Raw genomic sequence first — 144,179 nt, forward strand, 5'->3', positions numbered from 1 at the left:
TAAACAGCTATCTGGAGGAGAGAGTTAAAGTTTGCATTGTCATGTGTATAGCCCTTTGCTGCACATGATTGTCTCTAGCCTCACTTCCCATGTCTATGAAATGGAAATATTACTTTATTTACCTGAATGGAAGATATCCCTGAGCATAACATGATCCTTGTCAAAAGTATTATACACCAGGGGTGGCCAGTGGTAGCTCTCCAGATGTTTTTTGCCTACAACTCCCTTCAGCCCCAGCCAGCATGACCAATGGCTGGGGCTGATGGGAGTTGTAGGCAAAAAACATCTGGAGAGCTACCGTTGGCCACGCCTGTACACAAAAGGTTTTTTTTTACTGTACATAATTGTAACTTGGCAGTTTTGTCTTTTTTTTTCCCTTGACAGTTGAAAAAAGCTACTCTTCCTTTTAGGTAAACAGAGCAGTTAGATAACCCTCTTTGATTTAGATGGATCAAGTAAGAAATGTAAAGCAGTTTGAAGTGCCACAGAAAATAGAAGGGATGTTCAAATGGAAATTAACGTATCAAATGCTGAGCTAAATTCCCATTCATAAATATTGAAAATGCCTGAAATACAAACAAGATTATTTTTGACATTTGAGATCAGTCAGAAGCCTCCCAATCTTATAGATTATAGCACCTTGCTGTCTGGTTTCATTTTCCTGGCAGGCAGGAAGGGCAGCATAGGTACCTGATGAAGACATCATCCAGCCAGAACAGTTGGCCAATCCACTGCCAAACAAGATTGCTCTGATTGGCATTTCTGTGCAGAATGTTTCCATTCTCACCCAATATTGCACCATCTTACCCACTTTTGGTAGAGCTTTTTGATTATATGTAAGTGTGTGAAGGGCATCACTGCATGTTATACTGTTTGCATGAGCTACTTCATTCTCTGGGGCTGCTCATGCTATAAGACAGGACAGGAAATAGGGAACAGAAACAAAGATGGCATCACGCAACATTCTCCCTTCTTCCAGCGACAGTAAGCTTACTAACATTATGGGAAATAGACAATGCCTGCAGAGAGCAAGGAAGAATACTAGCAGAGAATTCGGCTGTACCCATCACCCTGATGATAGGTAGAATAAATGTTGGACTGGAAGGGGGATAGAAGTTATGTCATCCCACAATTACAAAGACCAAACGCATATGTAGGTGAGTGAGAGTGATCAGTGTGGTGTTGAAAGCTCAGATTGTCTCTCTCCTTGAAATGTTGATTTCTCTAATAATGTTGTTTTGAAAGTCCCTATAAGATTGTGTGAATCCCACTTCACATGGTTCCACCCACCAATATATCTTCTTCTCAACATAGCCCTATTTGTGGATTTTTAAATCCAGAGATTAGGGCTGTGGACAGGCAAGACATCTTTCTACAAACCTGAGAAGTACCCTCTAAATACATTGGGGACTAAAACCCTTCAAAATGACAGAAATAGTGCTTGTACCTTAAGACATAAGAGTGTCCAGTGGCTGTTGTTAGGTAAGCACAATATTGCCAGCAATATGTTGTCACAGGCTTTTGCAGCTGGAGTCCATTGGCTGCTGTAGATTATCCAGGCCATGTGGCCTGGTCTCGGTGACCACGGCCGCACAGCCTGGAAAATCTACAACAGCCAATATTGCCATCCTTTAAGCTTTGGTTTCAATTAGTAAAAGACAAGGGGTTGGGGACAGGGCCCAGAGTAGAGGGAGGATTCACTAAGGTCAGGCTGAACAGTAACCACCATTTGACTTTCTACCATAAGACTTGCATAACTCACCCAAGCCTCACTCTTTTTTATTTTTCAACAACAGCCACTTTACAGTAGCCAGTGTGGTGTAGTAGAGTTTCAGATTAGGATCTGGGGGACCAAGGTTTGACTCTCCACTCTGTCATGGAAGCTCACTGGGTGACTTTGGGCCAATCACATGTTCCCAGTCTAAATTAACTCATGGGGTTGTTGTGAAAATAAAATGGAGCAGAGGATAATGATGTAAGCTGCTTTGAGTCCCCATTATGGACAAACTAGTTGGGGGAGGTTAAGGAAAAGTTAGGTGCCCCTTGCAAGACCTTGCAGTTTCTCCACCATGCATCAGTGCCAACTCTGCCTGGCACTACAGAACAGGGCTCCAACTCAGCCAGCACCACATAACGGGGTCCAGCCCATTGACTGGCACCATGCAATGCCCAGACTTTTCCTAGGGGCAGGCTACTAGGGGATGGGAAGGAGGAAAAGCTGAAGACAGAGGGCAGATAAAGGTAGGTTGGCTAGTGACTGGGAAGGACAGAGGGAAGCAGAGAAGGTGAGGGAAGCAAGGAAGGTGAGGTTGCTGCTAGGAGGATGAAAACAAGAAATGTGTGGGAAGGGGTTGCAAGAAACAGGTGCCTCTCAGAAGTGTTTCATTCAGCTGGGCCCAGCAGCCAGCAATATGCAACTGGGCTTAAGTCAGTGGTTGGCAGTGCTCAATTTGGCTGTAATTTTCCTAGGTAAAAGCTGCCACAGAAAGGGAAGGAGGGAGAGCTGAAGATGAGGGGGCAGATAAAGGCTAATGGGTGGAAAGAAGGCAGGAAAAAGGGAGAAGCTATGGGAACTTTCATGGAAAGAGGAAATAGTGGAGAAAGAAAAAATGAGAAGTCTCCTACAAGTCTCTATGGGCCTCTCACTTGTCCTTGTCTATTTTTAAACAAAATAGAAGCTGGCAGACAAGAGAGGTTAGGTCTGATCTATTCCCACCTATCGCCTCAGGCTCCAGTATGGAAAATCAGTAGGACTTGGGGAAAATGCTAAACGGAACATTGTGACAGGATATAGGAAAGGATGTGTATACCACCTTTCTTGTTCATGCAGAATGTTAAGAAAATCTCTCAACATTCAAACTGAATATCACAAGAAAAAGCAGAAAGTTACCCCTCCCTTTGTCTACTTTACAAATGAAAATTTAAACTGTCTTTTACATTGAGGGACTTTCTCCTGTCTGCCTAAAATTGGCAGGGAAGATCTTTTCTATGTGGGTAATTTCAATCCAGTTAAGCAGAGAGTTAAACTTAGAAATGTGTTTCTCATTGAAGTCAACAAAATGATTATCAAGTTAATTTCCCAATATATCTAGTTTTAATTCCAGGATTCAAAACCCTGACTCAAGTTTTGAAAACTACTTAAGAACTAAATCTAATTTTTTTCTTGCACCCCCTCTGGAAAATATTATCAGTGTGAACCCCTCCTAAAACACTGAAGCCTCTGCCAATAAGTCTTTTATTTTTATTGTTTGGTATCAACATGTACGTACCTGGTGGTGGTGGTGGAAAGTGCCATCAGGTTGCAGCTGCCTTATGATGACCCCATAGGGCCAGAAACAATCAGAGATGATTTGCCATTGCCTACTTCTGTGTAGAAACCTTGAACTTCCTTGATGGTCTCTCATCCAAATATGAACCAGGACTTGACCCTGCATAAGCTTCTTGAATTCTGATGAGATCATCAGGCTAGCCTGACCCATCCTAGCAAATAACAAATGCAGGGATTCTATTTTTCTTAGAATTAAAAAAGTGTATAAAATACCTTCATGTGTGTTTGCTTTAGGGACATACAGTTTTAGTCTTTTTTTCTCTAAAAATGCATGTTCTATTTAATTTAACTTGGGAAACTGCAATATTTTCTTCTTACTATTCCCCTTGCAGTAATGCACTCTCACAAAGTTTCCTCCTGTTTCCTCTGACACAGTAGGTATGGTTAGCAGACAGTAACAAAGGAATCCATTGGTTTCGTTCAAAGGTTTCATTGACAAAGAGTTTTTAATTAATTCCACTGCCTTACTCTTTGTGTGGATTAGTTTGCCCTTGGCATCAGGACTGTTTCAGTAATGGCAGATTCTACTCATTGGGAGTTTATCTTAACTTTTTTATGCAATTGACAGCACTTCCTTGAAAAACTAACATATCCCATAATCTGATAGTAAAGAAAGAAATACAAGAAAGCAAATCTTGGGGAACACAACAAGCCACAGGAAAGGTCACTTAAACAGACTCATGCACTTTGGGAAAATTTCTGGATTTTACAAGGATTTCTCCAGAATAAAATAAAAAAGTGGTCTTCTCCACTTTTAAAAGAAGTAAAAATTTCCACATTTTAAGAAAAAGAAAAATAGTAGAGAACAGAATGACATTTAGGTAATGATTCAGTCGGAATGTAGATTAAATTAAAAGAGAAATATAATCATATCTGGAAGGTGTGCTAAGTATGAATTGGTTTACTGTTTAGGCAACATTTAGGCCATAGGAGTAGCCAACTTCTTGATATTGGGTTCTTTTGCTAGAGGAGAAAAAGGAGGAAGTACAAAATTCAAAGAGAAATTGAAGTTACTGAAGGGCAACATATAAAGAGATAATTATATAATAAGAAAATTAGAAGACATTTCTTGCTTGGGGTGAACTGAGGTGAGTAGCTATATGTGGCTCTGCTTACTGTACCTCATTCCTCGTCTGAAGAAGTGTGCATGCACACAAAAGCTTATGTTCTGAATAAAACTAAGTTGGTCTTAAAGGTGCAATTGACTCCTATTTTGTTCTACAACTTCAGACCAACATGGCTGCCAACTTAGATCTAAGAAAATTAGAGTTAAACATCAACTAGAAGTGCTCAAAATGTGCAACTGCTGCATTCTATGCAGACATGTTATAAAAAAGGCCCCTTATGGATTACACAGATGGGAGTTCCCATCCTGTGTCCTGTACAATAGTAAGTTGTGGACTCCCCTCAATGCCCACATATGTGGTGCCAAGTTCAGATCGTTACCACATGGTACATATGGAGCAGGGACTTCAACCTTATAGCTGGTGCAGTTTTCCTGGAGGGAACTGTTTGGACCATGAGAATATCATGGGGAATATCATTATAAATATCTGGAATAGGTACCAAAAGAATTTGGCATCTTTGATTGACCATGAAGGTTTGCTATGGCAAGAAGTATGAATGTATCATACTAATATATCAAGATTATGTTGCCAGTTATAGTGAAAAAGATTTTTGCCATTTGAGGGTGAAGGGGAATTATAGGGGTCCAGGCCTCTGCCTGGGATCACCAGCCTCATTATACCCAGACTTTTCTATGTGTGGATGGAGTCTGGCTAGGGAACTCAGGCTTCCAAGGAAAAGAAACACAGTGAGAACAGTTGCCTTTAACTAAAAGTATTTATAAATTCTAAAACCATACACAAGTAGCACTCAGTCGCATATATTCAGTATCAATACCCAATAGTATATAGAAAATTCCAATGCCTGATAGTGTACACTCAGAAAGAACAAGAAATATTCCCAGACTGTGGACTCAAGCCTAGGTGGGGTGTTGGCCAAACAGTCTCGAACAAAGCCTAAGCATCCTCCTTCTACTCTTTTCAGCCAATGGAAATAAAGGGAGAAGTCAATTAAAAATGTACCATACTTGCAAAAATCCCAACCCATCCTAAGTTATTAAGATGAAGTTTTGCTAGTATGAACTTTTGCCCTGATATGTTTTAGTAACTGCAGTGTCAAAAAGATCTAGACCGATATGTTTAGGCTTTGCAGCCTGGCACTTGGAAGCTGGGGAGTGTCAGAATTCAGGCAAAGGTTCATCTACAGGGGATGGCTTTAGTTTTTACATTTAGGTTGCCAGCAAAAAGACCAAAGGGTTATGGAACTACAGAATCAAAGCAGAAGTTAGCTATAGCAAGTCCTTGCATACATAGAACAGAAAAGGCTGGGCCCACTCAAGCCCAACTTCTGCCACAGAGGGAGTCAGGAATAAAGTTCAGGATCATTGTGTTGCACTTTCAGTAGAAGTGGAAGACTGAAATGGAAAGGCAACTGATAGCAATGGAGGCAGAGCAGATAGCTCTATATTTAAAGATATATGGTGTATGTTCAGAAATGAACAGTGTTTAGGCACATGGGTAACCTCAGAATGATGTACAAGAAAATGGGAGAGTGATTTGCATTCTAACTTGTCAGAAAATGTTTAATTATATTTGTAAAACAGCAGTAGTGGGAATTTTCCCATTATTGATTGTGAACGAAATATTCAGTTGCCGGAATATATCTTTCTAAATTTTCAAGAAATGGGTTAAGACTTAGTTATATGCTTTGCCATCTCCACAAATAAGGAGCAGCTATTTATATATAAGTTGTTACCATCTTCTTTTTCAGTGTCCATAGAGGTGGGAAGAAGGTTGCACTGTATAAAGATAATCTTTTATTACGAGGATGTACTATTAGAAATACAGAAGAAGTCTCAGGGATAGTCATCTATGCAGGTAAAGATGCAGCTGTTGTTTTTGCGATACATTTTTTTTAATCATCACCACAACTCTACATGTTATTCTTTAATACAATTCCTTTGGCAGGGCATGAGACGAAAGCCTTGCTAAATAACAATGGACCACGTTATAAACGCAGTAAGCTTGAAAGACAAATGAATGTTGATGTCCTTTGGTGTGTCCTCATACTTATTGTGATGTGTCTGTTTTCAGCAGTTGGTAAGTTCCCTTATTTTTTATTTCTGATAGCAAAATTTTAAAGTTTGGAAAATAAGAAAGCCAGATGTTTCTATTAATTAATATATAAGCATATGAACACTGACAATAATTCATATTTGTGGGGAAACAGGACCCACAAGTCTTCATTGCTGCCTGCTTGGAGGTAAAGAAGTTACTCAGACTTACTTAGGTAACCTGCCCTAACCAGCCCTTCTCCCTCTACTCTCAGTTCCAGTCTCTGTCTATTTCTACCACCACCATCAAGTCCAGGTGTGAAATTCTAGCAGGAGTTCCATTGCATAGTAGGCCACACCGTCCCCCGTCCCCCCTGATGTAGCCAATTTTCGAAGAGCTTACAAAAAAGAGCCTTGTAAGCTCTTGGAGGATTAGCTACATCAGGGGTGTGTGACCTAATATGCAAATGAGCTCCTGTTTGAATTCCATCCCTGATCAAGTCTATAGATTTGTTTGTAGGCTCCCTTTCCTTATAGTTTTAACTCTTGAATACTCATGAGATAATTATGCTCACCTCCCCCTTCTCTGTTGTTTACGCATGGATCAAACAAAGCTTTTATTGTGGTTTTCAATGATGAGACAAACTGCATTAAAAATGTAAAGAATTTTTAACAGAGAAATAAAATCACCATCATAAACAGACACAATGGATACGACAGAAGAAAAAGCAATAAAACCATGATCCTTTGACCCTATCTCCTTACATATGACATCTGTCAAGAGCCTGGGTGTGACACTCCTTTCGATGGAGGCCCAGGTCATGCATATTGCCAAACTGGCATTTTTCCATCTTTGCCAAGCTTGGCAACTGGCTCCCTTCCTATCATGCCCTGACCTAGCCACAGTAATTCATGCAATAGTCACCTCCAGATTAGACTACTATAAATCACTCTGTGCTGTCCTACCCTTGAGAGTGACTTGGAAACTCCATTGAGTCCAGAATGCAGCAGTATGAGTCCCTACAGAAACATCACGGAAGACACATATTCAACCAGTGCTGCACCAGCTACACTGGCTCCCGGTGGAGTTCCAAGTCAGATTCAAAGTTTTGGTCTTGACCATTAAGGCTTTGAGCAGTATGGGACCAATGTATCTGCAGGACCATCTCCTCTGGTAAGTCCCCGGAAGAGCATTACGCTCTACTGGTAACAACTCTCTGGTGATCCTTGGCCCTAGGGAAGTTCAGCTGTACTCAACCAGGGCCAGGGCCTTTTAGGTCCTGGTCCCAACATACTGGAACTCTCTGCCAGATGACAGCTGAAATGACCCACTACCCTCTGCCACCTCCCTCTGCAGACCTTTGTTTTCCTGATGGAAGATCAGCTCTTACCTTCAGGATGTAATCAGTATATTGATGTTATGACATACTAAGCTCTTCCAGCAGTTACATGTAAATGTTGAACTGCAGTAGGGTACAAGGTAAGAGTACTCTAAAGGACAAAGAGTACTCTATAAGTACTCTAAAGTACGAAGTCCAGGGAGTAGATCAGCAAGTACTTAATACTACCCATTGGCACCAACCTATCAACCAGGAACAAAATCACTGTTAAGCAATGCCTCTCAACTGACAATATCAAAGTCTGCTGAGGGGTCACAGAAGAATGAGCCTTTGTGCAAGTCCATCCCACCTGGAAGCCCTGGAAAGATGTTGAGGCTTCACTTCCAGTTGTGCTGTCCTAGAGATTGTGTGCTGGCTTTAGAAACCACTTTTCCTGATAACAACTTAAAGAAAATGGTAATTTCAATTAAATTCAATTAAATTATAATTTACCAAAGTATAGCATATTGCATCTGTATTGCAACTGGTTGGTAGGGAGGATCTGGTCTGAAAGTGAGCAATAGGTAATGAGCATTTAATACACTAACAGTCGAGCATTACTGTAAGTTATGAATTTAAACAAGAAAGGGTAATTATACCAGATAAAAGCTCTTTGTATTCTGTAAAGAAATGTGTAGACTTGTAAGAGGACAGCAAATTTCCCAGAGAGCAGTCACAGGGCAATCAGTTAAGACCACAGGCTTTGTATTTTGTGACCAAGGTTGTGTTGCTGTGGGGAAACGATTGTAATTAAATACAGGTTTCCTTGTGGCTGTTCTATATGAACCCTCTCTCCATTGTAAGTCTAATATCTATTCTTTGTTGGGTTCCTATCATGAAACTCACTTTACCTCAGCTTTGTACCTAACGATTGCAATGAATTTTATGAGGCCTATTTGGTCCATAACATACACCCTGGAGCCAGCTGTGGTATGTATGCCACCATACTGCCACCATATGGGCAGGGCTTTCCCATCTGTCTAGTATACTGGCAGGAAAAGGATAGGAAAGATCCACATGATTGTCGCGGTTCAATATGCACATGTATATTACAGCCATGTGCTACAGTACTGTAGGGAAACAAGTCCTTATACAGTTGTTTATGTGTGTGAAGGTTTCTTTCCTAAAAGCAATGAAGAATTATGAGTTCTTCAATTCTGAATGTTTTAATTTAAAATGCATTATGGGAGAGTCTGTTTAATGAAAGTGTATTTGTGTTCAAAGAAGTAAATTTTCCAACACAGAAATTCACAGTAATATAGCACAAAGGGCACAGTGCTATTTTCTGTTTCTTTTGCAGGTTTTCTCCAAGGAGAAACGTGTAAATTGAATATGTTGCCTTTGCCACTTCAAGTTTAATTTGTATTTTCATCTCTTTCACCTGTCTTGCAGGTCATGGAATCTGGGTCTGGCAGTATGATGACAAAAGGAAGCCTGTTTTTGATGTCCCAGGTCCTGACGGAAATTATTTGTCTCCAGCTGTAGCTGCAGTTTATTTATTTTTGACAATGATTATAGTTTTTCAGGTAACCATATGATATAAAATTGAGATACCTTTTAGATGTTTCTGCAAATGCATTTGTGTTACCAAATGCATATTTTTCAACATGGTTCTAAAAAAATTAAGATATTATACATCTGAGAAACAAAAATCTTATTGTCTCAGGACTGAATACGTTTACAGTCAGTCCTAAGCAGAATGACACAGAATTATTTAGGATTGCAGTGCTATTGACTCTGTTTAAGACTGCTCTGTTATTCACACATGTGAATAATATTCTGACTCCGCAATAAGCAAGCCTTGTGTTGGAAATCTCAGCCAACAAACTCAGCTCAATAAGTTGCATCAAGATAGCTGATTGTGATCCTTGTAAAGCCTTATTTAAAACATTTTGATTCTGGCTTTCCAAGGCTGGAGGCAGCTTCCAACAAAATGACAATTAAGCACAATTTGAAATGACTGTGTTATAAACAATGGTTAATTAAAACAATATAATCTACAGCAGCAGTTAACACCCAGACTCAAATACCTCTCATCATCAGCTGCAAGGCAGATTACCAGAGATGTGCATTTGCTTTCAAATGAATACAAACAAACCAAAATGACACAATTTGTTTCATTTGTTTGAATTATAAGGACAAAGAGTGAATAAGAGAATTCCTCTGCAACCTAATAGGGAAGAGACTCCCTTCTCTTCTGATCTCTCTCTGTTTGTCTCATCTTCTCCCCCATTGAAGTGTGCTTTGGGAGGCTGCTGTTGTAGCAGCACCAAGAAGTGTGGTGGCCAATTTAGCAGGCAGTGAGCCAAATAGGTTGGAGTAATAGGAAACAGAAGACTACCCCACCCTTCTGCAACCTTTTTTGACTTAGTAGATGCTGCTTTAGTGCATCCTGGGAAATATAGCCTCCTCCACCCCAGCTGCCTGAATGTAAGCGTCCAGGGCACTGGAGGAAACGGGGGAGGGGAGAAAGAAAGCAATTGCTCTACTGTTGACCCCACCCACCGACTGGATGGCCAGAAACATGACTGTCTGCTCCCACCACAAGCCTCAGTAGCAGCCACTGCCACAGCACATCAGTAGGCAGTGTCAGCAGTTAGCCAGTTGAGCCACTTTTTTCCTCACGGAAGAATACACAGAGAGAGAGAGAGACATATTACTATATTAATCTACTGTTTCATCTACAGCTAAAGAAGCAGAAGCACTAGAAAACATTTTGGGGGAAAGTAATGTCAGTGGCTGTTTCATGCTTTTGATGCTACATAAATTGGGTTAAGTGGTAATAGGGGATAGTAACATTTCCCCAGGTACATTCCCACCCAGTACCTTTTGTTACTGCTATTTATGAGGAAGAAGCAACAACAGTCACAACTTTTCCCTTTCTATATGCATTGCCAGTCAAAGGAGACCAGTTGGCCATCAGATGTAGGTTGCTGATCCAGCCTTTGTGTAAGCTGAATGTGATGTGCAGCTAGCCACCAGACCTTATCTATTTTTTTTTTATCCTCTAATGAGCTCAGGGCCTTCCTCAAAAGAGCTATATCATTTTCCTCTACTTTATCTTCACAACAACCTTTTGAGGTAGCTGAAGCTTGGGACGGGGAGAGAGAGAGAGAATAGCCCAAGGTCAGTCCATGAGCTTCCATGTCAGAGAGGGCTTCTGAACCCAGTTGTCCCAGACCTTAGTCCGATACTGTAACCACTGCACCACACTGGTTTATAAGCACCAAGTTAGGAAAGAAAATATTTCAGTATGAATGTAGCCTTTTATTAGGAAGTTTTAGAAAATCATTGAGAATCTGGTGGATTCCTGGGAAAAGTTCTTACAGTAACACTGCGATCAACAATTATAAAATGTGTACTTCCTACATCCTGAAAAAACAGCTTCCTGTGCAGCTTCTAACTATGTTTTCTAGATTAAACTACCCCAGGAGCTAATTTAGAAGCTTGTTATGCAGCTAGATAAAATTTGAGAACTATTAATTCAGTTTTTCTCCCCTTTGCTAAATCTTTTGTGCTAGCAGGGTTCTGACTGCACTCTCTGTCTTCCTTTCCCTCCCAACCTTTTTCTTCTTTTCCTAGCTACTTTCAGGCTCATCTTATTTTATTGAAAACATTTGCCTCTCTCCAAGCCTTGATAATCACACCACCAGACCTAATTATGGATATCAGCTCTACAAACTGCTCCATAAGCTTTCTTAATCTGTCACAGTAAACCTTTGCAGATATTCTAATAACTTTACAGTGTTGGCTTTAAGTCAAACTATATAAATTCGAAACAGGTACAGTACAATGCTGCAATTTTCACCACACATTGATCCAATTACCCTTCTTTTCTCCCTTTGTTGTTTTTCTCCTAATAACTCCGTATTTTTATGCATTTCAGGTTCTGATTCCAATTTCTTTGTATGTCTCTATTGAAATCGTTAAAATATGCCAAGTGTTTTTTATTCATCAAGATAAGGATTTATATGATGAAGAAACTGACTTTCAACTGCAGTGTCGAGCTTTGAACATCACTGAAGATTTAGGGCAGATCCAGTACATATTTTCAGACAAGACTGGGACTCTAACTGAGAATAAAATGGTCTTCCGAAGGTGCACTGTTTCTGGTATAGAATATTCGCATGATGCTAATGGTAAGCATGATAACTTTCCAATTAAATTAATGCACATAAAATTTGCTTTCATCAAAAAAGCCAGGTGTAAACTTTAGGTTGCAAACTTAAAAGGAATCACCCGTGTCAGATGATTTTTCAGAAGTGTTATCCCTCACTTTATACCTCTGCTATGCTAACAAAATACAAACAACAGGATGGCTTAAAGCCATTTTAATGGTACTTTCTACTTTAATAAGCTCCCTTCTGAAGTCAGTCCCTGAAATTAAATGGAGAGTCATCTTGTGTTAGCACATCATTTATTCAGCAAAGTTCAGTGGTCAAGTACCTTTGTTGTATACCTAAAGCTGGGAAAGGCCTCTGCCTGACCCCCTGGAGAGCTTCCACCAGCCACAGTAGAAAGTCCTGAGCTAGGTGGATCCGTGGTCTGATTCAACATAAGCTAGCATTGCCATTCATATATTCAAAACCTTGACCCATCCATGGTTAGTTTGAACATCTTCAGTAATCAGATTGCTCCCTTTGCTCTGTAGGGGAACATTCAATATTCCTTACTCCAAGGACTGCCTGTAGCTCTCCTTTGTATTCTGAATCCAGACCTGTCTAGCATTATGGCAAATAAGTGATCTAGAACAGAAGGCTGGCATGTTTAAGCTGGCTCCTTCCCCTGATTTCTCCTCCCCAACACTACTACCACTGCTCCTGCAGGATTCAATTAACAGGAGATTGCCAGAGCTGAGGGCACTCTCCCTCTAATATTATTCTCCAGTGTAGCACAATTGACATCAGTTATACAGTATGACTAATACCCAAGAAGGCATTTGCACAAGGCAAAAGGCCTATGTTTCTTGTGCTGTCGGCACTTTCCCCTATAATTTCTGCAATGGGAAGTAGAAAGAGTAGGATAAGAAAGAGAACTTTAAGGTTATAAAGAATCTCCATAATAAAGACATTGGGAATATCCTAACAATTTCCACTTGGTCTACCCAGATTCCTTAATACTTGCGTAAGCAAGACACCATTGTTCTTGGCTTGCCCTCTTGTTTGGACTTGGTGACAACTGGACAGTCAAGTCTACTACATTTTTTACAGTGCTGTAAATCAAGCAGCAAAATTATGATATATATTGCAATTTTTTGCAGAATTTCCTTTCAGGTGATATAAAGCGAGGCAGCCCAATCCTGAGCATGCTTATTTAAAAGTGAGCCTCATCATTTTAAAAATACTTCCTGTACTGAATATATTTGTCTCAAGAGGGCAAATAGTGTACCATAAAGTCATCTCAGGGGGAAAAAACCAAAGGGTTTAATGGCTGCCAGTACCACTCTGTTCTTAGGTTTAAATAGCTGGCCCCAACCAGCCAAACCAGCCAAAAGTCCAGTTAATGCCTTCCCTGGACATCGGTTCCTGAGCCAGTTCATGGCCATCTGTACTCATCAGGAAACCTACATTTATCTGCCTATTTTCATCTCTCCCTCCCCTGGCAGCCTCTATTCAGGAAAACAATGGCTGAGGTGTGCAATACTAGCCATCAGGCCCAGTTGTGTGGAGTTCCAGAAGCATCTCACTTTCTCCTGTATCCACCACCCCATACTATCTCTCTTTGTCTCTGCCTAGCAACCCCCATATCCTTTCCCCTTTCTCTGCTTCCTTCTCTACTCCCCGCCCACCAACCTACCTATCTTTATCTGCCCCCACATCTTCAATTATATTTATTATTATTTCACTTGTATTCCGTCTTGCTTCACAATGGGGACCAAAGCAGCTGACATCATTATCCTCTTCATTTTATCCTCACAAGCGCCACTGTGTTTAAAACCATATTGTTTCCCACAAATACAGTAAATTACATTATAATTATAAAGAAGGAACACATTAGTAGATTTCCTATGTGTTTGGGCATATTTTCTTTAGATGACAAAAGTTTCCCAGTCCTGGTATACTTTCCTTTCATGCATGTGATTATAATATATTAAGATCATATTGTAATACTAGTATTTCTTAAAAGCCAGTGAGAAAAGGACATTTCAAAGCATCCTTGATATAAGTAACATTATTTTCTTACCTCATATGGATTCACATGGTATGAATGTTCTTTAAAAAACATTTAAGACTCCAATGCATCTCTCTGTATTTGTAATACATAGGTATGTTCCTTAAAAGATCATAGCCTTCTACTTGGCAGCTACAGAAGACAGACTGTATTGCTTAGACTTGGGAAATATTGTTATTATTATTATCATCATCAGGTGTCGCTATGTTCAAGGATAGAGCAGTCCTGTCTTGGGGGGAGTGCCTCTTTAGAAAGCCACTGGAATAGCAGCTAGGGACAGTTTGTTGAGAGGCAGGTGAGGCAGAATTGCAGCAATTGAAATAGTTCTCAGCTTCTTCCAGGAGGCCATGAGGGGACAGGGATGGTGAGGAGGATATACTGTACTGTCTTCAAAATGCCAAGGAAGGTGGCCAATGAAGACTCTGCCTGGCTACTCACTCCAGGCTGCATAGGAGGGAAGCTGACAGGAAGGGGATGAGTGGATCCACTAACCCTCTCATCTCTTGAAGTGTCAACCCAGAACACAAGAGGTGAAGCCTGGTGGGAGGGGGCAGAGTCTCACTCCACACACACACATATCCTGTGCGCTATAGGACACTCCAGACATGTTTGCATGTTCTGATATCTTCAGGTATCACTTTCCCCTCAGATTTATTTACAAAATCGAAAATTAAATTTGAGTTTCCAATGAATATGCTGCTAAGAGTGAAATAAGTTTAATGCAAGACATTTATCAGCTGCGGGCAGCCATGGCTGGCGTTTTAGAGCCTTTTTAAAAACAAAGCTGGGAAAGAACTAGAAATGATTAGTGGCCCAAATGCTGCAGGGCCCTCTAGAGATTTCAGGGCTGGGAGCACTGGGTTTTGTTTTGTTTTTAGCAAAGTCATTTCATGACTGAAGTTTTAATGTCTGTGAATTTTTTTAGGCAGTTTTATTGCGTTGTTTTTAGTATGTGGCATACTACTGCATTTTATTAAAACTTTTGTAATCTACCTTGAATCTCATTGAGAAAGGCAGAATACGTATGAAATAAATACTTTTTTTAAAAAAAAGGAGCAATTTTACTGTCCATCTAAAACCGTCTCTATAGAGGCAACTTCATGTATTTCATGTTTGATTTCACACTAATCAGGCAAACAAGCAAGATGCTTGCTCTATGAAACACATATTGAGTATTTTTTTGCTTCTGACTAGGACTGTCATCTGATTTAAGAAAGTTGATTCTGTGCCAGTGTTCCCTCTAAGCTGAGTTGGTGTGAGCTAGCTCACAATTTTTTAGCCTCCAACTCACACATTTTTGTCTTAGCTCAGGAAAAATGGCCCTAGAGCAAACTAATTTATGCAGTAGCTCACAACTTTAATGCCAGTAGCTCACAAAGTAGAATTTTTGGTCACAAAACTCCACAGCTTACAGGGAACATTGTTCAGTGCATGAATTTTAGTTGATTGATTGATTGATCATTTGTGTAGGTAAAAACAGTACCCTTGAAGCTAGAAGTGTACTTCTGCCATTAAACAATCCAGCATATGTTATAAGAGGTATCATCCTAGAAGTGGCATACTTTTCCATGTTAGAAGAAGATGCCTATTTCAAGTTGATGATTGCCATCTGGAGTTTCATAAGCACTTATGTTTAAAATATTATAGTTATTGGAGGGGTATTTTTAAAGAAAAGTCTGCTGCCAAATTTATTGCGGGTGCATTTTTAGTCAGTCAGAAATGTTTATAATCAGTCTGATCAATTATATATTGCAGTGCTATTCTGACACACATAAACATATAGATGTGTGTGTGTGTATTGTATAACAGTCTCTTGTGCAAAGGAGCTTTTTTCACCAGGTACTTCTTGTTCTTCTGACGCACGCATACCTTTTGGCTCCTAATAAAGAGCCTTCTGTTTGGGGAGATTCCAAAAATATCCCTAGTCAAGGAATGGCACTGTTGACACTGGAAGTCATCCCACCATAGCATCTTATGAAGTATAAGGTTCATAGAAAACATTTTTTAGAATTGGGGTGGGGAAGGATAGAGAGGTGGAGAGAACATACTGTTCAGAGAAAGCATGTTGAGTAATACTGCAAATTGAGTGACCTGTTAGTTTTAAAGCCTGTTCAGTTCTTTTGTTGTATATGAGACGTTGTATCTTATATAATAGGTTTATAATCAAAGACCTTTTTGGTTTGACATGCATGGAAAATGAGTGTTAATGTCTGGGCCAATTTATGGCATGGGAGCTTTCAATAGGGCAGTCAACAGATTGTTGTGGTATGTAAAATCACATAATTATTTTGGTGTAGTCCAAATATCACAATTTTCTCATTCCTGATTACTGTCACTCTTGCTTTTTTCTGGGTGACTCTCTGTTTTTGTTGTTGCTGAATTAATGCCATTGCATCTATGTGATCTGGTACATTGTTAACTTTGCCTTGCACAACAATCCTGGCTCTCTGTTACATTGCAATCCTGTCAATCATCTTACTTTACAATCCTCTCAAGCACTCATTTCCTTTCTGTTTATTTTCAGCATTATATGGTGTTGGACATAGGTGTAATTGTAAAATATTGACAGATGAAAGTGAGTGTGCAGTTACAGGTGGGGAAAGCAGAACAGTCAATAGGGATGTACATCTGGGAAGAAAGTAGGTATTTTTCAGACCCAGATTTCAGAAAGGGGCTGTATATTGCTATTCTGGCTCATTCGAGTCCCACCATACTACTTCAGAATTTTGATTTAAGTTTTTTTTCCCAGAAGTCTTGACATTTTTAGGGGGGGGGGCATTATTCCCTATGGGGAGAAACTTTCCAAAGGATTGGAGTGCATTTTTTCAACCAAATGAGACCAAATTCAACAAGAACCTAGCCCTGCCCATTTACTGAGAACTCTCAAGTTTAATGATCCAATTCTACAATTCACAGAATAATGCGGTCTCTGAACAAGGTGCCCACAACTATCCTACTTGTATCCATTGTTTTGTATGAAGAAAGAATGCTGTGCTTTCTCCAGGACAAAAAAACTAATAGCCAAACACATGAGGACAATCAATTGGGGGGGGGGGATCTCCAAAATGCAAACAGAACCAACAAATTCAACAGAATCAACATCAAACCAGAGAATCCCAACAGAACAGTGGGCAAGTGTGGCAAGGCCAACAATACCAATATCAAGCCAGAGAATCCAAACCAAACAATTTAAGCAAGGGACGCAGTTGCAAGCCCAACAGAACCAATGTCAAACCACAGAATCCAAGCAGAACCCAGGACTAGTGTGGCAATCCCAACAGACCCAATGTCAAACTAGAGAATTCAAGCCAAATTAACCTGCAAACTAGCACCAAAGCAGCCAATATGGCATACATGAGCTTCTTTTTAAGTTCTTCTGTGAGTTCTTATTGTTTTCATTGAAATACTCATCCACTTTCTCTTGTTGCACTTTCTCAATGTTCCAGTGATATTTTTGGAGTTTTCTTTTGTGAGAGTGACATGAACAGGGTTTTTGACAACATTGATTTATTTTCAGCATACAGCTATGCTGAGAGGTTCTGAGCCCCAGTAGTGGATAAAGCATGCTGCATAGCCACTAGGGTTCAGAACACAATTTTGATAGCTTTCCTGCTATTCTTTTCAGCTTCTGAGTTTTAAGTTTTTGGAAGAGTTAAGTTTTCCTTACTCCCCAACAGATGCTCATTCAGGAACAAGATGTGCTCCCTTCAAGTCACTCTCAAAATCCATGGCTGGATATCTATCTGACCTTCAGGAAGACTAATTGCTCAGCCTGCAGGGAAGCAGATATGACCATTGGCAGTATTGCTTGTCTAGGGGGGGAAGCTCACATGCATTTTTTTGGAGTGCATGAAAGGAGTCTCTGAGATGCAAGAGAGAGGTTCAGCCAGATTATCTCTTTCCAGGCCCAGTGAATTGGTGACATACAATTCGTAGGGCTCACATAAGTAGTCCCTCACCATTGCATCCACCAAACCTGGTTTGTATGCCTCATGTCCCCACTGGTATCAGCTGCCACCTCAATGGCTTCTATTACTCTGGGAGTGGCTATGAGGTCACCCTGCCCAAACAGGGAGGTGGCAATTGGAGCAGAAATGCTATTTCCCCTCCTGTCCATTCTTGGCCTGCAAGTGCAATACCCATCAAGAGAGCTCATCTCTGCAGCAAATTGAGCTGGCCAGCATGCTGGGTGAGGCTGCACAGATTACACAGGGTTGCCAACATTATGCTTGATAAGCTGTTCCAGTGCCCTCTTGAAGCTTAACATGGGTGCACACAATTTTGGAACAATGCATGTTCTGTGCCAGGGTTCAAAAAGGTGGCCATCTTCCACTGAAACATTTGAATCAAGGGAATGATGAGACCAAGACTTGCCATGTCAAACAAAAGTACTTTGGTGAACTTCTTGAAGGGCGTAAGAACCTCTACCACATAAGAGAGAGTCAGCCACTCCTGTTGCCATCTGAGGCTATCTTGTCCAAGGTGCTCTTCTGCTGCACTTGATGCTTGAAGCATGGCAAAGAAGCAGTTCCCGTGAGTGGCAATGTTATAATAATAATAATAATAAAATTTTATTTATATCCCACCCTCCCCGCCTAGGCAGGCTCAGGGTGGCTAACAACATTTATAAACATACAGAACAATAAATATAGGGCTTTAAAATTAACATTATTAAAAACCAGTCAGTATACAATTAAAATTTAACTTAATCTGACAGTGGTGATGGTATTTCCGGCGTTAATTTCTGTCAGTTTATATAGTTTACATAATAACATAGGTCCTTAAACAGAACCATATTGGCGGCTCCCTTTATAAACAACCACAATTCAGCAGTCCGTGTACGCTAGCTTGAAGAGGGTGGTCTTGCAGGCCCTGCGGAACTGATCGAGGCTCCGCAGGGCCCGCACCTCCTCCGGGAGCTGATTCCATAGGGAAGGGGCCGCGATTGAAAAGGCCCGTGCACAAGTGTTCTGAAGTTTAGCTTCTTTCGGCCCAGGGGTAGTCAGTTTATTTTTCCCGGCTGACCTCAGTGCTCTCTGGGGCTCATATGGGGAAATACGGTCCCTCAGGTAGGCCGGTCCTCGGCCATATAGGGCTTTAAAGGTAATGACCAGCACTTTGTACCGGACCCGGTATGTAATCGGCAGCCAGTGCAGTTCGCGTAGCCCCGGCTGTATATGCTCCCACCTCGGGAGTCCCAGCAACAGCCTGGCCGCCGTGTTCTGCACTAGCTGCAGCCTCCGGGTCCGGCACAAAGGCAGCCCCAAGTAGAGGGCATTACAGTAGTCCAATCTTGAGGTGACCATCGCATGGATCACTGTTGCAAGGTCCTGGCGCTCTAAGAAAGGGGCCAACTGCCTCGCCCGCCTCAGGTGGAAGAATGCTGACTTGGCAGTGGCTGCTATCTGGGCCTCCATTGATAATGAAGGCTCCAGTAAAACACCCAAGCTCTTTACCTGGCCTGCTGCTTTCAATGGCGCGCCATCAAAGGCCGGGAGAGATATTTCCTTCCCCAGAGCGCCGCGACCTACACAAAGGACCTCTGTCTTCGTCGGGTTCAGCTTCAGCCCACTCAGCCTAAGCCACGTTGCAACAGCCTGCAAAGCCTGATCCAGATTCCCTGGGACGGAGTCGGTCCGGCTGTCCATTAGTAGATAGAGCTGGGTATCATCTGCATATTGATGGCAATCCAGCCCAAACCTCCGGGCAATCTGGGCAAGGGGGCGCATATAGATGTTAAACAACATCGGGGAGAGAACTGCTCCCTGAGGCACCCCACAATCTAGTATGCGTTTCTGGGACCGCTCGCCCCCAATCGCCACCCTTTGTCCCCGACCCAAGAGAAAGGAGGAAAACCATTGTAAGGCCAACCCCCAAACCCCTATGTCAGTGAGGTGGCGGGTCAGCAGCTGATGGTCGACTGTATCAAATGCCACCGACAGGTCTAACAGCATCAGTACCGCAGCGCCGCCTCGATCCAGTTGCCACTGGAGGTCATCCACCAAGGCGACCAGCACCGTCTCCATCCCATGGCCCGGCTGGAAACCAGATTGGCACGGGTCCAGGACGAAAGCGTCATCCAGAAACCTCTGTAGCTGCAACGCCACTGCCCTCTCAATAATTTTACCTAAAAACGGTAAATTAGACACCGGACGGTAATTTGCCAATTCGGCCGGGTCTGTTGTACATTTTTTCAAGAGGGGGCGGACCAAGGTCTCTTTCAGAGGTGTTGGAAAATGCCCCTCTATGAGGGATCTATTTATGATGTCCCGTAAAGGACATCTAAGCTCCCTCTGGCAGGATTTGATCAGCCAAGAAGGGCAAGGGTCCAAATCGCATGTTGTTGGGCGAGCAGCAGAGAGGATTTCGGCGACTTCCTCCAGGCTGAGTGGGTCAAAGTGATCCAGCACTAAGCCCGAAGACAGGCACGGAGCCTCAATTTCACTTACTGTATCCAATGTAGTAGGCAGGTCTTGGCGGAGCGACGAGATTTTATCTGCAAAATGTTTTGCAAATGCCTCACAGCCAATCTCTAATTCTCTAACATTTGGTTTGCCTTGTGGCAGTGTTATAAGGTCTCCAATTATTCTAAACAATTGTGCTGGGCGCGAATTTGCAGATGCAATCTTGGTTGCAAAGTAGTCTTTCTTTGCAGCCTTGACTGCCATCTCATAAGACTTCATAAATGTTCTATAGGATGTTCTCGTCGCTTCGTCCCGAGTATGCCTCCATTGCCTCTCTAGTCGTCTGAGCCCTTGTTTCAGCTGGCGCAGCTCCAAGGTATACCATGGGGCCAGCCTCACACAAGGGCGCAGAGGGCGCCAAGGTGCAATTTCATCGATAGCCCTGGATAGCCGGCCTTGCCAGGCTTCCACCAGGTCATCGAGGGAATTGCCAGTGGGCCAGGGATCCCTCAGGGCCGTTTGGAACCGTTCCGGGTCCATCAGGCCCCGAGGGCGAGCCAAAATACGCTCTCCGTCCATACAGGGTTGGGGCAGTGTCTCCACACGGGCCTTAAGGGCTAGGTGATCCGACCATGGAACCGCTTCTACAGCGATATCGTTCACCAAAATCCCAGACACAAAGATGAGGTCTAATGTGTGCCCGGCCTGATGCGTGGGAGTCGTAACAAATTGAGAGAGTCCCAGTGTCGCCATGGAAGACACTAGGTCCATCGCCTGAGTGGAGGCCGTGTCGTCAGCATGGACGTTGAAGTCACCCAGGACCATAAGCCCTGGGTACTCCAACGCCCAGCCCGCCACTGCCTCCAATAGTGATGGTAAGGCGCTAGCTGGTGCGTTAGGCAGACGGTACACCAGCCAGACTGCCAACCCCTCTCCAACATCCCACGCCAGACCAGCACATTCGATACCATCAATCTTTGGGGCCGGGAGAGCCCGAAAGGAGTAACCCTCCTGTATGAACAATGCCACTCCTCCCCCCCGCCCACTAATCCGTGATTGGTGAAAGACCGAGTACCCCGGGGGGGACATCTGAGAGAGAGCTACTGTCTCCCCGTCCCGCACCCAGGTCTCGGTCACGCAAGCCAGGTCCACGTCCTGCCGAAGCAGGAACTCCCTAAGGGTCGAGGTCTTATTGTTTATGGACCTTGTTTATCGATTGTGTACCAGAGATAGGTTTCTCGGAGCAGCCTGCAGAACCCAGCATCCTCAGCAATAGAAGATGGCTGCCCATCTAGAATAGTTATCTGACTGAGGAGGGGAACAACCCTCTGCCTGCCTGCTTCTGCCCACCTCTTTGCATCCTAGTACCAGCCACACCAAACATCTCCATCAGAGATGCTTGGTGTCTCTTCCTGAGAGGTAGAGTACCAGACTGGGTTGTGGAGTGACTCCTCTGTTGGCTGGCTGGTGTTCACATGGCCACTCTGCCTCTTTTTTCTCCCCCTGAAGAAGCACAATAGAAGGATGCCTGAGGGAAAATGAGATGGCATCATTTTGGGTGCCCCATCATCATCTTGCACCACCTCCAGCTTCAGAAGATTTGCTGGGCTCTGAAGGAACTGGAGAAGGAGCAACTAGTCTCTCTTACAGTTCCTCCAGAAGTTCTGCAGTTCCCTGGGGTAAACTCAAGACTTGCATCTCCCAAGTTCAGGCCAAAAGACATCTCAGGCTCCTCCCTCTGCTGCTACTAAGTCATAACAGCTGGAAGAGGGACAGCATGAACAGCTGTCCCTCCTTCTTGTTACGCAGTGCCAGAACCTACTTCAGGCACCCTCGCAGGCAGCACTTCAACTACAGCCTCAATGAAGAGAGCTTATTACGGTACCCCAGCCAAAGGGTGGTGGAAGACAACAATTAATTTGAATTTAATTTAATTTTTAGATTTATATCCTGCCCTATCCCACAAGCTGGCTCAGGGTGGCTTACAACAATAAAAAACAACAGAGTTTTTTTTAAATTTTGAAAAGCTTTATTAATATAAAGTTCAAGGTACAATAGTGATGAGACATCAACAGATGTGTAGCATGTACCAATATAAAATAGGGAAATGGAAACATACAATGTTAGCTATTAAAGGCTAATTACAACATTAGTTGACATGACATCAAAATAGCATGGTATGAGTCATTAGGGTTCCTGCTGTCCTTCGAGACTTTATCAATAAAGGGACACCATTTGCACATAAAGTCTAGGGAAGCGATTTGGGAGGAGCAACGAGGATCCAAATCATAGGTGAGCTTATCTAAAACAAAATAATCCCACAATTTCAGCCACCATGCCTGTCTCGAAGGAGGCGTTCGTTGCTTCCAAACCAGGGCAATCGCGAATTTAGCTGCTACGAACATGTGTGAAACTAGTTCTTCTGTGTGGTCAGGAGCGCGTGAGGCGCCTGCAAGGTTCAGGAGAGCGTACTCTGGCGTGAATGGTGGAGAGTATGAGGTGAGGGCATGCACTTCTTGGTAAATTAGCCTCCAAAAGCTTTGTATGACGGGGCAGAGCCACCAGGAGTGGAAAAATGTGCCTCTCTGGCCGCAGTTCTTAAAACAAAGAGGTGAAGTAGAGGAAGAGTGTGATAATTGTGCTGGAGTCATATACCAGCGCGTGAGAACTTTAATGGCTTGAAGTTGCACATTTAGTGCCTTCGTTTTATATATGGAGAAGCCCCAAATAACCTGCCACTGCTCCTTAGTTAGCTCGGTGCCCAGATCTCGGTGCCAGGCCCCTTGTTAGGAGTGTGGTTTTGTGTCAACGGAGTGGAGTAACAGTTTGTAAATTTTCGATATCAATCCCTTAATAGGGGCTTCATCACTATACAAATATTTCTCAAACTCCCCAAGATGAATCCGCAAGGAAGGGCTAAAGTGATGAGTGTCTAATAAATGCTTAAGCTGCAGGTACTCAAACCAGGGAAGTCGAATTTCAAAGTTTGCCTCCAAGGTCACTTTATCTTTCAGAACCCCGTTGGAGAGGACATCAGCAAAGCGGGTCAGCCGCAACTGTTTCCATGATGTGAAAGAGTGTTTATTCAAACCTGGAGTAAACCAGGGTTGACCGACAAATGTGGCTAAGGGGGGAGTTGGGGGGGGCTAGCAGGTTGCAGTGTTTGCGCCAAACTTGCAGGAGAGAAGCTAGAAAAGGATTGGAAGAAAAAGAAGACTTAGCCCGTCTAGATATGCCCCAGAGCTCCTCCTGAAAAGAAGAGGTCTTAAGATAAAATACATACCACAAGTTAGGAAAGGCACAAACAGGTATAAGAAGAGGCCAGCGTGGTTAACAAACAAAGTAATGGAAGCTGTAAAAGGTAAGAAGGACTCCTTTAAGCGGTGGAAAACCAGTCCAAGTGAGATTAATAAAAGGGAACACAGGCAGTGGCAAATCAAATGCAAGACTGTGATCAGGCAGGCAAAAAGGGACTATGAGGAGCATATTGCAAAAAACATAAAGACCAACAATAAAAAATTCTTCAAATATATTAGAAGTAGGAAACCAGCCAGGGAAGCAGTGGGGCCCTTGGATGACCATGGGGTAAAAGGATTTCTGAAGGAGGATGGGGAAATGGCTGAGAAGCTGAATGCATTTTTTGCCTCCGTCTTCACCGTGGAAGATGAGAAGTGTTTGCCCGCCCCAGAACCACTAATATTGGAAGGGGTGTTGAAAGACCTGAGTCAGATTGAGGTGACAAAAGAGGAGGTCCTACAACTAATAGACAAATTAAAAATTAATAAGTCACCGGGTCCAGATGGCATACATCCAAAGTTGAACTTGTGGATCTTCTAACAAAAATCTGTAATCTTTCATTGAAATCTGCCTCTGTTCCTGAGGACTGGAAGGTAGCAAATGTCACCCCCATCTTTAAAAAGGGTTCCAGAGGGGATCCAGGAAATTACAGGCCAGTCAGTCTGACTTCAATACCGGGAAAGTTGGTAGAAACCATTATCAAGGACAGAATGAGTAGGCACATTGATGAACACGGGTTATTGAGGAAGACTCAGCATGGGTTCTGTAAGGGAAGATCTTGCCTCACTAACCTGTTACATTTCTTTGAGGGGGTAAACAAACTTGTGGACAAAGGAGACCCGATAGATGTTGTTTACCTTGACTTCCAGAAAGCTTTTGATAAAGTTCCTCATCAAAGACTCCTTAGAAAGCTTGAGAGTCATGGAGTAAAAGGACAGGTCCTCTTGTGGAACAAAAACTGGCTGAGTAATAGGAAGCAGAGAGTGAGTATAAATGGGCAGTCTTCGCAGTGGAGGACGGTAAGCAGTGGGGTGCTGCAGGGCTCGGTACTGGGTCCCATGCTCTTTAACTTGTTCATAAATGATTTAGAGTTGGGAGTGAGCAGTGAAGTGGCCAAATTTGCGGATGACACTAAATTGTTCAGGGTGGTGAGAACCAGAGAGGATTGTGAGGAACTCCAAAGGGATCTGTTGAGGCTGGGTGAGTGGGCGTCAACGTGGCAGATGCGGTTCAATGTGGCCAAGTGCAAAGTAATGCACATTGGGGCCAAGAATCCCAGCTACAAATACAAGTTGATGGGGTGTGAACTGGCAGAGACTGACCAAGAGAGAGATCTTGGGGTCGTGGTAGATAATTCACTGAAAATGTCAAGACAGTGTGCGTTTGCAATAAAAAAGGCCAATGCCATGCTGGGAATTATTAGGAAGGGAATTGAAAACAAATCAGCCAGTATCATAATGCCCCTGTATAAATCGATGGTGCGGTCTCATTTGGAGTACTGTGTGCAGTTCTGGTCGCCGCACCTCAAAAAGGATATTATAGCATTGGAGAAAGTTCAGAAAAGGGCAACTAGAATGATTAAAGGGCTGGAACACCTTCCCTATGAAGAAAGGTTGAAACGCTTAGGGCTCTTTAGCTTGGAGAAACGTCGGCTGAGGGGTGACATGATAGAGGTTTACAAGATAATGCATGGGATGGAGAAAGTAGAGAAAGAAGTACTTTTCTCCCTTTCTCACAATACGAGAACTCGTGGGCATTCGATGAAATTGCTGAGCAGACAGGTTAAAACGGATAAAAGGAAGTACTTCTTCACCCAAAGGGTGATTAACATGTGGAATTCACTGCCACAGGAGGGGGTGGCGGCCACAAGCATGGCCACCTTCAAGAGGGGGTTAGATAAAAATATGGAGCAGAGGTCCATCAGTGGCTATTAGCCACAGTGTGTATGTGTGTGTGTATATATATATATATATTTGGCCGCTGTGTGACACAGAATGTTGGACTGGATGGGCCATTGGCCTGATCTAACATGGCTTCTCTTATGTTCTTATGTTCTTAAGATAGGAGTTTTCAATCAGCTTCCAGTCTGCCACATAGGAAGGCCTGTAATATTTAATTAAGGTGGAGAGGATGATAGCATCATGATATCTGGAGATATCTGGGACTGCTAAACCACCCCTCGAAGTAGATCGCCTGCAAGATGCAAAATTAAGCCTTGGCTTCCGATGTTGCCATACAAATCCATTCACTTGAGTCTGCCATTTATGCAGCAAAGATGCCAGGATACATAGAGGGACAGCGCGCAAATAAAACACTATCTTAGGCAAGATCAAAGACTTGACTAGGTAGATCCGTTCCAATAGAGTGAAAAATTTTTTGTCAGAGTAGGTTAGAAGAGAGTTGATAGAGTCATAAATTTCTGTCCGGTTAACAGAAGAGAGGGTATCAAAATTTAGAGGGATGTGAACTCTGAGATGCTTCCAAGATTTTGTGACCCATTTGTAGTTATATTGTTTCCTGATGAAGGCGATGGAAGCGGAAGATAAGGAGATGGGATGCAGAAGGGATTTTTCAAAATTTATAGTGAGGCCGGAAGCTGCAGCAAATTCAGACAGGTGAGAGTGGATTGCTGGGAGCGATAAGGTAGGGTTGGAGAGGTATAGAGTTATATCGTCCGCAAAAAGGCTTAGCTTAAAAGCTCTAGACATTACCGGGACACCGTAAATTCGAGAGTCATCCGTAATTTTAATGGCAAGGGGCTCAATTGCAAGAGCAAATAAGAGGGGTGAAAGAGGGCACCCTTGACGAGTACCCCTAGACAATTTAAAGGAATCTGAGTTAAGGTTATTAATTCATAACAGGGCCGAAGGGGAGAGGTAAAGAGAACCTATAAGATTGCAAAATTTGGGACCAAAGTTCATTCTTTCGAGTAGAGAGTGGAGATACCTAGGCTCAACCGAGTCGAAGGCTTTCTCTATGTCTATAGATAATATGCAAGCATCACAGATGGCCTTAGATTTGCAGTGATGAATTAAGTTCAACGTTTTTTGGGTGATGTCAGTTAGGTCACGACTAGGGATGAAACCTGACTGATCTGGAGCAATATAACTTGCTATGAAGCTATTTAACCTTTTAGTTAAGATACTAGCAAAAAGCTTGTAGCCCGTATTTAGGAGGGATATTGGTCGATAAGATCTAGGGTCCAGTTCATTCCTTCCCTTTTTGTGCAAAACAATGATCTTGGCGAGGCTCCATGACTGGGGAGTAAGACCAGTATCTAGGATATGATTAAAAAGAGACAATAAATATGGAGAAAGTGAGAGGCCATGGGCTTTGTAAAATTCGGAGGTAAAGCCATCAAGGCCTGGGGATTTGTTTGTGTAAAGATTTAATGGCTTCGGCCAGTTCCATTTCATCTATGGGATGGTCAAGAAAGCTCCTATGAGGTTCTAGTATCGTGGGGAGGGAGTCAATAGATTGAAAGAAGGTTGAGATCAAATCTGAGGATGGGTTTTGAGATTGGTATAAGGAGGAGTAAAATTGCTTAAAGACTTTCAAAATGGATTTAGAGGAAGTGCATAAAGCACCATTACGGTCTCTAATACCCTTCACATTTAAGTTAGCAGCTTGACGCTTGGCTTTCCAAACCAAGAGCCTTTGGAATTTAGGGCCTCTATAACAACAAGCCTGCTTAGTGAATAGTAGGTTGCGCTTAATTCCATGTGTTTCCAAAGCTTCTAGCCGTTTCCTTTCTTCTTGCAATTGGAGGTAAATTTTCTTGTTGCACGTCCGCTTGTGTTGAAGCTCAAGGTCTCTGGTTGTGGCAGTTAGGGTGCTAATGAGGTGATGCCTTTTCTTTTTTCACGCAGTTGCTAATGCTATGATCTTGCCCCGTAAGACAGCTTTGCACGCGTCCCAGATCGTTTGGAGAGGGAGGTCACCAGACAGATTATGCCTAAAGAATTCTTTGATTTCACATTCAATTTGACCCGAGAATTCTTTATCTAATAGGAGGTGATTGTCTAGTCTCCAGGAGAAACTACGGTCATATTGTTCCGTTGACTTAAGGGAACAGAGAACTGGGGCATGGTCAGACCAAAGTTTTGATTCTATAGATGCATCTATAAGGGCATTGCAAAGAGAGTTGGAAAGAAGGATAAAATCAATGCGCGTGTAAGTTTGGTGTTGTGAGGAAAAGTAGATAAAATCCCGCTCGTTCTGGTGGAGGAATCTCCAGGCATCTGTAAGCCCCATGTCTATCATGATTTTTTGCAGGCCCGTAGGTGAAGAGAGTCGATTAGGGGGAGGGCGAGATGATGTGCAGTTTGATTTTCTATCTAGTTGGGTGTCCATGAGGAAGTTAAGATCAGCACCGATAATTAGAGGGCCTTCCTGGAAGACTTTTAATTTAGACATAACCTCACGGATGAAGTCTAATTGTCCTGAATTGGGCGCATATAAGGCAGCTAGGGTTATAGGTTCCTCATTGAGTTTGCCCTTCACAAATAGGTATCTACCACGGTCATCTCCTTCCGAAGCCTGACAAGAGAATTGGAGAGAACGCGAAAGTAAAATAGCAACTCCCCGGGCATGAGACTCATCTGGGGCAGTGGAAGTCATGGGAAAATAAGGGGAGCGGAACATGAGGTTAATATCATTTCTCAAGTGGGTCTCTTGCAAAAAGACAATATCTAGAGCCTCCCGTCTTAGACTTGAGAGGATACATCTGGATTTAATTTTGCTATTGAGCCCCCTGCAGTTTAGCGAGAGAATTTTCAGGTCTGGAGCCATTAAAGTCTAAATGGGCAGATGGTGCGGAAAGCCCTTCCTTGGGGGCTAAAAGCAAGAAAGAAATAATGAGGAGGCAAAATACAGAGGCTATAGTGGAAAGGTGTAGTGTAAAGCCCTGCGCATATGAATACATGTAGAGTGATATAAAGGAGTACCTTTGTAGCATCAGTAAGATGGAGCACTGAGAGGTGTGAAGTTATGGAAGCTGGACCCAAGTGCTGCGATATCTTATGCCAATCTGTCAGACCAGACCAACAGGATTGTAACAGGTCTGAGAGCAGAGAGTCCCATAACCCAGGAGACAAATTTATAAAGCACTGAAGTAAGGATTGACTATCTGTAAGACAGTCCAGTGGTGATAACGTCATGCCTGACCATAAAAAACTAGAGGGAGAACAAGAGAATATGACACACGACAGTATAAAACTCTGCCATTTCCCTTGTTGTCCAGTAGATGGCACACTTGAACAGCAAAACCAACTGTAACCAGAATGTTTTGTAACTGAAAAAGGATGACAGCAAATGCAATCCATTACCCTCCCCCTCCCCCCACCCCCCTTTACTGCTCCCCCCACGGGCAAATTGTAATGATAGGCAATTTGCAGAGGTGCCCGTGAAGGAGCAGACCCATTCCCAGATAAGCTGAACAATAAAACTAGAAACAAACAAACAGGGAAAACCCGTGGGTCCCAGGAAACTACCTGGGACAGGGGACCTCGTACCCAGCCACTGCACATCCCCATCATTACTGGGAGCTGGAGAGTGCGGCCCCGTGTTGCCCTCCCCCCCACCCTCCCTTCGATATCATAAAGCCTATAACACCTTTCTTCAAGAAAGGTTGATAGAGTGACACAGGTTTATGAAGAAGTCGTAGGTTGCAGAACTTGCATGGGATCTGGATCCCGAGCTAGCTCAGGAGTGCGAACTGAGATTTTGCGATCCTTTTGTGGTGATGTAAAGGTCCATTTGCGCTTCTGTGACTTGCGATCCAGCTCCATCGGGGCATCTAAGTTAAGTGATTGCAGTAGGTATAGACCAGCGTCAGGGTCTTCGACAGTCCAAGTTTTCCCTTGGTGGTGGACGATGAGCCTGCCAGATGGCGACCACTTGTAGCGGATGTCTGCTGCAGCCAGCTTTTGGGCAATTGGTTTAAGTAGGTATCTATTCTGCAGAGTTTCTGCAGAGAGGTCAGGAAAGGCTAGAATTCGTTTGTCCTTGAATGCTAAACCGCTTTGGTTTCTGGCAGTATCTAAGATCTTCTTTTTGACACGGAGGTCTGCTAATTCTATAATGATATCTCGAGAGCCACGGGAACGGGGGGAGAAAGCCGAGCCCAACCGGTATGCACGAATGATATGTGGGGCAATGCCGTCTTCTAAATGAAGAGCAGTTGATAGCCAAGACGCTATGAATCCAGCTAGGTTCGATGATCCTTCCTCATGCTCATCAAAGCCTCTCAGTTTGACATGCCGTTCTCGTGCTTTATTGTCTAAGGACAAGATTTTGTCAGTGGCCCAGCGTTGGTGAGCTTGAAAATGGCGGACGTCATCCTGATTAGCAAGGCCTGTTTCTAGCGCCGAATTAGCAGTAGCTGTGACTTCTTGCAGGGTGAGCTGCATAGTGTTGAGTTGTTCTGTGATCGGCTTAAGAATGGTGGTTATGTTTTCAAGCATGTCCAATTGAAAAGAACTCAGGGTGCTGCGGAACTCTCTCATTGTGAGAAGATCTGAGGTGGGAGGTTGGCTGGCAGTTTCATCCGCCATATTGAGTAGGCCGACCGGCCTTGACAGGGAGCTATTTAATCGGGAGCTTGGATCAAAAAAAGATTCGAGGAGCCGAGCGCTGGCAGAAACGGGCTTACTTTTCTTGTGGGACGATTTTCCCATAATCTGAGGAGAAACTCGATGCGGTAACCTGTGTCAGTGAGGGAGGGTGGGGAGATCGGGTCGGGAGCCGAAGCCTCACACGTCTGCTGCCATTCGCACCGACGCCACGCCCCCCCCAACAACAGAGTTAAAATAATATAAAAACAGACATTACGAAACAGGAGCAGCACAGTAAACAATCTTACAGTCATAGGCGGTAAACAGCATGTGGCTGATGGCTAACAGCATAACATAACACCATAATAGGTGAAATGTTGTGGGAAGTGATGACTTTCAAAGGACACCCACTGGATTAATTAAAAGCCTGATGGAAGAGCTTCATCTTACAGGCCTGCGAAACCTTGATAAGTCCCGCAGGGTCCGGATCTCCAGCAGGAACTCATTCCACCAGATAGAGGCCCAGACCGAAAAGGTCCTGGCCCTCGATGAAGCCAACCAGGTGTCCTTAGGACCAGGGACCAGGGGGGTTCATATGGGGACAGGTGGTCTGTACAATTGATGGGAGGCTTCCATGCAGTGGGGCAGGCTTCCATACAGGTGAGGGGAAAGTCAAAATTCCCTCCACCATACTATTCTTCTCAGCCTTTCCTCTAGGGCTTTGCTGCCCTCTATTCTTCTCAGCCTTTCCTCTAGGGCTTTGCTGCCCTCCCCTCCTATCTCTCATTCTGTCCCCCTGGAAAATGTCACCAAAGTAAGCTTGCTACCACACATCCTTTCTTTGGGAAGAGGGGTTTAAAAACTACACCAAGATTTGGTCAGTTGAATTATTTTCAAAAACCTGCTTCTGACTCTCTAACATAAATGCTAATGTTTTTGTATCTGTAAGATGTGACTAAAGTATGGAATTCTTTTGTAAAACTTCTGTTGTTTTTTTCAAACCTAAACACAAAGCCTAAATTCCCCCCCCCCCGAAACAAAATTAATCCCTAGTCTTTCTGAAAATCTGACTTCAGTTTTTTGGAAGACTAAAAGGTCGACCTAACCTTCCCACCCACCCCCCATCACCTGGCTTCAAATGTTTTGAAGTCCTGATTAGCCTAATCATTTTTAAAAGATAAACTGTATGTTCTAACTTTAAAAAAAAAAATCTGGCTAATTTTTAGAAAGCCAACCAAAGCCTATTTATATTTTTAGAACACTGAAGTTGAATTATTTTTTAAAAAATGCCTAAACCTTCTCCTATAGTTAACTATTACAACATAACTTAAAATTTTCTTCAGAACAATTACATTTTTCAGACCCATCAGGAACACCCAAAGCTCCATGAAACCACTCTCCTCAAAAAATGCAGCACAAAAAGGAATACAGCTGTAAAAAAGGAATGCAGCTGTAAAACCAGAACCAAAAGAATGCCAAATTATAAACTTTTTAAAACAGTAACAAATTGACAGGCCCCCCAAAAAGCACAAACTCTTTAAAAATTAGAATGCAGAGCAGTTAAAAATTCTAAAGAGAACCCTGAAAAATAGCACACACCTTTAAAACCCTTTAAAAACAAAACCAAGGAAAATCATTCCTAAATGGAACCAGAAATGAAAAAAGGCTCCACTCAGCTCTCCAGGCAAAAACCAAAAAAATAGAGAGCTTGAAATAATATACTTAAATAATATTTCAAACAATGAGGAAACTAGTCCTGGTAAGCTAGTCCTGGCAAAGAACATGAAGGTCCTCTCGGGCAGACAACAGAATGGCACAGACCAGACTAGAGCAGTAGCAGTACACCCCTCAAAAAAGTCTCACCCTGAAATGGAGTCAAGCTTTTTATTGTCTTTGCCCATGCCCAGAGAGCCTTGGAGGGCTATGAGAAAATCATTGTAATAAGATGGACATTTCTAGCATTCCCCCTAACATGTGATCCTATTGCCTGAGAGAGCTGCCTGCCCCCTTCCTGTTGATTAAGAGACCTGTTAAATGGGGTGGGGAGTACCTGGAGCCTTAAAATGCCAGAACTGGACATTCCTGCATATGATATGAAAATATTCAGGACCTAAAATATTGGTATTCTGAGAATCCCAAATATCAATTTGGTTACATTATTAGTACTTTTCAAATATATATTGGGTCCAGAAATATCTGAATGCACATCCATAGCAAACAGTCAGGAACCAGAAGGCAACATGGCCATACATAGTACACCACAGGAGCACAGACTTATTTATTATTTATTTAGTTAGTTATTTGTTCAATTTATATCCCGCCCTACCCCACCAAAGTGGGCTCAGGGCGGCTTACAATACAGAATGCTAACAGTAAATCAGTTTAAAATGCATTAATGATTATACAATAAAATACAGAAAATACAGAAAAATACATAAAACTCAAATCAATATACTATGCTACCTCTTCCTTAAGTCAATTCTTCAAGTATTCCAGTGTTCAAATATTCTGATGTTCATAAGTTTAAATATTCAGGCATCCCGGTATCGGTCAGTTATATGCCAACCGGAAGAGGGCTGTTTTACAGGCACTGTGGAACTGTTCAAGGTTCTGCAGGGTCCTCACCTCCTCCGGGAGCTGGTTCCACCAACAGGGGCTGCAATCGAAAAGGCCCTGTCTCTGGTCGTTTTCAGATGGACCTCCTTTGGCCCAGGGATTATAAGGAGGTTCTGAGACCCCGATCTCAGCACTTTCTGGGGAACATGTGGGGAGAAATGGTCCCTAAGGTAGGCAGGTCCCAGGCCATAAAGGGCTTTAACGGTCATAACCAGCACCTTGTACCAAACTCGGTATGTTATCGGCAGCCAATGCAGTCCCCGAAGCCCCGGCTGAATGTGCTCCCATCTAGGGAGCCCTAACAACAGCCGGGCGGCGGCATTCTGCACTAGCTGCAACTTCCGGGTTCGGCACAGGGGCAGCCCCATGTCGAGGGCATTGCAGTAGTCCAGCCTCAAGGTGACCGTTGCATGGATCACTGTTGCCAGATCGCCGTTCTCCAGGAAAGGGGCCAACTGCCTTGCCCGCCTAAGGTGAAAAAATGCGGACTTGGCAGTGGCTGCTATCTGGGCCTCCATAATTAGAGTAGGCTCCAATAGCACCCCCAGGCTCCTAACCCTGTGCGCCGCTGTCAGAGGCACACCATTGAGGGCCGGTAAGGGAATCTCCCTCCCTGGACCACGGCAACCCAAGCAAAGGACCTCTGTCTTCACTAGATTTAGTTTCAGCCCGCTCAGCCTGAGCCATCTAGACATGGCTTGCAACGCCAGGTCCAGGTTTTCTGGGACACAGGCAGGCCGGCCGTCCATAAGTAGATAGAGCTGGGTGTCATCAGCATACTGGTGGCAACCCAGCCCATATCTCCGGGCAATCTGGGCAAGAGGGCGCATGTAGATGTTAACATCGGGGAAAGCACTGCTCCCTGAGGGACCCTGCAATCAAGCGGGCACCTCCGGGACAGTTCATTCCCAATTGCCACTCTTTGTCCTTGACCCTCGAGGAAAGAGGCAAGCCATTGTAAAGCCAACCCCTGAATCCCCACATCGGCGAGACGGCAGGTCAGCAACCGATGGTCGACCATATCGAACGCTGCCAATAGGTCTAACAACATCAGTACCGCTGAGCCGCCTCAGTCCAGATGCCGCTGAAGATCATCTACCAGGGCAACCAGCACTGTCTCCATCCCATGACCCGGGCGAAAGCCCAACTGATGGGAGTCAAGGATGGAAGCATCCTCCAGGAAACTCTGTAGTTGCAACGCCACTGCCCTCTCAATGAGTTTACCCAAAAAGGGTAAATTCGAGACTGGCCGATAGTGTGCCAATTCGGCCGGGTCTAGTGTTGGTTTTTTTAAGAGGGGGCGGACCACTGCCTCCTTAAGAGGTGTTGGAAATTGCCCTTCCATCAGGGATCTATTTATGATATCCCGTACAGGATACCTAAGCTCCCTCTGGCAGGTTTTAATAAGCCAGGAGGGGCAAGGGTCCGAATTGCAAGTTGTAGGGCGTGCAGACAAGAGGATCCTGTCAACTTCCTCCAGGCTGAGAGCACTGAAACCATCCAAGACACAATCTGAAGACAGGCAAGGAGCCTCGGGTTCGCATACTGTCTCCAATATGGCAGGGGCGTCACGGCGGAGCGACGCGACTTTATCTGCAAAAAAATTCGCAAAAGCCTCACAGCCAATTTCCAATTGACTAGCATTTGGACTGCCCTGTGGCAGCGTTATAAGAGTCCGAATTGTGTTAAACAGTTGTGCCGGGCGCCAAATTGCAGACACAATCTTAGCCGCAAAGTATGTTTTCTTTGCGGCTTTGACTGCCATCTCATAGGACTTCATACAGTCTCTATAAGATGCTCTAGTCGCTTCGTCTCGAGTACACCGCCATTGCCTCTCTAGTCGTCTGAGTCCTCGCTTTAATTGCCGCAACTCCTGGTTATACCAGGGTGCTAGCTTTAGGCGGGGGCGCAGAGGACGTCTAGGTGCAATCTCGTCGATGGCCCTGGAGAGCCTATCATTCCAGGACTCCACCAGGTCATCGAGGGAATTGCCAGAGGGCCAGGGATCCTATAGAGCCATCTGGCTCCGCGGGCGAGCTAAAATACGCTCGCCGCCTAAACGGGCTTGGGGTGGACTATCCACACGAGCCTTAAGGGCATAGTGGTCCGACCATGGCACTGTCTGAGCAGTAATATCGTCCACTAAAATTCCCGCCGCGAAGATCAAGTCTAACATGTGCCCCGCCTGTGGGTAGGCGTTGTAACAAACTGGGAGAGTCCTAGCATCGCCATGGATGACACTAGGTCCGTCGCCTGACTAGAGGACATGTCATCGGCATGGACATTGAAGTCACCCAGGATCAAAAGCCTTGGGTACTCCAATGCCCAGCCTGCTATGGCCTCCATCAGGGATGGTAAGGCGTCGGCCGGTGCATTAGGCGGTCGGTACACCAGCCAAACCGCCAACCCCTCCCCAACGTCCCACGCCAAAACGGCACATTCAATGCCCTTGATCTCCGGGGGCAGGAAAGCCCGAAAGGAGTAAACCTCTCGTATGAGTATAGCCACCCCTCCGCCCCGCCCACTAGTCCGGGACTGGTGAAAGACTGAAAATCCCGGGGGGGCCAACTGGGAGAGAACTACAGTCTCCCCCTTGCACACCCAGGTCTTGGTCACGCATGCCAGGTCCATATCCTGTTCAAACAGGAACTCCCGAAGGGTAGAAGTCTTATTATTAATGGACCTGGCATTGCATAACACCAGTGACGGAGGCGAGTAATTTAATCTGGCCCTACTACCTGCCACCGTCGGGATGGGACGTGGGCTGGAAGGGGGTTGAGCCCTGTCATGTCTCAGCCTCCTTCCCTTATAATTCCACCTAGTCCCACCGTCATACCTTCCCCTCCCCAGGAGTACTTCAGGTATATAAACATGTTCTTTCATACTCCAATATAAATTCAGGACCAGCATTCACACTAACTTAAGTGTCATGTACACCATGTACACCTGAGTGACCTGGGTTCATTCCCACCTGAAACAGACAGGACCCACATGTCATGGGATATTGCATTATTATAATAGTTTACCTCCCAAACGTTCCTGTCCAGGCAAGAAAATCTAGGAGGTGAATGATTTACAGTAGCACCGTACCTAACAATGTGTGAATCTTACCATAGCCTCTAATCAGAAAGCAAGCTCTGCTCTGGCTCCATCTATTCTGGTAACACAATTGCAGTGTCTAATAGCAGCAACTGTGCTATCAATGACTCATTCACCTGCAGCACAACGTGTCCCCTAGCTGCTATTTGGCATCCATCATGTTCCTGGAAACACTGTAGAGATGCTTTTATACTTACAGAAACAATACAAACTGGCTGCTGTCATTTACCCTGTAATAGATTTCAAGTAATAAGCTTTTGCTGCAGGACGAGATACTCATCTTTGCACCGAGATAGCTTGGAACATTATCTGGAAGCTCTGTAGTTACACAGTTGCCTGAAGTCGTGATATTTCTAATGCTTGGTTCAGAAAATTCCTTTAATCCTCCATCCTCTTGGTTTTATAGTGTATAAATAGATGGCTAACAGACTTAAGCTATTTTAGTCCCTAATGAGCTTTTCCTAGGACTCTTCATGGAACAAGGTTTTTACAAATAATTATATCATAGCTATTTACAGTTTAGTATTTATTGCTCTCTGATCTGCAATTGCCTGCTTCACTGCTATTTTCCATTTAATGGCCTGTGTACAAAATACTCGGCAAAGTCTCCAACCTTTCATTGCGGGTTGTTGTGGTTGTTATTTTTTGAAAATCTTTGCAGCATTATTTTGTTTTCCTCACCACCAGCAGATAATGTAGCTAGCTTTAGGGAGAGGTGCGCTGCAGAGGGAGATTTCTAATGGGCTCCAATGGATTTTATGAGCTATTTGAGAGTGTAATAGTCTTGTCACATTGAGCCAGAAAATGAAGGGAAGTCATGTACTGAATTAAATAACTAATTATTTTCTCTATATTAGTCATTAAAAGTTGATGTTCAATTAAAACTCATCTGTGTTATGGTTGTAATAACCAAATTATTCATTCTTCAATAGACAAAATGTGAAAAGAAATGTGAAGAATGCAAGCAAGGATAGGGTACATTTGCACAGAACCCGAAGGGGAGATGTTAAGACCAGCTTCTTGGGCAGTTTGAAGACCTATAATCAACAAAAACTGATTTTTGAGATGCACAACCCTGGACCAGAACCTATTACAGAGTATTTTTGTCTGCCCTGCCACTTTCTCTGCAGTCTCACTTGCTGCCCTATTTGTGAAGAAGCCACCAGAGAAGATGGCCAGTGAGACCTCAGAGAAGGTAGCAAGGCAGATGATATTCTCTGTCACACCTTCTCTGCAAGTCCTACCTGCAGAGGCCAGCCAGGAACAGATGCTGTGTCTGGTCTACTTTGGCCAGGGCTAGGGCACACAAGCTGAACAACTTCCTAACACTTGAAGCTTCTTTGAATCAAACCCAGCTCCACAATGCCTATTCTGGCAGGGGCTGTCCAGAATTAGAGGCTGGGGGTCTGCTATCTGAGTTCCTGTGATTGGAGAAGTCAGTGATTGAACATGGGGCCTTCTAGATGCAAAGTATGTGCTCTGACACTAAGTTCAGGGCTCTCCTTCAGTTCACCAGGTTTATTTTCCTGCAGTCAACCAGAAAGGGATTGTGAATGCTATTGTGAATGTGAATTGTGAATGTTTATATATTATATGATGGTATTGGGCATGATGTAATATTGTGCTAATCTTGTTGTAATAACATATTGGAATATTTCATTTAATTAGTCTCCCTGGAGCATTTCTTTCTGGTTGACTGTTTGTGTACTGTTTAAGTTTATTTTCCTGCAAGCCAGGCATCACTCAAGTTAGTCTCAGAAACCTTGCAGTGGCAACAAGGATATTCTCAGTTTTATTCTCAATAAATAGTCCATAAAGCAGAGTGGCTTGTTGACTTACTTAAGCTGGGCCTGATGCAAGCATTCAGTAACATACAGTATGAAAATAAACAGTTTCTAATTTAAAAAAAGTTACCTAATAAAAACATTAAAAGCTAACTAAAATATTATTAAGTCTACCATCAGAATTAGATCAGTCCTCTGAATCCAGTCGTCAGGAGAGTTTCATGATTTGGCCACATCTTTTAGTGCCCATGAGATGAATTTTGCTACTGTTTCTGTAGTTCTCTTGTTTGACCCAGAAAGGAAACTTAACACATGGTAATCAACAGAGTGGGCTAGAAAAGTATCCATAAGTGAATCTAATGTATTAGCTCCGTGCTCAGCATACATCTTAACTGCTAGAATGGCCTTGGGTTAGTCATAGTTCTTGCAGGAGTTGTCCTTGAAAGGGCAGCTGCTGTGAGAGCCCTCTCAGCCCCACCCTCACAGGGTGTCTGTTGTGGGGGAAGAAGATACAGCAGATTGTAAGCCACTCTGAGTCTCTGATTCAGAGAGAAGGGCAGGGTATAAATCTGCAGTCTTCTTATTATTAAAAAATAGAAAATAGCAAAAGTTGGATCAGCACAGAGCTATCTGTGTGTCTTAAGAGTCAAGATACAGTATTGCTGTACTGAGTATGAAGAGCTGCTTCTTTGTTCACTGAGAACAAAGACGTTGATCCATGTAGCCCAGGTGCTGATTGGCAGTTGCTTTCCAGAGTCTTTCTAAGCCTGCTTACTTCAGATCCTTTGAGTTGGAGATTTTACATGTCTTAGGATCCAGCAGGAGTTTCAGGGGAGTGGAACTGGCTGTCAGTCCAGTCTTTCCAGAGATGCATAGCATAGTTCAGGGCAGGCATGAATCAAATTCTGTTTGCACCAACCTAAGTTCAAAGGGAATAGAGGTGCATTTAAAAAAAGCCCCCAAGCATAAGAACATAAGAGAAGCCATGTTGGATCAGGCCAATGGCCCATCCAGTCCAACACTCTGTGTCACACAGTGGCCCAAAAAAAAAATTTATATATATATACACACACACACACACACTGTGGCTAATAGCCACTGATGGACCTCTGCTCCATATTTTTATCTAACCCCCTCTGTCTATGCTTGTAGCCGCTTGTACAAGCTGTCTATGCTTGTAGCCGCTACCACCTCCTGTGGCAGTGAATGCCACATGTTAATCACCCTTTGGGTGAAGAAGTACTTCCTTTTATCTGTTTTAACCTGACTGCCCAGCAATTTCATTGAATGCCCACAAGTTCTTGTATTGTGAGAAAGGGAGAAAAGTACTTCTTTCTTTACTTTCTCCATCCCATGCATTATCTTGTAAACCTCTATCATGTCACCCCGCAGCCAATGTTTCTCCAAGCGTTTTAACCTTTCTTCATAGGGAAAGTGTTCCAACCCTTTAATCATTCTAGTTGCCCTTTTCTGGACAGCAGGGCAGATACCAAGTTCCTGAGGTGGTGAGGAAGGGTACAAGTACTTGGCCAGGCAGAATCCTCTTTGCAGCCTGCGTTTTATAAGGTTTGGTGCAGCCAGCTCTGTTGGCTGGTTGCTAGGCATGGAGCAAACTGATTGGGAGCTCAGATAGTGTGCCTTGCAGCCTAGGTGGAACCCTTGAAGAATGCTGGCTCTCTTCCTTAAAATAGGAACATGAGTCTGTTGACATAGGTGAGATGGCACTGGAGCCTGTCTGCAGGAAGTATTCCCAGCACTTTATAACATGCAAATTGCATGTTCTGTTACTGACCTATGGCACATTAAACTTTTCTTTGGGAGAGAGAGTGGGCTCTTATCTGTTAACAGTTTGGTTTAGAAGGCCAAATCATGAGTGGGAATGGTATCTATCCTCAGCCATTCTAATACCATAACTACTTAGATTCCAACTTTGATAATTAAGTTATCTTCCATTGAAGCAAATGATATGAATTGCAGTTTGGTTCCCAAGATCATAAGATTTAAGAGTTTAAACTTTGTATATCCTGTCCTTAAGCTCTCTGCCGGTACAACCTCCACGCATTTTGAAGTGCTTTGTGCATTAAATGCCTTTACTAACAAAATACAGAATGAGTGGTACTTACCTAAAAAGCCTATAAAATGTGATTATCGAACAATTTAATCCACAGCATTTCCTTTTCTGTCAGTGGGTTGACAGTAAAGTAAGTAATTGAAAGACTAATCAGGCAAGTATAACAATTGAATATAGAATTGCAAGGATTTAAGCTCTTCAGGCCAGAAGACATTTCAATTATAGGACATCAAAGATCCTAAATCATTCGGTCTACGTTCTCCAAGTGACTTACTGTGCAGTGCTTTGAGAATCAGGCTGTGTGTTACTATTCATGGACTTGCTCAGTAATAGCCCCAGCTTTTGGAATGGTCTTTTCAGTAAAGATTAGGAACTTGTCTTCTTTTCTGACCTTTAGGAAGGCATATAAGGCAGTCTAATTTAGGAAGGCTTTTGTTAAACTGCTGTTAGACCTTTTTATTGCTGGATTATATATAGTGTTTTTACCTATTTGTAACAATTTTCACTGTTTGATTTATTATTAATTGCTTTATGGTGATATTTTTGAGAGCCAGCTCTTTTTTTGGGGGGGGGGACACACATAAATAATAAAATACTAGTTGGAGCTTTCTTTTTTTCTTTTTTCTTTCTATAGCAAGACGCATAGCTATGTACCAGGAAGCTGATTCTGAGGATGAAGAAACTGCACCTAAAGGAGGAATGTTATCCCAGCGGGACAGTATTAGCAGTCATCAGAGCATTAAAGTTGTCCACAGGAACCAGAGCACAAAATCGCATAGGCGTACAGGAAGCAGAGTGGAAGCCAAAAGAGCAAGCATTCTCTCCAAACACACTGCTTTCAGTAGCCCAATGGTAAGTGTCTGACAATCTGCACTTCTACAGTGGTGTCTTATGTTCTTAAACATAAGAGGTCTGCTAGTCCAGCAACCTATTTCATATAGTGGCCAACTAGTTCCCCTGGAGAGCTGTAAAATAGGATACAAACACAAAAAAAATCAAGACTGTTCCCTTGATGTTGCTTCCTGGAACTAAAACTGCCTTTGTACATGAAGATTCTTTTTATTCATCTTAGCTAGTAGTCATTGGTGGTCCTGTCCTCCATGCATCTGTCTACTCTTTTATAGCCATGACTGTGAGTAGCCATCAGTACATTTATTGCCAGTGAATTCCACAATTTAATTACTTGTTGAGCAAAGAAGTATTTCCTTTTGCATCTCCTGAATCTATTTCCCACTGAACCCTTGTTTTCATACAGCAAGATGAATCAATGTACCACGATCAATGTACCACGTTCTGTGGATAGTTTCAGGCTACACCTACATGACATTTAAGCCAAATATAACCCATGTACTACAGCACACAACAAATTCCTGTAAGAATATGTCACTGCCTTATATTGAGTGAGACAATTGGTCCATCTACTTAAGCACTGCCTACTCAGTCTGATGGCAAGTTTCTAGAATCCCAGGCAGAAAAAGTATCCATGTATCAGAGATCCCATCACTGGAGATTCCAGAGACTGAACTGGGCATCTTTAAGGTGCAAAATGAAGAATCCGCTGCTGAGCCATGCTTCCTTTCTGCTCAAGAAACATCCTGTTCTTTGTTGACTTCCTAGAACTGTGAAAAAAGAGGTCATTTTGCAGCTAGCTAGCCACAAGTTAAACACTGCAGGCTATAAGTTGTGCAGGCACTTTTGGACAGTGTTCACATGTCCTCTCCCAGTGAGAGTCCTTAATATTTTGTATTGCTTCTCTTGCTCATAATGTATTGTGTCTCTTGATCACCATGCATTGTAATACCCTTTACTTACATTACATACCTCGTTTGAATTTTGAGGGTAATCATTTTTTAATCACACCATATTTGTGTACAGCCCCGTATGCATGTCTCAAAGACACAATTTTGCTGGGGAGCAAAATTTAAGAGAGGGCACCTTGAGACTCCTCCATGGCATGGACCAGAGTACAGACTCCTCCTTATCAGGCTCAGACAAAGAGGCAGCTAAGCAGCTGAAAACACCACTGAAGGAGGCAGTTGAGGCTGCTCCAGGAAACCCTTCTGATGTGCAAGAGGAGCTCCAGGAGTCTTTGGCCTTCTCATCTGTCTTCTGACGAGCCCAGAGCTTTTGACCCCAGAGCCCCATCCTGCATTTGAGGTCTCTCTCCAGTTGACCCCTGAAGCCTCAGAAAGCCAAGAACCACCCAAACCCCATCAGAGTATCATAGTGGTAACCAGGCCTGGCACTTTTAAGATTTAGCAGTCTGCTGCCAGAGGGGCAGGGCTCCCATCTCCAGTACCTTCCAGGAGTATTTAAGACCGCAATTCTCCTTTAGGTTTTGCTGGAACAACATCTCAGCTATAATGCCATTGGTCCCAAGTCCAGTAACTTGGCTCCTAGACCCCCAGCCTTGAACAGATATTCTATAAAAAGTCAAAGCAGGGTGGGAGGGGAGAAGAATAGAAATGCAGATTGGTGAAGACTGGTATGTAAGTGAATGTGTACTATTGGATTTAAAAAAAAGATGTGCTTGATAGAGCACATCTGCAGAACAAGCTGACTGGAGACTTTGAAAAGTAGCATAAAAATACAGAGCTGCCAATGATTCACTTGGCCTTTGTTTTTATTCTAGGAAAAAGATATCACTCCTGATCCAAATTTGCTAGCAAAAGTAAATGAATGTGCAAGCTACCTAGAGATCATGAGAAGCCATGATCATCCATTATCCCAGCTTTCCCCTGAACTTTCAGACATCTTTGACTTTTTCATTGCTCTGACTATTTGCAATACAGTGGTAGTTACTTCTCCAAATCAACCACGGCAAAAGGTAGGTCAGGGGAGACCATGTAAAGAAAGCTACATTTTCTTCAGGATTGGTTTTCAAAGTCTCATCCTTTACATCCTTACTCAGAAGGAAGCCCCACAGTGTTCCATGGGGCCTACACAGGGCACAACCATCTTACGGCTCTTATATACTCAAGAAGCTAGTCTTACTGAATAATAGGACTTACTGTCAAGTAAGTGTGTGTGTTGGATTGCAGCATTTGTATAATTACAAATCCATTCTGGATTTCCTGGTGGTATCTGTCAAGGCATGGAGTATTATGCTGATTTGCAGATGTTTTAATCTATAATTTTAATGATGTATTTTAATTTTTTAAATATATGATGGAACCTACCCTAAGCCAGCTTGCAGGAAAGGCAGGATACAAATTCATAAAATAAAAATAATAAAACATTACAAATATGTTTTGTTCAGGTCCCCAGAAATCTTGCTGGTGGTCATATGTCATGATCCCTTCTCAGATACCATAAGGATGATTTTACGTGGAAAGAAGTGTCTTATGGATATCAACTATTTTAAATAACAGGGAATTGTGCCTGTCCCTAAAGGGTTTACAGGGTTCACATAAGGAAAAGAGGATGCAAAGAGACAGACGTGAAGAAATAATTAAGCTGAACTCTATCACATTAACATGAAATCACATTTTCATTCTCCATGACCCACCCACTCCAAACACACACATGGACATTCCCATAACAGTCCTGCTTCCTTCACTGAAGACCAATGCAGACACTCACTTGCTAAGGAGACAGTCCTCTTGTAGAAAATTTCACCCACTCATACCCATGAACTCTTTAACCACAGCAGAGAATGCTTGAAATTAAGTTTTTGCTCTGGAGAAGTGGTAATGTGCCATGTGTTCAGCTAAAGATTAAATCAGTTCCTCATTACCCACCCATCCCAAACAACATACTGCCCTGTCTCAGTGTTATTTTTTAACCTTGGCTTTGTGTGGGAAAAGAATGTAGCTCCTTTGCCTGCTTGTGTTTGGGTTTTTAAAAATGGGCATTTAGCATTATTCTTTGCTCCAGTGGCTGTGATAATGTTACAGCAAATCAAATAGGAGCACTATGGCAACCTAAATGATTTATTGTACTGTAAGTCTTTGTTGGTTAATAGTGCAGTTACTCCAGTCTATCCTGAGAATGGACTGACTTGGCATATGCTTACAGTTTTAATCCATCTTCATCAGATACCTGAACATACTGAATTTCCTTGTTCCATTTCATGCCATTGGTTCAGGTGGTGGGGTCTCCTTCCTTGGAGGTTTTTAAACAAAGGCTAGATGGCCATCTGACAGCAATGCTGATCCTGTGAACTTAGGGGGAGGTATTTGTGAATTTCCTGCTTTGTGCAGGGGGTTGGACTAGATGACCCTAGGGGTACCTTCCAATTCTGTGATTCTAAACTCAGTGCTGCCTCCTCTGACTGGCATTGTTTCTCCAGAGTCTTGAGTTGGGGTTCTCCTAAATTCAGCTGCTTGAGATCCTTTAACTGGAGATGCCAGGGATATAATCTGAGACCACCTACATACAAACCATACATTCTATCACTAAGCTGTGATTCCTTGCCAAGACGTGGCCCATCTGTACCTTCCACTATGAGTTTGCCTGTGTATGTCCTCAGTTGGCAGACATGTAAATAGGAGTTAAACAGTGGGCTCAAAAGGAAATAAAATGCTAGATGAGATACATATTTTGACATCTCCTATAAAAGATAAAAGTGTCCATTAGCAGCAGAAGAAATTGGCCAAAAATCAGTTTTGTAACCTAATTTAATATCTGTATTAAGAAAACCTGAGTAAGAAAATAGCTTTATTTAAATCATTTTTTAAAAAAAATTGAATTACACACACACATACATATACATACACACATATTCCCTTGTGGAATTGGCCCTGTCTGGCTCTCTCGTTGGTTGTGGTGTGCACTGTATCAGTGATTGGCTCATCAAACATGACTCAAGTGCACTTGCATGGCATTGGCTGACTCCACTCCTCTCCCCTGCCCAGTGCCAGCCACAGGACAGATGAAGATTGGGCCACTGGGAAACTGCTAGGCAGTGGGTGTTGCTAGGCAACCAACCTTGGTTCTCTCAGTAAAAAGCAACCAAGCTTGGTTCTGTCAGTAAAAGGCCAGGAGGGAGCCCTTTCCAGGCCTATTTTGGACTTTGAGGGCAAAATTATTGGCCCCAATCCTGGCTAGGGCTACCAGTTCCAGGTCGGTGGGAAATTCCTGGAGATTTTGTGATGGAGTTTGAGGGGGGCAGGGTTTGGGTAGAAGAAAACACTCAGCTGAATATAATGCCATAGAGTCCACCCTCCAAAACAGTACCTTTCTCCAGCAGGAAAGAGGCACATTATCTGGAGTTCAGTTGTGATACCAGGAGATCTTCAGACTCTACCTGGAGGTTGGCTGTTGTTCAGCAACAGCCCCCCTATGACAGCCAGTGTGGTGTAGCAGTTAATGATTCAGAGCAGGGTCTGCCAGACCCTGTGGAAGTTGACTGGGTGATTTTGGACCAGTCATAGACTTTCAGCCTAATCTACATCACAAGTTTGTTGTACAGATCAAAAGGGGGAGAGGAGAATGATGTAAGCTGCTTTGGTCCTCACTGTGTAGCAATACTGTATTTTTCCCAGGTAAAGGTTACAGGGAGATGGGAGGAGATGGAAAGCTGAAGTCAGATCAGTTCCCCTACAGAAAATGCCCACCTTGGGTGGGTGGGAAGACAAGGGTGGGCACTCACTCAGAACCTCTTTATAGAGCTGCTTGTATTCTTCTCTAGTATACTATATAAATTTGTAGTGTGTAGGGGGGTATGCTCTCAGAAAGGCACAATAGAGTCTCTTTTTTAAAAAATGCCTAACCCTTAAGGCTTTATGCCCACTACAGAAAACCCAAAATGACTTTTCTCCCACTCCCTGGAGAAAGGTAAAGAATACCTAGATTATTATCAGAAGTATTTGGATTTATTTAGATTATTAAATTTATTTCTTAACGTATTTTTTTTAAGTTGTGCTCCACTTTTCAGCCCAGAAGCTGTTGAGACAACTTAAAGTAAGAGTACAGATGACCGTCTGTTCTTTTCCGTTATGGTAGTGTCATCTTTGAAAGTGTTGATGACTTTTTAGGGTACACCACATGTGCAGATGCCCATGTTGCGATATTACCCTTGAAAAATTCTTTTGGTTTTTGTGCAAACACCTCATAATTGTAGCAAATATATGTTTTGCTAGTTTGTATTGTTAGACATAAGTGTCCCATGCTTCTCACCTCTCTCTCTCTCTCCATCGTGATTGGTCTTTGTTTCTCAAGGTTAGAATCAGATATGAACTGAAATCTCCAGTAAAGACCATAGAGGACTTCATTAGAAGGCTCACACCCAGTCGCCTGACCTCTGGCTCTAACAACAGCAGCTCTTCAAGCCTGGCTACCAGCAAATCAACACTTCGAGCTGGTTCTAGCATCATTTCATCAACATCTGCAGAGAGTACTTTACTAAAACTGGAAGAAAAGCTAGCCAACTCCTCCCAGATGAATAATAATGGCTATAGTTCCCAGCAGGCTAAATGGACACCAGGGGAAGAACCTGGAGAGGGAGAATTGCGTTATGAGGCAGAGAGTCCAGATGAAGCTGCCCTTGTCTATGCAGCTAGAGCATATGATTGTGCTTTGGTTGGCAGGCTACCTGACCAGGTATCCATAGAGCTACCTCACCTGGGGAGATTAACCTTTGAACTCTTACACATTCTGGGCTTTGACTCCATCCGAAAGAGAATGTCTGTGGTGGTTAGGCATCCTCTCACTGATGAAATAAATGTTTATACTAAAGGTGCAGACTCGGTTATCATGGATCTTCTTCTGCCTTGTTCATCAGGTATAGCTCTTCCTTGATTTATTTCCTGTAATGAAATGCATAACAGTTTAAGGCTGACCTTCCCTGTGACAGTCTAGATGGATCTGTACAGTGTTGTAAATTTTAAGGAAGAATGTTCATAGTATCCCATTTTTATGGTCTCTTGAAGAACAGCATCTTAACAGGAGGTCTTTGGCCCTTTCACCTAGATAAATCTAAACAAAAACAGATCAGTGAGCTTTTCCAAGTGCCTAAAGTCTTTTGCAGGATACTTTTTTCCAGCATTATGGATAAGATTTCATATCATTTTAGTTCATTAATATAAGAATAAATAATGCTCCTTCTAATATTGGAGACATTAAGGATTTTTCACTGCAAATCCCCCCCTGTGCATATGCTCATTTAGCCTCATTCTGTGTCTAGTTCTATGATCCTAGGATATTCCAGACGGTTACTTTCTCCTTCAACATAGTTGTTTGGTCATTTGAATACATAGTGGATGTCCTTTTGAAACCAATGTACAGTGCAATCATGTGGAGGGTTACTACCGTCTAAGCCCAGTGATTTTAATGGACTTACCCTGGAGAAAGTCCACATAGGATGGCACTGCTTAGAATCACTTTGTGAAGGTGAATTCAAGCATAATGGAGTTGTCTGAAATGGAGTTCTTAAACAGAGCTACACCCTTGTAAATCTATTGAAATCAATAGGATTAGACAGGTGTAACTGTTTAGGATTGCACTGAAATATTGAAATTCCCAGAGTTAATTTAAGGAGCATGTGCAGTTTTGTTTTGGCCTGACAAGGCAGCTGTCAGGTTGGAATGGGTCAGGGAATGGCGAGAATTGACAAACTAGAGGGAAAGAGGGCATAACCCTAATCCACACTTCTAACACCTAGTTTGAACCTCTGGAAAGACAGAATTTACTAAATACAGAACAAAGGGATCCACTTCTGTCAAATACCAGAGTTACATATGAGGATATTAGTGGAGAATTTAAAGGAAGAGGTAATTAATAGTGAGCAGACTTCTAGCTATGAACAGAGAATTTGGGTTTTTAATTGAAGAGCATCTTAGAGATATACGAGCATGCTGTGAACCAGAAGAGGCTTTAAATTACTGCTTATTGTAATCAGCTGGCTGTAAAGATAATCTTTTTTGACTTTATCATAATTGTATGATACCTAGGAGGTTTTTTCCCCATTTGCAGAGATCTTTGTCCAGCATTGAAAAAATGGATGACTCTAAATCAATAAAAATGAGGTGTTCTTATAGACTTTATCTCACTAATAAAATATAGTGCTAAAATGAAAGTTGCATTTCAAGTTTGCTACTCAAATTTGATTATTTCTTTTGACACTTTACATGATGGGTTTCTGTGCAATTTAATCCTGTAGTTTACAGGAAATATTGATTTCAGCATAAATTTTGGTTCATAATTACTTTTAATACTCTGCAGTGTTGGTTTAAGGAAATAGAGAAATATGCAAGTTAGGGCCTTTTTGTCTTTCAGCTATTTAAGCCAGAACTGAGCCACAAAATAAAGAATTGCTTGTCATTTTAGCAACAGAAAATAAATTTGACCTTTCCAAACAGGCTCCTTATACCATGTAATGTAAAAATTGCATCTCTGAATGATTTTGTTTCTGTAGTACTGTTGACGCAAGATTTATGACACCAGAAATCTCTAATAAAGTTTTATTAAAATTTGTACTAATATTATGCAAATGCAAGCATTCATCACACCAGAACAGAATCTGGTACGTCTGGGGTACACTCGGGTGTTCTTGCATTGAATATTCCTTATTGTACAGTTAACTTTCTAGTATTGATTTATTTTTATTTATTTAACTTGCTTTTACTCCTCATAGTTTACTGACACTCCAAGTAGCCTGATAAACTAAAAAAAAAAAGTTTAACACAAAATTTATGAGAGCAAAATACAGTCTGGCATAAATGTTTACGTTTCAGCAAAGCAACCGTGAAACACTGGTCATGGCAATGTTTCTGGTACGTGATGAAGGCCCACATTCCAGATCAAGTTGGAAGATTTCCCGTGATCTTGGTTTTAACTTTTCTCCATACTGTCCCCCACAGTATTTAGCATCTACCTGCATCCTTTTGCTGAAATATTTTACACCAGATTTTCAACCAAAGTTAAACTGAAAACTTTCCTGCAGGCCAGTAGATCAAAAGACATGGGATGTTAGATGTCTAAAGTTCATCCTTTGCCATTGGTTCATACTGTAGCTTTTGGTGACAGATTATAGTGGGGGGAGGGGTTTCAGAAAATTGAAGGCAGTTTCATAATCACTTTTCAGATTACTGCACATGATCTGTACACTTATGCACTTTCACCTCTAATAATCAACAGGCTGTATTAATTTCTGTATTGGTCCAATACCTACAAAGCCTGCTTGACCAGAAGTGATACTGGGACAAAACAAATAACAACTTTCAGTTCTCTTTAAAATTATCATCTGCCTACTACCCAGGTCTCAGCTGTAAAATCAGAGTAATAATATTCTTAATAGAAACCTAAACACAATAAAGAGTGTGAAACGTTTGCAAAGTTTCAAAGCTCTGTGCATGATAAACAGTGGTGGCTGAGGTATGGATATTTGTATAAATTTGTTGTTAATTTTTGTTTATTAATATTTTGTAATTCACTTAAGGGCAATTTTGATTTATTAATATTTTGCCATAATAAATGCTTGTTTAATCAGTAAAATAGATTAACTAATTTAAGGACTGTGTATATTCTGTGGTTGAGCAAAATGAAAGATAGCCTTTCCAAGCCGACATTGCTTGCTGACCAACATTACCATTACTGGTTACTGCAGCACAGTAGTGAATGAGCTACATATGTGGTACTGTGGCACCCAAGAGATGCTATCCCTTTTATCACTCCAGAGCAAGCTGCCAGTTTGGTGTAGTGGTTAAGAGTGGCGGACTCTAATCTGGAGAACTGGGTTTGATTCCCCACTTCTCCACATGCAGCCAGCTGGGTGACCTTGAGTCTGTCACAGTTCTCTCAGCTGTTCTCTCAAGAGCCGTTCTGGAAGAGCTCTCAGCCTCACCTGCCTCACAGGGTGTCTGTTGTGGAATGAGGAAGGGAAGGAGATTGTCAGCTGCTCTGAGACTCTGAATGAAGGGTGGGGTATAAATCCAACTCTTCTTAATAGATACAATAGGATTGCAATTTACAAAGTAGAAGACACTTGTTTCACTTGCCAAGTAGAGGCTGCAACAGTAACTGCATTGAGTTTAGCAATTTTATGTGCAACGTTGTGGCTATGCTCAATGGCATGTTCTTTTTAAAAAATCAAAGGATGAGTGAATAGTAAAAATAAAATATTGTATTCTACAGGCATTTGTGGTACCTTGAAAAGGAAGTGAAAATTAGGTGCTGTATACAAAATTGTTTTACAGCAGAATGCTTTTTGGAGTTTCCTGTGGGATGCTAGCATTTCCAAAAAGAAATGTTTGTAAGGCTTTATTTCATAAAAGGGGAAGAAGGGGATTATTCATTTTAAGAATAGAGGGTTTTTTTTATTTTAAGAGTTTCACTTTTCCTTACTTACTTCCAGATGACCCTAGAGACAAACATCAAAAGAAAATCAGAAGCAAAACGCAAGATTTTCTTAATCTTTATGCTGCTGATGGACTGAGAACATTGTGCATTGCAAAGAAAGTAAGCACAGACCGCCTCCTAAGTGGGTTTCTGGGGAGGAGGAGCTTTTCACTTTCACTGGGGGTGGGTGTGTTAAGGCTACTCCACAGCACAGCATTAGGTATTTTGAAGCCCATTTGACGAAATTGTATTTTGTTTATTTTGTTAACACAAATACTTTTCCTTCTGTCCTTCCCCACCCCCACCGCACCCCCAACAGGTGCTGAGCAAAGAGGAATATGCTTGTTGGTTAAAAAGTCACATTGAAGCAGAATCTGCTATTGACAACCGGGAAGAGCTACTGTTTCAGTCAGCAACTCGCTTGGAGACTGATCTGCATCTCCTAGGTAATGACGGAGCATGCATAGGAAACAGAAGGGTGTCTAACAGCTGAGTGAGTGACTTGAGAAGCCTCCCAATGATTACCATTCACTTATGAGATTGCTTACACGCAGAAGGTTTGTCGATAGACAGGGCTGCAGCAACGCTGCAGAATCTAGAATGCAGCTGTGTAAACATTCCTAGCTCAGACCCAGTCTGTCCCAAAAGCTTGAGCTGAGTTTTTTAATGAATGATCAGAGCTGGAGTCCAGACATGCTGCACATGTATTTTGCCATTCAACTGCACGGAGTTCATAGCTGTACTGAGCCTGGATTGATGAAACCAGGGGAGCTTCAAATGCCCTTGGCATCTACAGGGATCAGGCTGCTTAAATTATCTAAATAATGGGTATCCCACCTTTTGGGTGGAAAAAAATCTGTGCAATGCAGTCGCAAGGGACTAGTGCTCATATTTTTGCAAACTTGGGAGAAACCCTGGGTTTGTAGAAAAATATGTAAAGTATACGAAATCAAATTGAGTGTCCTTAAAAAACACACACAGGCTGTAACAACAATGACTGGGCACATGTAAACATCATAAAATCTGCTGTATCAATCCCAAATGGGGCCTGACAATGGAAGGAGGGAGAAAGAGAGGATGCAAGACTGGGGGAAGAAGGAATAGATGGAGAAGACATGAAATGAGAATAAGGGCTAAGGGTGGAGTAACCCAATCTCAACAGATTTTAGAAGGGTTGGTCCTGGAAAGTAAATGGATGGGAAACCTCCAACAAATCAGGGGTGTGACAAGGAGGCAGGCAATGGCCTCTGAATATCTATTTACCTTGAAAATCCTAAGGGGTCACCATAAGCTTCAAGAGCAGTGACCTGATGGCACTTCCCACTGCCAAGGGTGGGAGAAGAAACAGCTAGCACTTCGAAAGGTGGTGGAGAAAATCAGAGGCTAGAAACAGCACAGTGAAGGAGCACAGGGAATCAGAGACCCAACAGGAAGGTCTGGGGACATCAAGCAGTGAGGAGGAGGAATGAATGGGATTGAAGACAAGGAGGGAAAATGAAGATGGAACAAGATGGAACAAGGCACAGGGGGGAGGAAATGACCCAGGCTAGTCTGTTCTGATCAGATCTCAGAAGCTAAGCGGGGTCATTCCTGATCACCAAGGAAGCCCAGAGTCACCACTGAAGCCACAGGCAGGTAGTGGCAAACCACTTCTGAACACCTCTTGGCTTGAAAACCCCGCAGGTCACTGTAAGTGAACAAAACATAATAATAATAATAATTTATAGTTGGCCTCTCAGCTTCCCAGATCCCTTTAGATTGCCCTTGTTGGCAACAAAATGGTGGACTTGGTCAACTTTGTGTCTGATCCAGCAAAATAGTTATGTTTTTGTTTAGAAATTTACTCTTGTGAGCACAGAAAGTTCATCTGCAATGCCAAGGACCCAAGACCATTTTTAAGGAGGTGATAACAAGCTTGTTACTCTGTGCCATGAAAGTGCTCATTCTTCTAAGTGTGAGCTCATGTCAGAATGCTGGAAGAAGCTGGATCTGTAGCACTCATTCTGAAAAATGAGAATGGCCTGTAATATGTCATGTTTGTAAATATATAGCGTATTATAAATGCTAAGCACCATTATGCAGTGTGTGGTGTCAAGAGTCCCTGAGGTACAATAAGGTCTTAAATAACTATGCTGCCTTAAGCGGTCTCTTTGTGTTGGCCCAGACAACTGGGACTTCACTAATGAAAAGAAAAATCTGTGCCACTGTTGACTTTGGGTGTACATATGAACCTTCCTGAATTAAAGCTTTCTTGAGCACAGCTGGATAAATAAAAACAGACTCCTGTCAAAACTACACCATCTGTTTCACCAATTAAGACCTGAGCTGCCTGCTTATAAACTAAAGGACTTAGAATGTAGACAGATCAACTGTCACAAGCTGCAAAGTTGGAGAAAAAATCCTGAGGAATAACAAGACTTCCTTTACCAACTTCCATAAGTAATGGCAAAGCCTCTAGAATATTACTGTTTCTAGTGGCAAGTCTCCATGTTACATTTTCTTAGTCATTGTTTTTAAACTGAGTACTGGGAAGCCAGGAGGAAATGGATGATCACACAAGTCTGTGCAGTGTGGAGAAGTCATTCAGCCTGTGCATGTTATGCTTCTGAGGCAATGTCGGTCAATTGCCTCATGCTTAAGTTTTGACCATTCACACCTTAAAAATCTAATAATGGTTGGCTAAGTTGGTAAAAACAATGGCTGCCTTTTCCTGAGGAAAGATATTCCCATTCAGTTCATTTTATTATATTTTAGCTTACCCTTTAGTTGTACATAGCCCCCCCCCCCATTTTAATCTTACAGCAATGCTGCCAATTAGGTTAGAATGAGAGAATGTGATTGACTTGAGGTCAATCCAATGAGCTTCACAGTACAGTGAGAGTTTGGAGCCAGGTTGCCCTGGGCCTAGTCCAACATGGCAATCATGACAGCACACCAATTCTCAAATAAGTTGCATTCAAGTAAGCTTTTATTAATTAACTTTCACAGATGTATTTAAAAGTAGATAGTGGTTGGCTAACTTGAGCTGTTGGTTTTACTAGAATATTCTATCAGCACCTATAGATGTTTCTACAAAGCGCCTAAGGCCTCTTTCTGCCTCTTGGTCTCTAGTTCAGTGTATGAGGCATGGTAAAATCTGGGATGGATGAGTGATAGTTCTGAGTCCATACCTCTAAGCCACATTTCACAGGTTGCAAATCTTATACAATGCAAAGGAGACTATTTGCGTAGATTGGAAAGGGATTGGATGCTGGGCCAGTCCCTCACTGTTGTCATGACTCTTAGACCATCATGGTTATGGACAAGATGCTCAGGACATCTGTTTCTAAAAATTCTTTGCCATCCTGAGTGCAGTGTCGAGAAACATGCTAGCCTTTAAGCCTACTGTTCTAAATTGCCTGCAAGGTCTACGTCTGTTTATCAGAATAAATGAAAAGATTAATAGATGTTAAGTTTCTGCTCAACTCATAACTAATATTTAATGTATTGTTTATAGGGATAATAATCTAAGAATCCAGTAGATCATCAGTAACTGCTTAAAGCTCTAATTTTATTGTCTTTTTTATTGTGATCAGGTGCGACTGGCATTGAGGACCGTTTACAGGATGGAGTCCCAGAAACCATTGCAAATTTGCGCAAAGCTGGGCTGAAAATATGGGTTTTAACTGGAGATAAGCAAGAAACTGCCATTAACATTGCTTATGCTTGCAAGTTACTGGATCATGATGAGGAAATCATTACCTTAAATGCCGATTCACCGGTATGACAGCTCTGTTGCCAAGTATCCAGTGCGCCCTGGGTTATAAGTGGAATGCCAACCACATATAGCTGCTTGCAAGGGTCTTGAAATGAGGTTTGTCAGCCTCCTGGAAAACTGGGGTACATTGCCAGTGTGCCTTGTATATCCTGGAGTATGTCTGCACAAACTTCAACCTTCCACCAACCATTGCAGGCAGTCCCACTAGGTGCTTGACAAACCTCCCATTTTTTCCTGCTTATCTGAAATTGCAAAAATGACAGGAGGAATGGCAGGCTAGTCTGTCCAGCACTTGGTAAGCCATGATGCGTAGACTCTGCTCAGTTTACTGGGCCAGAAGCTGCATGTGCCTAGTATGCCTTGGTACCCACTACAGCTGTGGAGATTGGGTTGGCTTGAGTGTGGCAGTTCTGAAAAGTTTTAATGCTATTTATTTATTTAAGATCTGGATCTATTAGGAGGTTGAATATGCTCTCCTAATCAGTCTTGTTATTGAATACTTTACCTTGGATCCTGCAGTAAATCTCTGCAGAATGGATTTTTGACAGTGGAATGGGATTTTCTCACCTCCTTCCTCCTTCTGCAACCCAAAGTAATCCCTCAAATGTTGGTCCTGGGGGATGGGGAGCCCCTATGAACATCATGGGGGGAGATATGGAGGTCTGCAACAAGAGGAAGGAATCAACAAAAATCACCCCCTCCCCTCACAGTCCTGTTGGTTAGACTCAGCCAGCTTTTCTACTCTACCCAGTTCTCCTTCTCCCTAACCCACATGACTATTGTAAGTAGAAGTTCCCCATGTTCTTTTTTTTTTTTTTTTTTGCTGTTAGAAATGCCTCTAGATTTGAGGTTCATAGATGTCCAAGACAGGTAAACAAGTATTGACTCAAAATCGTGCTTTATATTTAGAAAGGAAATCTATCAACTGATGCCGCTTTTGTGTATTTTTAAATTATTTTCCTATTGATTGTTTTTTTTTTATTGCAGGAAACGTGTGGTACATTGCTAGAACAGCACTTGCACTGCATAGAGTCTAAATTTTCAGTTGAAAAATCTTCTCAGAATACAACAGCTAAGTTTATACCTCTCTACATGCCATCATCTTCAGTAACTCCCAATTTGGGCTTGGTGGTTGATGGAAGGACACTGGCATATGCCTTAGACAAGGCCCTGGAGGACAAATTTCTTTTGCTAGCCAGGAGATGTCGCTCTGTGTTGTGTTGCCGCTCTACTCCAATCCAAAAGGGAATGGTTGTGAAGCTGCTCAGAGACAAGCTCAAAACCATGACATTGGCAATAGGTAACTCAGCTTAACTGGTATTGTTTCACAGTAATACAAAAACAGAGAATGAGTTGATTTATTCAGATAGCAGCATTAGTCTTCCCTCTAAGGCACTATGGGTTTGAACTAATGTTTCTCTTCTTCTAAGTCATGAATCTTCCCCTGGAAGAGTAGAACAGAAGGATTCCTTCCTCGAAAGGAAGATTCTTTACTTAGCCAAAGAAAACTAGAGGATCTTACATCATAAGAAAGTCCCATTTTTGGATTTGTTGTATTTATTTAAACTGAATGTTCTGCATGTTTAAATATATAATCAATTAACTGAATCTTTCAACAAATGGTGAGGTGGAAATTAAAAACTAAGCAGAGTTAAAACAAAATTAGATAACAGCAGTTTAACCAGGATAAACCTTTGCAGGGGGAGATATTTTTGCCCATTTGCCAGAAAAAGTCACATGAAATTTTAAAAGGGAAAGGAAAATGTTGAGTGCAGACAGGTTTTGATGGCTCCCTAGCTCTTTGGCTGAGATACTGTGATGTCACAGAAGCCTAGAGATACCTGTTCTCTGTATTTACTTCCAGTCTATTACCTCCTGTGCAGAATGCTTATCTTACATCTTGCTTAAGACAGTAAACAAAAAGCCAAATTCCTCCTTCCCTCTTCCTTCCTCTGCAGAGATCAAAGAGGGGAAGAGGATATTTTGCTTCTACATATCCCTAGTGACTTATCCTGGTTAAGTAGAATGCATTTCAACATGAATACTTTGCAAATCATGCTGCAACTGGTCAGCAAAGTTTTATTATTAATTAGAATGAACAGCTTAATTTTTCTTAATTTTCTTTTCCATATGAATGCTGGTGTTCTATAGTTCCTTTTGCTTGCTTAGAGCAGGTCTTACTTCAGTCTTCCTTGTGGAACGGGAAGAAGTTCAGTATCTCCACTGTCCTCATGGATTGCTTGTCAATGGCCTATAAATAATGTACCTGAAGCAATCCTGCAGGCCCAGTTGCCCCAGTATTCTAGAGACAATCTGGAACCAGGCATTTCCTTTCCAACTGCAAGAAAACAAGGATGGCTTTTCTCATGTAAAATTTCGGCTATTGTCTGCACTAGAGGCAGAGGCATATGGGAATGGTTTCCCATTTTGTGTATCAAATTATCATTTGATCTGTTCCATCACAAGCTAAGCAGCGTGCATCATGGCAAGCCATTGAGTCAGCTGTAGCAAATGTAAAATTGCCAGCATTCCCTGGCACACCCCTCCCCACCAATAAGTAGAAATTGTACTTGCACTTCATAAGCAGAGATCTGAGAATTACACAGTCTAATGCAAAGAGAATCTGGATTGCAAGGGAAAGAACACTTGCCTTCTCTCCAGTCTAATTGCTTCACAGAGGAAACAGACAAAGGAAATTGCTTTTGCATGCATTTCCCTTCAGCGTTCTTTCCCATGGAAACATACCCTTGTAGGTAGATAATTATTGATGGATGACAGATAAAGAAACAAAGGTTTGTAGAAAGAATACCTTATTTTGAAATATTATAAGGGCAGAAGTGCCATGCAACAACAGCTACAACAAAAGGACAGACCAATTGCTTTGATCATCTTTTAAAAAATAAATCTTGATAGAGCCTTAAGTTCTAGCACATTTCTGCCATAGCAGTTAGACCCGTTTGCAGCAGTGATGGTCATTGGAATGATGTTACATCTTCAGTGACACCAGTTTTTTTTTTCATTTTGCTATAACAGTAATTAAATGCACCATTTGTCATAAATGAAAATCACTGCTCATTCCCCGTTCACTTCTGCATTCTGTTGTGCAGCTGCAGCAGATCACAAACTCCTGCTCTAGGCTTCCAGGTCCTGCTCATGCGAGCACAGCAAGAGAACTAGAATCTTGCTTACTCTTTGCAATGAATGCTGAGATGTTCAGAATTCCATATGCAGTGCCACATTTCTTGCTACCCAGCACACGTCCAGTGTGCAGAACTATATTCTTTATATTAGGCTTCTTTTTTATAGTTCCAGTTTGCCAGGTACTGATCAGGATAAAGACTTACAGTTTTTTTTCCTCCCTCTGTTGGACAATGGATGATAAATTAGCTATAGATAACAAGCATGTCCCTGTCATTTAGACCTCATTTGACAAATCTTCACATACTGACTCTCAATTAATTTAGCTTGGCCTAGATAAGTAAACATGCTGGACTGGGCTTTGAAGCTGTAGTTTTTTACAGAGCAGGCAATTTCAAAGCTAAGCATCCCATCCCTTTTCCCTTCCCACCATGTTCCCTTGGTTTTGTTTTGTTTTCTTGCCATTAGTCATCTCTGCTTCAGTTAATAGCAAACAACATCTTCTCCAATTGTTACCAGGTGACGGAGCAAACGATGTCAGTATGATCCAAGTAGCCGATGTCGGTGTGGGGATTTCAGGTCCAGAAGGCATGCAGGTAATGTGTGTTTACTGAAAAGCAACCCCAGGATAGAGCTGGGGCCATACGTTTTCCATATGTCTGCTTGAATCTTGCTTCCCTGTTGGCTTCAACAAGCTGTTTTGTGACAGCTACCGCACATTTCGGAGGCACTTGCAAGCTGCCTCAAGGTGGACCAGTTGGGCTTTGCTGAAATGACTTTAGTGGAGCTCTTTTCTCAGAGCTATAGTGATTTAATCAAGTTGCATTCACATTGTAAAACACAAGTAATATGACATCTTTTAGCCAAATTTCCTTTTGTAAAATAAAATGATACTTTCAAATAGCTACTTAGTATTTTTTTTCTTACAAATCACTTACCTTAAGGATTCCCCTTTTTATTTGTTACAGTATTTCACTCCAATCTGCTGCTCTTGTAAAGTTATTGTGCAGTGTATTATTTGTGCCAGTATTATTTCAAAGACTGGGAATGCTTTTAGCACTTTGAGTCCTTTAAATGCAAGTGTGCTGCATTATGAGTTAGGCCCCACTAGCCCACAAGTGTCAAGGCAGAAAACCAGCTTAAGCCAACACACTCTATACTTTGGTGTCTGGGTAGGTGCATTTTGCAGATGGTTTGGGGATAGAGCCATTATTCTGCTTTCTTCTCTGTACATTTTATAGCATTTCTGGTTGAATACATCTTTCTCCACCACTGGTCTCCCACTAATTTGTATTGAATGATGCACCAATGTAAGGCATCAGATTATTCCTTTGTTCCTTTTCTACCCCATGGCCCCTTTTGACTCCAGAAAAAAAAAAACATTCCTAGGATTGTGAGACTCTAAGATCTCAGGAAAAATCTTTCCATATGTTGAAAAGGGACGAGGGGAAGAGGAACATGCAGAAAATCTAAATGCCTTCTATTAGTGCTTTGAAGGATATGGGCCATCATGGAGTTAGATCCCCTTCATTGGTTATTTTGTATACTTGATATGTGCCATGCTCAGAAACAAAATGCATTTGTACCTTTCTGGTATGGGAAGGTTTCATAAGGGAGACCTTGAACTCCATCATATTATAAATACTGTATAGAATAGTGTGTAAATACTATATATAGAATCAGAATCCCATAAATGCAGGCTTCTCAGATGTTTCATGTTTTCCACTGAGTATTTGTTTCATCACCAAATACCATCTTGTTTTTCAGAATTCTTTTATGGGTGGAAGTAAACTAGTGGTTCGTGCTCTGTGTTGTTACTTCTATAAAATGCAGGAGGGAATTGAATCTGTTAGTTTGCATTCAAATAGCTTTCTCCACGTTTCCCCAGCGATCAGAAATAGGCCTATGGGAGGGTTAGAGGGACAAACGCACTTGAATGATTTTGTGGAAATGCAAGAGTAAATCTTTGCCTTCCCATCCCATTATAGAAAGACTTCATGGAATAGAGAAAGGGGAATACTGACTTTTAGACTTCCCCTGTCCATAAATTAAATGTACATGAGCATGACATAAAAAGCAGTGCTGTGTTTTTAGAAGTTATTTTAATATACGATAGATCTCTTTTCAAAACTCAGCATAAATCCAAGCACCAGAAACTAATGTTGTATAACTAGTGGTGGAAGAGAGTGTATTGCAATTAATAAAGCATCCCAAAAGCACAAACATCTGCAAGCTACCCCTGGTCTCCAGCATCATCACTCAACAGAATTGATGGAAAGATATGCCCATATTAATGTGCTGAGTGGAAAGATCAGGTTTTGAGATCATCTACCATGAAGTCATAAACAGATTTATACCCTTCTAAGTCTATTGACGTCAATGAACTTTGGAGTGTGTGACTGTGCTTAGGTCTGTGCTACTAGTAACTTGCTTCGGAACAGCTCCATTAATTTGAGGATGAAACTGTTAGAGTGCAGACCATAAACCATTCAACGGAGTATTTATACAAAACTACCTAACCCTCCCTTTCTGTAAGGTAAAATAAATGGGAATTACTACAAAATAAATTACCATTGATTCACATGTGTATTTTCTTCACTAATTAATAGGCCACCTTGGACATGATGGGAGATTTGTGAAGGTTCCACAGTTCTGTTAAACCTCTGGAGGACAATTTACATCAGGAAAATACACAGAGGAAGTGTTAAATCACTTTTCTAGAAAACTGGGGGACCCACTCAGTTTGTCACTGAAGAATTGAGTGGTGATTTGGGGAGGGTCTATGCCAATAAAGGTATTTGGATTGGATTGATTGGATTTGGGGAGGGCGAAAGCAGTCATCACAGATCAGATACCAGACAGAGGGTTGGATCTTGACTAGCAGGGCTTTTATTTCTGAAGGAATGCAGCAGAATAGAGTTCTGGAACCTCTTAGTGGAAACAAAATTCTCCAAAAATGTTTAAAAGTTCATGAGGGAGACCCATGTGTTTCTCCTTCATTTTCCTCTTGAGAGTTCCAGCACCTCTTTTTCCAGGGGAAAAAAAGCCCTGCTGACTAGCATTTCAGTAGGCACAAGGACATCTGCTCACAGAGCATGACTCTTGTCACCTCTCAAGAACAGGATTTTGTGAGGTATTTTGGGTCCCCAGGGAAAAATTAATGTTCCTTGAGTGGAAGTCCCTATGCCTGCTGAAATTATTCAGAATTCAAGCCCGAACTTTTATATTAAACTTTAAGGGAATCAGGTACAGTTCCTCTCAGAAGAGCCATAGATGATGAGATTTTGGATGACAGGCATGGATGCATAAGTCAGTCTTTGCTTTGTCAGTCATGTTTGCTAAGCAACTCAAATGGCATTTTCGTTCTTTGTGATCGTTGAGGACCACATTTTTCTGCCAGTGGTATCCTACCAGCATGGTTGAGTTCTGCTTCTGTCATTAAAATTAAACAACAAATGCAGTTTCTGTAATGAAAATAAGATGCTCAAAATTAATTTACAATTCTTCTTGTATTGAAGGCCGTGATGGCAAGCGATTTTGCAATCCCAAAGTTCCGGCATTTAGAGAAACTCTTGCTTGTTCATGGCCATTGGTGTTACTCTCGACTCGCCAACATGGTGCTGTATTTCTTCTACAAAAATGCAGTAAGTGATGGATAGGTTTGTAACTGTACATGTTTCTGGAACTTACTGAGCAGTGCCTTGCACTAATGTCATCATGTGAGAAGACTGCAATGTTTCCTCTTTGATTTTGACCTGCTATGCAGGATTCATACCTTTGAAAATTTGAGTGCACTTCACACTGGGCTGCCTTTGAAGATTCTTTCAGAAGCTTGAAACTGGTGCAGAACACCTTGTGGTAGCTTAGGGCAGCTAGGTGCATATTACTTTGATACTCCAGTGACTACATTGACTTCCTATATACTTCAAGATATAATTTGATTTGCTAGTACTGAACTAGAATACTCTAAATGGTCTCCCCTCCCCATATTTCTAAGAGACACACTTAATCAGAAATAATATATTAATACCATATGTGCAGGAAACTTGAACATCAAGGGAAGACGGAGAACCATTTGATTAAGTGTTCCATATTGATGGAACTTGTAGATGTTCCCTTGAGTGTCAATCTGATTTTTATGTCACTTTTCTACAATAAAAGCTCTCATATATTTATACTTAAATAAACACCATACTATCAAAAGACAACATAAAAAGTATTAACTATATTTATTAATCACAGTTCAGTTGCTACGAGCTGTGTATGTTAAAAACAAATAGAAAGTAAAAGTAAATTTGGTTTAGTCAGAAACCATAGAAAGACTGATGAAAGAACATTTTTAGCTGTCTGTCTCAAAAATGACAATGGAATGGCTCTGGCAGAATTTTGTTTAAGCATATGTACCTGCATTCTGGCTCCAAAGGTGTCCAAGTTGGTTTACAACATTTTTAAAAATCGGTATAACAAAAGTCAGTAACCAGAACAACAGACCACATCTTGAAACAGCAGTCCTGGACATTTAGTGACTCATCCAAAGGCATGATCTAAGCAATTTTGCAATCTTTGAAATCTGTGAAATTTTGCAATCTGTGAAATCTAGTCAGAGAACATAGCTCTTCTGGAAGACTGTTTCAAGAATGAGCCCAACTGTTGAAAAGGCCTCTGAAACCCAACTGTTGAAAAACCCTGACCTGGCTCTGGCCATACCCAACCTTTATAGATACATGAACATGAAGGATTAAAAAATCCTCAGCAAGGTGATATGTCTGGTAAAGGTGTTCTTCACCCTCTCCCTCTTTGTTCCTTTGGGAGGGAGTTCCACAGCTCTCATTAAAAAGTCCTGTTGATGGCAGTCTTTACTGCAGATTATGGCGGCACCCAAAGCAACATCTCTACAGTTGACTCATCTTATTTCTGTTTGGACAGGTGGTGGGATTTATGCAAGAAGATAGTCCCTAAAGTATCCTGAATCCTGATCATAGAGGCTCTAGAAGTCAAAGCTAGTACCTTAAGTTTTAATCAGAACCAATCTGATAACTCATGGAGCTCAAAGATTTATATGCATTCTGAAGTTAGATGTAGATAAAATCAGATAACCAAATGGCGATGTATCCATAGTATTTTGAGGGGCTGTACCAGGTCTTACAGTAGTCAAGTTGAGAAATGCATCACATGCGGAACAGAGTTTAGGATTCTGATGACCTAATTAGGGAGCTGGAGTTAAGGCATTTGTTATAATTAAATCAGCCTCTGCTCAAGGCTTGGATGGTGTTAGTTCCTCTGCCCTCAAGGGTGATGGACCTACTGAACTCCTTGGAGACCTGCATGACATCTTTGATAAGCCCATCATCTTTGTAAAAAAGGTGTCTTCTTTCTAGAGGTTTGTTAGGCCTTCAAACTTTTCAGTAGTTGTGCTCATACTTTGGAACAGTCTTCCAGAAGAGCTATGTTCTCTGACTAGATTTCACAAATTGTGCATAACCACATTATTCCAATGAGCTTTTGGCAGAATCTCAAGGACTTTTTGGTTTTGTTTGATTTCTATGGCAAGCAGTTGTTATTTTATTGGGTCATTTGCGCATATTAAATGCATGTTAGTTATGGGAGCAATTAACTTTTAATTTTAATTTTTGCTGTTGATTTTACATTTTCCACTTTGAAGATATGACTTTGCATAAATAAATATATAAACAGAGCCAAGCTAGCAGACATTACAAATCATTTAAAGAGAGGAAAGTCCTACCTCTGTTGCCTACTCCTGAAGAAACCATATTTGTCAAGGGATGATACATTCCCAGTATCAGACATGCCTCTAACCTACAGCTGCAAGTATACTGTATATGGAGGAAATATCCTTCATTGATCCATTTCATTTGGGCTTTCAGTTTGGGTAGAAGACAGTAAACCCTTGTAAATTACCTGTATCTGGTAATAGACAGGGAAATTGCACCATGTTGATTGTTTTAGATCAGAGGTGTCAAACTCATTGTTATAAAGGCTGAATCTGACATAAATGAGACTTTGTTGGGCTGGGCCAGGCCATGTGCGTACCTATTCAAGATTAGGTAGTAGAGATATCAACTTTATAATGGACACAGAAAAACAAAAGATTTTTTTAAAAAAATTAAAATAAAACAAGCATTAGCACTTGCTGGTCTTAAAGGTGCTTTCTTTGTATTTCTCCCATGGGATCTGGGGAATTGGGCAAAGGAAACTCTGGCTCTTTCCCTCCTTCCCCAGGGGACCAGGAGGGGGAGGAACCTCAATCAATGAAGAAAATAGAGGTTTTGCTCTGTAGTTCCTGTGCAATTGAGCAAGCCTTCCAAAGCAAGCAGTGATGCAGAATGAAGCAAGAGAGAGGGAGAAGGAAGCAGACAAGAGCCAGTTGCACTGGGGCCTGATAGAAGCCCTCTGGGGGCCTGATTTAGCCCCTGGGTCGCATGTTTGACACCCCTGTTTTAGATGTCTCTGTAGTCTTGTTTTGTGTACCATGGAACCTGAGTTGCACTCCTTTCTGGAGAACATGGATCTAGGTACAGTGATGCCTTTTTGTCTAATTTTTAGACTCAGCTACTATAATAGGCTCTGTGTGGGACTTGCTTGAGGGTGTGGGTTTTTTATGCAGATATTGGGACATGAGTGAGGAGGAGGACAGTTTTGGCAGTTGCTCTGAAGCTATGGATTAGCCTCCCCAAAGAGATCTGGAATTGCTTCTCATTGCTACCTGTTGAGAGAGAAACTTCTCTTTCCATAAAGCCTTTGGCTGCTGAACTTAACACTGGTTGCATTAAGCTTAATAAAGTAGATAGTGAGAGTGGAAATTAGCATCATATGAGAGGGCAAGAGAACGACAGGTGACAGAGACTGCATGGGAGGCAGAAACTCTTATCTATTGATTGTACTGGGGAGGGATTGTTTGTCTGGTATAAGCCCAAACCTTAGCTGCATGATCTTCAGTTATATCATTTCATAAAGCTCAGCTCTAGCATTCCTTAGAACATATGTGCGAGTTCCACATTATCCCTTATTTTAAGAGTTCTGATCTGGCAATTTTTGTTAAGTGCAGATGGCTGGCATTTATAGGAATAGCAGATCTTCCTGAGTGACAAAAAATATGTACAGAAGAATCAGTATGTGTACAGTTGATAACAAGACATCCTGTTTTATAATAATAATAATAATAATAATAAATTTTATTTATATCCCGCCCTCCCCGCCTAGGCAGGCTCAGGGCGGCTAACAACATTTCAATAAGTTATACAATATAGGGTTTAAAACAATTAGGTTATACAGTAATATAAAATACAATCTAAAACAATATAAGATTATACAATAATTTAAAACAGCGATCTAAAACCAGTTCCAGTTGCCTGGATCATTCCATGGTTTGGACGGCAGTGATCTTCCTGATGTTGTTCTGTTCACTTATGTTATGGCAGGGGTCACTGGATAAATCGTTGATGGATTAAACAGCCATCCTATCAACGGTCTACAAAAGCCTGCTTAAAAAGAATGGTCTTACAGGCCCTGCGGAATTGATCCAAATTCCGCAGGGCCCGTACCTCCTCCGGGAGTTGATTCCAAAGGCACGGGGCTGTAACAGAGAAGGCCCGTACCCGGGTACTCTGTAATTTTGCTTCCTTTGGCCCAGGGATAGTCAGCATGTTCTTCCCTGCTGACCTCAGTGCTCTTTGGGGCTCATATGGGGAGAGACGGTCCCTCAGGTAGGCAGGTCCTCGGCCATATAGGGCTTTAAAGGTGATAACCAGCACTTTGTATTGGACCCGGTATGTAACTGGCAGCCAGTGCAGTTCACGCAGCCCCGGCTGTATATGCTCCCATTTCGGGAGTCCTAATAACAGCCTGGCCGCTGCGTTCTGCACCAGCTGCAGCTTCCGGGTTCGACACAAAGGCAGCCCCAGAGGCAGAGTATAGGCAGAGTTAACAGATTTAAGTGTTCTGTGATATTTTTGTTCAACAGTCTAGGACTAGCCTTTCACAAATGGCCACTCATGGTGGTCCAGTCACAATTATCTGCTGAATTTAATACCTGAAGCTGCCTTATACTGATTCAGACAGACTAGCAATGGCTCTCCAGGGTCTCAGGTAAAGGTTTTTCTCATCACCTGCTACCTGATCCTTTTAACTGGAGATGTCAGGAATTAAGCCTGGGGTGTTCTGAATTCTAAGCAGATGTTCCACCACTGAGCCACAGCCCCTTTCCAGTCCCTGAGCCCTATTGTGAATTTTTGAAAGTACAAATCCATATCTGAGTTACTATAGATCAGGGATTCTAACATTACACCCTAAAAACAAACAGGCCACAAATTAATACTACCATTTTAGAGGTAGAGGCTAAGGAATGCGTAACTAACCTCTGGCCACTTAACTCAAGGCCACAAAATACTTCAACGTAGTCCATGCAAAGGGTCATTAAAACCAGACTGACTGGATGATGAGCTTCGCAACCTTTGCCACCATTTACAAGTGCATTCTGTTAGCAACTTCAGTTCCAAAAGAATAACATTGCTTCGGACTAATCACATCACACGAGAAATGTAAAGAATGAGAGTGGGTTGTTTTTGTTTAAATCAAGAAAGTTTATGTGCAGAAGTTGTGGGAGGAGGGACAGTTTGCACCATTCATTCACACAGAGAGAGGGTTAATTGTCTACTCAGCATGGTTAACCAAATGGCCTGATTTCCACCACTCCTCCACAGGAAGCCTGCTGGGTGGCCTTAGAACAGTCACAGTTCTCTCAGAGCTCTCTCAGCCCCACCTACCTTGTACAGTGCCTGTTGTGGGGATGGGAAGCGAAGGAGATTGTAAACTGCTTTGAGACTCCTTAGGGTAGAGAAAAGCAGGCTGTAAAATTACCTGTAAAAACCTACTCTTCTTCTACTGTTCTTAAGCAACATCAGATTGCCACTCATTGCTTATGTGCCTTGTTGTTGACTGTCCATTGGTATTAGTTGGCCACTGTGTGAGACAGAATTGGTCTGATCCATCAGGGCTCTTCTTATGAGGGCTTCCCAGCCATTACTCCCCCATTATCAGTCCTTTTCCATTTCTTCTGTGAAGTGACTATTTTTCCATGAGCAAATGAGTGGATGTTCTCATATGTCCTGTAAACTTCTTACTGCCAACAGGAGAATCTGCTCAATTTCTAAAAACAGCTGCCACCAGATTGAGCAAAATATGGTGGTTTGGTGTATAGCAATGGAACTGCTGGAAACATGCTAGAAATCATATTTGTTTGGCAGCACTCTAGCCATTTTTGCCTGTAGTGGCTACTGGTGGAAGGACACCTACTTCCTTTAAAAAAAAAGAATGTGGGTTAATTAATCTTAGTCCCATTAAGAGGGTGATATGTGAAGTGGGCCATCAGCAAATTTCCATCGGCTAGGACTTTTTAGAGGTTTTTAAAATGTCTTTAAGAATTGGTATACATTGCTAGAAGCAGGTGTAAAACCATGCATGGGCTATACATTTGATATGTTTGTTCTGTATGAAATTGTATGGCAAAACTAAAATACTACTTTACTTATTAAGAAAATACCTGAATCCTCTAGCTCTGGAGTGACTAGTATCACTAACCATATAGCATCTTTAACTTGAAGGCTTTATGTCAACCTGTTCTTTAACTGAAACGAAAAGCGTGAAACTATAAAGACGGAGAGCACAGTACTCCCTCGGATGGCACAAATTAGGACTAGGAAAAGAAACTACACTGCAGCTCAGCAGTGCGGTTATCAGTTGCACTTCTGATATATTTTGCTCTGAGGCAGTCTATAAATTAAACATAAAGTCATCAAAATTGACTTGTTCTGAAGGTTCACATTGATCCTTCAAAGAGCAATTCAAGTTTGAAATGAATAACAGAGTTTATCATGAGAATTCTTGCAGCCGGAATGCTCAAACACTTACTTTGGCGTAACCTGTCTGAAGTCAGTGGAACTTCTCAAGGATACATAATTGGATGACTTCAGTGCTGGTATTATGGGGCTGTCAATACATTTCTCAAAATGTATGACCCACACCATAACAATGGAATTAAATGACTTTTCAGTGGGTTTGCTCTTAGAAATATAAATTTTAAATGCCCTGCAGTTTTCAACTGTTCATAATAGAAATAGTGGAATCGTGCAAAAGATGAGAAGAAATATGTCTGACATTCTGTAACAAGAAGTTTCTTAGTAGTACAAGGTTAGAACAATAGCATTATGCAAACACTGTATCAGGAGAGGATAAAGATTACAGAAGCTGAGATGCTCAACATACAGACAGGTTCCAGTCATGTAAGCTGAATATAGAAGATAAAACTTCCTGTGTACACAGGCCATTATGCAGTTGTGATGCATTGCATGTGAAAATCAAATTTAATGGGGATCAAGACCAGACAGTGCAATTCACTCCCCCCCCACACACACACACATATGTCCAGTGAAACATTAGTGCTCACGTGTGTAGCCATTAAAAGAAATTATGGCTTTGAATTCACAGTGGGGTTCATCATAAAGCATCAAACATATGTTGGTTAAAGGAAATACAAGTTGGAACTGAAGGATTGGAGATAGAAAGAGGTACAGATAAATGACACTTTTTATTCTTCCCTCTCCTGTTCCACACAACAAATCAAATCATTGGAAATTGTACTAAACTCAGAGAAAAGTCATTTTGAGATGTTTCATTTTCGGGCTCCAAAAGATGCACACAGTTTATTTCCCTGTACAGTTTAACCATTGTAGAAGTTCCTAATGGTTGGAGCAATTCAACGAGAGAATCAGTTTCTGAGAGCAAGCACATCCCTTGCTTGGGGATCTTCATGCAAAGGGTGGATAGCGATCTGTCAGGGATGCTGTAGCTCTAGATGTCCTGGACTGAACATAGTTGAACTAGATAGCCTATAAAGCCCCGTTTAGTTCTACGATATTGGTTCCTTTGATGCTTCCCATTTCAGGGAAAGGACTAGATGGGGCTTATTTCTAATAAGCAAGGAGAATATATCTGAAAAGGGAGCTGCCATGTTGCCCTTGTTACAGGCATCTGTGGTGCCTGTAAATCCAGCATACTGGGTATAGTCAATGCATTGTTCTCTCTCTGTCTGTCTTTTTCAGATGTTTGTGGCCCTTCTTTTCTGGTACCAGTTCTACTGTGGTTTTTCTGGGGCTTCAATGATAGACCAATGGTACCTGATCTTCTTCAACTTGCTATTCTCCTCCCTTCCGCAACTGATTTCTGGAGTGCTTGATAAAGACGTACCTGCAGACATATTAATTGCTGTGCCTCACCTCTACAAAAGTGGCCAGGACATGGAGGTACCAGCTTGGCTTTACTGTGAATGTGTTCTCAGTCTACAGCGTGTGATCAAAGGACACTAAAAATGCTCTTAAAATAAGTCATTTCCATTGCTAATGCAGTTTTTAAAATTTTTGTCAGTAGACAGAGCACTATGTACTAGAAAGTTCTGTATTTAGACATTTTCTAAAAAACAGCTCTAAGAGTACAGGAAAGTGTCAAAACTGTGGAGTAAAGTGAGATCAGGTTCAGAATATAATCCTAGGTAGGGTTGCCAGCTGCCAGGTAAGGGCTGGAGATCTCCTGGAATTACAGTTGATCTCCAGATGACATAGATTGCTTGTTTATTTATTTAAAACATTTATTCCACTTCTGGAGAAAATGGCTGCTTTGAAGGTGAACGGTGTGACATTATACCCTATTGAGGTCTCTCCTCTCCCTAAACCCAATTTTCCAGGCCCCACCCTCTCCAGGTATTTCTGAACCCAGAGTTCTAATCCTAGGTCTGGGAGCTGGAAGATAGAGCATAAAGCCAAATAAAGAATTATGAAACATACAAGCCAATCTACTATGACATCTTTAAAGATTTTGCTTGCCAAATTGCTAGACAATGGTTAGCCATCAATTATAATAATCAGAGAAGGCTCATTATTATCTAATTTGATTGTCCCTGCTTTCCAGAGTCTAAAGCAGAGAAATGTCTCTCCCCTAAAACCTGGGACCTGACAAACTACACGTTCACGTTTCTAACAAATTGAATCCAGGTTCCCAGCAGCCACTCATCAACTACAGGGAATGGCTTTTAAAAGGGGGGGGGGGAGAACCCAAACAGGCACCCCTGGGGGAGGAAAGGCTTCTGCCTTCCCCACCCCCATTTTCCTAGGTGATAACAGCACTGGGTGATGTGTTTCCATGTTTTCACTATAGTACAGTCCACTGTAGCATGTGGAGCCGCAAAAATGAAGAAATAAGTTCTTTAAGTGCTTTATTTGCACAGAGAACTCAGACCCAGTTTGTTAAAACCCAAACGTAGTTTAGCCCTTAGATTTTTTAACAAGAGAAACCAAGGATTAAGCCTGGAACATTCAGCAGGCCAGGCATGCGCATTTCCTTTGAGCCCCAGCCCCTGTCTGAGAATTTGAGCTAAACTCAAGAGTCTAGGTGTGGTTGTGGTCAAACCATATTAGGAGGCAAGACAAAGGAGAAGTGTAGCTTCCTGGTTTCAGTTTAGTGAGGAAAAGGTGGTATCTGTACTGATTTTGGACTCTCATTCTGTATTTCTCTATTTGCAGGAGTACCAGCCTCATATGTTCTGGATGAACATGATTGATGCTCTCTATCAAAGCCTAGTTTGTTTTTTCATCCCTTACTTTGTAAGTTGTCAGCTGTAGACAAGTTCAGATCTGATTTTCCTTACTCTGTTCTCTGAAAAGAGGGAAACGAGGGTCAGGCTTAGCAAATATACTCTGGGTGGCACTATAGATGAGAAAAATGTATCTTCCTCCCATGTGGCGTGGCTGTCATGGGCCTGTGAAGTGCATATAGAGACATCCAAAGATATCACAGACCTTGTTACAGATGTGAGAAATGAGGCTAGTACCAGGGGAGGGTGGGGATCACAATGCCAACTGTACTAAAATCAGACATTTTGTCTGTCATACAGTGGATTTTACAAGGTTATTTTTATGATCCATGCAGAGAAGCAAAGTTTTCTGATATGAAATGTTGGGCAATGGTTCTGAATAATGTTTCAAAATGGATCTGGACAAGCTTTCTTTCCAGAACAGCAGGCAGTTCCAAGTCAGCAGGCTAGGAGAAATAGGTGATCTCGAGTAAGGTTGAATTAGGATTTCTGGTAGACTGAGGATAGCATAGCCCTATCTTCTCCAACCATATACCACTGATCCTAGTCCTTCAACTTGGCTGCTGTTGGAAGAATCAGCAGGAGCTTCTGCATCCTTAACCTGACTTCTGAGAGTGGATCAATTCACACGTTACATTTACAATGGTTTAATCCGGCACCTAAAAATTGACAAGTGTGAATGTAACAAGCAAATGTTCTGAAACATATGTGCCATGTTTGCTGGGCCTCCAGGGCAACTGGTTGGTCACTGTGTAGAACAGAATACTAGACTAGATAAACCACTGTTCTGACCCAGCAGGGCTCTTCTTACATCCTTATGCATGCAAGTACACTAGGGTTGCCAGGAAATATATGGTGACTTTGGGAGTAGAGCCAGGAGACTTTGGGGGTGTAGACAGGAGCAAGGTTGTGACAAGCATGATTAAACTCCAACAGGAATTCTGGCCATCACATTTAAAGGGACTGTGCTCCTTTTAAATGTAATAATGGAAGATGGGACACCTTCTTTGGGGGCTCATAGAATTGGATCTCCTGGTCCAATCTTTTTGAAACGTGGGGAGTTTTTTGAGGAGAGGCACTAAATGGTATGCTGAAAATCTAGTGCCTCTAGCTAAAAAAACGGCCCTCTCAGATACCCATGGATTGATTCTCCATTATACCCTATGGGGATTGGTCTCCATAAGTATAATGGAGTGCCCAGTGGACATTCAACCCCCACCCCCCTTTCTGATAACCCTGAAGTGGGGGAGGGCCTCCAAACCAGGGGAACCCTCTGCCCCCAATTGGGGATTTGCAACCCTAACTTTCACTCAACAGGGAACTCCCATGCTGAGTGTATAGTTGGATGCAGATCTAGATTCGCTTCAGTGGAAGGCAATGGCAAACCACCACGTAAAAAAGTCTGCCATGAAAACACTGTGAAAGCAATGTCACCCCAGAGTCGGAAACAACTGGTGCTTGCACAGGGTGCTTACCTTTACCTTTTTAATATGTGGTATTGGCACTTCCAGGATGTTGAACCCATTGCAACTGTGTAGACTTATCATGCATGTGTATTTAAGATCAATGTAAAGTTCCATATTTTCTCAAACCTTGCTTTAATGTTTCAGACTTATTATGATTCAGATGTGGATATATTCTCCTGGGGAACCCCAGTCACCACCGTAGCTCTCTTCACCATAATACTGCATTTGGCAATTGAGACCAAAACTTGGGTAAGTTGCCTTTCAGCTCTCCAGTTGCTAAAATATTTTTCACACATATTACCTTAGATGGTTAGTATGCAATAACAAAAACAGCAACAGACCAAGTTCAGGATATTTTGTCCCAGAAGATAGACTATTTATGGGTCACTGTACTTAGTTGCCTTGATTTCAAAAATTCTCAGTTTGCCCTCCTTTTTGCACCATTTCAAGCTTATAACCTCCCCACCCACCCTGCTCGTAGTCCCTGCCCATTCATGCATAGTTACCTTTAATGGAGTAAGTGGTGCCATTTGGGGGAGATGATGCCACTTCCCCTGTACTTCATTTAGCTTTTCTCCAACAGTATTGTGCCTTCTACTGATCTTGCAAAAAGAGCTTCTAGTAAGCCCAAGATCAGTGGGAAACTGTTACCTTCAAGCATTCTCTTGGTGCTCTTTTCTTCCACTATGGTAATAACATTCAGATAATGGCATGCACACATCGATCTTTCAGAGCTCTTTTGCATTGAGTGGATGAACAGAAAGACTATCCAAAGATTCTAGAGGCTTTAGAGAGGAATTAATTAATGTTGCTCAGCTGTTGAAGTAAAAACAGACAATTCATATATTACTACTATAGCACAAGAGCTGCTGTCACAAGATCATGATTCACATCACACCAATAACAGTAGGAATCATGTGTGACAAGCATATAACGTGATTGTATTCCATTCCAGCACTGCCAGCCTGGAAAGCTTATATTGCTAACATGGGAAGTAATTATATTGTTAACTCATTCCACAATGTTACCAGTGTGCCATAGGACCAACACACTCAGAAGTGGTTCATGTGACTGTATGAAACAAATGGCTGTGACTTGATCCCACAACTTCCTGAGCTGGGATCAAGACAGCATGCAAAGGGTTTGATCCTTTTGCTGAGGGGCTTATCACTTGCTTTTGGTCACGAGTCCAAGGAAAGGGGAATGCAAGGAATTTTTTTTTAAATTTTGCTTTGTTTTTCAATATGTAGTTTTTATTTTGCTTTGTTTTTCAATATGTTTTCAATATAGGGCACAGTTTCAAATTAAATGGCTCTGTGAGAGACTTGTGCAGTGAGGTCATAGACACTATCCAGTAGGAGCTGGTGATACTAGCACAGGTGACATATCCATAGAAAATCAGCATATATGCCCATTTGATTAGGGAAGAATAACCTCTTCTCAGTAGCTGCATCTTCCAGCTTGAGTTTTGGGAAACAGGAATTCCTGTGGTGGGAGTTTTGGTTGAGTCAGCATCGCTTGTGAAGTTTTTGCAGAGAAAAAGGCAATTCACCTCATGTTTAGCAAGGGCTTCTCCTTTGTTTCTGGATAGAAAGCATTCTATTTTCCTACAGCAATATATTTTCATATGTTTGCATTCCAAGAAGGTACCAAAATGACAAAGTAATTTTGAGTGTGTTTCTTTTAGACTTGGCTACATTTGTCATCTTGTGTCTTCAGCATTGGATTGTTCTTCACTGTGGCACTAATTTACAATGCAGCTTGTCCAATATGCTATCCTCCATCCAATCCGTACTGGATTATGGAAAAGTTGATGGGAGGTCCTATGTTTTATCTGACGTGTTTTATTACACCTGCTGTTGCTCTGCTTCCCAGGTATGTTACCTTTGTTTGTCTTGTGTATATTCATGAATTGGATTGAGTAAATGCTGAAAGAATAAAAATACATTGTAGAGTTTAGAGGGGTAAATGAATATATGATCTTAGGTCTCATTTTGTAAACACTGGCTTCAACAAATACAGAAAACAAATATTAAATAAATCAGTACACAATAGATTTCCCCCCCTAACCTTTAGATAGCATAACAAAACACATGTAATTAGTTAAAAAGAGCCCTGTGCTGATGGTCATGTAAGCACTATGACATAGGCTGGTTGTCCATGGAAGGAAGTGGGCCCAATTCCCCAATATTCATTCAGACTTCTATAACAAACTTTACCCTTGTGTAAATGTACGTATATAACCACCTTCCCACAATTTTAAATAATATTTTTAAGCATTGGTATCCTACTTTTCTTCCTGAAGGAGCCCAGAGCAGCTTACAACCACAAAAAAGGACTATACAGAGAAGTCAATACACAAAACAGCACTGATCCTGGACTACATTCTGGCTCCTGCAAAAGCCTAGACTATGAGCTATGAGCCAGGAGCCCTTTGACACTTGCCCTCCAGCTTGCATCCAAGGGCTCACTCCTCTGGCCATGTATAAGCTTTATAGGTACATGAACAGGAAGGGGAAGAAAACAAATTGTCAGTAAGATGGTGCAGCTGGTAACAGTGTTCCTCCACTCCTTCCCCTCTGCTTAATCAGCAACCCACTTTTCCCAGTCACATGGAAGAACCTTATGCACATACGGCTAACAGCCACTTCTGGCTAAATATCCTGATGTTAGGGCAGGGGTCTAGTGGGCCTTTCTCACTCCCATTTATGTGCTGGTACAGCATTCACTTTTTAAAACCTCTGCATAACATGGAATCTTGAATTTATGGAGGACATGGCCAGAAGGCTGTGCATTCAGCCTTCTGACCATGTCCTCCATGCGTTCAAGCTTCCCATGCTGGCATAGGCCCCCTACTTATGATCCAGGCCCCCTGTTTTTCAAGGTCCAGATATGAATTACTCATATGTTTGGTATAGTGGTTAAGTGCACAAACTCTTATCTGGGAGAACCAGGATTGATTCCCCACTCTTCCACATGCAACTGCTTAGAGACCTTGGGTCAGTCATAACTCTGTCAGAGCTGTTCTCTTAAGAGCAATTTCTATCAGAGCTCTCTCAGCCCATCTACTTCGCAGGGTGTCTGTTGTGCAGAGGAAAAGGGGAAGTAAAGCAGGTTGTAAGCTTTTCTGAGACTCTAAATGAAGGGTGGGGTATAAATCTAATCTCCTCTTCTTCTATGCAAATGGATTTTTGGCCATCCATTTCATATTATTTAACAGCAACCAGGGTTTTTTTGGTAGAAAAAGCTCAGCAGAAATTCATTTGCATATTAGACCACACTCCCTGATATCACCATTATTTCACACAGGGATTTTCTGTAAAAAAAAAAAAAAAAGCCCAACAGAAACTAATTTACATATTAGGACACACACCCTGATACCAAGACAGCCAGAACCACGTTCCTGGGCGTTCCTGCTCAAAAAAAGCCCTGACATCAACATGTTATTTCTGGTCAGCAGCCCAGTTTTGAATTCTCAGTAAAAAGGGTTGCAATCCATTCTTCCCTTAAAGTATCTTAGACAGAGCATACCAGTAAAGTAAAGGGAGAAATTCTCTGCATCTCCATTTTCTCAAACATGTAACATTTCTTCATGCAGGATTCTAGCAAAGAATTTTTCCTGTGTTATTCAGGCAAAATGCAATCGATACGCTTTGCTTTCAGAACATTTTTCTTTTAACAATGACATTTCTCATTCTCTTTTATTATTTCTTTCTCTATGGGAATTTTTCCCTTCTCAGATTTTTATACAGAACATTTCAGGGCACACTTTTTCCAACCCAACTTCACCTTGGACGCCAGTTGTCAAATTTGCCACCAGAGGTGCGCTGTCAGTGTTTGGAAAGATGGAACACCAAAAAGGACACAGATCCTCATAAGTATCCAGGCATTCATTATTCTTTAGAAAACCCTTATTTCATTGCTAATGACTCTTTAAATGCCTGTAACCAAAACAGTCCCACAGAATTATCTGATCGTGGAAATGAAAAGACTCTGCAACCAAAGACAGAGACTACAACAGGTTTAAAAATTTCTCCTCCTCTCTGTGGTGCTCAGTTATCTGACGAGAATGGACATGCTTCAGTAGCTGATAGTGAAGGAATATCTTCAAAATTTCAGAAAATTACACACATCACATCAGAGCTGGGGCCAACAATGGCAGAGGAAACATTCCAATGGAACTCAGCAGTAGACCAATCAGATTTCAGCTTGTTGAACTGGATCACATCAACTCCTTTATTTAAAGGAAGTGGAAGAGACTCACCAGGGTCATCAAGCAGTTTACAAAATGTGAGGCAAAACAACACAGCTCCATTTAGCTGCAGTTCTTCTCAGGATTTCAAAGTCTTGCCAGAGCAGAACTCAACCTGTTTTCAGGAGCAAATCCATAGGTCTGCAAAGGAAGCAGTTTTGATACCTGAATCTTTTGAGTCAACTTTTTTATGATGTAGGACTTCAGCATTTGTTTTATTTGCACAAAAAAGAGTAAAATGGTATTACTCTAATTGTTTCTAGAGATGAAACAGGAAATCCAAGGTACATAGAGATATTTTAAGAGAAATTTTAAGCACAGTGCTTTGAAAATAAGAGCTTTAAATGCAAAGAAAAGATACATTTATATATTTATTTTTCATCTCATTTTGTACAAAAAAAGCAATATTTTATTTTTATTCACTTATCTTGTATTCTGTTATTGGCTTATTTCTCAAATCAAGTTTCTACCCCCATTAATTCATATGAATGTTGTTGGTTTAACTATGATGGTAAAACCAGTTCAGAATATTAATAACTCTTTATTACAAGAGCTTGCATAGAATATCACCTGACAAAAAATTCTCTTTATTTGGCAGTGGTGGGGGAATGGAGGTCTGCAAAAAATTGCTAGGAAGTCCTTCAGAAACATAGCCTTTCCTTGTAAAATAAGGTTAAATTGCCATCAAATAAAGATGACATTTTAGATATGGGACCTATTTGATATTTCCACTATTGTTATGTATGTGTTATGGGGGATCAATAACATAACATTCATCCATATTGCAAAGATGTTATTCTACATTGCATCAATGAAGGCATAGTTCTCCATTTTACGTTAATAAAGAAATCCTTGGAATAAAGAACTGTTAGAATATTCCAGTAAAATGTTGGGAGGTCCTGTTCCATTAAAGTTGGTATTGGTCCATTAAATATTCTCATCCATGGTGCTAATGGCTAGCACCATCCATGGTGCTAATGGCTAGCTCTTTACATACCTCCAATCACACCAACCTTCACTGCTCTAGTAAAACAGTTGAAATCCCGAAGAAGGCACCAAAGACATGGTTCCCACACCAGAATAGCTCAGTCAACACCATCTACACCAGCAGCAACACGCTGTTGGCCTATCCTATATTATTTTCTCCATTCTAATTTTACCAGTGTAGTATCGAATGGAGTTGAAGCAACTCAGTACAATTATGGAAAGCATTTACAGAGCTATTGTGACTGTGGATTATATTAATTAAGAGGTAGCCAACACGTGGACTCACCTGGAATGAAAGGTGGGGTCTAAACAGTATAAATACATTCTAGTAGAGTTGGTCAGATTCAAACGTCCATATTCATTGATGTGGTGGAGTCTTGCATGTATGAAGGATCTATTACACATTCATCCATGCAGACAGAATAAGCACATCTCACAATATCAACTCTGGGTCAATTCATACATTGTAGAGCAGAGGTGGCCAAACTTGCTTAACTTAAGAGCCACATAGAATAAATGTCAGATGTTTGAGAGCTGAAAAACATGAGCATCAGATGTTCGAGAGCCACAAGGAAGGACGGAAGATGGGGAGGGAGAGGTGAAAATAAAGCAAGTTTAATTTTAAATGCATTCTCCAAGCCACCAGTGATTTTGAGAAATGCCTTCTCCAAGCTAGCTGACAGGTCAATGGGGGCTTTGAAGTAAGTAAGTAAGTAAGTAAGTAAGTTTTATTCTTATATCCCGCCCTCCCCTGCCAAAGGCCACGTGATATGCATGAAAGAGTCAAATGTGGTTCCTGAGCCGCAGTTTGGCCACCCCTGTTGTAGAGTCCACATGCACATACAGTTCTGTGCTGGGAATTCTATTTCCAGATGTGCAAGCCCCAATTTATCTTGGGAACATAGGAAGAAGAGGCTTCAGATTTTCCTTCTGTACCATTTCCTCAGCCTGAAATGGCTCCAGAGCTTCTACTTGACCTGTTGGGGAAACCTATGTGTAACCATAATTACATTTAAGTTTCCCATGCAAGGCAGACAGCATCTCCCTAGGGGCTCTTGCGGATCAGAAAGACTATGGAGAGACAGCTGAAGCTCCTTCACCCCATTTGTAACCCACTATGAGTCTGTGTGTGCTTACACACATGTTGGAGGTAAAGAATGTTCCTCTTCTTCATGCCACCACCCCAAGTTAAAAACCAGCTTCCCACATTACTGTTTACTTAGGGAACACCCCATCTCTTGTGTGTGCATGTGTAAACATTTTCAAGTGTGTACACATGATCTAGGGTCACATGAGAAGGAGTTGAATCACAATTTGCTATCTTAAACAAGAAAAGATGTTATTGCTACAGAGTAAGCTAGAGCACAGATAGGGAAAATAGCTATTCTGCATACTGGTTATTGATCTAATGACAATAACAGTAAAAACATAACACTAAATTAAACTTACTAATATTGAAGAGTTACCTCCAACATCCCACCTGGATGCATGTGAAACAAATGCACATGCAGACCACCTGATGCTCCCTGCGGGGGTACCCAGCTCCCAGCTCTTGGACCTTACTAGTCTTTCTAAGCCTCCCTGCCTTTGTTAGTACCTCTTCCAATCTAGATTTAGGAAATTTACTCCCATGTGGGAAGCCCAATCTTCCTAGGGCTCACATCCCACACGTCTCAATAACCAGATCATGTTTTACAACAGCTAACCATCTGGCCCAACCTGTCAGATAGGCAAATGGTTATCTCCCTGTAAAAATTCATCTCTGCTGTCTCTAACCTCCTTGATAATTTTATGGCTTTCTTTGTTGGAAAAATAAAACAGTTGTCAGGATCGCAGGAACTCCCTGATGCACTTCAAAGCCACTTGCATCTCCAAATCAGAACAGATAGTATATCGTTTCTCAGAAGGAAATTCCACTGAAGTCTATGGACTTCCAAGTGAGTATTCATAGAATGCAGTTCCAGATTTTGGTCTTCCCTTGTCCAGTGCAATTCAAAAAACAGCAGAGCACCTATTTCTGAGAGACATCCTGTCCTGTGTTCAACATTCTTGGTTCTCTGCTGTTTGAAATTTAGTGAGACTTCTTTGGGAATTTTGTACAAAAAACATAGGGAATCCATTTTCAACATCAACAGATAAAAGCTGACATTCTAAGCAAGATTATTCATGCGTTGACTAGCTTCTGTTTTATGTTTATTTCTACACTGCCCCTTCCAGCAGCTCAGAGTATGCAATAATATGTTAAGAAAAGAATGCCATAGAATAGACTATTCATTTATATCATAGCTGATTTTGTTGTTTTGTAATTGACTTTGAGAGACTGTCATTTTATGCCACAGATTCCTTGGTATCACTCAAGAGTTTAACAATTCAGATCCTCCCCCCCTCCCCCCCAAAAAATCAGGGCAATCAGAAAAATCGAATCATCTGACAACCAGACCTTGAGAGATCAGGCCTGTTGATAAAACTATGCTATCAGGCTTCAGTTTTACCCAGTGTCTTGGTTCTACAGTATAATGCCGACCAGCTACCACTGGGTTAGGCTTCAAGGTCTTGAAACATCATAGTAACATTACTACTGGCATCTTTTAAGGACTACACATGGAAGTTAGCCAGTTTTATGTTTGGCTTTGATGGCTGACATCTTGACAATGGTAAGAATGCAAACTGTTCTATAACTTTACACGTCTTTTGACATATCAGTTGAATTCTTGATCAAGCACACTACCTAAAACAGATATTGTGTATTATTGTTACTGTTGTTATTATTTATGAATAGCTGATGTCTCCATTTTTCCTTCTAATCTCCCAATGGATGAGACACCTGCTAACTTGCTTTTGAAAAGTCGTAACTTCTGCACAGTGCCATCCCAAGCAGAGGTATACCTTTCTGAGCTCATTGATTTCACTGGACTTTTTAGAAGGGCATTTCTGCCAAGGATTGCACTATCAGTCACTTCATGTGTCACAAATCATCCTCCTTGTAGAAAAGAGTGGAGAAGGAAGCCACAAATTCACCATGTTATGCAGGCCTGGATTAAATCAGGAGTTATCTACACAGAACATTAATTCCTCCATAGAAAGTATGTGTGTGTTTTAGGTTTTGGTCATTAAGCAATAGTAATCTATATTTTAAATGATGTTTAATTTTTCATTTTAAGAAATGGGTTGTGACATGCACACATAAACATTTCTTTCCTAATGCTTTCAGGATATCTAAACTAATACCACAAATTAACTTTCTATGTTGAAACTGATTTTCTATTGTCCAGTTGATCAAACAAGTAAAGAAAGCCAATGTTCCCTTCCCCTTCCCCTTTTTCTCCCATTTTTAGTCTTTTGGATCCCTTGATGTAACCATGATTTGCAATTCTAAGTTTCATCGGTTGAAAATGTATTATTTAACTAACTGCAATGTTTGCTCTTCAAGATACTATTGGAAACATTGTGTCACTGTGCAATAGGCAGTGGGGATTTTAGCTTAATTAAAAATAATCCCATCAGCCTCAGAACTTTTACATGAGACCAACTGAGGTTTTGTGATTCTTGGTGACCAACAATACGCTTTAAGGTTGCAGTAGCAAACACAATTCCTCGACTGATAATCAGTGAGGCTTCTCAGTGAGCTTACATAAGGTATGGCTGTTGTAACCAAGTGAAATAGAAGCTGGACTTGGACCAAAACCCATTCTTAACCCACATGTTAATGCACAGAGAAGTTTCAAAAGTATTTTCTAGTTTGGAATGTTCACAATAAGGGACATGATTCAAGGACTTTGTCTTCTTTTTGGAAGATCATCAAGTAACAAAAAATATTCGTTCTTTGGAATATTTAATATACAGAAGAAGGAAAAAGTTCCTACTGTGAAGAACAGTCAGTCTGAACCTCAATGTTTTTGGGAACATTCAGAGTGTTACTGAATCCTGGCCAAAAAACACCCACCTGGAATTGGGCTATGTAAAAAAAAAATCTAGGTAATTGTTTCCTACCAAGATATCTAGAATCAAACCAAATTAACTTTCCGCTTTTGAGGAGAAAGCCTAGCAGGTGTATTCACTAAAGTGCCCTTAGGACTGCAGTTTTATTTAGATAAGTCAAATTCTCAATCTTCACAGCTTCTGAAGGCAAAAATCAGATTTTCATTATGTGGATTAATAATAAGGGACACAGTCTCCGAGTGTGTGTTGCCCCTATTATATTTCACATTTCACCCCAGTGAGGACCCAAAGTGGTTTGCATCATTTTATCTCTTCTCCATTTTATCCTGACAACAACCCTGTGAGGTAGGTTAGGTTGAGAGGGTGTGACTGGCCCAAAGTCACCCAGCAAGGTTCCATGGCCAAGTGGGGATTCACACCTGGGTCTCCTAGATCTTAGTTTGCTACTTTAACCACTACACCACACTGGCCCTAGGATGAGGGATTAGGACTTCCAGTATGGTTCAGCCTTGGCACTTTTTAAAATAGAAAGTGCTGATCTTAAACATCAAAAACTTCTCATTTTCATGCATTTAATATAGCAAACCAACAGCACAAAGGAGTCAATAGCCACAACAGGCAAGCTTTCAAAGGAAAAGCTCTTATCCAACTTCTTTGACACCTGGAATAAGGACTAATCTTGAAACAATACATGCTTCCTTTAAAAACATTTGTATGGGGAAGGTATAGCCTCAATCACTTGAAAGCCTTCAGCCCCCAGCTTAGCTTTTTTTAACTTGCTAGCGCACCATCCAAAATTGTCTTTGAGTATTATAAAGATTACTTTGTTTTTCGAGTATTATAAATATAAAGACTACTTTGTTTTTCTTCTGCTCTTAGTTTTACAGATACAGCTGGGGCGACAGCACTATGATATTTTTAAAGACTCTGTATTTATTACATTACTGGTATTTAATAATTAGAGGCTTGAGACAAGCATGAGATACTTCTCTTTAACATTACTTAATATTTGGAAGCCTCTTAAGGTCTAAGAAGCAGAAAACACAAGTGAAGCTACCCAAAGCTGCTGCAAGTCCTCAGCTAAGGCAAACTCAAAATACCTCTTGCTTCTCATACCTGTGAGTTAAAGCCACAAGCTTCCTCACCGGCCAACTCTGATTTGGGATGTTTGTAGTGATTGGGAGCTGGTGCCTGTGAAGCACAGAGTCTAGGGCTCAGCTGAGATGTGATACCATAGAGTCCAAAGTTGCCATGTCCTCCAGACTGTAGTCTGGAGATCAGTTGTAACTCCATGGGCGTTTTCGCACTGACCTTCAAGTGGTGCGACCACCTTCCTCACGCCGGCAGATCTGCAGGGATTTCGCACCAGAAGCGCCGGCGCACCCAAAAGAGCCGTCGACTTCCGTCGCGAAACCAGCTCAAACGGAAACCGCCAAGAAGCAGGAAAACGTTTGAGCTGGTTTCGCGACGGAAGTCGCCGGCTCTTTTGGGTGCGCCGGCGCTTCTGGTGCGAAATCCCTGCAGATCCGCCGGCGTGAGGAGGGTGGTCGCACCACTTGAAGGTGAGTGCGAAAACGCCCCAGAAGAACTCTGGGGCCCATGTTGAAATTGGTAAGCCTCTTAGCTAGAACAAAGAATGAACCGCTTCATAAATGAGGCAGAAAGCTATCTGCACATTTTGCCTTCTATCTACAGATCTAGATGCTCTAGAGACTTGGGGTTTTTTAAAAAAAGAAGGAAAGAAAGCTGGAATCCAGACCAGTTAATGTGCCAAAGAGGCACCAGGTAGCTTCTTGGATTCTGTGTAAAACCCAGTCAGCCCAGCAATGACACAAGCACAACAGACTGCACTTTTTAAAAACTTAGAAGTGCTGTACAAACAGCTGAAAGACTGTGAATGGTTGATTCTTCACAGAAACAGAGCATTGTGTGACAGACTGCTCCAAGCAACCTGACTGGTTAACATCAGCTGAGCAGAGAAAGATCTGAGAGCTGCATGCTGAGAAGAGAGTCAGATTTCTGCCTTTACTGGGTTGAATCGAATTTCAGCCCTAACTGAGAAGAGTTTACTGCCAGTTTGGAATTCAGCCCTGACTGAGAGCAATTTAACACAAATAGGAGAACTGGGGGGAAGTTGCCAAGAAAGTTTGGATAGTAGGTGAAGACTCCCATTCAAGTCAAGGAAATAGATCTTCTAGAGAAAGGATATTCCCTATGCAGTCAAACAGGGAGTTATCTCTGAAGAGTACAGATATCTCTAGTGTGGTTAAAAACAGCCTTTAGAGACCTTAAGAGTCAGTTTAAAAACTCAAGAACTGGTGTTTCAAGAGAAGGGGTTTGGATACTGGAAAGAGTGTACCAGCCTTCTGGAGACTAAAAGTCAGTAATACTCAAAGTGTACTGGAGTATTTGGAAAACACTGGAACAAAAACCTCTCAACATAAAGAGTTAAGTAACTGTGAATAGCTTAAGAAATTCTCATTAGCTGGAAACATAAGAACTTATTTTACCTCTGAAATTGCATCCCCTGATTTCACCTGACCTTTTGCCTCTATGTTAAATAAAATATTTTGTTATGTTTGAATTTCAAATGCTTTGAGTGCCATTTAAGTTGTTCCAGTTAAAGTGGGTGCCTCCTGATCCTTCCCTCAGGTTCCTGGGCTGGGCTAACAGCCAAAATATACTGTGCCAGGGTGGGACAGCCAGAATTATTCAGCAGAGAAGAAAATGCATTACTAGGGTGGCTCAGTCAGTAAAGGGAAAGAAAAACAGAGGGAAAATCTTGACTCTGAGAGAAGGAAGAGGATGGGGGCATCATAGCAAGCTTAGGTGGGATGCATTCTACTAAACCAGCCTCTAGTTCTGTAGTTTGCTCTAGATCCTTGTGTTAGGTCTGTGCATTTACTCTCTGAAGTGGTGGATGGTGAAAAATGTGACTATGCTGACTTGCCTGTCTTTCAAGGCATTGCCAGTCCAAATTGATATCCTGGTACTAGGGCTGACTCTAGGGTTTCCAATTCCCAGGTGGGGGCAGGGGATTCCCCTGGTTTGGAGGCCCTCCCCCCACTTCAGGGTCATCAGAAAGCAGGGAGGGAGGGAAATGTCTGCTGGACACTCCATTATTCCCTATGGAGATTGATTCCCATAGGGTATAATGGATAATTGATCTACGGGTATCTGGAGCTCTGAGGGGGCTGTTTTTTGAGGTAGAGGTACCGAATTTGCAGCATAGCATCTGGTGCCTCTCCTTAAACCACCCTCCAAGTTTCAAAAGGATTAAACCTGGGGGTCCAATTCTATGAGCCCAAAAAGAAGGTGCCCCTATCCTTCATTATTTCTAATGGAGGGAAGGTGTTTAAAAGGTGTGCGGTCCCTTTAAACATGATGGCCAGAACTCACTTTGGAGTTCAATTATGCTTGTCACAACCTAGCTCCAGGCTCCACCCCAATGTCTCCTGGCTCCACCCCCAAAGCCCACAGATATTTCTTGAATTGGATCCGGCAACCTTAGCTGACTCTTGTGTTACTCCTTGGATTTATATGCAGGTGCCCTAATTACCACCTTCTAGTATTTGAGAGGGATGTGCACCACAATTTACACACTTTTCAGATTTTAGTAGAGCCATATGCAATTTGTATTTCCCCAGTATCTGTAAACAAATACAAACATGACTGTGAATGATCAGTTGAAATAATCCACTACCTTTGAACCAATCACAAAATACAATTGATAACTAGATATCAGTGAGATTGTACAACAAATCAGACCTTTTCCCCCGTTGCCTCATGCAGGATTGCTTGCATTCAGGATAAGGATGTCAGGGTATGATGAAACATTAAAATGCTATAGCTATAAGAATTAGCGAAGCAAATGAGGTTTGTATGGACACATGTCTGAAGAAGCATCTCTTTCCCCCTTTAAGCATGTAAAACTGAACCCAGATGCCAGTGGGTATTCTTGCTGCAAAGAAGATTCTAGGCCTTTAACACCAATTGGTACTGCTGGGTGAAATGCATTGTTTAATTTATGCTCATCAGATAGGCATGAAAGGCAGATGAAGCTGATATTATCACACTATTAGCACTTTTATGATTACAACAAGCATTTCTTTTCCATTTCTTTTCCTGAGACTTCTGTCTTTCCACGGTGTACAGTCCTGTAGACAACATGATTAACTACTTGTGTGTGAAATCCTGCCTTAGTGAAAACCAGCCGCAAAACTCACACTGACTTCAGCAATGCTGTATTTTCATTCACTTGGTTTATGTCTGTGCCATTAACAAGAAAACTACAAAGCAATTACAAAAGTTGGCAGGTGATTTATCTTAAAATCCATGTGATGCCAATAGGAAGTTTTAAAAAAACCTGGATGGTACACTTTGCATTAGACCTGAGGGGCAAAAAGATCACACACACCCATTGCGGGGGAGGGCACAAAAGTCCCACAGAATACAGTATAGGGTGCACAACATTCCTGAAAACCCCAGGTTTTGTTTTAAAGAGATCAAGCTTCAAATAAAGACAAGAAAGAAAAGGGAAGAGATCAAGCTTCTAGCCTGTATGGTTGCAGAGAAATGGTTGAATGCATTTGAGAAATGTCAGTGGAACAGCATGACCTAGTGGTCAGAGTGTCAGACAGGGCCATAGTCAGGATTTTAAAAGTTGGGGGCACCCTTTGCCATCCACTGTGGGGCTTGCCGCTTGTCAGAAACTTTCTGGGGTAGGGGCAAAAGCTGGAGGCTCTGAAAGTAGCCAAGTTGAAGCAGCCAAACTAAAACTTTGGAGTCGAGAAGAGACTACACCTTGCATGCAAGCGGGGTGGGGGGGTTTCCTTCCACCTTCCTCTCCGCCACACCAACATTTTGCAGCCAGCAGCTCCATCTGTCCCCTCCTCCCCAGCCTATTCCACACAACTTCCTCCACACAGCTTCCTCCATTTCCCACTACTCTGCCTCCCTCATCTCCGTCTGCTGCTTTTGCTGCTGCAGTGCACTGTGGCATGCTCAGCTCTTCCAGCTCTGGCTGTCACTGATGACACTTCAGCAGCTCAGCCATGGCAGAGAGAGAGAGCGCAGGCTGCCCCTCAGAGGGCCTCCTGGGAGTCAGGGAGCAGTGCTCCCACATGCCCTCTGTGACTACAGGCCTAGTGTCAGACTAGGATTAAGGGGATTCCATGGATTCTAATATGGAAGGTCACTCAGGGACTTTAGGCAACCTGTGCTCGCTCTCGCAGCCTCACAGGAAGGTTGTTGTGAGAATGAAATAGAGGAGAAGAGAACAATGTTATAAGCTGCTTTGGGTTCCCACTGGGGAGATAAGCATGGTCTAAATATCTAAATAGCTGGAATTACACCTCATCTCTGGATTACAGAGATCAGTTCCCCTCCAGAAAACTGGAGGGTAGATTCTATGGCATTGTCCCCACTGAGGTTTCTGTTCCTCACAGGCTCAACCCCCAAATCCTCAGGAGCTTCCCAACCTGAAGCTGGTGATCCTCCCCTCCCACCCACCCCCCCGGCCCACGACAGTGGCCAGGGGGGACCTGGCAACCCTAGGCAGAATAAGCTATACAACATGTTTATTTTGATAGCTAGTTAATTTACAAGTGGCCTTTCCATCTGAGCATCCAAGTCAGCTATCAGTAAAAAACTGAATGATGCAATCATAGAAATGTAAAAATTTGGATAATGCAATCCTGAAAACATGAAACAACTCTAAAAAGTGATTTATTACAGCCTGAAAGTAGCAAGAATCCCTCTCTTTCAAAGGCCTTCTGGACTAGTTTTCAGACTGCTGGAAAGTCTGCAGAGAGGAAGCCAATTGTACCGCCTGGAGGAGGCTTATTGGCAACGACTAAATAGGCTGTCACTGCGGGGCCCTGTTAGTTATATTATTTATTTGTTTATTTATTATTAACTCAATTCTTAACCTGCCTGCCTGCTCCTATAGGGCCACCAAGGAAGCTAATGAAAAAACTATATAAATTAAAATATCATCTTAAAAGCCATTAAAACCAACACAAAAACACACTGTTAACAGAACTTAAAACCAACAATTGGAATAAATACAATTCTTTTTTTAAAAAAAATGTCAAAACGTTGAGAAGGAAGGGATCACTGAGAGAATGCCAAGCAAAACAAAAATGTTTTCACCTCCTGGCAGAAGACAGCAACAGAAGACAATCAGCAGATCTCCTCGGGGAAGGGAGTTGCAGAGTTTTGGTGCCCCTACTGAGAAGGCTCTCTCAGAAGGCAGGGGTACCCAAAGCAGGCCCTCTAAAGATGACTGCAGTGGTCAGGTAGGAGCTACATTAGAGCACAGGAATTAGGGCTGCCAATCTCCAGGTGGGGGCAATCCCCTGGTTTGGAGGCCCATTTCACGGTCATCAGAAAGCGGGGGGGGGGGGGGGGGGAATGTCTGCTGGGCACTCTATTATTCCCTATAGAGACCGATTCCCATAGGGTATAATGGAGAATTGATCTGCAAGTGTCTGGGGCTCTGGAGAAGCTGTTTTTTGAGGTAGAGGCACCAAATTTGCAGCATTGCATCCAATGACCCTCTTCAATGCATCTTCCAAGTGTCAAAAGGATTGGACCAGGGGGTCCAATGCTATGAGCCCCAAAAGAAGGTTCCCCTATCCATTATTTCTAATGGAGGGAAGGCATTTAAAAGGTGTGCGATCCCTTTAAATGTGATGGCCAGAACTCCCTTTGGAGTTCAGTTGTGCTTGTCACAACTTTACCCTGGCTCCACTCCAGTGTCTCCTGGCTCCACCCCCAAAGTCCACAGATATTCCTTGAATTGGATCTGGCAACCCTAACAGAAAGGGTTCTGCTTCTGTTGACTATACACTCACATGCAAAATGGCATACAGCTGAAGGCAGTCCACAGCCAATCGCTCACTTCTTCAGATGGTATCTGAAGAAGTGAGCAGGGCTGGCCATGCCACTAGGCAAACTAGGTGATTGCCTAGGGCACCAGCCTTCTGGGGGCACCGAATTGGGCACCCTCCCCATGTGATGGTGATGTTATCAGTACAGGGGCAGAATACCAGAGTTTAGCCTTGTCTAGGGTGCCAGACAGTCTAGAGCTGGCCCTGAACTCATGAAGCTCCTACTCTGCCACAAATTTTGTTAGCCTTTAAGGTGCTACTGGACTCTTTCTCTTTTCTACTGCCACAGGCAGACTAACACAGCTACCCATCTTGACTCATAACCGACTGCAGCTACCTAAACAGGGCAATCCAGTTGATACTCCTGACCTCACCAGAGCTTAAGCTTGCTTTCCTGTCTTTCCAGCTGATCAGGAACCATCCAGATACTGGCTATTCACTTATCACTACATGTCCAAAAAACCTGAGAAATGCTCAAATTCATAGAAACATGTGTCAACCCTGATTAATCCTCCATCTGTGCTTAGATCTCCTGGTAAACACAATTTTGGACTTGCTAAAATTTATGTTCAAGAGATCATTATCACATTTCAATGTAAGAGCCCTCAGCATATGTCTTTGGTCTATGTTGGTATAAGCAGTACTGTATAATCTGCATAAAGTAAAGTCGAAAGCAGTCTAGACTCCAGTTTGGGGGGAGTGAAAGTTGGGGCCAGATAAACCTTTAACCATTGGGTTTATATAAAAATTGTATAGAGTGGGTGCCAGAATACAGCCTTGTCTGACATCATTGTGAGTAAAAATATAGGCTGAAAGATGTCCAAAGTGTCAACCTTAAGTCTCAGGCAAAGCAACAGGGGAAATAATTAATTAAAATCCTAATAATTTAAGTTCTATTAATGGAATGTAAGCACTTTTGTAGATTGGTAGCACAATATTTTAGATAGATTTCCATCTGTTACCATTAAAAATATACAGGAGGGGAAATCATTCAACTTGTCTAAGCACCACAAAACATAAATCATACACACGCTATGCATGGGTGCATAGAGCGCAGTCCATTTTTCTTTTAATAAAGTATCACAGGTAACTGATTTAGAGCATTTATGCACAGGTGGGAACAGCATATTTCCTGCAGACTTTTTACAACTCTCATACGGGAGTACTTGATAGGTTTCCCTACTGGCCTCCATCTGATATACTTGTTTACACCTCTGTAAAATGGTTGACAAATTGTGTTATTCTCACTTGGCAGGACTTTAAGCCTACATTACATTGGTGTGCACCAGGAACAAGACAGTGGAGACTGAAGCTCATTACTTATTTAGCTTGTAAATGAAAAATTGCCAGCTCTTGAAGTAGAAGACAGTGTAGCTTTTTAATGCATTTTAGGAGGTCAGGCCCCTGTTATTTTTTTGCTTCTTTTTAGGACATGGAGCTTGCTGGCTATTTTCCAGTTATGCTTTGAACTACCTCATTCAAATCCCCATGTTATGGTAGTGTGAACTCTCTCGGACCTACCAGAGAAGTCATACTCTTCTCTAACAAAGTCATAACAATACATTTAATTTAGTCATTACATGTTCATATTTATTTGTGTCCTAGACTTCCAAATTGTCTCCTACACTCAGTTCTCTTTAATATTGAGTGGGAATATGGGCTTTCAGTTCCTTTCCTTCTATTTCATTGGCAATGATGGTCCATAAAGAAACTGTATGGTGCCTTTTATTTCAACATACTTTCAAAGTTTTGAGAATGAGACCCTGTCTTTATTGTAGTTGCATGGCATATATTAGCACTTGTATGTTGCATGGCACATAGCTAATGGAATGTAAGCAGTTTTGTAGATTGGTAGCACAATATTTTAGATAGATTTCCATCTGGTACCATTAAAAAAGCATGTATGGGCAAAGCACTTTAAAGTCTCACTTATTTCGAGAGAAGAAAGCTATGCACTTGGCTGTTTCTTATGGAAAGCATGGGAATTTAAATTGTTTATCTTGATTGTGCCCAGAGTAAAATGTCCTCTATCTTCAGCTGATATAGTTCTAAGGAGGTTTGTAATAACTTTGCCTGGATGGCTTCCTGCACAGACAGCTTTTGGGTATTTCAAATTGGAATGACAAGCTATGTTGGTATATAAATAAAAGAACAAGGAACAGCCAGATGAGTTCACACATGCACTTTTCACATCTGTTTACTCTCTGCTTGGCTCTTTGCATCATGCAAGGGACTATGTGCCTAGCAGGATATCACTGCTATTGTAAGCAACATACTTAGGCTCACATCATCAGCAAAACTGTTGGTAAAAATAGTCATGGTCTCTTACTTCACACATGCACTTCTCACACTGATGGTTAAATTCAGTGAAAAAGCCCCAAAGTGCACAGGCAGAGCTATCCTTTGGCTTGATCCAAAATTTTTATTTGACCCAGGCCAGTCATCATCAAAGGAGTAGAAAATGAATGAAAAGTAAAGGGAAAATGGCCACAAGCTTCCCTCTCCTTATCGGGGTCGGCAAATCTTTCTGCTGCTCTCCTACTCCATAAATTCAGCAATCAGGATGAATATTAACTAGACCATTTATGTAATAAGGGTTGCTTCATGCACACAAGGTTATTGGAATTAATGCAACCTCATGAAATGAGTTAGGAGGGCTTATGGTTCAGTGGTGCATACATACATACTTTGCCACATGCAGACAGTCACAGGTCTAATATTACTTAGAGGACTTCAGGTAGCAGGTGTGGAGAAAGCTTTTTCTCTACTTGAGATTCTGGAGATTCACTGCAATTCAGAATAGGCAATATTGTTCTAGATGGAACAGTGGTCTGACTCTCTAAGGCTGCTTCATGTGTTCATATGACTTATGTGCATTAATGAGTCATCAGAGACAGGATTGCCATACCATTTCATACCATCAGAGACAGGTTTGCCATCTATCCATCCACAGTGACTAAACCCCCACCCTCCAGAAAAAATCCCAACAACAACCTGCAAACCCAGAAAAAAAATGGCAGGAAAATAGTCTCCATAGTCATGTTGTACGACTTTCCCCATGTCTTTATGGTCTTTACCACAGAGATTAGGGCAAATTCCTAGAGCATCACCTGGAAGTTATATCACATCCTCCCCAAACTTGACTCTCCCCAGTCACCAGCATCAAAATCACTCACCATTTGCTGAAGCAATGCCAGTGACACTACATTTCACATTACTTCAAACAACGGCCTTCAGTAGACTCAATTCACACATTCAGCCAAGTCCCCAAAAGACTTTCACAGTGATCAGAATGTTTTGTACTCTCTGTTTATTAAATTTCAGTTTTCTAGCTCATGGGGTTGCTCTCTAACAGCTGTAGCACCCTGATGAGTAAGTCAGTCACTCTCCAAGCTTATATTTCCAAATAAATGCTTCAGGAGCACTTTTCTCTTAGATGGTTAAACGCAGGGCTTTTTTGAGCAGGAATGCACAGGAACGCTGCTCCAGGGGTGCAGGGGCATAAGGGGGTGTGGCATGATATGCAAATGAGTTCCTGCTAGGCTTTTTCTACAAAAAAAGCCCTGTGTGAAATAATGGTGATGTCAGGGGGTGTAGCCTAATATGCAAATGAGTCCCTGCTGGGCTTTTTCTACAAAGAAAGGCCCTGGTTAAATGCTAGGTTTTAGTTCTTGACTGCGTAAAAATCAGGGGTTAGAAGCTAGTTAACACCCTGGTATGATTGATCCTGCAAATAAGTCATTGCTTTATACCTTTCCACATCTTCTTTGGCATGCAGATGTAAATTCTGTGTTTCTGTACTTAAACAACCCTCTAGACACTATGCCACAAATAAAAGGGTGGGAGATTCATGGGATGGCTGTGCAGTATGGATGTTTCCTTTGTACAAAAATGATAAGCAGAAATAAGGTTCTGAAACAGTCCCCCAGAACAGTCAACAAGCTCCCCCTGCTGTGCATTTTAAAACTGGTCAGGAACTTCAAATGCAGTAATTCTTTACAATGACTAGCTGGCATAAAATGTCAGTGCTGTTTGGTCAATTCTTGGACAAATATTTTGCTTAGAACCACATCTGTGTAAAGTACTCTGAAACTACTGCTGGTTCAGAAGCCAGCAAGCCATATTTTACAATGCAGCAAGCCCTGGTGAAGGCACTACACCTCTACATAAAGAATTTCCCTGGTTTCCATTTGATGAGCAGAGTTTAAAGTGATCAGTGCTGACATTTAAAGATCTAAATGATCTGAAGCTACGATACTTAAATGACTGACCATCTGTTCCTATATGAACCTGCCATTGTCAACTGAGGGTTGGGAACTTCCTGGAGATTTGGAGGCACAATCTGTGAAGGGTGGAGTTTAGGAAGGAAGCTCAGCAAGGATGTACAGCCTATGACCCTTTTTCATCTATAGAACCGGTGATAGGGTTGCCAATCTCTAGCTGGTGCCTGGGGATTACAGCTGATCTCCAGACAATAGAAATCAGTGCATCTGGAGAAAATGGCCACTTTGAAAGGTGGACCCTAGGGTATTAGTAGTTTCTATGGTATTATACCCCCACTGAAGTCCTTCCCCAAACCCCAACCTTCTCAGGCTCCATCCCCAATATCTCCAGGCATTTCCCAACCTATGGAACAGTAGGGAGGTTTGTGCCTTTGAACATGTCCATCAGCAATGACAGTAATAACAACCAGTTTCCATAACTGTGGAAATCATGAAACATATTTCCCAGGTCAAACAGCCAGATAGGCTTGTTGAGACCTGACACCTTCCAGCATTACCAGCTCTTCAGCTGCAGAAATCATAGTCTATTTCCCTCTTCAGATATGATTTATGGCCTCTGCTCTTGAACTGTGCAGTTTTTAAAGGGTTTGAAGACCTTCATACTGTGACTGTCACCAGATTTGGCTGGGTTTCAGCCCCCTGTTGCTGCCAATGCTATTATAACAAAACTTCTCAGAGACTGGATTGCATCTAACTTGAAAATAGTTATCTCCAAATACCAGTCAATACGCATATGAAAAACATCATTATCTAGATTAATAGATTGAGCCTCACAGACTGCTCACTCTCTCATGGAAGTATTGAAATTGTTGCGGCTGTGAAACCTGATACTTACATAGTTTGTGGTTCTTTAGGTACTAGGAACACCTAAAAATGAGCATGAGTACTCTCAGGCTGCTTATAGACAGGCAGTTTAAGGCAACCCAGAGACGCCTTAGTAACCAACTAGAAAAAAAATGTCCAAATGTACACATCTGCCACCCACCCCCATCCTGTACTCACCCCATCCTCCGGTGTCCTCAAGCAGCTCAAAAAGCTACCATTTTCAAAGTTGTAACAAATTTCTGCACCACGTGCCAGTCACTTCTTTGCCATCTGGAAGTGTGCAAGTGAGGCAGATTGGTGGTGTGAACCCACCAATCCACTCTAGGCGCTCACTGGTATTCTTTTTTTAGAAAAAAAAACCTGCCTGGAGTGCATGCCAAACCACGGCAAGGGAACGGTGTGCTACAGCCATCTGACTATGCCAAGGTACCCCGTGGGCAGGATAAGGGGGCCGTGTGCTGGATCATGTGGATGGTTTGAGATGCTTCTTTTTGAGTCTGCCTGATTTGGGACACCTCCCATGTGCCCCAAACTGCCCATCTGTAAGCAGTCTCAGAGTAACTGAAGCCATTTCCAGAATAGAATGTTGGTCTGTGAGAGTTAATTGAATCAGGTTTAAAGGAATTTCCTGGACAAACTGGGAATGAAGGCCTGACTGACACTGTCAAATGCTTATCAAAATTGTAAGTATCAAAGATTTCAGGTTTTCACGGCTGGTATCATTAGGATTTGTAGAATCTTTCGGGCTCAAGTGCCGTGTTCTACTGGAGAAAGTTTTTCTTCCAGACGAGAACGAAACGTCTGGAAGAAAAACTTTCTCCAGTAGAACACGGCACTTGAGCCCAAAAGATTCTACAAACCCTAATAATTGTAAGTATATTTGGGCCCACAGGAGTATGTATGTATGTATGTTTGTATGTATGTATTTATTTGTTTGTTTGTTTGTTTGTTTCTCTTTGTATCCCACCATCCCTTCAAACAGGCTCAGGGTGGTAATATGAATGCCACACCTCACATTCATAATCCAACACAAGGATAGGCAGGGGCAGTCAATAGCATATTATTATACTCTCTTTTAGGAAATTAGAGCTCACCCCCTAGAAGACCCTGTGATAACTCAATAGCTCCCAAGATGCCATTTTCGTTTAACAAAGGTCGTTTTCGCACTCACCTTCCGCCAGTGTGAACCCCCTCTTCACCGCGCAGGATCTGCGTGGATTTCGCACTAAACGCTGCGGAGCAGCCAGAAAAGCTGGAAGCTCCCGTCGCAAAAGCCGTGCAAACGCCAAACTACTTTTTGGTGGTTTCAGTTTGAGCGGCTTTTGCGCCGGGAGCTTCCAGCTTTTCTGGCTGCTCCGCAGCGTTTAGTGCGAAATCCGCACAGATCCTGCACGGTGAAGAGGGGGGTCGCGCAAACGACCAAAGAGACAGCTTAAATCTACTTTCTCAGCCATCAGTGCCAATCCCTGAACCTTTGCTTTACATAAAGGAGTGAGAAGAAAGAACTTCTCTCACTTTTTCACATTTCTCATGCCTAGCTGAGTAAATTTATCTCTGCACTCATCAAAGTTGCTAGGCAGCCCCGGCTATTTTATCACTTTTCGTTTGTGTTTTATGTGGCCTTTAATTATTGCACTTTACCTCCCGATACATTTTAGATAAGTAAATAACCATTAAGAAGATGTTTAATTTAAAATTGCTTTGGACTAGGAATCATTCCAGTTCTAAAGAAGCCTCCAGTTACTAACCATAACATGCAAGTTTGTTATGCCAGGCCTCTGCAATTGCTCATCAGGGTCTCACAGCAGGACAGACATAGGCAGGCAGCAAGGAAGCCTTCTCTTACTGCTGCATTTCCAGTTTGTAATGTGACCTCTGCATCTTACTGGACCCATGAAGCACTTTATGCCAAGTTGTTCCAAAGAGTGACATGCCCTTTTCAGTTTCTGATTCGGGATTTTCATGTTACACTTTGTGAAGCACCAAAGCAAACAGAACACAAAGCATCCACATTCCATTGTGTGGCATTTCTTTTTCTTAGAATTCAAAAACAGCCATCAATAGAAAGTGATGGAGTGGGGGGTGTAATTTCCACTGTAGCACTCGAAGGCTTTTTTAAAATCAGCTCTGACAACTTGTCCTGAAAAGATCTGTGGCTGGCATTTGTTAGGGACGTTTTAAAAGAAAAAGCAGAGGGGAAGGAAAGGGCTGTATCAATTGACCACAGCAACACCCCTGTGGAGTTAGCTGCTTTCCCACCTTTGACAGAAAACAAACATGAGGACTCCTGTAAACAGGAGAACAGCTGGAGTGAGGGGCCAGTTTACATTTCAGTACTGGCTCAGCTAACAAAGGGTTAAACATTCCCTCTCCCATAATCATAGCTACTATCTACTTCACAGCATCCTCACCCGATATTGAATATCTATATTAAAAAATCAGGAGACCCATCAGTCTTCACCTGTAGTTTGATTATAAATGTTTACACAAACAATGGCTATGGTATCATAGACAGTTAAGTATGTGGTAACATTGAACTACACCGCAGGACTCTTGTAAATTATTTTCTTTCCTTCCCCATCCCCAACTTATAATAGAGTTAGTAACATTAGGTAATATTGCAAAGTTATAAAGCACTATCTCAGCCTCATCTCCAATCTGAAATACTGCCAGTTTCTCACAGCTACACAGCCACCCTATTGAAATAAAGGAAAATAACAATAGCCTGCATTTGTATTGGGAGAGCATTTCTTGCCCTTTGAGAGACAGTTAAAAATGGAATTAAAAGTAATAAGGAAATTCTGTCTGTCTGCAAACAAAGAAGTCCATCTAGTTTTAATTTGTGGGTTTTGATTCTGGTTTTTATTATTGTTATTTTATTTATATTTTTGAGCCGCCTAGAGTTCTATAAAGTAGAAATATGTTTTAAGCAAATAATGAACTAATAACAAATCAAATGGCTGAAGTCTTGAATGGAGAAATCTCTGATTTGCTATGACATTAATGTTATTGTTCATTTTGGAGAATTTTTCCCTTCGTGCAGCTCAGAATGCCTAGTGCCTCTTTTTATGATTGCTGGTACAATAAATTGATAGCTGATTGTGTTCTGCATTGTTTGAACATGAATGACCCCTCTTGTGGACTGATTCACAAAGATGAAAACCCTGCTTGAGTAGAGATGACAAGGATCAAAGGGAAACCCATGTGCACACCACAGGAGACATTGCCTCTACCACTGCTTCAGCTATTTATCTGTCTCTGCCTATTATGTTTTCTCCCATCTGGCCCAGTCCACTTGGCATCTTACTGATTGTGAATCCCAGATGTGACAAATTGACAGCCTGGATTTTACCAAGTGCTGTGCTCCAGCAATGCCTCACATCAGGTTGCATCTGCCTGCGTGTAAGGTTTAAAGAGTTCTTTCTCTCCGCCAGAAACACTAGTAGGAACTCAAGTGTTCTGTAAAGGGGTGAATTTTGGAGGAGGAGAGCAGGTTCTGGGAGACTGTAGGTGAGGATTCAAACCCAGAACAGCAGCCATTTTAAGTTCAGAAGTTGTGGTAAAAGTTATACAATGTTTAGTGAAGTTATTTGTTCTATACTCCAGTCTCCTTTGGTGTTGTGCCATAAAGCTCACAGTAACACGTATTCTACCACCTAGCTGCACCTTTAAGGTGGCTTGTTCATTTAGCTCCGAAAAGGGATTAGACAGATTCATGGAGGATAAGTCTATCAGTGGCTATTAGCTGTAGAGGCTAAAGGAGACCACCACTTTTGGGTGCAGTAAATCTCAGAATACCAAGGTAGGGAGACAACATTAGGGAAATGCCTTGGCTTCTTTGCCTGTTTTTGGCTCTCCAGAGTCACTGGATGGCTACTGTGTGAGTCAGAATGCTGGACTAGATGGACCACTGGCTGATCCAGCAGGGCTCTTCTTATTTTCTTATTATTAGGAAAGGAACTGAAAATAAAATGGCCAATATTGTGATGTCCTTCTATAGATCTATGATGTGGCCTCATTTAGAATACTATATGCAGTTCTGGTCATGACAGTACCTTGGTACCTCAAAAGGGACATTCTAGAACTGGAAAAAGTACATGAGATGGCAACCAAGATGACTGGGGAACTGGATCACCTTTCCATTGAGGAAAGGCTGAAGAGTCTGGAACTTTTTAGTTTGGAAAAGAAACAAGTGGGGACATGATAGAGATTTATAAAAGTATACATGAGGTGGAGAGAGCTGACTAAGAACTTCTTCTTACTCTACAAAAATGGTGGATCTCAAAGGCATCCAAGGAAGCTGATGGGCAGTAGATTCAGGACAGACAAAGGGAAATACTTCTTTGCACAACAAATGATTAAAATGGTGGAATTTCCTGCCAGAGGATGTAATTATGACCACAGGCAAACAAAGCCACCTCAGACTTCACTCCTAGTACCATAAAATCCTCTGGCACCTTTATTTTTGAATATTGCTATAGCTTCCATTTAAAGTGGATGGCTTGTTAATAGATATCCATTCAATAGCAGCTATGGGTTAGAGGATGATTCTCTGAACAATTTAGTTTGCAATGATGGGATCTGAGATGCTGCTCAAGTGAACATTTTCTAAGTGGAATTAGGTAAAATGGGGGGTGCAGGTGGGGAAGGGCAGAGTTGTGTTGAACTGCTGCCTATTTTTCAGGAATCTACTGGCTTTTAGTGCTTGCAGGGCTTTTTTGTAGCAGGAACTCTTTTGAATATTAGGCCACACCCCTCTGATGTAGCCAATCTTCCTAGAGTTTACAGTAGGCCCTATAAGAAAAGCTCTGTAAGCACTTGGAGGATTGGCTACATCAGGGGTGTGTAACCCAATATGCAAAAGAGTTCCTGCTACAAAAAAGTCCTGAGTGCTTGTATACCTATAAGCAAATACTACCAAGCAAATACTCAAAGACATCACAGGTTGCTACTGATCTGTCATCCAAAGAAAACTAAATGGTATAGCACTGACTCCTAGAACTTCTCAGCAGTCAGGGAACAACAACACATTTTGAAGGATGAAACCTCCCTCTTGACCTGTATGAAAACTTTTCAATTGTTAGAAATGCTTAACTCAAAATGCACCACTAGGGTCATGACCATAGGTACTCATTTGAGGGAACTGATTATAGCAGGGGTGGCCAACAGTAGCTCTCCAGATTTTTTTTGCCTACAACTCCCATCAGCCCCAGCCAGCATGGCCAATGGCTGGGGCTGATGGGAGTTGTAGGCAAAAAAACATCTGGAGAGCTACCGTTGGCCACCCCTGGATTATAGGAAACAAGAACACACCAACAAAGAGAGAGCAAAAAAATACAGACAGTAAATCCATCAGCCCCACCAGCTGGGATCTGGAATTTCTTCAGAAGGTACAAGCTTCCTCACTGCAGACTGTAACAAGCAGCCTGCTGGCTGCTCATAATCAACTCCTTCGAGGTCAAATGAATGAGTCAGAGCTTTGAGGTTACAAGCCTTGCAAAGAGGGAGAGAGATCACTGCCTCCAGCCATGAGAAGAAAGGTTTCATTTAAAACCCCAGCAGGAGCATCTTTTTGTGACTTGTTCAGTTTGTAAGAATAATTCAGAAGCTTTTATGGGGGGAGGGGAAGCTGGAGTTCAACTGTGAATATATTTGGTTGGAAATAATTAAAACTGGACCTGAAAATAGAGCAGAAAGACATTCCATTTCCCAAGCAGAGGTTTCCCTACATGCTACTTAAAAGTCTACCAGATTTCAGTATTTAATCAATAGATATGGGCCCATTTTGTGTGCACATCTTACTGCAGATTTTCAGAGCAGTAAGCCTTTAATATTGACTTTGGACTCCTCATGCACCATTCTTGTCCACCTTATGCACCATTCTTTTACCTCCTGTGTATTTATTCTGCAGGCACATTTATTTTTAAATGCACTTTTCTAAATTGGGGTAGAATGTCCTTTGTGATGTGTGTGAGTGGTGGTGCGGGGGTGGGTTGTCCAGTTTTTAAAAACATTTTCTCAATTGCCCTATCACAGCTGCACAGTAGCATCCAGCAAGCGTCTTCCATTTAAATCCTTGTGGTTCAGGTTTTGCTCATGCATTTTAGCATTAGTTCACTGGATGAAAGGAAACAGAAAGCAACCCAGGCAAACTGGGGAATTCCAATGTTGAAATTGACCAGAATTTTTTTTTTAAACTGACAAGCAGTTGCAACCCCCCCTTTTCTATATTTCTGAGCACTAGGGGATTCTCTGCTGTGTTATCGGCCACTATGAAAAATGGGAAAGAGGCACATGATCTCACAATATGGGGGAAGATGTTGAGTATACAGAATGCATGGTAGAACCTACTGGCACTGGCATTGCAAGCTGTGATTGCTGGCAGTGTGTGCATGTGTGCATGCCTGCACCTGTGCAAAGTTGCCCAGGGCTACAATTTGTATGGGGGAGCAGTCCCCTGGCAGAAGTTCTAGAGAGCTTTTTTAGTCTTGTGCCACTAAATTGAAAAGGGGGGATGGGGGGTATTTTCACTGATGCCCTAGTGCAGCTGCATAGTTACACTAATTTCCTGCCCTTCCTTGCAAATTTGCATGGTATGTGATTCTCTAATTTGATCTGGCATACTGTGACGGAAAGCAATGGGTTAACTTTCCATCACACACACTGGTCATGATCTTGGCAGTTTTTAAAAGTCTGTCCTGTGCAGATTGCACTCTTTCTCCAAATAGATCTATCCCAAATGATTTTTAAGTTCAATGGTTCTCAAAAGGTTCACGTGGTTCAGCTGCCATTTTAATGTTAGACTTCCAGAGACTGCCAAAATGCCCCTCCCCCCAAAAACCTTCATTCACTAAAGCATGAAAAGGAAAAATATTTTTAAAACCTTTAGACTTCCCATTCTAGTCTCTATCTCTCTTCCCCTCTCATGTCAATTTCATTCCACACTGACAATCCCCGCTTTATTTTGTTTACACACAGTACTGAAATCCTTTTTTTTTTTTTTTTTGGCACTGGGGACACTGCCGCTTGCCTCCTCTCTGATCCCCCTTTCAAGTCAATACCAGCAGGGAACTAACTCTCATGCAGCTCCTGTTAAACTTTTCCCCCACTTTAATTCCAAGACTAGTCTCATATCCCTAGACCAGGAGTGGGGAACCTTTTTCTGCCAAGGGCCATATGGATATTTATAGCATCATTCGCAGGCCATTAAAAATTATCAACTTAAAAAACAATGCTCCGCCAAGGGAGAATGATTCAGGCCAGCAAAATTAATGCAAATAATTGTCTTTCTATTTGAAGTCATGTGGGGAGAGCCTAATCTGGCACACACACACACACGGCCCGCCGCCCTAGGCAAATGTATAGGTTCAGGGCTTTTTGTAGAAAAAGCATATCAGGACTCAGAAGCATATTAGACCACATCCCCTAATAATAGCCTATTAGGTCACACACTCATTAGCATATTAGGCCACACCATCTGAGATAATAAAGCGCAAACTGAGCTGCGACAGTAACTTTTCCAGGTCCTGCAGCAATTCTGACTGGCCAGCCAGGCCCCAGGGAGGCTGCTGCACAGTACATCTGGGCCCTGTGATCCCTGCCTGACCCTGGGGAGGCTGCTGAATAGCACGGCTGGGCCCCACGATCCTCATTGGTCAGCCAGGCCCTGGGACGCTGCCACATGGCTCGGTTTGGTCCAGTAATCCCCAAGGGCCGCACCAAGTGACCTTATACGGCCCTCGGGATGGAGGTTCCCCATCCCTGCACTAGATTCATGCTGCTTGTCAAAAAAATAAAAATAAAACAAAGGGGAAATAGAGCTTGTACACTTATGAAGGGGTGACAATGCCAGAAGGTGCAGAGTGGGTGGAACAACCTTGATGTGGGTAGGAAGTAAACTTCAAAGAGTGGCAAAAGGCAGGGGGAAATCAAAAGGAATATGTATGCTTTTGAATTATCTTGAGCTTGGAAGTGAAACAAGGGGAAATCAGCACAAAAGAAATCTCAAAAACCCAGGGAAACAGTGACCAGATAGTGAAGTGAGTGTTGAAGGGAGGAAAATCAACACAAAACAACAGCAAAAACCTGGCAGACATGCACATGAAAGGAAGGGAAAACACCCATATATAATAGGCCATGGATAACTCACGAGAAGGGATCAGTAAATATTCTTGTGGTCTCTTCCAATAGTGGCTGGCTGACTGGGTGCTAATACAGTCTCATAGATACAACATACTCTATTACATATGCAAGGGCTCCTCCCCACACATACTTTTCCAAGTCCTACTCTCTAACAAGTAACCCTAACCAACCAATGTCAGAACTTACCCGAGTCCACAACAAGTCCTGAATCCAGCATTACAGACAAATGCCAGTGCAACATTCTCTGCTCAGAGCAAAGGAAAAGGTTTATTAGACTGAAGCCAAATTCATAGGCTCACCCAACTATAGGTATGACTTATCCTTCATGTGCGCCATTTACCAAGGACAGACTGCCTCCTGTTTCTAGTAAATTATTGCCGCTAATTTCTTCCTGTTTTTGCCTAGCTTTGTTAACATTTTATTAGTACCCAGTTCCTCCTCCTGCTGTTTCAAAGACAACTCCCTCCTTGAGTCTCTGGAAATCTCTAAGTGGGAAATGGAAGAATAAACAGCCTCTTGGCTTTTAAATGAGAGGTGGGCAGGCCTAGTGTAAATGAATACACTAGTGTAAATTTACTAATGAGAGGTGGGCAGGCCTAGTGTAAATGAATACACTAGTGTAAATTTACTAGTGTAAATGAATACACTAGTATACAACAGCCAGATAAGAGTCTTCACAGGGATGTAGAATTGTGGTGGGGAGCCCTCAGGCAGTGATCCTTGGTATTCATCCAGGATATCCCTGTTTTCATCTATGAAATGCTAAAAACCAAGCATCCTTGATGCTTGCTGCAAGTCAACATGAGAACATGGAGTTGTTTTTAAGTAGTTTCTTGTTTCCAGGAGCTAATACATGCACACGTGAGCAACTGAATCATAGCAAAGCAGGACTATTGCTGCAATGGCATGGCCAGAAGGCACATTAAAACCTATCTTCCCATTTTAACTCCATCTTTACTCCAAGGAGTTCAGGATGGAGTATGCAATTCTTCCATCCTTCAGATGATCCTCACAACTATTCTGAGAGAGTGATTGTCCCAATCAGGAATAAAATAGGGATTTTATTCCAGATCTTCCTGGCCCTATTCCAACCTTCTAACCACTATACCACACTGCTTTCTCACTGTTGTACTAAAATAGGATGCCCATTTAGGACAGCCAAATCAAACTTTCTCAGCAAAAATGGGCAGCTCGCACAGTACAGTCACATAAACTATTGAAGTTCTGTGTACTTCTCTAGAAGAGTAAGGTAGATCTAGAAGCTACCTGTTTAAAATCTGGCTACCTATGGAGTTATTTAGAAACATGGCATTGTACGCAGACCTTCTGGAACCACTTCAGTTGGATCACGAAGGCAAATTCTTGAGCTATGGCCAAGGATATTTGTGTACAAAAGGAAGAGTTTTGGAGAAGACTTAGAAAAACATTCCAAATTTCCCAAATTTAAAGACTTACTAAGGGCTCCAGTTTCCTATCAGCATCTGAAAGATGCATCTCAGGTTATGAAACATCCATGGTTCACTGCCTGTGTGTTTTCATCACTTTGCATTTGTAATAAGAGAATATGGTAATGAACATTATCCCTTATTTTACCCCAACAACAACAATCATTATAATAAAGCAGGCTGGAATTCAAGCTGGATCCCACCTAACATTATTTAACCTTCTGTAACCTTTTACTTGTGTTAACACAAAACAATAGAAATATTTTTATAAAATAATTTCAACTTATTTTATTTTAATCAATAGGAAATACACACATATGTAAAGGTAAAGGTAGTTCCCTGTGCAAGCACCAGTCATTTTTTACTCTGGGGTGACGTTTTCACGGCAGACTTTTTACGGGTTGGTTTGCCATTGCCTTACCTAATCATCTGTACTTGATTCATCTGTTCTTGGCTCTGTACATATCTCTAGTTCTTGTCTTCCTCTTTTGACATGTTGTATGACTTTGGTTTGTGGTAGATGGATAGCAATGCTCTCTTATCATATATGTAGGCCAACATTCTTCTTGAGTTAGAGTTCCACACTTGTAAAGCACTGTATTTGGGCATTAAATTATGTCTACCCCAAACAATTGGTTATATCCTTGAAATTTATCCTTGTAACTGAATGTATTCAGTTGTACTTTTGTATTATTTCTGTACTGCCCTATTGAATCTGTGTTTAATGTGTCTCACATTGCATTTCTCTTAATTAGAGTGTGTATTTATCCCTACCCTGCCTCTCTACCTGCAGATTTATGTCAGGGGTGTTGAACTCATATGTTGGCCAGACCTGACATAAATGAGACCTTGCTGGGCCAGACTATGTTGTATGACTTAGGTCAGGTTGGGCTGGGTCATGTCGGGCCAGGCCATGTGTATACCTATTTAAGATTAGGTAGCAGAGATCTAAACTTTATAAAGGACACAGACAAACACAATTAAATATTTTTTTAAAAAAACTAAATCCTACTTAAAATGTTAGCACTAGTTGGTCTTAAAGGTACTTTCTTTGTATTTTCCCCATGGACTCCAGGGGACAGGGCAAAGGAAGCTGTGACTCTTTCCTTTCTTCCCCAGGGGACTAGGGGGAGGAGCCTCAGCCAATAGAAGGAAAAGAGAGACTTGGCTCAGTAGCTCTGCTGTGCAATTGAGATAGCTTGGGAAAACACGCTGTGCCTTCCCACCTTCCTCCCCAAGGTAGGAGGCTCAGCCAATGGAGAAAATAGAGGTTTTGCTTTGTTGCTCTGGTGCAATTGAGCAAGCCTTGCAAAGCACACTGTTGTGCAGAAGGAAGCAAGAGAAAGGGAGAAGGAAGCAGACAACAGCTGGTTGTTCAGAGGCCTAATAGGAACCCTCTTGGGGCTTGATTTGGCTCCCGGGCCGCATGTTTGACACCTGTGACTTATGTGGTAAGACCTGAAGATTAGTCTGTTGGTTTTTTATGTCTTGCACAGATTTTTGTAGGATTCTAGCAGCTCTAAAATAGCAAAGGAGGAATGTAAGCTTCTTAGACAGATGCAGTAATGAGCACACCTAATATTCAAAGAGCATCATGACAGTGTTTATTAAAATCCAGTAATAATTCAGTCCGATTGTAATGGAAGAATACTTAGTGCTTTGACTTCATCATTTATCCACTTGGGAACTGAATTATTAACTCATAAAACACTACTGTAGGAGCATGCACATCAAGAGAAACAGTCAGATTGCCTGAATCCTGGAGTATTATTACAACCACAGACTGTCTTTCCACCTTGAGCTATTTGCTTAGTTCACTGCTGGGATTTTTAAATAAAAATCCTTTCTGCTACACTTTCCAAGTTGGTGACTGATAGCTCTATTAGTGTTATCTAACTCGGCCACTTCCTGGGGGGTATTCATCTACCCATTTAAGCTTGGGGGGGCAATTATTTTATTTGATATTAGTTTTGTCATTTTTGCAGTGATGGCTATCTAGGACAAAGTGGATGAAATGGAGATCCTCCCGGTGCTAAGTTCATTTCAAGACGTAATCAGATTCAGAAGAACTCCCCCCAGAGTTTTCACATTGCTGCTCATAATTAAAGAGGGAAGGGAATGTGATCTCAGTGGCAACTTTTGATGTGGTTGGCAGGCAGGCAAGAAGCCTCCAGAACTGACTGCATCCTCCAGGGGCTGTTGCCTCTGTCGTCACAGATTTTCTTGGCTGAAGCCTGACACAGAGAAACACTTCACATAGCTTAATGTTGCATTGAGAACATTGTAGAGAAAAAGGCTTTGCAGAAAAGCCTGAAAGAGCATCTGAGAAATGAAAAGATTGTGAAGAGTGTCATATTTTTAAAAGTCTGTTTTAAACCTCCTTGCCTACCTTCTGACCACCTCCAAAGACTCCAATAAAAATGTCTGCAAAGGTCTTTTCACCTTGCCCAGTCAGAGCTTCTAGCCACAGTTGGCCTGGAAGGAGAGTAGGTTTTATATCTAGCTTTTCTCTCAAAGTCTCAAAGCAATTTACAATCGCCTTTCTTTCCTCTCTCCAGGAGAGGCACCTTGTGAGGCAGGTGGGGCTGAGGGAGTTCTGAGAGAAACTGTAAGTGGCCAAAGGTCCCCCAGAGGAAGAGCTTTATGTGGAGGAGTGGGGGAATCAAAACCGGTTCTGCAGATTAAAGTCCTCAGCTCTTAACCACTACACCATGCTGGAGCTCTTCCTTGCAATCAGCCACTTCCACCTTCTAATCCCAAAGCACTACATCCCATCAGAAAGACAAGAGGGCAGGCCCAATTCCCCTTCAGTCCAAATTTCTTTTTCTTGCAACGTGGACACAGGTCAGGTAACTGGTTGCTGGCTGCCACCACACTGCTGTGAAAGTGCCCCCCCATACAAATGCCACTGGCGTAAATCCTTAATAACTTCTTGTTCTATTGCTCCCATGCTCCTGTTGTTTCTTTCTGAAGCCTTCTGCTAAAGAGCAGTTTGCTGTGGCTGTTCAGGAAAGACACCTCAAGGAATGTGATTCACACCCAGTAAAGGCCATTTCAGCAACTGTGAATTGCCCCAGAGGGAAATCACTCTTAGCAGCCTAATAATCTCATCTTCTAATTGCCGATTGACTTTCTCACCAGTCATTTTTAATCCAAGGCTGTCTGAAATTCACTGGAGATCGACAGCTTTTCTCAACACTGCAATGAAGGCCATCCAGCCACTACTCTCCATTAGGCTAGCTGGAGCTCAGAAACATAATACCCCTTCATTGCATTTCATTGGACACATTTAGCTTTTCATGCTTGGAATTTTTCAGAGGCTTTGGAAAGTGCATAAACTTAATGTGTGAAGGATTACAAACATTTCAGATACAGCTCCCAAGCCTCACAGCACTTTTTTTCCAGAATATAAACAGAGAAGTTTAATTGCATGATGACAGAATGCATGCTTTGCATTTGTAAGGTCCCCAGTTCAGTTTGCGATACTTTCAGCTGAACAATCTCAGGTAAAAGGACCCCAGAGAATCACTCTCTATGAGTTAGAAGGGCCTTTGATCTGACTTAATATTCAGACAGTTTCTAATATGCTTATGTTGCTTGACAACTTTGGAGGAGGGGAAACATCCACAAGGTTCACTGGAGCCCCTAAGGGGGAGAAACTGTGGCATCTGAGGAAGAAGAGTGGTTTAGGCTTCCTGCAGTCTCCCAGAATTACAACTGGTCTCCAGGTTATAGAGATCAGTTCCCTTGGAGGAAATGGCTGCTTTGGAAGGTGGACTGTATGGCATTATATCCCACTGAGGTCCCTCCCTTCCCCAAGCTCCACCCACTACAGGCTCCACCCCCAAAATTTCCAGGAATTTCCAACCCAGAGAAGGCAAACCTACTGCAGCCACTGTAATAATTTCATTTAAATTGTTTTTCACATCTATGAAAGGAATTGTGGGTGGCCATGTTCATAGAAAGGCAGGGTATAAATGCTCTGAATAACTAAATATCTGTACATCTATTGAGCTTCCTTTCTATCAGAACTTTTAGGGCTATGAGTTTAATAGACACTGAAAAGGATGGACATTTTAGAAACTCTGCATATCTACTGAAGAATTATCTATTTGTCCCAGACTCTGGCCTTGCTGAGGATTTTGGTCTAGAGCACAGCTTCATCTCTGACACGGTCAGCAACTTTGTTGGGTCCACAAATCCAGTAATTTGTTGCCACTGCTAGGCAATCAGATTATGTTGTTCCATAAGCATCTTGAGATCAATGTAAGTATGGTGGTGAGCTAGAGTTGCCAGTGCTGTACTATTAACCATTGGGAGCTTTGAGGGGGGGCAATTTGAGGACGGGGAGCATCACAGATATCACAGCCCCCTGCACTACTCAAGAATTTCCCAGTGATTAGAGGAAATTCCTTGAGTGGCTTTGTCAATCACCAGGAAGTGACATCACAGACACTTTTCCAGCCCACTTTTCCCCACACTGTTCTATCAATTAAGCACAGGAGGTGGAGTCCAGTAGGAGGAGCTGGCCTGCAATTGGTAAGAGCACATGGCACCACAATGGTGAGCTACAGGGCTTTTTTTGTAGCAGGAACTCCTTTGCCTATTAGGACACACCCTCTTGTGTAGCCAATCCTCCAAGAGCTTACAGGGCTCTTATTACAGGACCTACTGTAAGCTCCAGAAGGATTAGCTACATCAGGGGTGTGTGGCCTAATTTGCAAAGGAGTTCTGGCTACAAAAAAGCCCTGGTGAGCTAGCCTATTGGTCCAAATACAGGAAGCACCTGTCACAATTCAAAAAGGTCACTGAATCCTTGCCTGCCACACTGACTCCCCCCCACAAAAAAGGAAATAACATTTCATCACACCTACCTCTTTCCCTCATTTGTGTGTCTGCAAAATGTCTCATTCTGATTTATTTCTTTATTTAGATTTAGATGTTTATATCCCACTTTTCTCCTCAATAGGGAACCACAGTGGCTTACAGTCCTGCGAGATGTTTACTGGGGTTTGTTCTCTAGCCGGCCTAGCCCTTAGTTGCTAAGGGCAAACCAAGCTATTTATTTATTTGCTGCTGCTCAACAAAAAACTGACTCTGTAAGAGGCAGGAGGGCAGATGATGTCATCATCTCCCAGGCTACTGACTGGAGGTTTGCCAGCAGGATAATGTTTGCCAAGCAGCCATAGGGATTCCTGTGTGGACTGGTGTTATGAGATTTTTGTTCAGTGTCTTACTGCAGTACTTTCAGTACTTTTCTTCCCTGTCTGACTTCTGGTATCAGAGCTGGTCCAACAGAAAAATATTGAAAGGGAGAGAACTTCTTGTCAGCATGCTCCATTTTTGTTTTAAAAACAGACATCTACATATCCGTAAGAATCCTGGGAAAGGGAAGAAAATCTCATTCACATGCCAGTCAAAGTACCTCTAAGATGTTGAGTCTTGTGAGCAAAAATTCTGCTTTGTAAGTTCCTGCATAAATTAGTTTGCTCTGGGGCCATTTTTTCCTGAGCTAAGATGGAAATGTGTGAGCCAGAGGCTTAAAAATTGTGAGCTAACTCAGCTTAGAGGGAACATCGATGCCAATTCACATCTGCCTGTGTTTGCTCTGCAAGAGAGCGGGGATGGTCTTAGTGTTTCTGTGGCCCTTAGTAAATATTCAGGTGAGAAACCCAGAATCACTGCCACCACCATCCTGCTAGGCTCTCCTGTATACCTACCCCCTGCCTCCATTCAAAGTCCTATCCCATGTGAGGTGGGAGGAAGCCACTGCTGCCCCCAAAAGCCAGCTGTTTAAGCCTCAGACAGCAGCTGCCATCAAGCCAGCTGCCCCCCTTTGTTGGGATAGACAAGGTCATGGATGGTCAGGTACAGGAGCCCAGCTGCTCACTAGTAGCTGGCAGAAAGGAGGGTTGAAGAGAGAGACCATCAGCCTCCCAGCACAGAGTGGTCCAGTTGTTGCTTATGCTAATAAAGCCCCATGGCACAGAGTGTTAGAGCTGCAGTACTGCAGTCCTAAGCTCTGCACACGACCTGAGTTCGATCCCCGGTGGAAGCTGGGTTTTCAGGTAGCCAGCTCGAGGTTGACTCAGCCTTTCATCCTTCTGAGGTTGGTAAAATGAGTACCTAGCTTGCTGGAGAGGGGGGGAGTGTAGATGACTGGGGAAGGCAATGGCAAACCACCCTGTAAAAAGTCTGCCGTGAAAATGTTGTGAAAGCAACATCACCCCAGAGTCAGAAACAACTGGTGCTTGCACAGGGGAGCTTTCCTTTTCCTGGCCAAAGCATCCTACCTCACCTCCTGCTACCTAGTCGCACCCACTAAGAGCCAAATAGTTTTAAATTAATCTCTTCCTTCGGTGGGATGGAATCAGGATAGATTATAAATTCTCAGGACACAAGGAAGAAGCAATCTTATTCTCTTACTCATGCATTCTGTGCATGACAGCACAAGCCAGACTGCGCTAAATTTTTACCTAGGGATGCCATCTCGTCCATGCAGCAGAGGCAATGGAAAAAAGACCTAACCATGAAAATAAAAGTAATGATGAACTTCAGACTACCACAGTTTCAATTAAAGCTAGTCTGTCCTAAATGAAACATCATCCAGGAAGTACCTAGTGTAGGGAAAGGAGACAGTGTTTTCAGCTTTTCTTTGTTCCCTTGCTCAGCTTGAAATGCTTGAAAAGAACACACATAATACTTTTATTCATTCAGCTTCCTTATACTAAATGCTCTGAATCTGATTCCAGGCGGAGGGGGGGAGTTTGCTATCTGAAGTATGTAAGAGGGACAGGCAGTGGAGCTCACCATCCCTAGAGAATGGTATTTCTAAATTGTGAAGTTGCAATAGATCAGCCTATTAAGAATTGTGGTTAGCAGAGTGCTCAAAGGCTTTAAAGCGCGGCAGAGCTCAGCCAGTCACAGTGTGTGTGTAGGCATGAAAATAAAAATAACATGGAGCTTTACTGTATTTGAAAGCTAATATGGATGTTTATTGTATGAACTCAATTTTCTAGATAGGAATAGGGGTAGAGATAGATTCTCTAGTCTAATCTAACTAGATGGTCCGAGACACAAGACAGCATTCTATTCTCATGTTGTCAAGATGGAAAGTCATGGCAAAGTGGTGTGGGTCAGGGGGCCAGCCAGAAGGAAGGAAACAATCCCTGAGAGTATCAGTCTACACATCATAAAGGATAGTAGCAGAGCAGAGAAGAAAGGATGCCCTGTGACCTGGCCTCTCTACCTTCCTAACTCTCTTGTAGTCTTCCTGGGTTGACTGAGGAAAAAGACAGTGTACAGTCCTTGACTTCCAACATAGCCCTGCACTAGTTTGGGAGTGAAGCAGACAGACACAGCAAGTAGGCAGAGCCTTTCTGTTATGTACCACTCTTGGAGACGAGCGTAGGGCAACATAGTTTATTGCAAGGTACAAAACAAGGTGGAGAACTGACTAACACGCGGTCCGGGGCCGCCTATATACAGTGCCGGAACTATTTACCCTGCTGGCCGTCCTATGACGTCCAGCTATATTTCCCGCCACTGGCTGTGATTGGCGGCTGGCCCAAGCTCACTGCGGAGGCGCCTGGGTGTCCCCAGTGGCCTCCGCTGTTTTGGGCGGACTTACGCTATTGCGATATATTGTTATAACGAAATGGTTGCGTTCTGCGAACGCCATATGTTACACTTTCAGTAGCAGGGAAAGAGTGCTAGGCATATTACTCCATTTAGCAGGAGATACTCTCAAGGCCAGTGGCAGAGAGTGGATACTAGTTTGTTTTTTGGTAACCCTGGGGAGCAAGAGGAAGGGGCAGCATGTACAGGCAGAGACTTGGGACAGCTCTGGAGTTTTTCAACCTGCAAATGGTACAACCAGAAAGAACAGGAAAGGGCTTGTGAGTCCTTCTGTCAAACACACTAAAAATTTCTTAAACCAGAGCAATCTGATTTGGACTGGTTGCCATGTGGCCTATACAGGATTGGCTCTCACTTTCTCTGGTTGCCATTGGCTGATTCTGCTCTCTCCTGCCCACCACCAGCCCCTATCAGGCAAGAACCCCACCAGAAGGCCACTGACCCTTGATGGAGACAGTTCTCTGCTGACATATTCTTCTGGGGACTTACTGATCACTACTGCCTCTCCTCAGGGCCCGTTGTAGGAAGTCCAAGACAGTCCATCTCCCCCCACCCCCCACCCCGGCAAAAAAACAATGCTGCTGCAAAGCAAACAATGAAGCAAACAGTAAACTGTGAGAGACATGTTCATGAGACAAAACAGTAGCAGTTCCTTCTCTTCAAACACAAAAGGAATGTTCATTCACAGCAGGGAGGGGCCAGTTCCACAGCAGCAGATAAACAGGCTGCCCCCTTGCCAGAGATCAGCTGCCCTTGAGGGGGGGAGTGAATGCCTTCACTTGGGTGGGTGAGAAGACAGCAAGGCTGGGTGGCACTCACTCAGAGGCCTTTAGTGATATCTTTCCAGGCTGGTGAGAAATTCCTAAGGTATCACTACAGGCTTCTGAGGGAGGTCTTTCCTCCTGGGGAACCATTGTTGCTGATCTCCTGGTGAGGGCTGTGGAAGCTGACTGGGTGATTTTAGACCAGTCACAGAGTTTCAGCCTAACCTGCCTCACAGGGTTGTTGTTCAGATCAAAAAAGGGAGAGGGGATTTATGTAAACTGCTTTGGTCCACCCCACACACACACTGTGAAGAAAGACAGTCCTTTTCTTATCTAGAGGCTGAAGGGAGGGGGAAGGTGATGGAAAACTGAAGTCAGAGGGACAGATAAAGGGATGGCTCCACCCAGGGGTTGGCTACCCTACACCTGGCTGCTTGCTACTATTCAGCAGCAGCCCCCCTATGACAGCCACTGTGACATAGGAGTTAGGGCTTCAGAAAGGGAACTGCCAGACCCAAGTTCTTGCTATGGAAGCTGACTGGGTGATTTTGGACCCATCACAGACTTCCAACCTAACTTGCCTCACAGGATTGTTGTTCATATCACACACTGGGAAATAATTATGTAAACTGCTTTGATCCCCTCCCCTGTGAAGAAAGACTGTCATTTTCCAATGTAGAGGCTGCAGGGAGGGGGAAGGTGATAGAAACCTTAAGTCAGAAAGGCAAATAAAGGGAAGGAGATGGGGTTGCCAACTCCAGGTTAGGAAATTCCTGGAGATTTAAGGGGTAGGGCCTGGAGAGGGTGGAGTTTGAAGAGGGATAGGGCCTCAGATAGGTACAATGCCATTTCCTCATGGGGAACCACTGCTCTCTAGATGGCAGAGATCAGCTCCACTTGAGGTGGAAGGGGAGTCAATGTGGGCACTTGCCCAGAGTCTGTTGTATTTTTCTTCACAATAGGCCTTACTCCTAGTCTTTAATAATTATATAACCCCCATGTGTTTCATGTGCAGCTTCATCAGGAGAAATCTACTTTCAGATTCTTTTTAGTTCTGTTCCCATACATACACTTAAACAGAGTTTAATGTGTAGGGGTTGTACAATTATTAGAGATTCTTTTCCTTCTGCACCATTTTGTATCTTCACCTTCATTTTGCCTTGGTGTGACCCCCTTTCCTCTCCCTTAACTACACAAAATAACATCCCCCGGTCTGTCCAAACATCCATTTCTAGCCATAATAATCTTCTGTCCTGTCCCCCTTGTTGCAGATTTCCCCACACTCCTTGTCATTTCATTTTCTGCTCTCCTTTCCCAGTCTTTAGACCAGTCACCACTCCCTGGCCTCTCCACCAACCTATCATGATTCCTATTTAGCCCTTCGCCCACCATTTGTAAAAGAAAAGGTTTGAAATTACTCATATTGAACTAAATGCTCATCTTCCCCAGTCTCAGATAAAATGGATGCTAATTGTGGTTATAGCAGTAAGGCAGCTACAGTCTGCACATACCTAAAGAAATTACACTTGGGCATAGCCACAGACTCACAAAGTGGCCTTATCTCTCAGCCTCAGTTGTTCATGTGGATAGGGGAATAAAAGTAAACCATGAACTGATTGTGTTGAAGAATTTTCTGCCATAGTCTTATCAACTAGTCTTGGACGAGTTATTTTCCTACAGTCTCTGTTCTGGTGGAAGAAAGAGGGGAGGGGGATCGGGTGAAAAGAGTTGGGGGAAGAGTACGGCAAATCTGAGTAGGGCTTTGAACATCATAGGCAGGGGCAGACCTAACACAGAGTTGGCATAGGAAGAAAGGTCTAAGAAGAAAAGGCCTTGGAAAACAACAGAGTGGCTTCTCTATCTCAGATGCCTGTGTGTTTTGAGCTGGAGTTCAGTTTTAAAAAATAAAAAATAAGAGTGCATTTGGGCCAAACACTGAGAACATTCTGAAGGTTCATCTTGAAAACACTGTATTGTATTGCTTGTCTGTATCAGTGCATACTTGCAATCCTTTAACTGTATTAATAGAGCAAGGTTACTGGCATTTTTCTGGGACAATTTCATAAGTGTCTCTGTAAAACTGTGTGAGTAAGCAAAATAACAATGGTGGGGAGGGGATAGATTTTCTCCCTCTCTCTTTCTCTCTACATATACATGCAGCTGATAACAGCAAAAATAACCAAAAGCCTTAGAAGCAGAAACCTGAATAGCTGAATAGTGCAGTTTTCATCGATGACCTCAAGAACATTGAGGAACTTCGGGTCATTGTACAATTTAATACAAATCTAGTCCTGCAGATGAATCCTACCATGCAACTTTTCCCCAAGGACATTCTGTGTTAGGTGGATTTCTCACATTACCTGCTCCAGCAAACCTCTGAATAATTTTATCTAGAAAAGGATGCAATTAAGTCCATCCCCTTTACTGAATACACCTCTGTCCCAATATGATTGCCACTTAGACTTGGCACTCTGGCAAGAAATGGAGGCCTTGCTTTTAAGGTCAGCTCTCAACATACCAATTTCTTTCTGAAGTAGCATAGTTTTTATCCCAGTTAAATTTTGGCTTCAACCATATTTTCTGCAAATTTTGGCTCACCAAAGACATTCTCAGGGTTCATTTTAATGGAAAACATTACAGCTCTGATCCTATTAAGGTTTCTTCTGGTGAAAGAGAGAGAAGGCTACCCAAAAGGCTATGCTGGAGATTATGGGACCCATGTCAACAAAAGCCATGTGGGATGGTCAATTCAGTGACAGTGGGAATTAGCCATGCAGGAACATTGACCAGATCCAACCCTGTATATCTAGCAGAAAATGTACAGTAAAATGTATGGTAAAATGTACGGGGGGTGGGATATCTGTAACTTGCATCTAGATACAGTGAATATTAGCACCAAAGAATAATCTCCAAATGAAAACACATTTTCCCTTTAGGTGAGCAAGCATGATACATTAAATGTAGATGTAGAATTTCCAACTGACCCCAAAGCATATATAAACTATCAGGTAACTGCACTGATGATTGTGAAACTACTTACCACCAGGGCAGCCAGCAAACTGTAAAATTCTTGTGTGGGCTGAGAAATATTTTCTAGATGTTCATTTCAAGCCCACATCACATCGGTCATTGTTTCTTAAACCAGTTCAAATCAGCAGCATAGATATGCCCTGTGTTTACAGCTTTGTACTCCCAAATAACAGCATTTATTTAAGGCAGGAACTAGGGTTGCCAAGTCCAATTCAAGAAATATCTGGGGACCTTGGGGGTGGAGCCAGGAGACATTGGGGCAGAGCCAGGATCAAGGGTGTGACAAGCATAATTGAATTCCAAGGGAGTTCTGGCCATCACATTTCAAGGGACAGCAGACCTTTTTAAATGCCTTTCTTCCATAGGACATAATGGGGCACCTTTTTGGGGCTCAAGGAACTGGACCCCCTGGTCCAATCATTTTGAAACTTGGGGGTATTTCAGGGAGAGGCACTAGATGCTATTCTGAAAATTTGGTGCTTCTATCTCTAAAAACAGGCCCCCCCCAGAGCCCTCAGTACCTCCAGATCAATTCTCCATTATACCCTATGAGAATTGATCTCCACATATGGAATGATGAAGTACTCAGCAGACATTTCCCTCCCCGCCCCCACCGCCACCCCCGTTTCTGGCGACTCTAAAGCGAGGGACTGGCATTTCTACTCATGGATTGCTGCCAACTTCTTCAAAGTAATACAGACACACCATCCCAAGAGGAAGCCTTTCCAATTGGAGACTGAAACCTCTGGAGGTGGAAAGTCACATGGCTTTCCCCCACCAGCCAGCTGACTGGGGGCAGGAAGGAGCCTGGGAAAGCTGAAGAACCCCCACTGGGACCTGGGGATTGGCAAGCCTAGCAGGAACATGAACACCACTTAACACATAAATAGAGGACTGAATGTGGATATGGACTGAACTGGGTCACCCCCCCCCCTTTCTCCCTCAGAAGCACTCTTCTTTTGCCTCTTCTGAAATATTTCAGTGCCACCTACCCACACAACTGGCTCACAAGTGGATAGGAGGAGGACATACAAGTCTCAGACATAGAATGTTACTTGGAAGGGCGTGAGAAAAGCTCTAAAGAGAGATTGATTCAGAATTAATATAAGCCACTGATAGAAAGGCTTTTGCCCAAAGTAGTCTGAGAGAGTCATGTTTCCATACAAGAACAGATTGCCCTGCAGACTTTATACAACTCCCTCCCTAAGAACACCAGTCCCTGCAGGTTGGTACCTATTCTCTATTGCATTTTTGCTTTCTTATTTATAAGGAATGCAGTGCAATCTACAAGGTTCTTGTTTCCACTTATCCTCACAACAACTCTGAGGATAGTCAGACTGATAGAGAAGGGTTGAATACAGACAGCCTATTTGGGCCAACACAGGAACTCCACACAGCTGGATTTAAATTGCATGTTCAGATGCACATATCTGGGCCCTGCTTCACTCCCACCCTTATGTAATCCTCTGGCACCTCTCTGGCACATTAAAAAGCTACCACTTACTAATTAGTAGAAAATCTCCAAAGCACTTCCCTGAAACCTTTCCCAGCCATCTAAACAGTTGGGGAGTGCCAGGGAGGTACCTCCCATGTGTTTGAGTGGTCTGACCACTCCTCTGGAGCACACACAGCCCGTCCCTCTTCTGGCAGCAGGGCATGCATAGTCTGACTGCCTCGGGGTAGGGAGGCTGCTGCCCCAGGCTGCCTGTCTGCAACCAGCCAGCGACTAGCTGCTCAATATCTGAGTGAGGATTTGAACCTGAACCCCTTCAGTCCTAAACTGACATTCTCATCACTATACCATCCCAGAATTCACAGATGTTTGGAAAGGCGGTCAAAAACTTTCTAGTTCTATTTGGAGGTGTTAGAATGAGGTATTAGAGGATTTTAACTCCTTGATGTCCAAGACTCTGCTACCATTTTGTAGAATTGGCTGCCACTTTCTTTATTACTATTGTTGTTCTTTCTTACTGTAGAGGGGTTTTTTAATTATTTTGTTCCTATGTGTAGCATGTACTGCTTGGGCCAAAAAGCAGTGTGTATCAGCAAATAAATACTGTATATGCATTAAAAAATAACTATCACCTTTTTCATTGAAATTTAGCTTCACTGCTTGTTCCACAAGGCATGGAACAGTTGCTTAGTTCTGGGAATTGGAAAGGTCAGAAGTCCCTGCATGAGCCTCATGATGGACGGTCATCCTGAGAGGTCAGGTTGTGCACCCAGCGTTTCTCAGATGGAGGATGATCTTGCTGGTTTGTTACAACACACTGCAGAATTACAGCAGTTGGAGTCCCTTGGCTGGGCTGAAAGGTGAGTAATGCAGAGCACCTTAGGATGGAACCAATTTCACAAGCTTCCTGGATTGGTTTAAATATCTCCATTTCAGATTTGGCTTTCCCTTGTGATAAATAAATCTGTGAGTCTCTGGGTTGGATCTCTTTGATTATTTCCACATCTGCAAAGGGAACCATTTTCACTTATTTTCTCCCTCCCACAGTTGGCCTTTGATTCCCTCACCCATGTTGTTCTTGGGGGGGGGGTCCCTTGGTCTCCAGGATCAGGGGGGCATTTGAGGTTAGAATGGCCAAACTGTCCATCTCAAACAATTTACATTTTTCCTTGGAGAGTCCACACTTGTAAACAGGAGACAGAATTTTTATCCACTAGCACCTTAAACACCAACACAATTTTGTCAGATCTGAAGTGAGCTTTGAGTCACAAATGCTTATGCCTTTGATAATTTTGTTGGTGTTTAAGGTGCTACCAGACTCCTATTTTGTTCTGCATTACAGACTAGCACAGCTACCTATCTGAAACTATCTTCTTGTAAACGGGGCTAATTCTTAATGACAGTCTACAATCAGTTTTTTAAGGCGGCTGCAGCAATTGTTCAGAAATAATAGGACAGGAAGCTGCGTCAAAAAGAACAGCAGCACAAAGACCATCCACACACTACAGAAATTGTGCTTCTGTTCCAAAGCTACGGAAAAGAATTGCAATAAATTGGCTTCTGGGGAAAAATGTATATCAGGGAAAGAACTGTAGAACTTCATCAGTCTTGTCAGAAACAACCTTTATAGCTATATAGAGAGCTAATGATGGCAAATGCTCTACAGCTGACTTGGGTGGGAGCCACCAAAAGTGTTAGATTAAATTTGCCTGTGGTCAAATTCAGCATAGGTCATTCTTCCCTTGGAATGCATACGTGCTGATGTCCAGGTGGATCACATGCTCAATATGCAGTCCTTGAGGATTTGATATTCTTCTGCATGCATTTATTATGACATTTTTAGCAGAGGAAACATTTAATCATTTGATCCATTCAATAGATTAAAAAGGCATTCAGCAAAGCTATATTGAACAGCATCTGCAGGTTGATTCCAGGACTGTATAGACCCGAGGCAATGGATCTTCAGCAGAGCCCAGTAACAGCTTTTTAATTGTTGCACAAGAAGCCATCAAACTGTCAGCCTTGATATTTATACAACCAACACAGAGCAGCATAAGAAAGTACAATAGCCCACGTTTGTAAATTGTAATGCTGTTTTTGTAGCAATTGATTTTTTATAGTGTTCATACAAGCACATTTTGCTTTGAAAGAGGCTATTGCAACACAGCTTTAGTGGTAGATCACAACAATATAGACAAAACAGGATATGTCAGACAGATATGTTCCAAAGTCTTTGAGATTAGGTTTTATAGAATCAAGCTTATAGGTAGAATGACTCATGGACTGGCAAAGGAAGAAAGCCAGTCTCTAGGCGGGACCTGGGGATCCCCGAGAATTACAGCTCATCTCCAGACTACAGAGATCAGTTAACCTGGAGAAAATGGATGCTTTGGAAGGTGGGTTCAGTGGAATTGTACCCGAATGAGATCCCTGTCCTCCCCAAACTCCATCTTTAAATCTCCAAGAGTTTCCTAGTCTGGATCTGGCAACCCTACCCCCATCCCCTACCAGTGGCCAGGGGGGATTTGGCAACTCTAAAACTAAGGCATGCTGAAACCTTATTCAGGTATTATACAGAAAGCAAAAGCAGGAATGCTAGAAACCCTTCTAGATTCCAGACACCCCCAGTGTGGTATCACTGAAACATTTCAGTTCAGCATCACTGCAACAATGAAATGATGTCATGTTTCCTGACAAGCTGGCTGATATTTGTGTTCTGGGGGGGCCACTCTGTTCTTCATGCAATGCGCTATGGAAGTGAGATGTGTTTTGCCACCCAGTGGAGCTCTTCATAGATGATCAGACTCAATAGTAAAGCCAGAACATTACACACAGAGTCTGAAGTTAGAGGTAGCCCTGAATGATAACTCCTCTTGTTTATCATTTTTGAAATTAGTTTCCTTTCCTGTGCAAGTAAAATTCAGCAGCACTGCTACCCTGTCTTGGGGAAAATACTGGTGTGGCTTCCATAAAAATGCTTTATGGGTGGGTTCTGAACTCCTGGCCGTGAGTTGTCAGTTGGCCATCCGTCTTTTATGATATCACACTGATGTGGCGGTTGATAGATGGGCACTGCAAACACATCTGTGCTGATGCAGCAAATCTTACTATTGGACTCACAGGCTTGGGCTTTAATCAATATTTACTGCTCGGTTCAACTGAACTTTCAGTTAGAGCCTGCCACTTCTCTAAAGCACACATAATATTGGAGTGACAACTGTGAGGAGTGCTTTTCAATGCTGCTTTAGTGATAAAGAAGTATGATGTCCAGTTCAAGAAGAGGAAGACTCTGCCATCTCGTGGTGGAACTAAAGATTGTCAGGCTTGAATGGTTAATGTCCTGTGGCAACACATCCACGGCTGAGCAACTACTCCACAGCTCCTGTCACCAAGCACCTCTCCCCAACGTCAGATATATTAATGAACTTTTATTAGCAGCACACTTGGAAGGAAGCCCTAGAGAGATCTCATCAAGATTTTAATAATTTCATCCCACTACCAACCTAACTCTGGACTAGTCCACATAGTAGGATTAGTTTCCAGACAGTGCTGTGCAGCATTATGATGGAGGTAAAAGCCCCAACTTACAGTGGCAACCTACTAACCGCATAATACACATTTCTATCTACCACCTGGAGCATATGCTATAAGATCCCTGGAGCTGTACATCACCTATAAACATGACTTCCTGTTTCCTTCCTCCTGCTGCAACCCAAAATGCACAGAATTTCTATGGGGAAAGCAATGTCAGTTCAACCAGTTTGCAGCTGTAACAAAGATACCCTCCCATTTTGTGGGATAAAGATTACAACAAATGTCTATAATACGCTGCTTCAGTGTTGGAAAAATATCATCAAGTTGCAGATGAGTTATGGTGATTAAGGATGGGCACAAACTGAATTACAAACCAAAATTTGTCATGAGCCAGGCCTGGTTATGGTTCATGAACCTCAGTTCATGCCATCCTGCCCCCACATATCTCTGAGGTGTCTTTGGGAGGTTCGTGCCAGACACACTGGTGCTGGTGGCAGGGTTTGGAGAAGGCATTTAGAGAGACCATGCAGCGGTGGCAGTGGAGCAGCTTGCAAAAAACATTAAAGGATCCCTTTAAATTGTTTTTGCAAGCCACTGCCACCACATGCAGCTTCTGAGTTCACTTGCAAGTTGTGCCACAGCCACGGTAGGGAATCCTTTAAATGGCTTTTGCCATCTGTGCCACATCACGAACCGCAAACCTCAAATCAGTTCATTAAGCAGAAAGGTTTATGGAGGCTCATTGTTCATGAGACCCTACAAACCACAAACCTTCACAAACCTCCATTTTCCCAGTCCATGCCCATCCCTAATGATGACCTTAGTTTCCAAGGCAAGAGATGAACAGATGCGGTTTTCCATTGCCTGCCTCTGCATTGCAACCCTGTATATCGTTGGTGGTCTCCCACCCAAGTACAAACTAGGGGCGATTCTGATTAGTTTCTAGATCAGACTAGTCTGAGCCATCCAGGTCAGCTTTAGTTCATTTTTAAAATCTTCAAGAAAATCAAGCATTTTTAAACAGATATCAATAGAAAAGAACAACAAAAGAATATATCTAGTACATGGGAACTGCCAATAGAACCCCAAGGAATGCTGCTGAAAGACAGAGACCGATTTTGTACTCACCCTACGCCGCTCTGACATTTCTCTTTTCAGTGTGGCATCCTTCTGATTTCCCACTATCTGCCCTGGGGCTTCAGCCTGCGTTGCCATTTTTGCTTGGCAAAGAGAAACTGGTTTTTAGCAGTTTCTCTTTGCCGCACAAAAACGGCGACGCAGGCTGAAGCCCCGGGGCAGATAGTGGGAAATCGGAAGGACGCCGCGCTGAAAAGAGGAATGTCAGAGTGGTGTAGGGTGAGTGCAAAATCTGTCAGAGTGTCACAGGCAGACAACATTCAGAACTCAGAATTCAGGCATGTTCACATTTAGTGATCTTTCACATGTTCTTCACATGCTTTTGTAATAAAGATCCATTACACCCCAAATCAGGTGTGCAAGTGCTCTTCCTTGGTACAAGGGTCAATGGATAACTATTCCATGTATGAAATTCACAGTGATTACTGTTATTTTGATCAGGAGCAACTGCTGCTACTTCTTGAAATGGGGTAAATTGGACACCAGAGAGAATTATGAGAGTCAATGGAGCAGATGAAAAATCATTTCTCAAGGCTATTGTGTAGTCCAAATCCAGAAAGGCCCAGCTTCAAGGTAGATTACCTTAATGGGAGAAAGGAGGGATGACAAAGGCATGGTCCACATCAGCAGAATATGCTTTTTGCCACTTAAAAAGACTATCAAAGTGACTCTCACAATCTGATACATTTGTGGGTATTTTATATTTTTTAACAAGAAACCAACCTTCTTTTAGCTGTCATTGAAATGAAAGAACAAATCAATATTTTCTCTGCTCAAGAGATATGCATGAGGACTCTACAGGGTACATTTTTCCTCATTGTGCTATACCTTTAGCAGAGTCATGTGCAGCTTCTTGGCCAGACCTAAGCAATGGTCCCACTGCTCTAAGCAGGAAAATAATGCAGGCATAAGGTTGGTGTCATTTTGTTGTTATTACATTTATTCCAAGCAAAGAAGTTGAAAGAAATAAGAACCCATTCTTCCTGTGTCTGGAGACCAAGTCCTATGAAGAAAGATTGAAGGAGCTGGGCATGTTTAGCGTGGAGAGGAAGTGGCCAAGAGATGATATGATCACCATCTTCAAGTACTTGAAGGACTTTCATATAGAGGATGGTGTAGAATTGTTTTCTGTGGCCCCAGAAGGTTGGACTAGAACTAGTGGGTTGAAATTAAATCAGAAGAGTTTCTGGCTCAACATTAGGAAGAACTTCTTGACAAAGTAGTTCCTCAGTGGAATAGGTTTCCTCAGGAGGTGGTGGGCTCTCCTTCCTTGGAGGTTTTTAAACAGAGGCTAGATGGCCATCTGACAGCAATGCAGATCCTGTGAATTTAGGGGGAGGTATTTGTGAATTTCCTGCCTTGTGCAGGGGGTTGGACTAGATGAATCTGGAGGTCCCTTCCAACTATGATTCTATGATTCTAACCCACCCTGAGCCTGCTTGCAGGGGAGGGCAGAACAGAAATATGATTAAATAAACAAACAAACAATAGAGTACTCTCGGCTTGGCTTCGCGAACGAAGATTTAAGAAGGGTGCAATAGTCCACGTTTGCTGCAGGCTCGCTGGTGGCTGACAAGACCAATGCGGGACAGGCAGGTCCGGCCACAGTAGCTGCAGGGAAAAGTCTGATTTGGGGTTGGTGCTGTAGCAGTGCGATTCTTCCTCAATCTCCTTTTGTCCTCAAGACCAGCTATGCGTGCGTTCTCAAAGGAAGAGACAGCCTGGTGGATGGTGTGCCTCCATGCTTTGCGATCTGAGGCTAGGTCAGACCACTGGTGATGGTTGATGTGACAGGTGCTAAGGGATTTCTTCAAGGAGTCCTTGTACCTCTTCTTTGGTGCCCCTCTATTTCGATGGCCGGTGGAGAGTTCGCCATACAGGGCAATCTTGGGAAGGCGGTGGTTTTCCATCCTAGAAATATGCCCTGCCCAGCGCAGCTGCGTCTTCAACAGCAGTGCCTCGATGCTGGTAACCTCTGCCCGCTTGAGGACTTCAGTGTTGGTCACAAAGTCACTCCAGTGGATGTTGAGGATGGTGCGAAGGCAGCGCTGATGAAAGCGCTCAAGGAGTCGCAGGTGATGACGGTATAAAACCCACGATTCGGAGCCATAGATGAGGGTTGTCATCACAACAGCTTTGTAAACATTGATCTTTGTGCCTTTTTTCAGATGCTTGTTGCTCCACACTCTTTTGTGCAGTCGGCCAAATGCACGGTTTGCCTTTGCCAGCCTGTTGTCAATCTCCTTGTCGATCTTGGCATCTGAGGAGATGATGCACCCCAGGTAGCTGAACTGCTGGACTGTCTTCAGAACTGATTCACCCACAGTGATGCAGGGAGGGTGATAATCTTCCTGGGGTGCAGGCTGGTGGAGAACTTCTGTCTTCTTCAGACTAACTTCTAGGCCGAATAGCTTGGCAGCCTCTGCAAAGCAGGACGTCATATGCTGCAGAGCTGATACCGAGTGGGAGACGAGTGCAGCATCATCAGCAAACAGTAGCTCTCGGATGAGTTTTTCCATTGTCTTGGAGTGTGCCTTTAGTCGCCTCAGGTTGAACAGGCTGCCATCGGTGCGATAGCGGATGTAGACACCATCGTCCTCATCTAGATCTACTGAAGAAAATAGAGTACTGATCATGCTACAAAACCCTGCATTTAATTTAATTTATTTTTATTTGATTAGATTTTAAGCCCACCCTTCCCACAGAACAGCTCAGGGCGGGTTTCATCATAAAAGGAAACAGTTAAAAAACAGTTAAAATATATAAAATCCAAAATTACAGAGTAGAGACTAAAATGGCAAACACCATATCCCTGCTGAAGCGCACAAAGCAAACAGCATTCTCAAAAAGATGAACTGCTACAGTGCACTCTGTGCAAGATCCCTGTCCTAAATATATGTATTTGACTCATCATTTCAAGACTTCTTTGAACCTTCGTTGTTTGGACAAATAAGAGCAAAGACCAGCAGGGTAGTCATTACTGGACATGCACACTGAAATAGAAAAATGAAACAACCTCTTTCTTCAGGTCTCAGCAAAAAAGATGAAGGGACAAACAGATTGTTGTCCTGTTTGCTGAAAGCAGCAACAATACAATACACTTGTCATAACAGATTGTGAGATTGTGATAGAAGATAGGGTACTTTCCTATATACAGGTTCTGCCTAGCCATGTATTTCCTTGACACTCACCATTTATTTTTGGCTACTCTTGTGTTGATATATCTGAGGCACAATAATGATAACTTTACTTTCACCGTAAAAAATGGCACTTGGTCTGTTTTGGCTCATACTGGAGTAAGAGGGAAAGTTTTGTCAAAACCCAACATTTAAACTCACTAAAGAATGCTAATAAGTTCTTTATGGGATATGATATGAGAAATTTTCATAGCTAGCAAACTAACTGCAAAAATTAAAGATGGACAAAATGGCAGTTATATAAATAACTATATAGGAAAAAACAGATTCCCCCTTTTTCCTATATACATCCTGTATTATATTGAGAAGAAGGGATGAAATTATATTTTGCAATTTATATGGAAGAATGTTATGAAAAAATTAACATAAAAAGTTAAGAAGTCTCTCATATATATATATATTGCACTGTAGGAGGAAGCCCACCTAGGGTTGCCAGCTGGCCTGGAGAAAACGTGTCCTGTTTCTTCAACAGAGGCTTACAGATATGGTATTTACCTTGAAAATCTTCAGCTATTTACTTCCATACATTAAGCCTTTATTAAAGCGGACAGGATATATTTTCTCACAGCAGTTGGAGACACTATGAAGAATCCATGCTGGAAAACAGACCTGGAGCTGGGGTTGAAGCAGGTGGAGTTGATGCTTTGTGATCCAGTCAGGCTGTTGGATGGCTGTTGATTTTATAGGGGAGGGATGGTGGCTCAGTGGTAGAGCATCTGCTTGGTAAGCAGAAGGTCTCAGGTTCAATCCCTGGCATCTCCAACTAAAAAGGGTCCAGGCAAATAGATGTGAAAAACCTCAGCTTGAGACCCTGGAGAACCGCTGCCAGCCTGAATAGACAATACTGACTTTGATGGACCGAGGGTCTGATTCAGTATAAGACAACTTCATATGCTGATATGAACTAGCTGCAGGTAGTGATCTAAGCAATTTAAGTGAAACCTCTGCAGTTCATAGGGTGTTGCTTTGTCCTTGGTAATGCAGGTAGGTGATGGGATACCCCAGTGAAGAAGTGGTCCCTGGTCCTGGAGCTTTACAGTCCCCCTAAACCAATGCATATGGAGGCCCACCAAGGAGAAAGGGGAGGAGTGGCCTCTCACACAACATCTTTCTGAAGGCCATAGCAAAGTTACAGCTGGCTCTCACCACCTGTAGTACCATGAAAATACTTTTCTTCACCTTTATAGAGATTACTAAAGCAGCAGCAGTAGCGACAATTATTTCTATAGCATTTGCAAATGTCCTTTAAAATCAGCTTCACAGTCTCATCAATAGAAGGAGTTCTTCCCTCCGTTACAATACTGAGCCCAGGTACATTTGTGCTAAATGAATCTTTTCAAAGCTGTTTTCTGCTTTGTGAAATTTGCCATCTAACAACCTTGAAAAATGAAACCAGAAAGCAATTAAAGGACAGTAAAGCACATATTAAATTAAATGATAAAAAAATCATTTGTAAGACAAGAGCAGGGCTGGTGTTCACATAGCAATGACCAATTGGTAATCAACCAGAATGATCAGGAGGAGGAATCTGGGCCTGTGCATGGAGGCTCAGTGCTGCTCTTACTGAGACAGGAGCTCTGACATCTATCACTGGAGTAATCTTGTGGTCAGGGCTTTTTTGTAGCAGGCACTCATTTGCATATCAGGCCACACCCCTCTTATGTAATCAATCATCCAAGAGCTTACAAGACTCTTACTACAGGGTCTACTGTAAGCTCTTGGAGGATTGGCTACATCAGGGGTGTGAGGCCTAATATGCAAAGGAGTTCCTGCTACAAAAAAAGTCCTGCTTGTGGTTAAGAAAGCTCACCTGAAAGGAAAATGGCAAGTCAAGTCCTTTGTCAAGTCCAACATGCTATGTATCCTGTAGCAAAGACACAGTCATGGGACTGCTTTTTATTTCATCCTACTTTGGGAGGAACAAGGAAATTAAGATAACTTGCATTTTTTTTTCTTTTAAAAAGCCTCAATAGACAAGGGAAATGTGGTATTAATGTCTAAAAGCAGATAAGCGATATTCTTAGCTGCAAGGGAAAGAGATAATGCAGAGCAAACACCAAGCAAGCTCCTTGTTTGCTCCCAAATCTTCCATGTAGCATGTCTAATAGGATTAACTCTAATTGCTTCCTGCATCAACCTGAAATGGCAGAACAAACAGCTGGCAGGCTGGAATGCAGCCACCAAGCTACTCATCAGATATCCAAAAGGTCCACTCACACACATGTGTACAAAAATAACTATGGCACATCCTTCAGAACATTTAGAGCAGCATCTGGCTATGGGTTATAAGTCACTGAATGTCCATTTCCAATGAGGAGTGCATGCTGACCTCACCCCCCGACCATTTGTTCCCCCTTCAGGAGCTGAAGTTTGATGTTGCATCAAACTTCTGTGTCGTGAGAAACCCCCAGCCCTGGGTGGCAGGACAGCTATCTTCCATCATTGCCCCATTCCTGTGCATTTGTTGCCCTTGGGCAGCCCTCTTTGAGAGCAGAGACAAGAGCTTTCTAAACCTTTTCCCTAACCAGCAGCAAGTAACTCTTTTTGATTCTCTACCACTTTCTGACTATCTCCAAGCTCCCCAATTGCCTTGTCCATATTAGCCACCCCATTAGACATCTGTACACTGCAAAACTGTGTCTGGGCCAATTCATTTCTGATTTGGCCTGAAGAGCTATAGGATGTGACACATTACAAGGTGATTTACTGTGAAATCCAATAGAGTTACACCAGTTCGAGCCCTTGGAATCAATGAAAGGCTTAAGTAATTCCAGAAAGGATTGTGCTGCTGCTATGTTAATTTAAAGGAAATCCTAAAGAATGAAAAGCTGTTTTAAACTGAGTCAGACCATTGGTCCATTAGCTTAGTATTTTCTTCTCTGACTGGCAGAAGAAGCCTTTACAAATCTCTGCTGTTTGCAGTCCTTGAACTAGAGATGCCTGGAGTAGAACTTTGTGAATATAAAGCCCTCAGCTTATCCTGACAGCAGAACTGTTCTTAACATCAAATAGGCAAAGCTTCTGTGATTCACCAGTGAAGTTTCTCTGTCATGACACTTAAACAGGTTCATATGGAATGAGTGTGCATATATAATTTATTAAAATTAATAAACTGTGGGCAGAGAATGGAAGAAAGGAGAGATGTTTTCCTACCAATAGCAAAGCACATGAGAGCATCCTTGAGAAGGTTCAATTGCAGAAGTTTGTACATCCACTTTTCAGTGTCCTTTGTCAGTAACAGGCTTGGCTCAAAAGGTTCATTCCACCATTAACTTCTTGTACTGTCCATAGCACTGTGTGCCTGAATTGTAGACAGGAAAAAAACTGCATCAGCTACATCGAAGATCAGCTGTAATGGCCAACACATTGTGAAAACTACTCTTTTTGCAAAGGAAACACTGGATTCAGACATTTTAAAAGCTAGTTGGAGCTGTGCAGACTTTCAAAGAGTAGTCTTAAATATGTTTCTCATCCTGTATTTTTCACAGTAAGAATCTGCAGACTACATGATCAACAGAAGACTGTACTCTGGTGAAGCAGTACAATTCCCTTACTCAAGTTTTTCCTTGAGAAAGACCAGTGGTCAAAACACATTGGGAATCCAAGTATTTTTTGTGTCTGTACAACTAGTACTATTGCTGGGTTGTTGCTATTTTCCATATTTTTCCATAATTTGTGACTCTCTTTTGTTGCTTCTGAATCACAGAGACCACTGGCAGTGAGTCCTGCACAGCTTAGTTCCCAAGAGGAACAAATACAGGTTTGAAGTGCAGGATACTACAGTACCAGTGAAGCAATCAAAGTTTGTTGATGGGTCTCATGATTGGGATTAGACCCCATGGTCGTTTTCGCACTCACCTTAATCAGCAGCGACGACCCTCTTCACCGCGCAGGATCTGCGCGGATTTCGCACTAATTGCCGCGGAGCACCCAGAAGAGCCAGAAAGTCCCGGCGCTTTTGCGGCGCAAATGGAAACCGCCAAAAACCAGTTTCCGTTTGCGCCGCAAAAGCGCCGGGACTTTCCGGCTCTTCTGGGTGCTCCGCGGCAATTAGTGCGAAATCCGCACAGATCCTGCACGGTGAAGAGGGTCGTCGCTGCTGATTAAGGTGAGTGCGAAAATGACCCATGGGTCTACCCAAAAGAACTAATTGTCCATACTATATTAAGTTGCTTTTAGATATCAGCACTTGAGCATTCCAGTAACCTGAATCCCATTGATCTTGGTCATTATAAACATAATTACCAAGGGAAGGTGTACATGTATATGTTTATTTAATTTATTTAAAATAGTTATCCTCTCCATAAGCTCAAGGTGGCTAACAAAACAGCAGATTCTACAGAACACAGATGTCATTAAGTACACAAGATGGTGCTCTCCCTGTACAATTCATCCCATAATTGTCTGGTGCAATCAATATTCAACAGAACCTTGTGACATCTTAAAGGTTAAGCGTTGAGCGAAGAGTAAATTTTCCACTAATAGAAGGGGAAGTGAAATTTCCTCCAACTTCCCCTTCTTGTTGCAGACCTCTCATTCTTGAGGGTCTGCTGTCCCCAAAGATCAGACTTTTGGGGAGATAAGTGGGCTACTGTGGAAGAGAGTGGGCTGCAGTGGAAGCGCTTTTTGTTAGTGGAAAATTACCAGCCCTAGAGGATTCATTGCTCACTTACATGAGCAGAGTCCACTTCATTAGATCCATGAAGTGTTACAGTCAATTAGTAGTAAAATTTTATACCCAAAGCCTTACAAAGGGAGGAATTAGTATATAGGAAGGTCAGATGCTGAGTTTCCCTGGAGACAGGTATTTAACATGGCATGTTACTCTTGAGCAGAGATGAAAACAAGTTGCAATCAAGACAGTAAATGACTCATGGTGCTTTCCTAAACAGAGGTGAAGCCAAAGAGCTTAGGAATTGAGCCTGTTTATGGGAAAGGCGGAATATAAACCTACTAAATAAATAAAAGCCTAAATTTATTTAGGAAACTGTTTAGGAATGCATTGTTAAAGTAGTTATGAACTACACCAAATGATTGATGAATTTGCAAAGCAGGATGAATCTAAGTAGTGTACATAACCCTGTTAAGAATAATTACCTTTTGTAGTGAGTTAGCCAAATCCCCAATGGGTACAAATCAGATAGTATTGTTCTAGATGACCTGATTCAGATATAGACATGCACAAGGAAGCCTAGGCATCTAATAAACTTTCCTATATCAGATCATTAATCTCCTGGTAAATGGTACACCTCGACAATGTTTTAGGGTCATTCTGTGTGTAGTACACAAGTAAAATATTACCAGAGAATCTTGTCTCCACTTGCTGGAGTCTCTTTTGGAAATTTTTCTGCAGAAGTATTGTAATCTTTAAGTCTGTTCTATTTCCCTTTTTGGTTTTGGAGTGTTTCTTTTTTTAAAAAAAAATGCCTGATTTGTCCCCAATTATTTTATTGATTAGATTCTATCCAGTTAGGCTGGTGTATGTGAGCAAAGGTCTAGAGATTCTTAACAATCCTGAAAAGCCCAGTTTGAAAGTACCCCTGAGAACGTCCTCCTCCATCCATCTCACATTCACCCTGCCCTGAGATCTGAGAGTTCTGCATTATGTTGTTTTCCCAAGAAAAATGTGTTAGGACCAAAAGAGATCATCCAGAGATCCTATTATTGTTCTCTTCCTACTGTTGCCACCGTCTTTCATTTGATTTTTTTACAGTTCTGTGGGTTTCATACCTCACAGCTTTATTGTTTTCCAATGCATGTCTCACTTGTTTTAAAAACTGCTTATACATCAGACTAGACGCCTTCCGGGTGAGAGTATGGCATTAATAAATAAATAAAAAACAACAACGCTCGATGAGGGTTAATTATTTGGGGAGGCTGAGACTTCCCGAGATTCTTATTCCTGCCATTCACAGAACCTCAAAAAACAGCTCTGTTAAGAGTGCAATAGCCCAGGAAATGTCTCAAAGGGGAAACTAACTGGATTTTCCATTTTTACTCCCCTTTCTGTTTTTCTGACAACATGTGCATTAGCTCTGCAAAGCAACTGTGCCTGGGGATCACTATCGCTTCCCTATTGTCAGCACTTTTCCCCTCTGTCTGCAATGATGGTGTGTACTAGTTGACCCTCATCCTCTGGAGGAACAGCCTGATAATATTTTTTTTAATCTAAAAGGCCTCCAGTGGGCTTTTTAAAAAAGTAATACAAACAAAAGTAAATATTGCCAGATAAGAGTGCTTTGAGCCAGTCACTCCACAGTGCTTCTGTATCACTAAAAAGGTTGACTAGAAATATGGTAGAATTAAAATATTGAAACAATAAACAAACATTGCTGAAGACTTGGTCCATTCATTTTTCCTACAAGCTATTCTTCTTAGAACTAAAATGATATTAGTGATGCTGGCCTCTTAACAGCTCTTAAGAGAAGAGGGGAACAGATTGAGCAATGAGAAAAAATAGCAAAAATTCAGTTTTGGTCTTCTGAAACTCCCTTTTCCATATTCCTCAATCTTAATGAGGTCAATTGTCCTGTGTTGTTTCACACACGCACATGCACACACACACTTTTTGGTTTCAGTGTTTGGTCTACCGCATGTGCATATAACAGAAAGCAAATGGAATGTATATGGTAAAAACTGACAAAATTATACATTCTTACAGTGTAATCCTTTGCAGAGTTACCCTACTCAGATCACACTGGCATCTCAGGATTGCACTGTTACTTTTCTTATATCTTCCCCTGGTATCCTTGATACCATTCTGTTTCTGTATTGCCAAGGAGAAATACTGCATGACTTTTTTTTCAGTTGGTGTCATGCTCAATAAAACCCTCCACTTTTATTTTTGTGGTTAAAAAAAAAGGTAAAGGTAGGCCCCTGTGCAAGCACCAGTCGTTTCTGACTCTGGGGTGACATCGCATCATGACGTTTTCACTGCAGACTTTTTTTTATGGGGTGGTTTGCCTTCCTCAGTCATCTACACTTTTCCCACAGCAAGCTGGTTACTCATTTTAACGACCTCGGAAGGATGTAAGGCTGAATCAACCTCAAGCCAGCTATCTGAACCCAGCTTCCGCCAGGATTGAACTCAGGTTGTGAGCAGAGCTTAGGACTGCAGAACTGCAGCTTTACCAATCTGTGCCATGGGGCTGCTTATTTCTGTGGTACTTTGGGTCTATTCAACCCACAAGCTGCATTAGTAAAGTTCATTTTAGTTCAGACAGGGTTAAAATAAGAATTCAGGTTTTCACGGCTGGTAACATCATTAGGGTTTGTAGAATCTTTCGGGATCAAGTGCCGTGTTCTACTGCCGTGTTCTAGTGGAGAAACGTCTGGAAGGAAAACTTTCTCCAGTAGAACACGGCACTTGATCCCGAAAGATTCTACAAACCCTAAGGATTAAAATAGTTTAGTCAGTGTTACCCCGAGTGTGTGTTGCATCTGAAATAACTCGTGCTTAGTCAGGTCACAGGTGCATCTTGCCCAGTGTGATCTCTTCTGTCTACCAGGTGCATCCCTATGATCTAGAGGCATGGGTCTGGTGGGAATACTCAGTAGTGTACAGGAAAGCACTCTAAATTGCTTAGCAGCATTCTCCTTCTTAAGCATCTGCTGCGGGCACACAACAAAAGGGCTGCTGAAGTGTATGGGTAATATCAGGGAACATATCAGCAACCTTGGGTGTAGGGTTGCCAATCCCCAGGTAGGGGCAGGGGATCCCCCATTTTGGAGGCCCTTCCCTCGCTTCAGGGTCATCAGAAAGTGGGAAATGTCTTCTGGGCATTCCATTATTCCCTATGTAGACCAATTTCCATAGGGTATAATGGAGAATTGATTAGCAGGTATCTGGGGCTTGGGGGGGGGCTGTTTTTTGAGGTAGATGCACTAAATTTTCAGCATAGCATCTGGTGCCTCTCCTCAAAACACTCTCCAAGTTTCAAAAAGATTAGACTAGGGGTTCCAATTCTAAGAGCCCCAAAAGAAGATGCCCCTATCCTTCATTATTTCCAGTGAAGGGAAGGCATTTAAAAGAAGACTGCAGATTTGTACCCCGCCTTTCTCTCTGAATCAGAGACTCAGAGCAGCTTACAATCTCCTACATCTTCTCCCCCCACAACAGACCCCCTGTGAGGTGGGTGGGGCTGAGAGGGCTCTCACAGCAGCTGCCCTTTCAAGGACAACTCCTGCAATAGCTATGGCTAACCCAAGGCCATTCCAGCAGCTGTAAGTGGAGGAGTGAGGAATCAAACCCGGTTCTCCCAGATAAGAGACCGCACTCTTAACCACTACACCAAACCAGCTCTCTGGTGTGCAGTACCTTTAAATGTGATGGCCAGAATTCCCTTTGGAGATCAATTTTGCTTGTCACAACCTTGCTCCTGGCTCCACCTCCAAAGTCTCCTGGCTCCACCCCCAAAGTCCCCAGATATTTCTTGAATTGGACTTGGCAACCCTACCTTGGTGAAGTCAAGAATTGATGCAGAATCTTCTTTTCAAGTTGTGGAAGTAATTTGGCCACAGGAACCTATGTAGATACTATACATTTTTATATTGTAGGGATAAACCTGTAGTATATGAGGAAGTCCACAAGATTCTCCTTCTTTAGCTTGGGATACTGAATTTTCAGTGCATTGTCATTATGTTTATACCAGACTTCAACCTTGGCACTGAAAACAGATTTGGGGTCTGTTCGATGGCAGATCAAGCACTAGGTATATGCTCACTTATTTCAGTATGAAGAGCTGCATTTGTTAATCCTCTGGGGGTCAATTGACCAAACAATGAGAATTCTCTGTGAAACTGACGTGTATATAACACTTATTACATTTGCACACATATTTATTTATGGGATTGTAGAAGTGTAAGTGAAAAAAGTAACTTGCTCCAAAGAGGGACTTCACACATTATTCACATGATAATTGCAGTTATCACTAGATAACCAGAGCTTGTGAGGCTTATCACTTATCACTGCTGCTTATCCTCACAGGCAATTATGCAGCTATGAAAACCAAACTGATAGGAGATGGCTAACCAACAGTGAGTATATCATGCATAGGCTGTCACTGAAATCAAACATAAGAATTCACCCATTCTTGAAAAATTTTCCCAGTGGAAACACTTCTTTTCCTCACACATACACATCCCTCTTTTTTATTATTACAGGCGTTTTAATGAAAATAGGATCTGTTTTTTTAAAAAAAAATTCACAGCTCTTCTTACTTATTTCCCACTGGAATTCATAATCCTCTGCTCAGGAGAGGCAGGATAATTGGTTGCCATGAAAGTGATTACAATATAAAAATGAAATGATCATTAATAGCAGGAATAAGGAGGTTACATAATAGCACTTGGGAAAAATTCCTCTGTTTAATAATACCTTTAAGAAGAGACTATCTTCCCACAGAGAGAAAGGAACGGTGACTAACTGATTGCCTCATTTCTCTGTGCCCCTTTAGTAAAAAGAAAGAGCTGGTAAACCAGAGAAAGTAACTGAATCAAACAACATTTTCAAACATAAGACAGTGTAGAATCTATGGAAATGGGTTTTGTGTTGTGTGGATGCTGCTGAGAAAAATATTCTGGTGCTGAGATCACCCCCAATTCCTCTGTAATATGTGGGATCACATGTTGTGACCTCATAATTGATTGTGCAGCTCTATTGCTGCAGTATGCGTCAGGATGACAACATACCACTGGGTAAGTTATTTTATAATTTATTTGGGTGAACGCATCAAAGGGTACCATTTTCAAATAGTACCAAAGGGTATCAAAGGGTACCATTTTCAAATGCATTGCATATCAAAAGCTATAAGCAGTTTCAATATATCAATTTTATTTTCTCTAGGTATATTCTGCTCAGCTTTTGTTCACATATCTCAGATTCCAAACGACATCTCAACACATTACACAGTAAACTGGGAGCTATGCCACATTTCAGCTCCTAACTACATGGTGCAAGTATTTGCAAACATCATGTATGAAAAGGCCACTTTTCTGACTGTCCTCTGCACTCCAGAAACTTCTGTTTTAATTGAAATGACGCAGCTGACTAATTTTCTTAGGTAGCTCATGGCCACAAGTTGGATCAAAAAGATGCCCAGTTATTATTCAAAGCAACAACATTGACAGTAGGGAATTCACATGTGGGGAGAAACTCTTAAACTCAGGTAGACTGATAAGGTCAGTCTCTAAAGAAAGCAAGAAAACTCAACCAATATCTCCTTATAATAGATAACAGAATCTGGAATGTGTATGGGATGGTAGCCAAGTCAACAACAGGGTAACATACTGGGTTTCAGTAACACTAAATCTGAACTTACATGCATTGATATAATATTGTCTTTAATGATTGATGATATTCAGTCCTTTTTGTTTCATGTCTTCATCTGGGCAAACTTGCATAAAGCAAATGTATCAGCAGCTCATGATTGTTGATATAAGAAAAGATGGCAGGCCTAGCACTATGCCTTACTTCTCAGTGTGCTCTATAAGCCAGAAAGAGGCAGTACCCTGCCTACTATTAAAAGATCTTTTTCAATTTCCATAAATCCATGCCAGAAGACGTGTAATTTTCAGCTGCAGAGCCTGTTCTTCTTCTGCTGGCTAAATCACAAGGAAATTAATTGGCACTAGGGAACCGCCCGGTTTAAAAGCAGTGGGAGGAAATCTGTCTATAGGAGGCTTACACAGGCAATCCTTTTATTTGGATGGCCACAAAGATTCTCAGAAATGAACTAGTGTCATTCCCTATAAATTATGCTCCCTAAAATTCCAAGAACTTTTGGCTTATGTTGGCTTATTTGGCTATGCTAAACCACAGAGTCTTGTTCACTGTAAAATTAAGGATAACATTTTTAAATGCTTACCTGTATCTGAAGCATACACTTGAGTACTTCCACACAAACGATTTTCTCTGCTTGGGCTTTCAAACAAGCATTTCAGTTTTTCACACCATCTTCAGAGTATCCACACATAAAAACCCAGTGCAAACCAGTTCTGCAGGTAGTGGCAGCCGCTCAACATGAACTGAATGGATCTGGTGAGTGACTGACATCTCTGATCAACACCTTCAGACATAGTACATTTGACTGCTGAATACATCTATGGCAAAAGCTGCAGCATCCCTAATCAGATGCATCTACAAGTCTCCTTTGCTGGTCTAAGTTCAATACAAATAAAACATAGTTAGGAAAGTGTTAGGCTACCTCTTCTCCAGCAGTGCTCTCTATTTCTAATTTTTTTTCTTTTATAGAATTTTAAACTTTTAAAAAAGCATCTGTGTGCTCCTCTGTTTCCCATATACATTTCCATGGTTGGAAAAAGCAAGCAGACTTTCCCCTGTTGCAAGACTGACACATTGGTACAGGTCACACAATGCACCGTTTGGTGTAGTGGTTAAGTGCATGGACTCTTATCTGGGAGAACCGGGTTTGAGTCCCCACTCCTCCACCTGCAGCTGCTGGAATGGCCTTGGGTCAGCCATAGCTCTTGTAGGAGTTGTCCTTGAAAGGGCAGCTGCTGTAGGAGCTCTCTCAGCCCCACCTACCTCACAGGGTGCCTATTGAAGGAGGAGATTGTGACCACTCTGAGACTCTGAGATTCAGAGTATAGGGCGGGATATAAATCCAATATCATCATCACACAGCCATTACTTTATCCTAGTAAAATGGAGATGCTACCAGTGGGAAAAGATCTGACCTGGGAAATGGGTTATCACCTGTTCTGGATGGGATCACAATCCTCCTAAAAGAGAAAGTTCATAGCTTGAGGGTGATCCTGAATGCAGGCCTTCTGTTGGATAAACAGATATCAGTGGTTGCCAAGAGTGTCTGTCAGCACCTACAGCTGGTGGGCCAGCAGCAGCAGTTCCTGACCAGAGAATATGCTGCCACTGTTCATGTCCTAGTAACATCAAGACTGGATTACTGCAATGCACTCTGTGTGGGACTGCCCTTGGTGACTGTCCAGAAGTGACTGTATAAAATGCTATGGTCAGAGCATTGACTGAAGTCATATGACCCATATCATTCCAGAATTGTTCTACCTACACTGGCTTCCAGTTTGCTTCCAGGCTCAATTCAAGCTGCTCATATTAATCTTTAAAGCCTTTTGAAGCCTTGGACAAACAGACCTGAAAGACCACCTTCTCCTACCCACTCACTGAGGCCATCCTTGGAGGCTTTGCTTTGATTGTCCCTTCCATCTAAAGCTAGACAGGTAGCAACCCAAGAAAGGGCCTTCTCTGTCATGGCACTGAAACACTGGAATCCCAGGGATATTTGTCTATCTCCCTCCAGCAGTGCTGTTCCTGCCAAACGCTCAGTTCAGTCATGGGAGCGTTCTTTTAGGATGGTGGCCAATGCACAGACAGTTTCAGAACTTCTAAATAGTTTATTGAAATCCCAAAGTAATCAACAGGTTTTTACTCAGTGTGACCTGTTACATCAGGTGGGAGATTCATGCTGAATAGAAGATATTGAAGAAGATATTGGATTTATATCCCGCCCTCCACTCCGAAGAGTCTCAGAGCGGCTCACAATCTCCTTTACCTTCCTCCCCCACAACAGACACCCTGTGAGGTGGGTGGGGCTGGAGAGGGCTCTCACAGCAGCTGCCCTTTCAAGGACAACCTCTGCCAGAGCTATGGCTGACCCAAGGCCATGCTAGCAGGTGCAAGTGGAGGAGTGGGGAATCAAACCCGGTTCTCCCAGATAAGAGTCCACACACTTAACCACTACACCAAACTGGCTCTTAAAGTTCTTAAAGATGCCAATGGTGGAAAAGAGATGAACTTCTCCTGTCTCCCATTCTGACAGAAAGTACTAACAAAGGGTTGTAAATGAAGGAAGTAAGCAATAAACAAAGCTTTCTCGGGCTGTTTAAGCAGCCGGAAGACCCCCATTCTATCAATAAAGAGGCCATTCTCAGGACTATCTGACCTGGGGTACTCTAAAACTACACATCCCATAATTCTTTGTAGGGGTGAAATTCTAGCAGGAGCTCCTTTGCATATTAGGCCACACTCACCTGATGTAGCCAATCGGAGGAGCCTTGTAAGCTCTTGGAGGATTGGCTACATCAGGGGTGAGTGGCCTAATATGCAAAGGAGCTCCTGCTATTATTCCACCCCTGATTCTTTGGCATTTAAAGATACAAAGCTATTTTCCTACTTCAGTATTAGCTATCTGCCCCAGCAATGGGGGCAGCACAAATGCCTTTCACCTATCAGTGGCATACCCCCAATAACAGTCGTTGGCATCCTTCTAAAGTTGTTTATATGTTTTTAATTGAATTTTATCATTTTAATGGTATTTTAATTTTTTTTATTGTTCACTGCCTTGTGAACCCTGATTGTATAGAAGGTGGCATAGAAATCTTTTAAATGTTGCCACTAAAGTACCAAGGAGAAATCATTGGGGGTGGGGGGTGGGTTTGCCCCTGGGAAACATTATTGGTTGAGCAAATCCAAAGCACAGTGTAGTTAATTCATCCCTGAGTCTGGTTTACTATGAATGTTCTCTCCCCCTACTGGTGCAATCCTAAAATATGCCACCATCTAAGGCCACTGACACCAGTCAAAGTAGAAGGGCATAACTCTGTTTAGGGTTCCACTGTTACTTTCTCAGTCATGCGACAAGACTATGTATATTCTTCCTCCCTATTTCTCTTTCCTTTAGGGTAAAGTGAAGAGCATTATAATAAATTAAGTCTCATAATAGAACTCATTTGCCCTGATCCAGTTTTAGTCACGCATAGTAACATACGACTATTTGTGCCAGAATGTGGATGGAGATGCATATTAAGTGCACATCAAATTAAAAGTAATGTAGTGTGAACAAACATCTACATTTGGATTTAAACCAATTTGAGACTGAGAATCCTGATCAGATTTTAATACATACTTAAAAACCTGCCTCTGCACATGGAGCTGGATAAGATCTAATAGGATAACAGTGAACTAACTGAAGTTCGGTACAGACAAGACAGAGTTCCTACTAGTGGATAGTCTCAGTAATATGGTAAAATACTAGAAATACCTGTCATTAATGGGGTAATACTTACTCCAAAAGATCAGGTATATACGTAATTCAGCAGTTGGTTCTCCCAGTCAAGTCAAGACAGTGGACAAGAGCATGATATATTATCTTTGGCTACACACTTTCCTGGAACTGAAGGCCTTGACCCCTATAGGGCACGATCTAATAAACATCCCAGTTGGGTGACTTTGATGCAGTACACATGGGGCTGCCCTTGAAGGATGTTTAGAAGTTTTAACTGGTCCAGAATACAGTGGTCAAATTGATTTCTGGTGTGGGCTAGAAAGAGCACATAGTACGATTTCTGCATCAACTCCATTTGATTACCAGCATGCTTCTGTGCTATATCCAGAGTGTTGGTACTTACTTACTCTGAAAGCTCTTTCCGGTCTTGACCCAAGGTGTTTGAGGAAGCATCTTCTCTCATTTATTGCTCTATGCTGAGAATGGCAATAGTGTCTACAGTTTAATGGACAATATCTGCTGCAGCTCTCAGGTTATAGAACCAGCTGCCAGCTATAATTCAAGACAGCCAACACCTGAATGACTTTACTAGAGTTCTGAAACTTTGTGCATGCCTTTGGTGACTCATTTTGTAAACTGTGAATCATGTTGTAGACTGTAGGTTTAAATGCGATTTGATACTGTTTTAATGGTCTTCATACAATATATATAATTATTTTAGTATAGTAATATGATTTAGTTTTGTATTTCACTTGTTTTTTTCTATTTTGTGCCCCATTTTTCTCCTCACTGTAGTTTAAATGTGATATACATCAGTCTTTTCACCACCATCTTATTCTCATAACCAGGACTTTTTTTGTAGCAGGAACTCCTTTGCATATTAGGCCATACACCCCTGATGTAGACAATCCTCCAAGAGCTTACAAGGCTCTTAGTACAGAGCCTACTGTAAGCTCCAGGAGGATTGGCTACATCAGGGTGTGTGGCCTAATATGCAAAGGAGTTCCTGCTACAAAAAAGGCCTGCTTATAACAACTCTGTGAGGTAGGTTTGCGTGAGTGTGTGTGGTCAGCTTAATGTCATCCAGAAAGCTTCCATCGTAGAGTGGAAATTCACACCTGAGTCTTCCAGATCCCAGTCCTAGGCTCTAACTACTACCCTCCGCAACCAGGTTTATAAATCCTCAAGTAAATATAAATGTAGCAATATACATAAATATGTCCATATACAATTCCGTATAAACCTGGAGCAGAGCTCTAGTGTTTGGAATGCATCTCTTTGTCTTTCTATCTACCCGACTTTCTTTTGTTCTAAGAAAAAAAGAATCCAAATGCCTGCTAGCTCCTGACAGGAAAATAAGTTATATATCACAACCAGGTCTTTTCGCCTGCTGCCTTTCCACTGTTGTTCAGCAAACTGCATCTTAAAAGGGCATGACATCACCTGGAAACAGCAGGTCTTAAACCTGAATCAAACATCTTTTCTCAGGGGAAAACCAGATGATGACCACCATTCTTTCCTCCCCAGGACAGCACAGGAGCCTGAGCAATCAATCCTTAGCTCAATCAGATGTGAAGGAAGGAAGCTATAACAGGAGTACTGATGCATGGCCATTTTAGAGCTGCTCAGTAAACATCTAGCAGGGTTATGAATCAATGTTAACCTTGAGATCAACTCCCAGTTCAAAAGAATGGCATTATTTAGTTCTGAGGAAAGCAAAGATTCTTAGCTTCTGCCGCAGCAATGTAGCCCTGGAGCCTTGCGACAATAATAAAAAGACAACCAAACAAAATTTGATTCTTATTGCCACTCTTCTATTTATGTCTGGAAGGCAGTGTGGGGGGGAAAGAGATATGTGACTAGGTTTATAAGGAAGGGTTCCCCACATGAGGCATTACATAGTTCTCCTTGGCTATGCTTGTTCCATCTTTTATTGCATAGAAAGGAACTCTGGTCTGGTTTCTTTTGGATGAGAGAGCACCAGAGACTTCTGATGTTCTTGTAGTATGGAAGAGGGAAGAATGATCTCTGCACACCCAGCCCAGATAAAAATGTACTAAATAAATATATTTATACATTTGCTTAGTTTGCAGGCATATAAGCAAAAGAAAAGTGGGGGCAAACCGATCCCAGAAGGCACAGATCCATTTCTTTGTACCAGATTAAAAAATAAAGCAAGCCTGAACTCCAAGGCATTCACTTTCAGCCAAGTAAAAACTGTCTTTGTCTCTTGTGCGCTGATCATGCTGACTGCAAGACTGATGTTTCTTAGGGTCAAACTATATGTCATGGGCAGGGGGGAATCAATGTATCTGATTCTGAACATGGTCCCAGAGTGCAAGTCGAAAGATCTGCAGACTAGGACTGTGTATGGTTAGAAGGATTTCTCCACAAACTAGGAAGATACTTGGGTATGCAGAAAAACCCTACAACTAAAAAAATGATCATATTCTAAAATACCTCATACAACAAATTAAAGGTGGGGGGACCTAGTGATGCTATGTCAGGAGGTCTCAGTCTTTATTTTGAAGGTTGCTTGAAGGGGCCATAGCTGCTATTACTAGGAGTAAGGGAAATTGGGTTGCAGTGGTCAGGTGGGAGCAGTCAAATGGGAGGCCAGTGGCAAAAGAAGAGTGAAGGAAGAAGGTGGCAGGCAAAGCTAGGGAGAGAGAAGAGGAAAGAGGAGACAGGCAAGCAAGGGAACCAGCTGGAAACAGGTAGCAGCAGAGGCAGTGAAGGGGGAAGAGATGGAGGGGGTAGCGGGAATGCTGGTGGCCAGCAGATGAGGCAGCAAAAGAAAGGCAGTAGCAGTGGAAAGGGAGAAGAAGGCAGTAGAGGGTAAGGGGTAGAAAGAAGGAGGGGAAGAAAGAAGCAAAAACTAGCAAAGGGGTAGGATTTCTCTTCCTTTGCAAACTTCTCATGAGTCCCTGCTTGTCCAAATATTTTATCTGTAGCATTCACATGTAAAATAAGGTAAGGGGGATTAATATTTACAAAAAACAGAGCTTTTGAGTGAAGAGAAATGCTGGGAATTATTAGGAAGGGAACTGAAAACAAATCAGCCAATATCATAATGCCCCTGTATAAATCGATGGTGCGGTCTCATTTGGAGTACTGTGCGCAATTCTGGTCACTGCACCTCAAAAAGGATATTATAGCATTGGAAAAAAGTGCAGAAAAGGGCAACTGGAATGATTAAAGGTTTGGAACACTTTCCCTATGAAGAAAGGTTAAAACGCTTGGGGCTTTTTAGCTTGGAGAAACGTCAACTGCGGGCTGACATGATAGAGGTTTACAAGATTATTCATGGGATGGAGAAAGTAGAGAAAGAAGTCCTTTTTTCCCTTTCTCACAATACAAGAACTCGTGGGCTTGCAATGAAATTGCTGAGCAGTCAGGTTAGAACAGATAAAAGGAAGTACTTCTTCACCCAAGGGTGATTAACATGTGGAATTCACTGCCACAGGAGGTGGTAGCGGCTACAAGTATAGCCAACTTCAAGAGGGGATTGGATAAAAATATGGAGCAGAGGTCCATCAGTGGCTTTTAGCCACTGTGTGTGTGGGTATGTATTTTGGCCACTGTGTGTTACAGAGTATTGGACTGGATGGGCCATTGGCCTGATCCAACATGGCTTCTCTTATGTTCTTATGTTCTTAAATATACCCTGCCTCACCCTTCCTTGTCTCACAGTATTTTGCTGCTTTAGGCATTAAACTGTCCCTTTCACTTTGTGTGTGTTTGGAATGGGAGTGCGATGTGTATTTTCTGTGTTTGAAAGAAAAGGCAGCTAGCAATGCCTGGATATTCTTTGCTAATGCTGGTACCATGGACAGCTGCTCCATCTTGCCTCATTGATCCAGCCCAGTTACTGTTAAGAGCTCCATAAATTCTGTACCTTGTGATAATGATAGGAAAAATCTATATCTGAGGCCTGCCTCTGCTTATTGTTGCAAGGTGGGGTTCTCCTCACATCAGCTGGCAATAAATACCTGCTTAACTAGAGTGTGAAAAAAGAGTAAATGGTATGATTCAGCTAAAAATTAAGCAGTTTGAAGTTTTGGTGGGTTGAATCCCACAGTCTGTCAAACAGTGCTGATGGTCACAGATCCTCCCCATATTCTCTTCCCCAGTAGTTCCTTCTAACTTTAGTAAAGTTGATTCCCAGGTTCATCGGACCCATGGGGACTAACAGTGTGGTCAGAGAGCCTGTATTAAGAAGGGGCGAGTGGACAAAATCCATCTTGTGTGTCTTGGGTCAGTGGAGTTGATGCTGACAGGAGGTAGCCATCCCCCACTTCCCCATTCAAATTCAACTCATATAGTTATTAGTTCTAGACGTCCAGGTCCCCCAGGAACCTCTCGTAGTCAGAAGGGACTCCTGAGGTGGGAGTGGAATGCAAAAACATTCGTTCTTGATCCTTACAGTTATTAATAGGGAAATCAAAGTTCCCTCTAAGCTGTGCTAGGGAGTGCCAGTGCACAAAATTTTAGTTGGCAATGCAGGGAGAATTATCTCAGCCCACAACTGAGAAGGCATTTTTCCCCTCCTTCGGAAACATGGAAGATGGGGGCACCTTCTTCTGGGATCCATAGAATTAGACCCCTCGTCCAAGCTTTTTGAAACCTTGGGGGGTTTTTAGAAGATGTAACAGCAAGTATGCTGCTAATTTTGTGCCTCTGCCTCAAAAAAACACCCCTCAAGCCCCAGTTCCCCCAGATCAATTTTCCATTATAGCCTGTGGGGCCCATTGACTATAATGGTCCCCATAAGCTATAATGGAGTCATTTAAAAATCAATTTCTGCACACCCCTATTATGCTTTTCAGTATGATTTGTAAGCTGCCTTGAGCCACAGGGGAAAGCGAGATATAAATATTTGAATAAATAAGTAGTTAGGCTGGTTGATAACATTTAAGCAACTTCCTGTTTGTTAGGTTAGACCAAGGGTGTCAAACTCATTTTTTATGAGGGCCGGGTCTGACATAAATGAGACCTTGTTGGGCCGGGTCATGTCGGGTTGGGCTGGGCCTTCCCCTCACTTCTTCCTCCCCAAGGGAAGATCCTCACCCAATGGAGAAAATAGAGGTTTTGCTCTGTAGTTCCTGTGCAATTGAGCAAGCCTTGAAAGGCAAGCTGTTATGTAGAAGGAAGCAAGATATAGGGAGAAGGAAGCAGATGACAGTTGCTCGGGAGACTGATAGGAGCCCTCCGGGAGGCTGATTCAGCCCCTGAACTGCATGTTTGACACCCCTGGGTTAGGCAGTTATACTTGACCTGCAATGCTGCTTGTCATATTTCACACACAGGAAGGGAAAAAGTAGACTGCAAGATTCCTCACCGCCCTACCCCCCACCAGTACTGGTATGTTTTCTAAGGCTCAGCATAGGGCAACAGCTCTACAAATATAGTGGAAAGGGGATGAGAGATCTGTTCTCCAGAGGTCAGATCTACCAATATAATGGAAAGGGGAGGGTAGACCTGTTTTCCAGAGGCCAGGTCTACCAATATAGTAGAAAGGGGCAATATAGTAGAAAGACCTATTCTCTGGAAGCTTGGTCTACCCATGTAGAGGGCAACATTTTCTATAATGAATTTTGACTTGATTCTATTTTCTCTTATAATGTTTAATTTATTCCTAAAATATCATTTTTAATATAGTTTAAAAGAATTATGGCTATGGAAATAATCATCTGAAAATTAGTTTGCGCAATAATCAAATATAGACTTGTTCACAACTTTAACAGTACTAGTCTTTTTTCCTCATGAGGTAGAATTTTTGCTTACAACACTGTGATGCTTATGGGGAACACTGATAGGAACGGGCATGAACTGGCTCACAAACTAAAGTTTGTCATGAATTCTGGTCAGTTCATGGTTCCCAAAGTCAAGTTCATGGCAGGGCAACAAGCACAAACTTTCTGCAAACTTTGGTGCTATTTGTGGCAGTTTGTTCCAGTTGGTGAATGGATACATTTCCAGACAGACAGCTCAGGCTAAATGTTTACCAAACTTCAAAGCAATGGGGAGAGAGTTTTTCCTCCAACCTTTATCTTTCCCAGGAATATGCTCCAGTTTCCACAATGCTCTTGTCAGTTCCAGACTTAGTCTTGTCAGTTTCAAGAGGCTTCCCCCACCTTTTGCCAGCATTTTGGATTTCCTTCCCATTTTTTTGCACAGAGTTTTCTAAACCCTCCCCCCCCCCCCGCCTGGAGTGTGACTTTTTTTGTTCAAGATATCAATCCTATTGAGTTGGCATTGCTCCAAGCCATTTAAACTACTGCCTTCTGCTCACAGCAGCTTTCCAAAGGGAGCAGAAACCAATGGTTTAAATATCACTTTCTGTATCACCATAAGTGCAAAGACAAAGCACTGTCTAAGGCTCCTTTGTGTCCCAACATTCCCCATTTGGGAGGAACATGCTATGCCACACCAAGTCGCACCCTTGCTAGGGCTAACATCATCAGGCATAGTCTCCTAGGCAAAGCAGCTCAGACCAGACAAAAGCCAAAGACCACCGCCCCAGCAGCTACCTGTAGAAACAAAAATCCATCAGACAGCAAAATAAAAATCCATCAGACAGGATAAAAATCCATCAGAGCCAGTTTGATGTAGTGGTTGAGTGTGCAGACTATTATCTGGGAGAACCGGGTTTGATTCCCCACTCCTCCACTTGCACCTGCTGGAATGGCCTTGGGTTAGTCATAGCTATTGCAAGAGTTGTCCTTGAAAGGGCAGCTGCTGTGAGAGCTCTCTCAGCCCCACCCAACTCACAGGGTGTCTGTTGTGGGGGGAGAAGATATAGAAGATTGTGGGGGGAGGAGATATAGGAGAAGGGCAGGGTATAAATCTGCAGTCTTCTTCTTCATAGCATACTTCACTTTCGGCCCAGCAATGCTAATGCCATTGTGGTCCACCCAAGACCTTAAGTGCATTGATTGTTCCATCAGCCTCCAAAAAAGATTTGCAACCCCCCCCCAAAAAAAAAACAACCACCCATACACAGCAGATGCCCCTATGCCACATTTTGGGCTACAAATGGAAGAAATGCCAGTTTCTTAAAGCTGGTGGGACTGGCTGGATGAACTCCAAGACAAATATGCATACGGGGGAGGAGTCATGGGGAATAAATAAATAAAAGGGAGACAACCAAAAGGGAACCCCTGTGATGAGGCAGCCAAGCAAACAGCCTGTAGTTCTTTCAATGCACTTTGCAACTGGATTTTACTGTGTGAAATGGCAAAATCCACTTGCAAATGGTCACTTAAGTGGATTGAAACTGCATTATTTAACATGTGTGAAAGTGTGTTTTTCCCTATCCCTAATTATTAATCACAAGATTCAGCCCTTTGATTTCAATGGTGTTACTAATTGTGGTTGGGTTTTGGTCCACATTTGTTACACTATTTTTACAAAACAATTGAAACATATTTAGCAATTTAATAATAGGTTTACAGCAATGTAGCTTGGTAAATTATAGAAATAAAATATAGCAGAAAAAAACTGAAATCCCTGTCTTTGATGCCATTCTCTTCTTTG

The 144,179-nt window shown here is 42.3% G+C and overlaps 1 protein-coding gene across 1 annotated transcript; it reads left to right on the forward strand.

Moving 5' to 3' along the window:
- Positions 1–6,163: 6,163 nt before the first annotated feature.
- Positions 6,164–76,255, forward strand: LOC132590553 (phospholipid-transporting ATPase VA-like; the record flags this gene model as incomplete). Its single annotated transcript, XM_060263485.1, has 18 exons — positions 6,164–6,270; positions 6,361–6,492; positions 9,218–9,351; positions 11,712–11,964; positions 40,456–40,673; positions 42,454–42,648; positions 45,984–46,545; positions 50,116–50,219; positions 50,419–50,545; positions 53,675–53,859; positions 54,844–55,156; positions 57,514–57,590; positions 60,513–60,638; positions 68,112–68,312; positions 69,585–69,665; positions 71,266–71,370; positions 72,809–72,996; positions 74,862–76,255. Coding segments are annotated over 18 exons (3,814 nt in total), but the record flags the coding sequence as incomplete, so codon positions are not given.
- Between the last annotated feature and the right edge of the window lie 67,924 nt (positions 76,256–144,179).

This window comes from Heteronotia binoei, unplaced genomic scaffold, assembly GCF_032191835.1.
Source record: "Heteronotia binoei isolate CCM8104 ecotype False Entrance Well unplaced genomic scaffold, APGP_CSIRO_Hbin_v1 ptg000294l, whole genome shotgun sequence".
Classification (NCBI taxonomy): domain Eukaryota; kingdom Metazoa; phylum Chordata; class Lepidosauria; order Squamata; family Gekkonidae; genus Heteronotia; species Heteronotia binoei.